A 144,179-nucleotide genomic window follows, 5' to 3' on the forward strand; every position below is an offset into this window, starting at 1 on the left:
ATTGCATAACTGGTGTTGTGACGTTATTCTGTTAGGGACGAATTGACATGATGGAGTCTATTGTTGAGAGAATGCACCAAGAGAAAATCCAGCCTGACCCATCAACTTGCCATTATGTTTTCTCTGCATATGTGGACCGTGGTTTTCATAGCACAGCAATGGAAGCATTACAAGTTCTTAGCATGCGAATGATTTCTGAAGAAAGCACTCTTATAGAGAAGAGAGCTGAATTTGAGGATGATTTTGTTTACAATGAAGACTTGGAAACTGAGTCACGGATACTCAAGTTGTTCAAAGGATCAGAACAGAACCTTGCTGCTGCCTTGTTGAATCTTCGTTGGTGCGCAATTGTTGGATATTCTATTTCATGGCTACCCAATGAAAGTGCATGGGCTAAAAGACTTAACTCAAGCTATGGTCCAAGAAAAGCTAGCTGAAAAAATCTAGTTGGCATTTTATGCATCCCCCACCTCCTCCCCCTCCCATTACCACCACTACCAAAGGGTTCCCCAAAATTTTGACTAAAGGGGAGAACAGCATCAGCTATTGGGCTTAAGTTTACCTCAAAGTCGAGTAAGCCTGTAACCAAGAGGGGTGGAGAGAGAGAGAGAGAGAGAGAGAGAGAGAGAGAGAGAGAGAGAGAGAGAGTTCGTATTACTTATTTTTCAGGACCTGCTGACCTAGTGTGCCTTAAGCTTATTTATTTATTTGGCTCATTGGCCTACAAAAAGAGGGGGTAGCCCATCATCCATACCCAACCCCTGTCAGCTATCCCAAGTATTTTAGTTTTAGCCACCAATATCTGATGTCATATAACTGTTTTATATCAATTAGAAATTTTGATTTTTTTTAATCATAAGATGGTAAATTATTGAGGGTAACCACTGGTACGTCATCGGCATTGTGGACCGTTATCTTCATCCTTTTAGACTTGGTGGCTGCCCTTGGTGTGGGGATTGGATTGTCCAGTGTCCACCCACCTAGAGACTGGTGAATATGTGATAATAGCAACTTGAAGCTGTGACGTGTTTTGCATGGAATTGGAATTGAGCCAAGGCTGAAGGTGGATGCCTTTTGAGCATGGTGGAAGTGTAAAATCCAACAGTGAAGAGGTATAGCGTGATGGGCGAAGAGGAAGAGCCAATTTTCTGATCTGCACAATCTGGAGATTGGAGCCCCGGTAATTGCACATTCTTTGGGAAATTATTAGAATGCATTTTTTACCCTCTTTAGTTAATCTAGGTTTTCAGTACTGCACCATAAATCCCCTATGGATACCCCCACTATTTCCAGTTTTCTAACAATAACCAAGATAAAGAAGATGAAAAAATTCTCTAACCTTCAGCACTATAAATGTAATCGTATATAAAGGTCATTTTCCAGTTCCAATTCTACTTGTCATATACAAGCATATACAGCTTGGAACAGAAAGGAAAAGAAATTGTGTATGGCTACAAATTTATAAGGTAGTTAGAGCTAAATTTGTAAATCGAAGTGTTTTGAGGTTCTAAGCAGACACCTTAAGCAAGATTTTCCAGGCCCCATTCAATATAAAAACTACAGGGTCCCATGGTGATATACGGAATCTCGGTTTGGCATCCTAAATCAAATTACTGGACACCATCCATGCTGTTGATCACCAGTCTTTCAGGTTAAACCTTCCAAAACCTATATGTAGCTGTAGGATATGAAGTGGATCGGCTTCCATGACCAAGATTGCCTGTTAGTAATTTGAGATCGGATTTTTCCTTGGTACTAACACTTGCAGCAGTGCATTGAAAAGTGAAAACATATCCATACTTGTACGTAGATGTTTCCAATTCACAGCTTAAAAGGTAGCGAGAATGAAATCTTAACTCTAATAATTTAGCACAAGCGCAGGGGAGGTAGAAATAATTCATCTTCCCTTTCATTTTACTTATTTATTTATTTTTTGGCAGGGTGAGAATTGGGACTCTGGATCTCCTACCCACAAAACACTACAACTGTGCATTAGGAACATAACACAGTATGTGTGGTTGCAATTTCATATGGATGGGTAGGGTTCTTGTGGGTGGGAAATCCGAACCGGAGAGTTAGCGTACTAGATCGTGAGACACCGAATACAAATGGAAATTTGTAATCACAGCTCACAAAGCTCTCTGTTCGCAAAGGTTATCATCATGTAAAAAATCTTCTGCTCCGCGGGAAGTGTCTTTTAAAAAGTAAGATAAAAACCGTCACTTCTGAGTTGACTTGCTGAGCGATTGTTCTAAAGGTTGGACCGTTGGATAGATTGACGTATAATCCTCGACTCGGATTTGACCAATTCTCTCCATACATCAAAATTCTGCATGGTAACTTGTAGCACCACTCATTAGTTATTAGTAAAGTGAATCACTTGTTCACTGGTGTTGGTAGATGTAGATGGTCCGAGCCAGCAAACGGAAAACAAATAGAGCTTCTTGTTAGGCACATGATCAATAAAAAATTCAGAACTTAACTTGTTCATCTAGAATGGCTAATTCACAAGTTATTGATGACAAATTAACTGGGCTGTGCATTTTCTTCGCCCATCTAACCCATATCATCCTGTGTCATTTTGTTACATTGCTACAAGTCAGACCTGTATTAAAAACTCAAGAAGCAGTCTCCATCCATTAAAAAAAAAAAAACAGATTTTGTAAGCAGTGAAGGAACAAAGTGATGTAAAAAATTCATCTCCTGTTATTCCTTAGTGATGAAGCATTGCGTTATTTCAAATTGGATAAATAAAAATACCAATGTATCTCAAATATTACTACCTTTGACATTTATGTTAATTTGTTTCTGCACCGGCCAGAATAAAATTTCCTCCCAACTCGTGTTTTAGATGTTTTCTCCTGGTGGTAATTCAGCAAGCTTCGGCGGAGTACCAAGTACTCTCTCCATGTCAAACCGCACCTCAATATTACGTACGCTATAGCCAACCACCATCAGCCAATAAAGCAGCTTTGCAAGTTCAGGTGCACTAGTCTCTGTTGCTGTTGTCTGCAAACAGGCACCGGAGTCAACTGTGTCAAATCTAGTTACACGATAACTTCAATAATGCATAAATCAAAGTCTCAACTCTCAAATCTAGTTACACCTCATAAAACACTCTAAATATGATAATGAATTATTGTAGAGTAAAAACCAAAACCAGAAAGAATGGCCATTACGACAATCATGAAACAATTATAAATTAATGAGTTCCACTACGGTGTGTTAACTAATATTGGCTGCATGTTAAATCCAGATCTCAACCAATCACATTAAAATCTGCTACCTTTTCATTGGTTCACATTTTACAAAATATACTTGCCATCACATTCAACCAATCATGTATTTTCCATAGGTTTTGCCTAAATTAATATGCATAAAAGAAATTTTAATAAATTATCATGTGCAAGTGCAACTAATAAATTTTAATTACGAAAATTGTTTTGAATTTTATTTCTATAAACTAAAAAAATTAAGAGATACATCTTTTTATTATAAATTGTTAATGGATCCATGGGTTTGATATTATCAAAATCATGCAAAAAAAAAAGAAATAAATGATCATCTAAGACTTGTTCCAACAATATGGGTTGGCTACATGAGTCCTGTTCCACCATTCTGCCCTGTTCAAAACAGGGCACTTTGACACTTCACCTCTCTTAAAAAAAGTACCATATCCATAAAATCATGCAAAAAAAAAACAATGAAAATAAATTATTGTTAGCAATATTCAATTTCCCCTAATTTTTAGGAAAACATATAGATCTACTTACACAATCAATAACATCATAGTTTCAACAATAAATCAACAAATCCATGCATTTACAAGCATCCAAATTTATATACTTAAACTCGAAGGATTAAATGAAAAGATTTGAGAAAACATTTTCCTTGTTTGGTGGAATTTAGTACCCAAACCCACTTTGATTTGAAAAGAAAAATCAATTGCATGGTCTTTTTTCCTCAAAAAAAACAAGAAGTTTAGATCCTAGGTTGTTTTGCTTTTAGGAACTTCTTCACCAAGTTTCAACCGAAACAAATGAGGTTTGGTAGGTTTATGTTGCTTTTTTTTGTTTGGGTCAAATATTGATGCATATCAATGAGTATTTTAATCAAATCACATTGACGAGTATCAGTTAATAACCTACTAATAAAAAAGTTTCAGCCCATATCAGATTATAAGCATACACTTGGTTGGCATAGAAAATCATCTCACCTATGTTAGTATAAAGTGAGTAAACTTTTGATATAACCAAGTCATAACCTAGGCTACAACTACCCAATGAAAGTTGGCAATCCAACTATGCTTAGGACAATCTTAAACTTCACATTACAAGAGCATGGAAACATAGGTAAAATTGGAGGCAGACCCAGAAAATTTAAACAAAGGGGGCATCAGAGAGAAACTTTTAAACCTTTGGTCAAGCCAACCATATATTTCATAATCCCTATGTAGAGATTTTTCATAAATAATTTGCCCTGGGTGGCATGGCCAAATCAAATGGATAGAGATAGGCACAGCTGCCTAGGCTACAACTTGACTTGGTCGGTTGTAGCAAAAGTGATCTTATATAGAGAGTCTGATAGATCTGATTATAATTGGATCAGGACTGTTTTGTGCAGTTCCAGACCAATTATGACCCGAACTGATTATGTATTTAATAACAATAATAAATTAATAATATAAAGGGTAAATTTCATGGTTGGGATAAGGCTTAGATAACGATGATGATAAAGGCCTTATGGTTTTTCTTGTAATTTATGTTATATTTTATGCCTAAAAGGGTAAATTTCGTACATAAGAAGATATTAGATAAAAGAACATTTGTTTTATTAACATATAAACAGGTTTACTATTTACTTTCTTCTTATAGAGGTTATATTATCAAAAAATGGAGGTAACTATAGATGTCAAATACAACCGAGTCTAATCAGGCCAGTCTCAAACGCTTGCTTTCTTAACATATAAACAGGTTTACCATTTAATTTCTTCTTTTACAGTATATATTATAAAAAACGAAGTATCATTTTGTCATATTACAGGTAATTATAGATGTCAAATATAATTAATCTAATCAGGCCAGACCCAATTAGCCCAATTAATAATCAGGTTTTGTACTTTGGTTCTGGGTCTGCCTTTATAGAACCAATAGTGTCTGTCTGGTTTGGAACTGGGTCTGCATAATTGTCTCATCTGTTTGGGAATGGGTCCACCCTATCCCGTACCAGACCCGACCCATTGACAGCTTTTCTCATATAAGGTAACCAACAAGTATCATGGAAATATTTCTTTTCAAAAACAAAAGTACTATAGAAATTAAAAAGAATCAATTGTCCAGCTCATTTTGATTAGAATTACCACTTAGTCAGCCAGAAACTGCAAACTGGTAATAGAAATTATTTTTTGACTTCATTGCAAGGTCCATTTTCCCGGTTTCTATCTTTTTTTTTTTTTTATATATTTGACCTCTATCAAACTCTATTTGGGTAGAATGAACTGAAAGGAGCATGAAATAGAGAATGGTGTGAACTTGAAAAGGAAAGAAAGAGTATTTCATAACAGAAAACCTTCATTTGGGCAGGATCAGAAACTGCCAAAAGACGCTTTATAAAAGTGTTCATGGCCAGCACCACATCCTCACCAGCACTACTTGTCAGCTCCTACATAAATTTAGCAAGCACCAGGAAGTCAATAACAGGCAAAAAAATGCAATAGCAAGGGAAAAACATCTCTAAATATTAAAGAATCTAACAAAGTAGTCGTGATTTTTGGAATGTAGTGGTAATTCAGATGGTTCTGATTCAATGTTGTTTAGCATAAGAAAAGGCATTTACCCTGAGAAAGGTGGTCTGAGTAAAAGAATGATGATATTTGTGAGTGGGATTCATTGAACAATGTGTTCTATTGCCAGCATGTGCAGAAAAGTCCACTAACCCCCTAAAAGCATCCTTCAATATTTTTGTTTTTTATAACTTATGATTTTTTTTTCATAACTTTACTTCTTAATACTAATCCATAAAAGCTTGCATTGTGCTATCAAGGCACATTGACTTCTGAAATAAGATGCCATGCTTCCCTCATTTGATCTTTGTGATTTGGCATATGCAACAGCCACAATTTGGTGCCTTGTGGGTTGCAAGTTGAAGGGGCTAGAAGGGCTGGGGGTACCCCAGGATGGAGTTCGAAGGACAAGAAGGGTTCACCTACCAGTAAGTGGAGAGAAGCTCTGAGAATAGAAAATAAAGAAATTTTGCTGGAGGAGATATTCTACCAAAAGGACTTTACGATTAAGATTAAAGAAGGAAAGAGAGGAACGGTTTTGTTGATGGGAGATGCTGTTCCTTGGTTTCTAGGTTTTTTAGATGGAGCTGCCCAAGTGAACTGGTGTGAAGTGTGGAAAGGTACGCTAAGGCAGGTCAGGAGAGAATACATAGCTAAGAGAAGAAAGAACAACAAAGGATGGTTTGTTACTCTGGAAGAAAAGTTCGACAAAAGGAAAAGGCAAACAATAATTATCCCTGAAGGTGCTCGGCAGCAGGGATGTTAGCGGTGGCTAATGCTATACACAGGAGATTAGTCAGCAAGGAATCAGGAACCATGACGGTACAAGCAGAGAAAGTAGTTGGTGGACAAAGTAAGAAAGAAGAGATGACAGAAAGAAGAAAGAGACTGGAGAGGCTGGGCTTAGAAGACACAGTGGAAACCAAGGGAAGCGAACAGTGGCATTTACAATACCAGAACCAAAAATCACTTTGGCTGGGGAGAAGGGAGCCTGGGAGAAGAAATTCATTTTATCTGTGAGGAAGGAGGTGATGGAAGGGGCTGTTAGAGGAGGTTACGATGAAGCTTGGGTTAAACCAGACGGTCACTCTTATTCCATTCAACGATAGAAAAGCAGTCCTTGATGTGGGGGAGGTGTCAATGGACTTCACCATGATGGATACGAGTGAAGGACCTGTTAGAATTGAAAATTGGTGCCCCCTTTCGATTTAGGTTGCTGCTGTAGAAGGCAGTTTCAAGCTGAAGCTGCCAGGGCTACCTTTTCATCTCTGGCAAAAATTCACCCTGGAGAGACTGGTGCGAGCGATGGGTGGTGTTCTCCTGTCGTACAAGACTACAGATCTGAGAGCAGTTCTTTTGAGAGTTGCTGGAATGAAGCCTGAGGAAGTTCCAAGGGTACTACAACTATGCACAGATGGATACTGGTATAAAGTCTGGGTGAGTTTGGAAGTTGAAACGCTGCAGTGGATGGGGAGGTCGAAGCTTGAAGGAGATGATGATGTGGCAAGATGGGTTACAGTTGGCGGGACTGAGCAAAGGAAGTTTGGACATGTGGCAACTGCTGGAGTGAAGCCTTCATCAAATGTGGAAGCTGAAAAGTCAAATGCTGAAAGTAAAGAGGCATTTTTGGAAAAGCTTTCAAATTTTTTTGAAAACAAAAACTTTACAGCTGGATTGTCCTATGCGGAGTTGGTCAAAGGAGTAACCCAGTCAGACCAAGGGGCGGTTCGAGTTTCTCACTACACATTCTGACCCGACCGGCTCAGTTCCGGGTCGGTTGGTTCATAATGAGATAAGGGCCCACAACACTTCTTCGGATTCATGTGACCACTTACTTAAGTGGTCACGTGAGTCGTTTTTATAAGCAGCCGTTGATAGACAATTCCAATTGCCTATCTTCTTCCTCACGAGATTCGATTGCTGGGAACCGAAAATCACTTTCAGCCGGCTAGAGTCCTTCGAAGAAGACTCGGAGCTGGATTCCGGTGACAAAACATAGAGTAGACGACCGGGATGGGACAGAGGGAGATAGGCCAAATCCAAGATATTCCAGGGGGTGTAGGGAAGACTGTGAAGATGAGGACCACGGTCGGGTCAGTTGTGGCAACTTAGAGGAGATGTCAGACACAAACGATGAAGCGGAATTTCAGTGTGACAAACGTCAAGGAGAGTTGGAAGACACCTTAAATACTGATATACTATTCTTAGAGCATGCAGCAGAGGATCCCTTATTGCATAAAACCTCCACTGGGTGCAGAGAGCTGAATGTTGCCGAGTGTGCTTTGAAAGACAAGGAGGAAAATCGAATACTAAGTAAGGAAGAATCAATCCAGGAAAGTAACTTAAGACAAGGGACCTGCAAGAGAAATTTGGTTGCTCACCAAAATTCGAGTAGAGATGGCACATGCGGGGATAAACGAAAGAGCCTCGGAAGTACGAACAAGGGTGAAGTCAGCCTATGTGGCGATCAGCTAAGCCCTATTCAGAGAGTGGGAGGACTAACCCTTTCATTGGTCTTTTCTCCTATTCCTTCAGACCCAGGTATGGTTGTGGTTTCGGTTTTAGATGCTAATGTCTGCTCTGCCTGTGATGTCAGTCTTTCAGATTTCAGTTGTGCCCCTGTGCTGAATACCCAAGGATTAGAGGCTGACAATGAGAAGGGTGGGGAGTTGGGGTAAGAAGGTGGTGAGGGTAGGGAAAGCAGATTCAATTGAGATAGCTAGGGGGGAATCTAAAGAGGGCAGTGGTAAGTTGGAGAAGGAGGGGAATATGAGGAGTGAGGGGGGGGGGAAGAAAGATAAGGGAGAGGAAGAAGAGGAGTCATTAGCTAAATTTGTAGAAAAGTTAGGTTGCAAGGTGAAAGATTTGAATGAACTGAAAGGGTATTTACGGGCTGAAAAAGATGGAGGGAATAGGGGAAGAGAAGGTTAGGTGAAGCTGAGAAACTGAAGTTGGAAGTGGATGAGGGCAAAGAGGCTAGAGTAAGGAAAGGGAGGGGAAGAAAAGGAGGCTATTAGAAGGAAAGGGAGTGGGGTTAAGCAGAGGTGTTGAAGAAATGAAGATTGTAAGCTGGAATGTGAGAGGGTTAGGGGGTGCAAGGAAAAGAGCTTTAATAAAGGAGGTCTTAAAGAAAGAAAACCCAGACATTGTTCTAACTCAGGAATCTAAACTCATGTCATTTGATAAGAGATGGGCTAGGAGTGTGTGGAGAGTGAACAAACTAAGCTGGGTTATGAGCCCTTCTTGGGGCTCATCTGGAGGGTTAATTACTTTGTGGAAGGATGAAGTAGTGGAGGGAGTGGAAGAGTTAATGGAAAGGTTCTCAATTTCTATCAAATTTAAGCAGGTGTCAGATGGGTTTGAATGGGTCCTCACCAATGTTTATGGCCCCAGTGGTTACAAACAAAGGAAGGAGTTGTGGGAGGAATTGGAAGATATTACAGGTCTGTGGGAGGGGCCATGGTGTGTAGGAGGGGATTTCAATATGACTAGGTTCACTGAAGAAAGTAACAAGGTGAGACAAAGGAGCATTACTAGCATGAGGAAGTTCAATAATTTCATTAATGCTTTTGAGCTAAAGGAATTGAACCTTCTTCATAATAGCTTTACTTGGTCCAATCTCCAAGCTGAACCTATCTGCTCCAAATTAAATAGATTCTTGTTCACCACAAACTAGGAGGAGCATTGGGGAGATTTGGTGTCAAGGGCCTTACCTAGAGTTACTTCTGATCATTGGCCTATAATGATATTAAGTCTGATCTTGGTGGCAGTGGGCCTTCTCCCTTCAAGTTTGACAATATGTGGTTACTTCACCTGGACTTCAAAGACAAAGTGAAAATTAGATGGAATGAAAGTAACTCGAAAGTCAATTGGGCTGGGATGAAATTCCATTGGAAGCTAAAAGAGCTGAAAGTCAAAATTAAGGAATGGAATACTCTGCATTTTGGGGGGATAGAAGAGAGGAAGCAGCAGTTGATAAGCTAGATAGAAGAGTTAGATGCGAAGAAAGAAAATGGATGTTTTGGGGATCGGGATAAAGAATTGAGGTGGGAGTTAAGGAAGAGCATGGAGGACACAATTTTCAAAGAAGAAGTAAGTTGGAGGTAGAAATCTAGACACAAATGGGTGAAGAAGGATATAGGAATACAAAATTTTTCCATGCAATAGCCAATGGTAGAAGAAAGAAAAACACCATATCTAAGTTGGAAGTTGATGGGACAGTCTTAACTCAACAGCAAGAGATTGTCGGGGCTTTTGCGGAACACTTTAAATCCATTTTCGGAAAGCCTTTGCAGGAGAGATTAAGGATCAAAGGGTTAAATTGGCCCAAGCTCCCTGATGAGTTGAGGTTGTGGCTGGAAAGAGAGTTTGACTTAGAAGAAATCAGGGATGCCATTTTCTCCACGGATAGATCTAAAGCCCCGGGCCCTAATGATTTCACGATGGCCTTCTATCAAGATTGTTGGGAGATAATTAAGGTTGATATTCAAGCAGTGTTCTCGGAATACTTTGGAAGAGGTGTGATAAGCCCATGTCTGAATTCTACTTTTATTGCTTTAATTCTGAAGAAGGTTGGGGCTTTTCACCCTAAAGAGTTCGGACCCATCAGTTTGGTTAACAACCTCTACAAGATCATTGCTAAGGTGTTATCCAGAAGAATTAGAGTGGCTCTCCCCTCAATTATCTTCCATAATCAAGGTGCCTTTGTGATGAGTAGGCAAATTGTGGACCAAATCTTAAGTGCAAATGAGAGTGTGGAGGATTACAAAAGTAGAGGTGAGAAAAGGTTGGTGTGTAAGCTGGATTTGGAAAGGCATATGATCTGGTTGATTGGTCTGTGTTGATGGAAGTTTAGTCTTTTGGGTTTGGGCAAAGGTGGTGCAAGTGGATAAAAGGGTGCACTAGAACTTGCCATTATTCTGTGTTAGTAAACGGCAAAGTGGTGGATCACTTTCCAGCAGTCCGGGGTATTAGGCAAGGGGACCCTCTCCCCTTTCCTTTTTACCCCAATTGCTGAAGTGTTAGGGAGGCTTATTGAGAGGGCAGACTCCAGAAATCTGATTGGTGGTTGGAGAGTGGGGAGGGATAGGGTTCCATTTACTCACCTACAATTTGTAGATGACACAATTTTGTTTTGTGATGGAAAGGAGATTAGTTGGGTGAGCAATCTAAAGATGGTGATAAGTGTTTGAACAAATGGCCAACCTCAAAGTAAACCTTGGTAAGAGTTATGTGATTGATATTAATATGAGTGAAGGAGAGGTGGAGGAAAGGGCCCGAGCGATAGGTTGTGAGATAGCTCATTGGCCACTGAAGTATTTAGGGCTTCCTTTAGGGGATAATCCTAGAAAAAGGAGTTTTTGGAATCCGATGATTGACAAGTTCACTAAAAGGCTAGCTTCTTGGAAGAAGAACTACTTGTCTTTGGGGGGCAGGATAACCATGATTAAGTCAACATTGGCAAACCTTCTAGTCTATTACTTGTCGGTGTTCAGAATCCCTGAAGGAGTTTGTAAGGAGTTGGAAAAACTAATGAGGGACTTTTTATGGGAACCCGGGGAGGAAAAAAGGGACCATAGAGTTAGGTGGGAGCTAGTTACAAGAGCTAAAAGTGAAAGGGGACTAGGGCTGGGGAAATTGAAGAAGAATGAAGCTCTGTTAAGGAAATGGTTATGGAGATGGTCCAAAGAAAAGGAGAATTTGTGGGCTAAAATAATCCTAAGCATTCATGGGCAAGAGGTAGCTAGTTGGGATCCGGGACTATCAACTAGGGCTTCAAGAGCCTCTCCTTGGAAATCCATTCATGCCACCCTTTAGTCTTTTCTTCCCTTCATCAAGTATGATCTTGGTTCTGGTTTGTCTGTAAATTTTTGGGAACACACTTGGGTGGGGGATTTTCCTTTGAAAGAGCAGTTCCCCTCTTTGTATGCTCTGTCTAGGTTTAAAAATAAACCAGTAGCAACCTTTGCTACCCTGTCTAATTCTGCTATTGGTTGGAACTTGGGTCTTAGAAGGGCTCTCAGAGATTCTGAGTTGGAACCCATTTCAAATTTGCTTAAAATCTTGGATGAGGTAGCTCTTGAACCTTCCAGTGTGGACTCTAGGGTTTGGTCTCTTGTCCCTTCGGGTATCTTCTCCTGCTCCTCTTTTTTCAAAGCATTGACACAGCCTAGTCCGGTACCTAGGTCTTCTTTTCCAGTCTGGGAAGTTTGGGGTAGTCCTATCCCTCCTAGGGTAGGTGCTTTTTGCTGGGAAGCAATCCTAGAAAACTGTAAACTTGTGACATACTTCAAAGGAAAAGGCCTAATTGGTGTTCATCTCCGCATTGGTGCATCTTATGTAAGAAGAATGGTGAAAGTTGTTATCACTTGCTTGTTTCTTGCCCTTTTGTTTCAGAGATTTGGTGTTGGTTCTTTTCTTTATTTGATTGCAGGTGGCCCTCCCCTTCAAGTGTGCAAAGCTTGTTCAGTTCCACTTTAGTGAGGGGTTTAAAGAAGAGAGGTAAAATTTTGTGGAGATGTGCTAAAGCTGTTGTTTGTTGGATGGCCTGGGAAGAAAGAAATCAAAGATTATTTCATGACAAAGAAAAAAGCAAGGAAGCCCTCATAGAAATTGTTTATGTTAGGGTGGCACACCGGGTCAAGTCTTTGAAGCTTTTTGAAGCCTATTCGGTAGGAGACATCATTAGAAACTGGGAAGAAGTGGCTCGGTCAGCTCCTATGTCTAGCGCTATTAGACCTGTTTGGACTCCACCAGATTTGGGTTTCATCAAATTGAACTTTGATGGTAGCAGTGAAGGTAATCCAGGCCCTTCAGGCATAGGTGGTACTTTCAGGGATGAAGAAGGTTGAATTATTGCTATGTTCTCAGGATCTATAGGCTGGGGGGATTCTCTGAGAGCTAAAATCCTGGTAGTTCTAGAAGGAGGAAAAAGAGCTAAGCAGATGAATATTAGTAAGCTGCTGGTGGAAGGAGACTCTCAACTGACTGTTAGTTGGTTGCAGAAGGAAGAGTCTAGCTTGTGGAAGTTCTCAAGTGAAAGAAAGAAAATCAAGCAGCTAAATCAGAATATGATTTTAAGGGTTCAATGGGCCAAGAGTACTAATTCCATGGCTGATTCCATGGCTGACACCTTGGCTAAACAGGGGGTGGGAAGAACTAATTTCCTTTGGGCTATATTGTAATAGGTGTTTTCAGTTTTGTAAGAGAGGGTTAAGATATCTTACCCCTCCAATCTGGTTGTAATTTCCATATATTTTTTAATAAAATTACTGTTATTGATAAAAAAAAAAAGTAAAAAATCAGGAATATCATGTGCATGTTCTATATATGCAAAGTGGAACTAAGCAATATTTTAAACTGCTCAGAATGTTCTTTAAACTACCTAACAAACTTTAAACAAAGAATAAGAACACTCAAGAGTCCAATGGATAGGTTAGGTAGTGCAAAGTAGCCTATATTTTAAGCACTTCCATTTGAGATATACCCACAAAGAACTGTTTGAGACACCCATTAAGAAAGTAATATTAGTTTTACATCTGTCTGCCCCCAGGGCAGATCCCAAATACAGTTCTTCCCTATTTACTCCTTCCCTTGCCAAAGAGCCCACTGTAGATTTAGGTGATACTGGAGCCTGTTGTTAGAATTGCTAGTGCTGTTAGGTTATTTTCTGCTGTTATTCTAGGGCGCTTTCAGCTTTTATTTATTGTTTTTTACTAGTGTGCTGCCAGAGGTATAGATGTATTTTTCCTTATTTTTTAATCTCTTTAATATAAATAGAACAGTGGGTGCCACCAGCCCAGATTTTTGGCTCCCAACTTCCCTCTCTTCTTCTTTCTTCCCTAGAAGAAAAAAGAGCCCATCTAACAAGGCATTCATGCTGGCTGCCAAGGATCTAGTCTCTCTTGTAGTATGGATAATAGTTTGCATGTATTGAGTTTCTCCTTCCATTTGGAAGTTGGAATTGAGCATATCACCAAGATACATCCATATTAATTTCCAGAATTTTCCAGCTTGCAACCATCAAAGTTTAGCTTGGCAGACGCTCTAATACTTTATTTGAAGCAAGTTTTCCAATGGATACCTAGATCTGCCAACAGCTTGCCAGATACTCTAGCCAAGCAAGGAGTGAATAGGAGTCAATTATTTTGAGCAAAACACAACTGTAATATAATCAGCATTTGGGGTAGTAGGCTAGGCCTACAATCTCCTTGGGATGCATGGTTGTACTGTATGTATATCATTCTTTGATTTGTTTTGGTATTAATTAGTTTGATAAATTATAACAAAGTATTGCTCCTACCAATCAAAAACAGTTTAGCTTTATATAGACTTGTCGAGGAAGCATCTAATCTATTTCAGATCAGTCTTTCTCTTCCTGTAGATAATGAAGTCATGTGCTGCCATCCTCAAAGGATCATCAAAGGTGAACAGATTAATTTCCACTTTGGATTGAACCAAATGAATCGCTCTTACTGTGATCCAATCAAAACTTGTTTCATTTGTGACTTTTCTGCAAAACTTGTTGCATTTCTTTCTTCCCATGTAGCACAAAGCACAGCAGCTCTTGCACATCTCCACAAATCGACCAGAGGAGTCAAAATAGACTATCAATTTCAGCAGAGGGAGTCCATCTGTCACCAAATAGAGAGAAGAAAAGGCCATTACCCAATAATGTGGCCCCTGGATCTGTCATGTGTCTAAGTCTCTAGCCTACATCAACCCTATATCCCACCTTGTATAGGTAGTTTCTTGATTAATAATAACTGTTCAAACTTTTAAATTGTTAATAGCAAACTTGCCTATAAAAAGAAGGTTTTTGGATATGTGACTGAGGTATTTTGGTCCAAAATGTATTCAATGAACATAGGGTGGAGAAAGGAACATAGCTAGTACTTTTGAGTTCCAAAGAAATCTGCCACAAAAAAAGACTCCTAGGTCAGCAGACTTTCACTAACCAACACAACTAGCACACATGTTGCTTTTTGAGGAGACATTAAGAGAGAAGTAGCATAGCTCAGCAAGAAGATAAGCCAATGCAGAGCACCATTTGCATCTCAAAATTGCAGCAGGTAAAGTGAACTAGCTCAAAGTCCTTGGACCAGGATAGTTGGATCTAGCTACATGCAGGTTGGTTTTATGCCATCCATACAACAAACTAGATAAGCTTATCAATTTTTCCAGCAATAATATAGACAAGTCAACAAGGACAATGTAAGGAACAAATTGAAGAATAAGTTATGGAGGTATATGGATGAAATTTTCCACCAGTGTTATATAATGTCAAGAAAATGACAACTAACCAATTTCCTTACCTTTAGATTTTGTGGTTCCAGGGATTTAAGATATTCCAATAGTTCATTTTGTCCAGTAGTAGATCTTCTTCCAAGTTGTGAATTAAGTTCCTCTATTTCTGCTTCAAGTAATTCAATGTATTTCACCGCATCTATTTTCTCAGGGCCAGAAACATTGTTCCACCTGATAACTTCACCTATGACCTTTTTCTGTGTACCTGGTGCATAATCTGGTAAATCCTGTGAGAGTGACAAGAACATACAGTGTAACATATGAAATAATACCAACGTAAATATATTATTGCATCAAACTTTTCAAACAGTGGAGACTAGTAGAGTATGCTATAAAACAGAACGAACAAAATTTAGGAAGTCATAAGAACATATAGTGCAACACAAAAAATAATATAAGAGTAACAATATAATTCCATTTAACAAAAACTAGAAACATGACAAGAAATCTTTTTGCTGAATATGTTTCTAGGCCAAAGGATTAGGCTTCAACATATTCGCAAGAGAAGATAGCAAAATGGACCAAGCTGTCAATAAGATCATATTTTTTGATAAATCTGTCAATACAATCTTATTCCATATTTCCATAGCAAAATGATGAAATAATTAAGTAGAGCATTGCTTGTTAGACGGTAAATTTATAGTTTCTGGTGTACAAGCAAGATTGCTTGCTACAAGAATAATGTTCAGCCTCCCAGAGCTCCATCACCAACCACACTACAGGGGTTGATTCTTGAGGATTGAAAATGGATGTGATACCTGTTTCCATTGCCATCACCGCCCCAAGCACCATAGTGTCATTACTGAAACTGAGCAACACAAAATTGCTCATAGTGCTATTCCTTTGGTCAGAAAGGAAGAGGTATTCAACTTTGGGGGAGAATACACTATAGGGTTGCAGTGAACAGAAATTTTACAGATATACCTTACAGCCCTTTTCTGAATTCTACTTTGTTATTTTTTTAGTGTTTGAGCAATATATTTGTACAGGTAGAGGCAGTGTATTTACATGTAATATTTTTCTACATGTAATGTTTATTCAGCTGTTGGAGGAAGGTCTGAGAAAGAGAAAGAAAGGTCTATGCGGGGATTGAGAGAGAGGAGTATTTGGTCCATCTCTTTTTTTCATTTATGGTGGGGTGACTGGGTGAGTGGTTGCCTTAGTTCATGGTCTCAGGGTTATCACTTGCTTTCTTAGTTTGGGCTGGTGTCTTAAAGGGTGGGGGTGGATTCCTTTTGATGTTCTGGGTTTTCTTTAGGGGGAGGAGTTCAGGAGTTTTTTATATTATTCTCAACTTTTCCTGTTTTTAGGATAATCCCTTTCAGTTTTAATTATATACAATACAGTTAAATACCTATCAAAGAGAAAATGAGCAAAACAGATTGATGTCCATGTCCATCTCCATCCTTGCTTTCTGGGTTGCTTAGGGTGTGGGAAAGGAAAAGAGGGGATGATTTAATTTGCTCAGAAATCTTTCAAGATCCTTTTGGCCTAGCCCACTATTAGCAACAGTAAAGTGAAAGGAGATTGAAAAGTCACTGCATCATGTGAACCTTTCTCTTGATGTGGTAAACAGTAAACCAATGCATCCAAGATGTCATTCTTGTGCTGAATATGAGGTAAGCTAGAGACACAAGAGTGACCAAGTTGGAAAAAAAAAAAAAAAACATGATCTAATCTGGAGTTCTCCTGAACAAAGAAAGATGACTCGGAGTTTGGGCACTGAAACAGAACCAAATTGCCATATGTATGATGATAAATTGATAACCAAAGTTGTAACAATAGGTGATACTTGCACCTTGTCTTCCATCATATAGGTAGAACACTTATAATACACTAATGATTTTTGGTCTTTTTGATAGATAACAAAATTGTGTTCGTTAGTATATATACAGATACATCCCAAGCAGCTCCTGTTAAAAAAAAAAGTGCCTGTTCTGTTGGTGTTTAAAATGAAAAGAGAAATAACCTGAGCACACAACATCAATGATGCAAAAGGCAGTGTTTTGATTTACCAAACTAGAACTATTGGCATAATTAAATACCCCCCTTAACGATAAGGAAGGAAGACAAAAATAAAAGTATTAACTAGAAAATGCTGATACATGAAGACAGAATATATATAAAAAGAAAACCTGATTTTCTGGAATTTGGGAGTGGATTTTTCCTTTTTTGGGTGTGTTTGGATACCCCCTGGGCGTTTCCAAAGCTTGTTCTCTCCTTTTTTCAGATGGCCGAAGAAGAGAAGGAAGATTATGTGGAGAAGCGTTAGTGCTGCAGTGTGTTGGTCTCTATGGGAAGAAAGAAACTCACGGATATTTTCAGATAAGGAAAGAACCATTGAAAACTTATTAGATCTAATTCTGTTAAAGGTGGCACATTGGTTGAAAACTATGGAACTGTTCTCAGATTATTCTGTGGCTGATTTCATAAGAAATTGGAAAGAGATAGCTTCCTCTGCCCTCTGTAAGAGGACCTGTAGTCCTTCATGGTCCCCTCCTCCCTCTGGGTTCATATAACTGAATTTTGATGGTAGCTGTTTAAGGAACCCAGGGCCTTCTGGGATTGGGGGAGTGTTCAGGAATGAGGATGTGGCTATCATTGCTATGTTCTCAGGCCCAACTGGGGAAGGAGACTCTCTTAGGGCTGAGATTCTTGCAGCCCTGGAAGGCATCCAAAGAGCAAGGGAGTTGAACATCAAATGTTTGGTCCTTGAAGGTGACTCGAAGGTGGTGATTAGGTGGCTAAAGGAAGGAGACAGCTGTTTGTGGAGTTATAACAATGAGAAGAATAAATTCAAATGGCTGAGTAGGGATATTGTGGTTCATTACAACTTGGTGAAGAGGACTGCTAATTCTTTTGCTGATGGGTTAGCAAAGCAAGGGGTGAATAGGGATTCGATTTTTTGGGCTAACTTTTGACTTTTTTCCATTGTATTCTATTGGTGGGGAGTTAAGACTTTTTACCTCCCCCTTTGTACCTTAAGCTTCACAAAGTTTCATATCATTAATAAAGTTTCTTGTTATTGATTAAAAAAAAAAAGTTCACGGCCTGCTTAACCCCAAGTTCAGCAAATCCCCTCTATAAAGCAAACACGCAAGGATGAGAGAGAAACAGGAGATATAATGTACCTCTGGTTGCATTTCAGAGCACAGAGAGAGAGTTCATGAATTATGGAATCCTGCCATAACTTTTTTTATTGATGACAACAAAACTCATTAAAAAAGAAGATAATAAAGACATACATACACCATAAAGAGAGCCAGACACCAAAGGTAGAGAAGAAAAGCCCCCAACCTCCAAACCAAATGGCAAGCCCCAAGATACAGACAAGGTTATTCTATTAATCCTGGTATTTAAGTGACAAACAAGTTCAGCACTCCAGGTATTATTATCAAACAGATAGAAACTACCATTGAGAAACAAGCACAACACTTTTTGATGCGCAATGCGGAAAGCAAAACTAGACCCCAATGGCAGTGTCATAGCATTTACTCTCTGAAGCCTGATGAATGATACTGATCATGACATTGAAACACTTGCATTACAAATTGCCAAGCAATAACCACAATAAATATAGCAACTAATCCATAGGTCCTCTGCACCACAGGTAACTTAAGACGATGGACATTATCATTAAAAAACAGCATATTTTGTCACAATCTGCTAAATTTTCATGAACAAATCAACATTTATCAAATGATTGGATGAAAGAACCAAGGAATACATTCAGGTCTACACTGACTAGCAGAGGTCAAACTTATTACTTCTAGACAACTCTAGGAGACAGCTATTAAGCAAAAGGTCAATACATAAAGAAAGAACATCCAATTTTCCTTGATGCCAGGAAGCTCAACTATTGATATTTCATTTTTAGGCAGTTGTCGGAAAAGTTCACAGGGAAAAGGAAACGCCCTAACGCAGTCCAGTCTTTGTTGACTCTGGGAAAAAAAAGTATATGATGAAATTCTAAAGATAATTTTTCAAAGGCAAAGTTCTAAGTTTTGATTTCAAGGGTAAAAGGGCCTTCAACTGAACAGGTTGACAATTTGACATAGATTAAGGATATCATGAATGAACAGTCAGCACCACAAGAAGAACATGGAGAAATAAGTGACTTCCTGACAACTGTCTAATATCAAGGATTGGAATTGGGTATATACATTAATAAGAAGTATGATAAAAAAAAATAAGTATGCAGAAGGACCCATTGTGTATGTTCCTTTTCTAATTGGTAACCAATCAGGTTTTATTAATCATACAAAAAGGATAGAGGATTACAGGGAACATGGAAAAAAATAAAAAGAACACAAAAATCAGCATAGACCAAAAAGGCAACATATGACAAGAGCCAGCCTCACCCTGTTGCTCATCCTAACAAAAAAGACCCCTAGAACTCAGAGTAAATTGGATTTTGCACATAACATGGTTCTAATTGATGAGCAGTGTTATGAAAGTGTCAACTAGTCTTTGACTAGTCAGCAGCTGAGGGTCATACTGACTACATCACTAACTAGTCGATCAATACTCATCATACAGTCACCTAGGACAACTAAGCAACAACTAGGTCAATTAGATGGTTAACACCCATCATCCTAGTAAACCACGTCATTTATTTGTTTGTACCTCTAATTATTTGAAATAATATAAAATATGTCAATATTTTGTTATATATGTACTGTTGCTTTAAATATTTGTGATGGAACATGATCCATTGATGGTATATAAAATAGGAAAAAAAAAAGAATAAAATAAAATAAGGCAGTGGTTTTTGCATTGCCACAAACAAAGGGAACACCAAATAGTCAATGTTGCACTCTTTCTTTAAAGAACAAAGGCTGCAATTCCCTATCCTAGGATATCCTAATTATTTATGTTTGCAAAACAAAGACTATAAACAATGTTAGTGTCAAGTATATAGGGGTGTTTCTGTCTTTATACTTATGTTGAGGTTGCTGATCTGTAATATTATATTAGAACTAGTGTCCCTCACTTAAGTAAGGGCACATGTGTCTTTTCCATTATGTTGGTAATATAAAACATATCTGGCCGAATGGGAGAGGTAATTTTTCTCTCATTCGAACCAGACTTTTCTTCTCTCCGTTTCTCCTCCTTTCTCTCTCTTTCTTTCTTCTTTCTTCTTCTCTCTTCTTGGCTGTTATCAGACTAACAGAACTCAAGGGCAGGCCAAATCATAATATGGTATCAGAGCACAACTAAGCAACTCGGATCTGCCCAGATTTCTGTTTTCTGCGCATCCAATCTAGGGTGTTCTCTTGATTTCTCTGCCATTGATTGGACATAAGGGAAAGGGCTGAAAAGGAGTGGCCGCCCCCTTCCCTTGGAGGCCTCTGTGCCTCCAGTTATGCTGTTCATGGTCAGTTGCTGTGGTTTCTAAGAAGCCCTCCCCTAATCGATGAAGAGAAGAGGGCTGATTCGTGTGGTGCAGTGGGTGTCTTTTGTGGTCTGATTTTTTTGTGTGGTTTGATTTTCAGGTGATGAGGTAAGAGATTTCTATGCATATTTTTGTTATGAATCAAATAAGAAGTATGTTTCAGATCGTATGGTGGGATTTCAGACTGTAGTGTGCTAGGGATTATGCTGTTTTTAGTGTGATTCGAAGGGAGAGTGGTCCTCATATAGTGTGGTGAGATTTCAGGTAGTCGTAGGGTAGAGTTTGTGGTGTAAAGAGTGCAATCTTCAGTAATGATAAGTGCTGAAACCAGTGTGATCAGTGTGTGGTGTGGTCTAGTGTGCAATGTGTCGAATTCAGTAATAACAGAATTCAGCAATGGGAGATAGTAGTGATAGCAAATCTAATGTGATGATACCTACTGACTACCTAAATGTTCAAATGACCTCCATTAAACTGAATGGAGAGAATTATGTACCTTGGGCTAAATCTGTAGAAGTTTTTCTAAAGGCAAAGAAGAAGGTGAACCACACAAGGGAGGAAAAACCCTCCACTGATTCTCATGAGTATGATGACTAGGAACAAGAGGATGCATAGATTATTATGTGGTTATGGAACAGTATGGAACCCAAGACTAGTGTAAATTTCATGTTTCTTGACACTACCAAAGATGTGTGGGACCATGCTAAGAAGTTGTATTCTGGTCAAGACAATACAACCAGAGTATATCAGCTGTATCAAGAATACTTTAATCTGCAACAGGGCAATCAAAGCCATGAGGAGTACTATGCTAGTATGAGAAACATTCGTATTGAGTTGAATGTTTATCACCCCCTCACTTCTGATGTCAAAATTCAGCAATAGCAGAGAGAACAGCTTGATGTGACTCGATTTTTGGTGGGGCTGAAATCTGAGTATGAACCAGTGCGGGCTCAAATACTAGGAGGGTCAGCTCTCCCTTCCTTAGAAGAGGTGTTTGCTCGACTTCGGAGGATTTCCATTAGATCTACTGAGAACTCTAATGTTGTTGATAGATCAGCCTTTGCAGTATCGAGGGGTCGTGGTGTTAGAAGTGGAGCTCGGGGAGCTCAGTCTGGCCGTAGTGGTAGGAGTAGTCTGGTATATGGCCGGAGTGGTGGTGGTGGACCTACATATAACAGTGGTGGTGGTCGTACTGGAGGTAGAGATTCAGGGGGAGCCCGTGGCAGGGGACGTGGTTCGGGTCCGAGGAGGTGTACTCATTGTGGTATGGATGGATATACCATTAATTATTGCTATGACTTGCATGGTACACCCTCAACTTGGGCCAATCATGCCATGACTAGTGACACCAGTTTCCGACAGGAGTCGTTTAGCTGATCAGATGCCTCCTACATCCACAGATGTTCCCGGGAAGGAGATGGTGAGTGTTCCCCGTGATGAGTATGAGAGGTTTGTCCAATCCACATCTCAGCAAAACACGGATACTCTCGCACACTCAGGTATGACTTGTTTGGCATCCACACCCAATCCATGGATTATTGACTCTGGAGCCTCCGATCACATGACTAGAACTTTAGGTGTGTTTTCTTCCCTCTCTCATTACTCAACATCACAATTTGTTACCCTTGTTAATGGTTCCACCTCCTCCATTTGTGGTGTTGGCAATGTTAACATGACCCCCTTATCTTTATCCTCAGTTTTGTATGTCCCTAAATCTCCATTTAACCTTGTGTCTATTAGTAAGTTGACCAAATCATCAATTGCTCTATTACTTTTTACCCTTCTTCGTGTGTTTTTTAGGATCTCAAGACAGGGATGAAGATTGGTGGAGGGCATGAAACTAGTGGATTGTATCATCTTGATAGTGGTGGAAGAACATCAACAGCTCTCCAGTCATCTCTCTCTCCTCCAGTGGCACTATCGATTTGGTCATCCTTCGCTGAAAGTTTTGAAGTCTTTGGTTCCTTCGTTGAGTCAACTTTCTGTTTTAGATTGTGAGACGTGTCAGTTGGGGAAACATCATCTTGTTCCCTTTAGTCCTAGGGTTGATAACCGTGTGTCGAGTCCTTTTTCTTTGGTTCATTCAGATGTTTGGGGTCCTTATAAAGTGATGTCATACAATGGATATAGATATTTTGTCATTTTTGTTGATGATTATTCAAGGATAGCGTGGCTTTATTTAATGAAAGAAATGAGTGAATTGTTTATCATCTTCCAAAGATTTTATGCTGAGATTTGCAACCAATTTGGTGTTCACATTAAAATTTTTCGTTCCGATAATGGCCGTGAATATTTCTCTTCATCATTTCAAGAATACTTGGACCAACATGGCATCATACATCAAACCTCATGTACCTACACCCCACAACAAAATGGGGTGGCTAAGAGAGAATCGTCATCTTTTGGAAACAGCTCGATCCCTCATGCATCACATGAATGTTCCCAAACCCTTTTGGAGTGGTGCGGTGCTTACTTCTTGCTTCTTGATTAATCGGATGCCACATCTATCCTTGATGGTCATTCCCCATTCACTACCTTGTTTCCCACCTTGTCTCTGTTTCCTCTTTCTCCTCGGGTTTTTAGGTGTGTTTGCTTCGTCCATAATCTAGGCCCTGGAAAGGACAAGCTAGATGCACGTTCCATTAAGTGCATCTTCCTTGACTATTCCCGGACCCAGAAAGGGTATGTGTTATCATCCTAATTCTCGACGTTCCTTTTGTGTGTGTTGATGTTACCTTCTTTGAGTCTACTCTATTTTTCTTGGGGTCCGATGATGTTTCTTCCTCCTCATCACCTCCTCCTCTTCCACTTCTAGTTGTGGATTCTATTCCTCTTGTTCCAGCTGTGACCAAGTCCTTGTCTCCAATGCCACCACCTGTTGAATGGCCACCAATCTGTCAAGTGTATACACATCGCCCACATGAACCGGTTGTTCCTCCTCCAGTTCAATCAACGTCGACAGATCCGACAATTGTCTCCACACCAACCCCAAACCCAGTATCTGATCTTGATCTTCCCATTGCCTTGCGGAAAGGTAAACGCACTTGTACCCTTCATCCTATTTCTAATTATGTTTCACTCACTCACCTTTCCGCTTCTCATCGTCAGTTTATCTCTTTGTTATCCTCAATTGTTGTCCCTAAGGATGTCTAGGAAGCCCTTGCCTCTCCAGGATGGTGTCGTGCAATGGAAGAAGAACTCTCAGTTCTAACTCATAATCATACTTGGGACCTCACCACTCTTCCTCTTGGGAAGAAGGTTGTCGGTTGTAAGTGGGTATATACTATTAAGTATTTACCTGATGGTAGTGTAGAGCAACTGAAAGTTAGATTGGTTGCAAACGAGTACTCCCAAACCTATGGTATTGACTACACAAAGACATTCTCCCCAATTGCTAAAAAAGGTTCGGTTCATGTTGTGATCTCTCTTGTTGCTATGTATGATTGGCCCCTCTATCAGCTTGATATCAAGAATGCTTTCTTGCATGGTGATTTGCTCGAGGAGGTCTATATGGAGCAACCACTTGGGTTTGTTGCTCAAGGGGAGGATGGTAAGGTATGCAGACTAAAAAAGGCTATTTATGGGCTTAAATAGTCTCCTCAAGCATGGTTTGGTAGGTTCAGTGAGGTGGTAAAGAAGTTTGGTATAAAACAATGCCAAGTTGATCATTCAGTCTTCAGTCACGACTCTCAAGCAGGAAAAATCCTATTGGTGGTGTATGTAGATGATATTGTCATTACCGGGAATGATAAAATGGGCATTGACAGACTGAAGACTTTTCTATAGGAACACTTTCAAACAAATGACCTTGGTAAATTGAAATATTTCTTGGGATAGAAGTAGCAAGGTCTAAGCATGGTATTAATTTGTGTCAGAGAAAATATGTGTTTGATTTGTTAGAGGAAACAGGTTTGTTAAGTTCTAAACCAGTTGAAACACCTATGGAAACAAATACTAAGCTGAGCAGTGATATGGGTGAAGTGTTTGAAGACCCAGGCAGATACCGGCGACTTGTAGGTAAACTGAACTACATAACCATTACTCGGCCAGATATTTCACTTGTGGTTAGTGTGATAAGTCGGTTCATGTAGAAACCTCTGGTTCCTCCTTGGGATACGGTTCTAAGAATTGTAAGGTATTTAAAAGGGGCTCCTAGTCGTGGTTTGATATACACAAGTGGTGGAAAACTTGAAATAAAAGGATAAACTGACGTTGACTGGGCCGGTTCTATGTCTGATAGGAGATCTACCACAGGCTATTGCACTTTTCTTGGGGGTAATCTGGTGACATGGAAAAGTAAGAAGTAAACAGTCATGGCGAGAAGCAATGCAGAGGCAGAATATAGAGCTATGGCGCATACTACTTGTGAATTAGTGTGGCTAAGGAACCTTCCACAGGAGATAGGATACAATGCTAACACTCCAATGAAGCTCTACTGTGACAATCAGATTGCAATTCATATTTCTTCTAATCCAGTGTTTCATGAAAGAACCAAGCACACAGAGGTTGACTGTCACTTTGTAAGAGATAGACATTGCATATGTCAACACAGGGAACCAGTGGGCAGACTTATTTACTAAAGGGTTGAGTCGGGGAAGAGTGGACTACATATGTAACAAGCTGGAATTATATGATATATACTCACCAGCTTGAGGGGGAGTGTTAGTGTCGAGTATGTAGGAGTATTTCTATATTTATACTTATGTTGAAGTTGCTAATCTGTAATATTATATTAGAACTAGTGTCCCTCACTTAAGTAAGGGCACATGTGTCTTTTCCATTATGTTAGTAATATAAAACATATCTGGCCGAATGGGAGAGGTAATTTTTCTCTCATTCAAACCAGACTTTTCTTCTCCTTTCTCTCTCTCTCTTTCTTTCTTCTTTCTTCTTCTCTCTTCTTGGTTGTTATCAAACTAACAGAACTCAAGGGCAGGCTGAATCATAATAAACAAAATATTCAATATCATTGTTTTCTTAACCATAAATTTAGAATATAACTTTTCTTCATCAACTAATGCCTAGGCACCAACCAATCATCATATTGACTAGAAAAGCCAAAACAACTAGTCGTTGCCTCACTGCACTGATAACACTAATGATGAGATTAGAGGGGACATTCTTTGATAAGTAAACAAATCCTTTTATTAAATTAGAAATATTAGCACATACATGCAGCCCTTGGAGAGGCACAAGCTGTGATCCCTCCACTAAAGAAGAAAATAAAAACAAGAAGTTACAACTGTGCCCAATACAAAAGTTCCCTAGCTGCCCCTTGCTTGGTTAGACAATACGCCATAGTATTTGCTGATCTCCCCACCCATTGTATTCTTAGACACATGTTTCTTGTCAGCATCCTAAACTTCTTAATTTCATTCCGGAAACACCAAATTACTGACTCTGAGTTTTGCAACCAGCTTATTACTACCTTGGAGTCAGCTTCAACTATTAGTTGTTCCACCCCTAATTGAGTTGCAAACTGTACACCTTGCAGGACAGAAAGTAATTCTGCTCTAGTAGAGTCTCCCACTCCTAATAGGACCTGACAAGAAAAGTATTGCACTTCTAACTTCATTCCTTGATACACCACCCAACCCAAAGGGGCCTGGGTTTCCTTGACTGCTTCCATCAAAATTCAGCTTTAACAAACCTGCAGGAGGTGATGACCAGCTTGTTCTTACTCTAATCTTGGAAGAGGCACAACTTGCCACTGCTGCCCAATTCCTCCAAATATCATTAAAGGAGAATTGGTGGAACAAGTCCAAAGATTTCAGCCAATGGATAACCCTATACAAAACATAGTCCTTAATATGGTTCCTTTCCTTCTCTTGGAAAATTCTAGCATTCCTTTCTTTTCAAATTGTCCAAATCAATGCAGATCTTACACCTTAACATAATTTTACCTCTTTTCTACTGCCAAACAAAGGTAAAAGGATCAAAAAGCAATCTTAATTTTGTTGGCAAAGTCCACCTGCTCCCAAACAAATATAGGAGCCAATCCCATAACTCTACAGTAAAAGAACAAGAAATTAGCAAATGATAACAGTACACTTCCCAACAAAAAGCCATAATCTTAGGCAGAATAGGCCTGCACCAAACTTCCTTAAAAGGGAAGGCCAGTTAAGGGTTAGAACAGCAAAGGGATTTGAAGAAAGAAGCACAAGAGAACCCTTTCAACCAAGGTATCCAAATTCTTTTGTTGGGTTCAAAGAGGTTTAGACAAACTTTCTCAAGAAGACTCAATAAACTAGCTAAACACCTGATTTCCTCATCCCTTAAACCTCTACGGAACCCAAAATCCCACGTTGGAGCCCAAGGAGTTTCCAACATGGAGAAAAATTTGGAAACAACTTTTTTGTACCGAGAAACCAAGAACAAGGAGGGGAAAAGGACCTTCAGGGGGACATCTCCAACCCACATATCCTCCCAAAAAAGGGCAGAATTGCCTTGCCATCAGACACATCATACCAGATATAACTAAGGAACTGAGGAAGAATACGATGCACTGCCTTTCAAGGGATTGCCATTATTGCCCACCTTGATAAACCAGCACCCCATCCAATCTCTGAGCATTGATAAATGCTTCCGATCACCTCATGCCACAATCTCTATCACTCTAAAGGCCACCTCAACAGCCACTTCCCTAGTAGGGCTGTGTTTTTCAAATTAACTTCCCTAAACCCAAGCCCCCTTCCTCTTTATTCCTACGCACCACCTCCCACTTAATTAAATGATCTTTCCTACTTTCCCCTGGTTCCCAAAGAAAGTCTCTCATTAATGCAAAGTTAGAAATTTGGATCAATGCTTTAAAATCAAAAGCTCCCAAAATGAACTAAACTGTGGTAAGCCATGATTTTAGTATGGTAGGAGAAGAAAAAGGGAAATAATTAAGATTGAAAAGAAGGAATTTCATAGAGTAACCAAATTCATGCTTCAAGAGTAATGAAGCATGTTGATGCCATTAAAGTTAAAATCTTACAGGATGCTTATAAGACCAGAAACACTGGGGAATAAACTGCTAAGCAATCAAGAAATAAGAAATCCATAAAGTGTGTGTAGTCGAAGTAACATTGTGAAAATGAAACAAAGCAAATGAAATTTACTTGAAGTAGTTTAGAAAAATGAAACAAATAAAAATGAGCGTACAATTGGGATGGAGAGATTTAGTGCAATTTTGAGGTTCTGGAAGCATAAAGGGAAGGCCAAAACGACTTGGGTATGGATATTCAGAGTATATTTGATAGGGCATTAAAGAAAAAACACTCAGAGGAATGGAGGAATATTGTTTCTACAACCAAACCAACTTTGTTGAGATAAGGGCAATGATGGTGAGCAAATTCTTTACATGCCATAGTATGTTAATCATAAAATTAGTACCATCATTGATTTGGCTTTATATGAATGAGCTCCATTGAAGATGTTAAAGGTCAAAAATCATTCTTCAATCATATTGTTTATGGCCATATAAAAAATGAGAAACATTAACAAAATGAGTTGTTGATTTGGGTGGCAAAGATTATCCCATTCTACTGATTTTCCTGCTAGGAAGTCTCCCATACGGTCACATCCCATACTCATCTTCCCTCAAATTCATCCAGTAGTTTTCCAAGAGTATAGTGCCGTATCATATACATCCTACTATGGACAAAACACATAACTGCCTACAAGTCAGAGAAAATAAATATTACCTTTTTGTCTTGTGCATCTGGAAGAGCAACTTGCTCCAAACTTTGTTGCAGTTCCAGACGATACTGCGCATTCCTAAACATGTACCCAGTCATCATAACACTGTACATGAGCTGTGCTAGATTTTCTGCAACCTGAATCAACCACCAAGTGCCCTATTATTAAATGAATATGAAAGATACAAGATGCATTGATACTAAAAAGTTGATATTAGAATGGTAGTGTGGTAATAGGTAAATAGTACATTCTCTTTTTTATTATATTAAGTAGGGATATATTTTGCCTTTTCACTGGGGACATATAATTAGTTATTAACTCCACAGATAGGAAAAGCATCATTTAGCCTGAAACATGGTAGTGAACTTACAGTGGTAACTGTTACCGCAAAAAATTGTGGGGGAAGAGTACCAATCATATTTGTTACTGTTTGACGCATTGCATCAACTACCTACATAGGCAACCATGAAGGGAAAGAAATCAAGCAAAGCAGCATGAACTTTTATAACCTGAGACCATTATTATCATAATATTCATAGCTAATTAAGAATAAATAAAGGCATATCAAAAAAAGATGCCAGACCTGCTGAGGTGCTCTTTTGACAAACAACTCCATAAATTCTGGCTGCACATTTTTGACATACTCCAACAGAATTTCCCTCCGGCTTTTGGGCTGGTGACAGCCAAAGGAAAAGTCAAGGATTGTAATGCAAGTACCCACTTCCATTTAAACAAACCATGATTAGTTGCCTGTCTAGGTGTTGAACCAAGCAGGATAATCTGAGAAATGTCTGAAACAATGAACCGAGATGCTTAAAATGGAAAAAAAAATATGGATATCTATCTTCTGTGAGGAAAAATATTGCACTTATGAAGACTTAGTTTTCAAAGTCATATGACCACTGCTCGAGTCAGGTTATTGGGGCTGCGAGGCTTTAAGACAGCTCCATTTCTTTAGCCGCACCTAAAAATAACTCCAAGGATTTTAGAGTGGAAGAACCAAATTTCCAAAACAACTTACATAATTATTCCATTAATAAAAGGGATTGTCTCCCTGGTTATCAGTGTAGTGAAGATCCTCTCCAGTTACTCCTTTCTCAGCAAGACCCAAATCCTCTACAGTTTAATTGCTACGGTAACCTACATTTCTAGGCAAATTAATTCTCAAGGAGGGTGCTTTCCACCTAATTTTCTGCGAGACTATGGAGCATTATTTGGGGACTCTATTTCATCTAGAATTCTGTAAAACTAGTCTGAGCTTATCTAAAAATTTCAAGTTCAGGTTGATTGAAGTAAAGTGCGTTGCTCCCATTTGGTTCTCTATTTTGATTCTACTTAGACCACCATCATACACATTTCCATCCATCAATGGCTGCAACCGGAAAGGAAAATTAAAATAAAATAAATCAAACAACAATCAATATTATATGCAAACACATAGATGGACAGATGGGTGGACAGATGGAGGCAGGAAGTACCAGAGTGCCGTTTGGGAGTTTTGTATCGCCGGTATCGGAAGTTTTGTCGTCGGAAGAATTGTAAGCGCAAGCTTTCAAAACGCATCTTCCGTTGGTCTTCCTTGGGAAGCTGAATGAAGATGAGAAACGAGAACGAGATGAGAAGACGTGTGGCGACGGTGATGGATATATGGTGGAGGCCTTCACTGTCAACGAAGACATCTTCTTTCGTCTTTCAAAAACCCTATTCTTGTTAATCTTCTTCGGTAGTCTCCATTAACATGTGAACATTGCTCAACTTGTCCAACTGAAGAAGGGCTCGGTAGACTGTTCCCCACTCCTCGTTGATGAGAATTTACGCCGGGTTGAAAACCAGTTCAGTGACCACTCCCGAGAGCTCGGAAATGAACCAATGGTCCCTCCTTTTATCGACAAAATCAGATTTTCGTAAACGGGAGTAGTGGTCTATAAGGATTATTTTGGAAGACAATATATAGTCATCCTCTCAGGGGGCGTTTTTTTCTTGTTGCCGGTTCCGAAAACAAATTCAAACGATTTTGTTTGATAACAGATTGTTTCTTAAAACAAAAACACAGCTAAGCTGTGTACATGTTTTTTGTTTTTAATATTGAAGTCAAAAATATATTCTTGAATCTGATTTCAAAAACATGTGTTTTATCTCATTATTCAACATCATATTCTATAAATCATATATAACTTCTATACTAAAAATTTTGTTTTCATTTTAAAACTAATAATTTCTTGATTTTAAAATCATGTTTTGTTTTTCAAAACAAAATCAACTTGTTTTTCACTTTAAAAACAAAAAACAGGATTCAATAACACATATTTATTTATTTTTTCGGAAAATTCCCTTTTAGTACCCTGAACTTTTGGGGTAGTGTCAAGTTAGTACCCAAACTTTTAAAAGTGTCACTAAAGTACCTAAACTTTCAAAAAGTGTCAAGTTAGTCCTTGATGTTAACCAACCATCAATTATATGTTGAAAATGTCAAAACTACCCTTCAAAAGAAGACATCGTTCATTGTCTTCTACCTTTAGACTGAACCGGTTATTTTCAAAGAAAAATAGAGAGAAAATAATTTGAAATATGGAGGAAAACAATAATTGAAAGCAAAGAAATAACTAGACATTAATGTGTTAGATCTAAAGGTAGAAGACAAATATTTCATTAGTTTATTATCTCAAACACCTCAACCCGTTCAGTCTCAAGGTATAATACAATGAACAGTGTCTTCTTTTGAAGGGTATTTTTGACATTTTTAATAGATAATTAATTGTTGATTAATAGTATGGACAAATTTGACACTCCTTGAAAGTTTAGGAACTATAGTGACACATTTGAAAATTTGGGTACTTACTTGACGGTTGTCACTACCCCCAAAGTTCAAAGTACTAAAGTAGAATTTTCCCTTTTTTTATGATATGGCAATTCCCAAAACAAATAAAAAACAAAAACATTAATGTTGTAGAACGCCCCCTAATCCATTATTCCATTGATTGTTGTATTGGGGTCCATGACTCCGCTAGTTTGCGGTAAATGTTTGTAAAAGCTTGATTTATTTATGAAAGTATGTTGATACTTGACCTATTGGCTTTGAGAGAAGACACTAGACACAGGCAGGGCTACCCCTTTCCTAGAGGTGTAAAGTGGGTCGTGTTGGGTTGACACAATACGGCCCATAGGCAGGCCATGTCATCCTCCTTAGTGGAAATTTTAGGGGTTGGCCTGGTATGACCCATGGCCCAGGCCCAAGTGGGCTCGTGCCATGTCATGATGGCACGCGGGCCTAGGCCAAGCCAGGCTGCAAGCCCTGTCGTGGGCTTGAACCGTGTCGGGCTAGGCCACAGGGTGGACCTTGGGCCTAGGCTGAATCGGGCTGCACTATTTTTTTTTTTAATTTTGATTTCTTTCTAAATAAAAATGTAAAACTAAAATATTTAACTTTCCTATGAACTTTGGGAATTATGAACTATTTAAAAAATTAAGAAATGAGAAATCTAAGTTATTTAATATATAAATGAAAAAAAAAACGTAACCAAATTGAAATAAGAATGATGGAATAACAAATTGGAAGAAAAATATGAATTTTATTTCATTTAAATTTGAACTTTACAAATACAATGATTGGATCATTTGCATACTTGGATGAATGAATTATAAAAATGGAATAAATTAATAAAATATATAAAATACAATATGGTTATAAATTGAAAATACAAAATTACATTGTTAAAAATTTTAAAAATATATAAAATAAAAAAATGAAAAATTCTACAAGTACCAGGGTGAAATGTCTAGTATTGTATCATGCCCTCCTTTGTCTTGTAATTTATATTATGCATCTAGCCAATCCTTGAAGCAGATGCACATCTCTATGCTCTTATTGTTCATGCAGCTTCTTTTGTCATCCAGCACCCTAGTATCTGCATTAAAACAAGACTCCGATGGAACTGTTGACACCAAAGGGGTTAATACATCACATGCCATGGCGGCGAGGACCGGATAATTTTTTGAGTGTTCATTCCACCAGGCTAAAATACCAAAATTATTTGATATATCACATAAATTAGAAAAATTTGCTTGCAAATAAAAAATAAGTTCATTAAATGAACTTATTGTAGAACTAGTAGATTTATGCCTTCTACTTATTAAATTAAAAAGCTTTTCTCTTCTACTACTAGTTGAATAATAAATTCCAGATAACTCATTTGTTAAATCATAAAAATGTTTTAAAAATCTCTTATATAGATTGATCGTATCACTAGACATTTTTAAATTATACAAACTAGAAAGAATTTGTTTATGAGATATATAACTTTATAACATAGCATAAGTAGAATTCCACCTATGCTTTACATCTAATATAAAATGTTTTTATTTTAAACCATAATTTTGGCATAAATATTTAAATTATTGTTTTCTTGTCATGAACTTTTTATATATATAATACAATTTCTAATTTTTGAAATATGATTTAAAATAATATTAAATGCATATTGAATACATTAATTTAAGATGTGACATTCACATCTAGCATGAAATAATTTACTAGTTAAGCATGGTTTTAATTGAGATTTTAAAATATTTCTTGCAGAACCATTATTGCTAGCATTATCAAAACTAATAGAAAAGTATTTAAAATACTTGTAGCAATAGCAGGGCCACTATGTGGCCATTCAAGCCTAATAAAACTTATAATTATTTTATTCAAAAGCTAATTTCCATCAATGAAATGGCCGATAACACAAATATAACTAATATTAAATTTGGATGTCCAAACATTCAAAGTAGTTACAACTTTAGAATTAAGATTTGCTTACAAATAAATTAAATTTTGTTTATATGAATAAAATTTTTTTAAAGCATCAGTTCTTATAGTATTCCTATCAAATTTTTTATATTGTGGGTTTATAGAACTACGCAACCATTTTTCTAGCTTTGGATCTTCTGCATGTACAATATACTTAGCAAGTTATTGTCTAATTTTTTCTTGAAAATATCTAAAAGTACTAAAACTAGTCCCCCTCCCATTCTGTGTTTTGGTTGTTTCTCTCCTTTCATCTTCCTCTCGCTCATGTGTGAGTAGATAGATGTCTGTTCAAATGATCCATACCACCATTGTTATAATAACTAAAGTATTTCTTACATTTTTGGCAAACAACCATTTTCCCCTTCCCCTCAATATCATTTACTTTGAAAACTTTTCAAACCGGACTACTCAGCTTAGAAGCCCTCCTTTTTTCCCTAGTATCACTACTACCGGGGGTAAAAGTTCCACTTCCATCAACATCAAACGCATCGGCATCAGTGTTAACACTAATACTATCATGATGCAATTGAATGTCATCCATGGAGAACATGTTGGGGAATCGGTTTTGAGAAGGGCCGGCCATTTTTTTAATTCTAAAAAGATAAAAATTAATATAATTCGACATATTAGGATTGTTGGTTCAAAATTCCAACTTGATTTCAACGGTCGAAGCCTTTCAACGTCCAAGCCTCCCGAATTGAGATACTTGAGTTGGTTAAACAAACCTTCTTCTTGTTGAAAGTCGAAACTTCAATAAAGTTGAAACTTGAGAATTGAAGAATGCAAAATCAGACAATTAGCTAATCAGAATTTCTTATATTGTAGATAATTGAGAATGTATGAGTATGAATATGAGAGAGAGAGAGAGAGAGAGAGAGAGAAAGAGAATTAAGAGAATTGTTGAATTGGTGTGATGAGAATGGTGGAGGATATGATTATTTATAGGAATTGAACATAATTCAATTGCCCAAAATACCCAAAAAACTATATATTATTTAGTTGTTGGGAGGGGTATTTTGGTCATTATAAAGTTACTTATAACTTTACCCAAAATGCCTCATAAACTAGTTGTTATATAGCTATTGGGGGACATTTATGCCATTTTTTAAATCCCCATAAGCAAAATATAGAAATACCCCCTAATATGACTGTTTATAGCTATTGGGTCCCTTTAGGAGGAGGGCCAACACTATATTTTCGGGCAGGCCGAGCATGGCCCATTATGGGCATGGCGGGCCGTGCTTCATGTCATCTGGCCCATGGACCTCGCGAATTCACTTTTAATATAGCAAAGGGCTAAAAGAACGAGGCCTTTGATTTATTGTTGTGGTCTCACCAAAATATCAGTTCATTTAATTAAAAGCGGGGTTACATCTATAAATCAAAGTTTTTTATTCTATTGTTTCAACACAGCGTCATAGCAAATGTGGTTTGATTTATTGATGTTTGTTGCTACCTACCTATTAGGCAGTTGAAGCAGTCAACAGCAGGGTCTGATTTGGGATAGGATGGTCCACTTCCGACCGATTATTTCTTTATTAGTTTATTTTATGGATTTATCTCTTTCTTTATAATTAAAAATTCAATATTTATAGAGACATTTTAAGGAAATTAATCCTTAAAATAAAGAATGACAGACGCATCATTAATTGTCATGGGTCTGATCAAATTATGACAATTTAGAACTTTGATTTGATATAATATAAGTATATAATTATGCATGTTAGGAGTTAGAAGTTCAATTGTTTGTAATATAAACTTAATTAAAATGATAGCAAGTAAAAATGTAAAATAGTAAGAATCGGTCTCGACCCTGTTATTTATTGGAACACAAATCACATAATCAGAGTGGATATATTTGGTTCGGTTGATTCAGTTCTGCCAAATATAAATATACTTGATCCATTGACAGCTGTATTAGTATAAGAAAAAAGTTAAATGAATAAACTCCCCCCCTCCCACCCAAAGTATGTAGATGTATCAGCAGTCCTCTCTTTATAGGAAAGTGGAAATCCCTCATTCTAATTTTCTGTTTTTTTTTTTTTTTTTTTGTTTTGTGCTTTCTTTTATTCCACATAATTCGTATGAACACCAATCAAAAGCAAGAAAACGTTTGGGCTTCTAAAACATTTCCCACCCTCCATTTTTCTTTCATTTACCAACAAGTCTCGAGGGAGGAAAAGAACACAAAACGATAGAGTTCTCTCTTCCCTACATATTTCTCTCACACTGGCATTCTCTTTCCTACCTCTTCCACAATCTCTCTATCTTCTCAATAACGCTATCCTCCTTATCTTCCTTCAACACTTCTCTTCTTACTTCTCATGTCTCAGGATAAATAGAGCGATAGGATCTAGAAGTTTCATTTCGGTTGTTTTGCATAGACATAGTGGAAATTGTGGAATATTATTTGTTAATCGAAAAAGGTTAAAGAAGGTTAGTGTGGGAATGAGAGATAGCAAGTAGATAGGAGGATAAGAGGAATAAGTGATTGTTTCAACTTAGCATCTTTGTACGTTTTAAGGATAGTTGGCCAATCGATTGAAGCTGATCAACCAAGAGAAGTTCTTTCAATTATATTCTAAATGGAAGCTAATGAGGGGTGATTTTGCCTGACCTAGTAAGCAGCAGAAACGTAGATTCAATAAGGTGACTGGACACGTGACTCAGCATCCTCAGTTATCTGGCAGACTAACTTCGCATACCTAATCACCTCGATAGGTTGGGTCACACCCCAACCACCTCGGCAGGTCACTTCACCTCGAGCACTTTGGCTACCTCAATTAGTACCTAAGCCCATGTTTCTCAGAAGATCGAGCTTATCAGGGTGACACGTGGCGAATATCTATAAGGCTAACGACTGTCTTCGAGCCTCTTGGGGAAACATCGTGTAACCGTAGACATTAATTCTATCCCATCCGAATCAGAAGGAAGTGTTGGAAAAATGGGGTCACTGTAACTTTGGAGGATAAGCTTTGAGGCGCGTCTGAAGACACTATCTTTAGAACGTTATTTGCCCTCACTCAGTTTCATTAAGTTTGCTGTTGGGTTACAGACAAATCCGTTCCCAGGATACAACAGAGCCTTGGGCGAGAATCTGCAACCAGCAAAGTTGAAGAATCTTCAGAGAAACCTTATGTGAAACTGTAGCGGACCGGACAGAGAGAGAGAGAGAAAGTGGATTTCGAAAAAATGTGTGTTTTTGAAGTCTGATTCATGCTCCTTAAATAGTTTATGAAGATGTATAAAGAAAAGGTAGGTGCTGGTTCAGAGAAGGCACCTTGAACAATCACAATTTCAAACATTGTGTCTGTTTAAAAAGTAGTTAATAGTTAATGACTATTAACTTTGAATTGTGCCTCTTGATCACACCTGACCGAATCATGATTGTTGATCTCATCAACGTGATCAACGATCAGCATCGCACCAAAATCAAAGCCGCCCTTCACGAGCCACGTGGGTGCGCGCGAAGAGCGAGCAAAATGCGCATCTAAAGTGCCTCATTGCGCTACGCACAAGCGTTGCGCAATATCAAACCCCCATACTCTCTTCTACTATTTTTAAGGAGTGTAAATCAGCTCCTATTAAAATACAGAAAAAAAAATCTTATAATTTTTCAATATGGGACAAGTTCAAAACTAGGTTTTGTAAGAGAAAAGCTAAATTTTCAATCAAGTGTGCGGTGCAATTTCTCATGTAATTGACCAATCAAACCCATTGGATTTAATCTCTTATGAGATTAAAATCCAACAATTTTCTCTCAACAGGAAGTAGTAAATCTCGTTAGTTAGTGGAATCCTTGCCTTCCGGAAATGGATCCCAACATCTTAGAGCGAAGATCTCGGGAGCGTTTCGCAGGACCTACAGTCACCTACCTATATATGGGCCTCAACCACCCGAAAATTGAGGTACGTGCATGCCTATCTGCTCTCTAGCTCTCTAGCATTCAACCTCTAGCTCGTACATCCGAATACTGACTTAAGCATCGGAGCGATCTTGCTGGGTTAGCTACCCCGGGTTCTCTTATCTGTTTGTCTTACAGATTGATCGTCCTACCAAGTAAGTGCCATCGACAGTAGTCTCCAGCTAGGAGCATCGAGGTCATGCACCATCATAAGCTATACTAAAAAACGGTAAATTCTAATCGAGGCCTTTCAACTTTTGAAGCCTTTGTGAGGAAAAAGTAACATTCTTAAGTTCGGTGCATAATCCAATGATCACGACCATTCCGACAAGAAATTATTTGTCCCATGCCAATACATGCCTGAAACAGTAATCTCTCATTAACGTCATTTATTTAAGTCTATTTCTCTTTCATTAATTAGTCAATTACTCCTAGACAATTTAAATTTTAGTGTCTAATTCAAATTCTCTCATTAATTCCTTTAATTAATGATCCCCTCTCATTAACTTCGTTTTGTTAATGTAAAAACTTCAAAATTTAGCTATTACAACATTTGAACCTTGGTCACTTGAATTTAACAACCACAAGTTTGCCAACGAGCCACACATATTTGTTTGCTATGATTATATGTATTTTTAATTGTAAGTAAAATATAAAATTTCTTAATGAGTGACAAGTGTTTATTAATAAATGCTATAATTAATTATTAAAATTTATATACTAATAAATATAAAGATTAGTTATATTGGTTTTTGAAAATTGACATTCATATTTTAGTTTTTTTTTTGTTTTTTACATTTTAGTTATTCCATCATTTTTAAACGGTTACTAATTGTGTCCCGATATGTCACACTTTATATAAAACATTAAATTATGATTTTTTTACATTTAAGTGACTTATTTACAATCATATAGAAATTATAAATATAGTTAGTAATATATTTTTTAAGATTTATTTGAAATTTCTACCATATTTTATGTGTATCTTGATTTTTCGTCCGTATCCATACGTATCCAAAGCGTATCCCGATATATCTCTTAAAATTATATTTCCGATACACCTTGCATTTCCAATACTTTGAACCTTGGTATGTCTTAATCTTCTCTAACATTATTTGTAACATATGGGCACATAAGAAACTTGCTCAGTTCTTCACCCTTTCTATTCTATTCCCAGGACAGATTGACTATATATGCTAATCAAGAATGTGATGGTTAGTGGGTCCCATGAAGGTAGTGATTTTCCTTTTTTTCTCTTATGGAAATTTAAATATTTTTTTCTATTGAATTTTAGTTTATCTTACCAATTTTTTGGATTGATCAAAATTTATTGACCATGGGGACCATGCATGCAAATTTCTCTCTTTTTCTTTTTTTTAATCCTTTCTTTTAGACTTGGGTTAGTGGCACCACCATAAGTTGATTTTATATTTGAGAAAATTCATAACCACCATGGTTTTGTAGAGCAAACTGTAGACTTGAAGCCTTTTGTAGTGCAAACAGTCGGTATATAAGGTTATAAATAGGCATTATAACATGGCTATTGGAGGATGTATAAACATGTTTCATAGTTAATTATATGAATAAAAAACAATTTTATCAATTTTTTTAAATAGGTAATCTCACATATTTTATGGCATGGTTTGGTGCTGGTTTTTTGATTGCCATATAAACACATGTTTACCTTATAATTCTAGAGATTTTTTCTAGACTTCTATTAATAAGTGGATTATCAAGTTTTATCCCACCCATGTTACAGCCTTAAATAAGGGAAAAAAAAATAGTTCTGACAAATCAATCTCCTTCCCCTTTTAGATCTAGATCACATAATATTGTAGGTTTGTTGCTGATTGGCATATTGGAGAAAGCGATCAATGTAGCATGTTTCATATGTTAGTGGTTTCATTATAACAACGAATTCAGCAATGTCACCACTTTCAAGATACAAACTACTTGGATTCTTTTTTAATTGTCACTTTTTCCCCTTTTTGTTACCTTTATTCTCATTTATTGTATTTTATATGATAACTTTGTGGGCTTCCCATGGTGAATTCCTGTATGGAATCATACATGCAACTTACTAATAAGCAGAGGAAAAGACAATCGATGAGAACGGTATGGTTGGATTGATGCAATTTCAAGTGGTTTTTGTACTTACAAAGAAGGCTGCTAAGGTGAATTAGAATGAAAGTTACAATATTTCACTTTAATTTAAACTTTTATTATTTATTATGGTTTTTATGCTTTTAGTTTCACGGTTTTGGTTTTGCAGTTAGAACAGTAATGTTGGATTTAAGAGTAGTTAAGAGTCCAACTTATAACAAGTGTATGGATTTTGTTCTCAACCTGAAGGTGAGGTCCAAGTTATGTATTTTCTACTTCTAGTTGGCATTTAGATGGTTGGTCAATTGGCATCTTTTCCATTGAGAAGGCACTAGCTAGATAAAAGCTGTAAAAAAATAACAGGTCTTAGATTTCAGTTATTGTATTTGGAATTCAATAATTAGAATTTGATATATTAATGATACTTATTTCCTTTTCAGTTGCCAAACTTCCCTTGGTTATTTTAGAGTTGCTTAAACCTCCCCGATGGGATGGCATATACTTTCAGTAGCTCTAATGCTAATGCATAAAATGCTGTTAATAAAATGGGAAGAGACTTTAGTAAATACCAAAATTAATAAACACTAATAAAAATATTAATTGTTAGTTTTAATAATATTATTAGATAACTTATGAGTTGAGACCTTTATTGTGCATAATAAACTCATTAAAAATGATAAAAAATTAGTGAAAATTTAAAATGCATAACCCATTTTATTAATAGTATTTTATTGCAAAAATTATTGAGTAATAATGAAAAAATATCAATAATTAATTCAACATAAGAAATTTAAATATAAAAAATATTAGTTGATAGTTTAACAATATTATTAGATAACTTTGTATTAATGAATTTTAATTAATTAATAATTTTTATGAGTTGAGACCTTTATTATGCATAATGAACTCATTAAAAATGATAAAAATTAATGAAAATTTAAAATGAAGAACTTGTTTTATTAGTAGTATTTTATTGCAAAAATACTCATATCCAAAAATTACTGAATAATAATGAAAAAATTGATGAACCTTGAACATGCAGAAATGAATGGTTGATGCTTGGGCAATCCAAACCTGCATATAAAGAGAAAATAACAGATGCCACACAATATGGGATCCGAGACACCTATCTCTCAAACAAAGTGCAAGAGATAACTGCTTAATTTGATTAGAGCTGGAGCAACAAAGAGGATATTTTCCTTTCTCAATAAATGAGCTTATCTCATGTGTAGGAAACAATTGGGAGTGACCCCTTATATAGCCAATTGAGATAAGTGCTCTTGGTAAAATCCATGCTCCATCAGATTTGAGACAAGTGTCTCATGTTGATAAAGGATCTAACCACTTGGTCGTCAAGTCTACATTGGGTCAAATGGATATCAATTGACTCAATAAGAGCTGGCACTAGGATATATAATAATCCAATATATCTCTATGCATAAAACTTTTTATAGAAAACAATCAAATAATTTTTTTTTGATAAAAAATAAATAAATAGATAATAATTTAAAGAATAAATGAATGATTGTGTGTGAAGTTATTGCGTAGAAATAACCATAAAATAATTATCTCCTGTCAAATGATGTGGCTTGTCATATGGACATTGGATATTCCAATATATTGAGAATTAAAAGAGGGCCTATGGCCACTCTACCATAAAAAATACCAACAATTAATTAACAGTATTCTATGATGAGATTCGCAAAACCAATTTCTCCAGCAATATTCACAGCATTCCTTGATTGCAACCCCATTTACCCAACAAAAAGGATCCGCAATCATTTCTAAAAAAAAATAATAATAATAATAGCTGAATTTGCTATTTACGAAGCTTCTGTCTGTGTTTGCTTTAATTATACCGGCTGTAGAAAGAAGAACCTTGATCAACTTTTCTTCTAGCGGAACAGACGGTTGATTATTAAAGAAAAGCTATCATCACTTCATCCATCAAGACTTGATATTTGCAACTAATTTATGTCTACAAACCTCGCAAATGTGATCTGATCCGTGTAATAATGTTGATTTTTATCCTAATCAATTGATTATCCGCAATTAATTAAAAGTTAAAAACCTATGCATCGATATTGTATGATTGGCTACTGTTGATGGGTAATGAATGACATAACCAATCTCAGACGAGAGAGGTGATTTACAATAAGCATATTTTGAAAATAAAATGCTGATGGTGTTCTGATGTTATATATATGGTAGGCTTTCTTGGGAGATTGGCATTTATTATTATTATTATTATTTCATTTGATCTTTTATCTAACATTGGAATGGAGGGGAGGCTTTGTCGTGAGGATATGGACGAGGGTGGAGGGCCTTCAACCTGGCTTTGGAGAAGAAGCTTTTTTGCCTTTCGCTATTCTTTGAAGACGAAAAGACCTTAAAATCTCATGTGGAGGGGAGATATATGATCATTGAAGTGTGGGTGATTGATGATTGGTGGAGTAGACGAGCACGTGCGGTACACGTGAATAGAGTGGGGCTCGAATCGAAACTCGAAAGAAAAGGAACAAATATTTTTTTTTCCGAGGGCGCTTATTGTGAGCTTTCCTGCGCGCAGCCGATATGCGATATCGAATCGTTGTTGTCGTCGCAGAAATATCGAGGTACATGTCAGAGCGGTGGACGGTGGGCTCTCTCCTCGTCTCTCTCTAGTATTTTGTGCTCAGAGAGAGAGAGACTGAGAGAGGGACGGAGGGAAATCGTGGTGGCGTTCAGCTTGCCACAGCATGGCTTCCCAACGGCGTCGCCAGACCCAGCACCAGCAGCCCCGCTTTCTGATTCCGGTTGTGTCCGTCATTTTCGCCGCTCTTCTTTTTCTCCTCGCTCTTCTGTCGTTTCTCGCCCCTCCGCCTATGAGCGACAACCGCCTCCGCCGCCCCGCTTGGGTACTCCACCAATTTCGTCTTCCTCATTTTTAGCTTGTTTTTTCCGTCTCTTACATCATTTTTTTAATTTTTAATTTCCCCTCTTTTTTTTTTTTTTTCTTTTCAGTTGAACGACGACATCGAGGTTAAAAGGAATGTGATCACTGACGAAGTTTTCCGTGTTCCAGTTAGGGTCTTGTTTTCCGACATTGTCTTCGCTGCGCCTCTCTTGAACTATTTTTGCGTTCGCTTGAGCTTTTCCTTTTAATATCATTTTAGTTTTGCTTAAATTGTTTTTCTCTCTCTCTTTTAATCGTAGATCGTTGGAAGGAGTACAGGCCATGATCTTTGGGGTTCGAAGCTGTCAAAGTTCTTCTATGGATGCAGCAATGCGAGCAATAAGTTTGCGCGTGCGTATTTATTTTTCTTTATTTTTTTTTATATAAGTTTTTCCTTCAGTTTCTGCGGTTATGCCGAGTCTGTATGCTTATACTTTGATTTTTTTTTTATTCCCGAAGCCTCTTAACAGCATTTAGGAACTATGTGGATTATAATTTCTGCTTGATCGTGAATAGGACATTGATTAATGATTGTTCACTTGGAGAATTCGATTGAAGTTTACTCGAAGCTTGAATTGGCTACATTATGGTTCTATATAGGGAATTGAATTTGTTTTGTTTACTTCATTTGGCAAGGATGACAGATGGCTTGTTGTTAGAGTGTACAAGCTTCATTTATTTCTTCCTTGTAGATTTTCTACTTTGTGAATGCTCAATTATTTTAGTTGATTTATTTGATGCTATTCGTGTTACAGAAGCCGAAGTTATCACACAACCAAATCGATATTTGATGATTGCGACCAGTGGGGGCTTAAATCAACAAAGAACAGGGGTAGGCTCCCTTCTACTTAATCAATATGATACAGTTTTTTCTTTTTCATCTTTTAGATTTTTTTTTTGTCGCTTGACATGTCTACCATGCTCGGTAATATAAAGTCCCAATATTATAAGCCTCTTCTTGTTGTGGAGTTTTATGCCTTTGAATTATTATTTCCTAAAACCTTAATGAGAAAAAAAGCCTAATGTGTAATTTTCATTTTATAGATCTAAATCACCTTAGGTTATATAACTATAGCATTTTCATTTGAAAATCTTGCTATAACATCTGGGAATGCCATCCTAGAGAAATTAATGAGAAATTTTCTTTGGGAGCTAGGGGAGGAAAAAAAGGATCACTTAATAAATTGGGGATTAATGTGTAAGAGGAAAGAGGAAGGTGGATTGGGACTGGGGAATTTAGCTTTGAAGAATAAAGCACTCCTAGGAAAGTGGTTGTGGAGAATGGCCCCTAGAACAGGAGAGACTTTGGCATGAGGTGATAGCTAGCATACATGGCAGTTTGGGCAATGGATGGGATGTTGGTGTATCGCGTCGAGCCCACTCTGGCAACTCCTTGGAAAGCAATTCAGAATATTCTTCCTCTTTTCCTCAACTGTATCATGTATGATGTTAATTCTGGTACTTCTGTTTTGTTCTAGGAAGACATATGGGTGGGCAATTCTGCCCTTAATGACAGTTTCCCTTCTCTCTATTCCATTTCTTGCTACAAGGGTAAAACGATTTCTCATTTTCTTCCAACATCTACTTCTCCATCTTCCTTGAGTTGGGACTTTGGATTTCGTAGGGGTTTGAGGGATCATGAACTCTCTCATGTTTCAGACCTGTTGTCACTGCTTCATAGTGTTTTTCTGGACCTTTCCAGTTCTGATGTGAGACTTTGGTCTCCAAACCCAAAAGGTTACATCACATGTGCTTCATTTTTTAAGTCCCTTTGCTCTCCCTCGGGACAAGTGGGCTTCCCAGCTAAGGAGATTTGGTCTAAACTTGTACTTCCTAAAATTATTATGTTCTGCTGGGAGGTTTTCTATAGGAAAATCAACACCTCAGACTTACTGCAGAAAAGAAGGCCTTCTATGTGTTTGTCTCCTAATTGGTTGTATTTTGCAGGGCTAATGGTGAGGATTGCTCTCACTTACTTTTAACCTGTCCTTTTTCTGCTGCTATTTGGGGTTGGATCTTTGCTTTGTTCGGTTGCAGATGGAATATGACCACAGCCATAGATCAGATCTTTGATTCTTACTTCTTTGTGTGGCCCACAAAAATTGGTAAAACAATGTGGAGGAGGATTAGAGCTGCTGCTCTGTGGACAATTTGGGAAGAAAGAAATGCGAGGATATTCCAAGAAAAGGAGAGAAATGTACAGAATGTGAAGGATTGTATTTTGACCAGGGCAATCCACTGGCTGAGACCATCAGATTCCTTTAAATTATATTCTTTTGATGACATGTGGAGGGCTGTGGCTAGTAGCAGTAACAGAAAGAACAGGGTACCAACTGTATGGGTATCCCCTTCAGAAGACTGGACAAAGCTGAATTTTGATGGTAGCAGTCAAGGAAACCCGGGGCCTTCGGGTAACATATTAGCTTTGTTCTCAGGCTCTGTGGGTATAGGAGACTTTTATCAAAGCTGAGCTCCTAGCGGCAGTACAAGGCATTCAGGTTGCGGATCAATTAGGAGTTCAAAATTTGATTATTGAAGGAGACTCCAAAGTTGTTGTGGGTTGGCTAAAAATTCCAGATTCGGTGATCTGGTGCTACAGGGGTATTATGAGGAAAGCTAAATGGTTCTCAAGGAACATGAATGTTATTTTTCAGTGGGTGGGTAGTACAGCTAACACCATAGCGGATGGGTTAGCTAAACAAGGGGTATCAAGGGAACAGTTTTTCTGGGCAGCTTTGTAAACTTTTTGTTACTAGTCTGAGGTAGTACATTGTTGCTATTGTGGAGAGGTACCAGCTCGTGTCCCTCCTTTGGGAAGGCTGTATTGTAATGTCTTATTGATTTTATTGAATAACATTCAATCATTTATCAAAAAAAAAAAAGTCCGGGAATGCCATCTATAATACTAACCACTGTATTGCCATTCCTACCTGGTGATTGCTTGAACCCTATAACTATATTGATTATTTATAATTTTATATGATAATGTAGTTTTGAATTGATTCTTTGATCAGATTGTTATGACTAGGTACATGAACTTCTCTTCTATTGTCATATTGCTGAGGAACTTGTTACACCTGTTATATTTGCAGATAACAGATGCTGTTGTTGCAGCCCGAATTTTGAATGCTACTCTTATTGTTCCAAAGCTGGATTCAAATTCCTTCTGGAAGGATGCTAGGTTTGTTTTGGTAAATTGGACCTTGCCACATTTTGTAGTTATCTGATCATTTTGGTGCAAATACTGAATTATATGATGCTGTCTGCAGCAATTTCACTGAGATTTTTGACGTTGATTGGTTTATATCCTTTCTTTCAAAAGATATTAAAATCATTAAACAACTCCCAATAAAGAGAGGGAAAATTGTTGCGCCCTACACTATGCGTGTTCCAAGGAAGTGCACAGAAAGATGCTATCAAACCCGTGTACTACCTGTTCTTTTGAAAAAGCATGTAAGTGTTCTGTTCCCTAAGAAGTAGGAATCCATTTTTGTGGGAATTTAAGTTGGTTATTCGCCTTGTGCATATTTGATCATAAATTTTCCTTAGGGTGGCGATGATGGTGTATTGGTAAATTCTCAGGTTGACAGAGGTGAGAATGTGGGTTCAAGTCTGAGAGTGTCCACATTTGGAAATTGTTTTTTTTTTGTGCCCAAGAAAAAATTCATATAACGTTAGGTTGACATAAGAGATATTAGATACGCAGAACAATCTACCTGATCTCACTGATGTGATGTACTAACTACTAACTTCAATTTACTTGTCTTTGCCACAAAAATGTATTCTGGCAAATGAACTGTTTATGTTTGTTGCACATGAAAAATCAATCTTTATAATGCAATACTTAACTAAGTAATAATCAATAAGTTAATTAACAAATCCATCAATCATCAGCACTGTTATAATCATCATCTTATGTTTTCTCCCTGTATAACTCTTTGAGTTAGTAGTGTCTGTGCTCATCTTCTCATGTACCCCCTTTCCTTTGAATAAAGTTACTTTCTTTTCAAAAGAAAAAGCGGTGGTATTTATGTTTCTTCTTTGGAGTCTGAATCTGAGGAATGGTTGAGCATTAATGGCTGTGGAAACACCACGAGTTTGGTATATGCCTAGTTTTATACAATGAAGTTGTGGTCACATCAATCAGAGGTTGATACATGTATGTTGAGGTCATGGCCTAATCAAAGTCTTAAAGGGGTGTAAAATATGTGCATGACAGAAAAAGATTGCATAGCCACTCACTGTTGCTCATGTGCTGCAAAATTGGTGGCAATGCTATATTGCATGGACAATTTAAAATGGATTTTGTGCCCATGCAACACACGCCAATTTATTGGTGAAGGCTTCATATCTGACATCTTGTCTTTTTAAGAGTGTCAATGGCTGTAATTGGGGTTCAAGTGTCAGCCAGGTAGTGTTTGTACCAATCTTTCTTGACATAATGAAGAGAGTTGTTTCAAGGATTGCTGAAGCTCAGGTCTGGTTTGGACTTTACTGATTTTAGCCAAGTCTGACAAATTTATGTCATATTCCTTCTTCACCGAAAGAAAGAAAGAAAAGGAAAAATGAAGTATAAACATTTTTTTAATCTTTAAGTTGGTAAATGTTTCAGTTTTCTGGGCTGGATATTGGGGCCTATGTAGTGTTGGTTAAATCTGTGCTGTCTGTTGTTGACGTGAAACAGATGACATGTTGAGCTTGTGTTGGCACAGCACTGGGGCTGTGGCCAATCATTATGGTTGGCCGGCCATACAAGGACCTGGCTTCAAAAGGATAGGGTCAGAAATGAAGTCATTTGAAGGAACCTTGGAGTAGCTCCAATAGGTGGCAGAGAAAAAGCAAAATAAGATGGTTTGGTCACATGCACAGAAGCCAATCTACAGCATCTGTAGGAAGAGGTGATTTGTTGTAAGTTGAAGGGGCTAGAAGGGCTGGGGGTAGACCTAAAAGGACATGTGGTGAAGTAGTACGAAATAGTTTAAATTCTAATAATTTAACAATGTATATGGCCCTAAACAAGAGAATGGGAAACAGGATTCATGTAGCTGACCAAAATATATTTGGGATAAGGCTAAGATGATGATGATGAGGACCTGGTTCTTATGATTAGTTTGCAAAAGAAACATTAATTAATGGTCCTTGCTTGGGTATGTTCCTCCTTTTCAAGTTTTATATACATTTTTTATAAAAGGTAACATGGTTTTGTATTAAATGTCAAACATGGGATAAACCCCAAGATGTAACAGTGTCTTTACATGGTTCTTAAGGAGAATAAACCATGAACATTATATACATGTATACACTCTTATACTTCAAAAAAAAAAAAGGAATTAAAGCATATGCCATCCAAAAACCAATCCTTCAGAATCATAACCCACCTGAAGGCTTGATTAAATGACATCATCTATTTAGCTGATAAAAAAAAATGACATCATCGATTTCAGAATCATAACCCACCAGAAAGCCTTCGAGTATTTCCAGTCCAACTATATGGGTTATGATAAAATGGCATCATCATTCCATGGAACTGGAAATACTCAAGGCTTGGTTTTAGCTATTGTTGTTTTCATTCTTATATTTTGGATTTAAATAAATTTAGACATTTGTCTTCAAAAGTTGGTCCTGTTTTGTTGGGAATTGGATATCTTGGTTGAAATTACCTGATACTCATAGTACTTCTTGCAATACAGGCTGTTCAGCTCACCAAGTTTGATTATAGGTTGGCAAATAAGTTGCGGACAGATTTACAAAAACTTCGATGCAGAGTCAATTACCATGCTCTGAAGTTTACTGATCCTATTCTTGAAATGGGCAAGAAGTTGGTCCAAAGGATGAGGATGAAAAATAGGCATTTCATTGCTTTGCACCTGAGGTAGAGTGTATATAATTTATCCTCTCCTTTGAACCATTTTTTAATATTTATGCAGTGCTCCTGAAGTTAAGAATACTGGTTCTGCCCTCTTTCTCATAGTTATATTATATTGCATCAAGGGAAACGATTTGAAAATTAGTCACAGTTACTTGGTTACTGACTTGGTTAGGACATTTCAATTTTGATCAATAACTGTTAGATGAATCATGAATTTTCCCATCAATTATAAAGGTCAGGCCAAATAGCTTATTATGTATCCTCTGAATGGAAGAACTTAAGGTTATTAAATTGTAATACCTTGGTGATAGATTAAAATAGTTTCTTTATATTATATTGTATAGAGATACATGAAAGGGAAGTTTGTTATGTAAATTTGTTCGACAGGTTTGAACCTGATATGCTAGCATTCTCTGGGTGTTATTATGGTGGGGGAGAAAAGGAAAACAAAGAACTGGGTGCAATCCGTAAGAGGTGGAAAACTTTACATGTAGGGCTCCAGGCCTGTGAATTTTTATTTAACCTCTGCCAATGTGTGCCCATGGCTGAGATGTTTTTTGAATGAATGTGCAGACAAATAATCCAGACAAGGAAAGGAGGCATGGAAAATGCCCACTCACTCCAGAGGAAGTTGGTCTTATGCTGAGAGCACTTGGATTTGGCAGTGATGTTCACCTCTACGTGGCATCTGGTGAAGTGTATGGAGGTGAAGAAACATTGGCCCCCCTTAAAGCACTCTTCCCAAATTTCCATTCAAAGGAGACTATAGCCAGCAAGGAAGAATTGACACCATTCTCTGCATTTTCTTCTCGTATGGCTGCACTTGATTTCATTGTCTGTGATGAGAGTGATGTATTTGTAACCAATAACAATGGTAACATGGCTAGAATGTTAGCTGGTCGAAGGTACACTGTAATTTGCATTCTTGTCATTTATAGATAAATCTGTTCTTTCAAAACTTTTTACTAACCATACTCTTTGGTTTCTTCATTGCAGGAGATACTTCGGTCATAAACGTACCATTCGTCCAAATGCTAAGAAACTGTACTCTCTATTTATGAACCGAACTGACATGACATGGGAAGCATTTGCATCTAAGGTTCATACTTTCCAGCGAGGCTTTATGGGAGAGCCGAAGGAGATGAGGCCAGGCAGAGGTGAATTTCATGAGAACCCATCAACCTGCATATGTGAATATCCAGAAGCTAAGGTCAAGTTAGATTCAGGATCCCAAGGAGTAGTTTTCCTCAAGGGGAAGAGGAATGACACAGGGGAAGAAATCGGTGAATCAACTGATCATTTTCTTGATGAGGAACCGGACTTGCCTGATTTAGATTACGTGGAAAATCACAATGGACTTGGTGAAAAAGGAATGACCTACAAAAATGATACGGATTATGATATGTTCCTCAAATTTGAAGAACCTGAGCTGGAGGAGATGCTTTCAGATTAAACTAAGCTGCCTGCCCCTCAACATTTGCTTTTTGTTTTTCGATTGTAGATAACCCATTCTTTCATCAAATTCTTTTGGCCCTTGCCCGCCTCTCATTGGCGATTTTTGCTTCTTTAGAGCACCTCTTGACTTACGGCACGAGTATATGGATGAATAGAGATGTACAGTACTCCATAGATGAGGACAATAGTTGAAAGTTGATTTTTTTTTTTTTTTTTTTTGGGGGGGGGGGGGGAGGGGGTTGGAATGCATTTTTCAGTTGAGAAATGAGAGTTTCTATTTCAGGGAATGAATTTATTTCCATCCATCTTATATGCATTTACTCCGTTTCATTGGATTGTATGGCCCTTTCATCCCATATACTGAATGCCGAGGTTCAAGTCAACCAATCTTGTCATTTCAATACTTTCTCTCTATCGATCATAAGTAGATAACTTGTTCTCTCTCTCTCTCTCTCTCTCTCTCTCTCTCTCTCTCTCTCTCTCTCTCTCTCTCTCCTTAAAAATTGAGTTCTCGGAACGTTGGATGGGCTCAAGGTTTTAAAAGGCTAATCAGGGATCGAGGTTTAAAAGACAATGTATCTGCTTACTTTATATCTTTAAATATTATGCATTTGAGGGAAATTTTGGCTTAAAAGTATTCATCCATCCATCAGGAATCAACTACAAGATCCATAAATGTTACTTCGTATCGTGAACAAGCTTAAATACGTAACATTGTAAGGAAATTCCGTTGTCACGTGATTTAAGGGCCAGTCTAATTTGTGAGGGGTAGGGGTGTTAATTATAATACGGTCTAGGCTGTCAAACCACACCGAAATTTGGAAGTTTGGTCTAGTCAGACCTTAAAATAGTTAAGAATTCCTTATACCATAATTTATTGATTTGGTTTGAGTTTTAAAGTTTATAAATCAAATCAAACCATAAATCGTATTAAATCGAATTATTAATAATATATTTATTAATATATATAATTTATATAATAACATATGTATATATTCATATATTTATTTAATATTTCATATATTATTTTTGTTTTTTTCAATTATTAACTTGTAATTTGATGCACGGTGAGTTATTTATGTTTGAGAAAGTGTAAATGATACTCGTTAACATTTCAATTTGATATTTGATTCATAATTGTTATTTAAGTACTATGTATGTATATTATTTAAGCTTTCTAATTGGGTTAAGCCAATAGAATAGCTCAAACCATATTAGAAATCGGACCAGATTGTATTACCTCAGTTTGTCTGATTTGGGTTTTATACTAAAACAATTTGGTTCGATTTGAGAATTTTTCAAACCATAATTTATGGGCTTGATCTGTAATATTCTCCAAACTGAATCAAACTGGACCGTAAACACCCATAATGAGGAGTTGAGGGGGTACATTATTGCGTTGCGTTAGAAAGTGTGGAATACGGACGAGATCCAGACCAACCCAATCGGATCCAAACAGGATTAACCCAGCTGTTTCAGGTTGAGGCCACATGTTAGGAGATCCAAGTTGTCCTCAGTTAAAATTGACTGGTAACCAAATCACTCTCCCTTGTCATTTCATCATTCATGGTCATTCATGGAGAAATGCTCCCAATACACGGCCATAGTGTTCTGTGGGTGGGTATGGATGTGGGAATAGTTTGTGGATAACATATACAGAGTGCGTGCTGCACCCTACTTTATCCCCAACCTTTATTCTACATACGAAAAAAATAATTTGTCGGGTTGGATGCAGTAACCAATAGAGTTCACTGCAGACCAGTGCTTGATGAAAGCACCATAAGAGTACTCAAGCGGTGATGCGGCTAAATCTGTGCTAGAAAAATTAGATTTGGCATTCGGTTTGGGGGCGGTGGTTGACTGGTTTTCAATTTCAAATGAAGTCAATGTTCTGGTAAACAAAGTTTTGAATAAAGAGATGGTGATTCTTATTAACCCAAGTTGGTCACGAGTTATTTAAATTCGGCTTGGCTCAGTTTCAATCGAGTTTGAGCCTAATTTGCAGGGTCGTTTATTAATCGAATTGAATTCGAGCCTAATAAAATCCAACCCACTAGCTGAGTTCAAATAGCTACATCATCATCATCATTATAATGATAACAATAATAATAATACTAATAATAAAACATTTTTTTCAAATCAAATTTGAACAGAGTCAAATTCGAATTTATGAGCTTTTGACTTGAAACCAACTCGAACTTAAGGTTCTAGCTCGAACCGAAACCGAGCTCGAGCCTGCATTGCCTTGACAAGCTGAGCTCAAATATCGAATCCACCCCTACACCCAACCCAGCAACTCCATTATACCTACTGCGACCTAAAACATCCAACTCGTGGAATTGCTACCCCTACGGATCTCTGATAGACTTGATATCTTCATCCACTTCGACCACTCTTCATACGCAAATTTCCAAAACAAGATTTTTCCACCATCTTGAAATTCTGACAATTAAAATAGCATGGAGGTTGGCCTCCTTTTATCTTTTTTTCTGTTGAAATTAGACTAGTGGTCAAAAATATTTAATTTAATTAGAAAATAAATGCTACATAGCGATATATGACCGGAAAATTCTTCCAGTCCGCACCAATTAGAATGACCGGAAGTTTTTTTCCTAAACAAATAAACAAATTACATATGGTTCTAGCAACCGAGCATGGATCTGTTTTTTTTTTTTTTTTGATATTCAAAAAGAATAAATAAATGAAATTCAATGGTTCCACTATGTTACAATGAAGTTGTTTACCAAATGGTGTTCAATAAATATGTGATTGCTCAGAAGAAAATACAGAACATGTAAAGTGGCTCGTCATTGCGAAGGGGAAGATGAGTCGGAATCTGTCAAGTCATCTCCTTGAGGTGGTGGTGGTGGTCCAAAGTCGAGATTCGGGTATACACCAGGTGGCCTCTCCCGAGGCTGAATTGATAACAACTGGCTTGAATTGCCCACAACATCCGCCCATCCGTAATGAGGTTCAGCCCTTCAATCAAGCCACATCATGTTAACTTGAATTCCAATAAGCTTCGAAAACTATGCATCCTGAATTGATATTAGTTACCATAAATATGAACTTGCTTAACTCAGTATGAAACATGGCTTGCAATTTCACTAGTAGTTTGGTGAGATTCCCTTAATCCATGATTTGGTGGGAGAAAGGTACATAAAATCTTAATATTTTATCAATATCATAAAGAAGCTTGATTTCTTTATTTGATAAAAAGAACAGTAGTTTCTTGAAATTCCTCGTGTATATCATGTGGAAGTTGTACTGAATTTGTTGATTGTGGACCTTGTTCCATTTGAGAAATATTATTATCAAATAATTAATCTACAAATGGTGAAAATTGATTAAGAACCGTTTATGGGGCATATGATTTCACTCCGTTATCTAGAAAGCGCCTTTATGGCATCAATCTGGTTGAAAAAAAAATTGTATTCAATTCAGTTCAGAATAGTTCATTATTTAGTGATTAAAAGCAACAAATAAAGTATAAAAGGATACAATTATACAAAAATGCAAAGAATTGTTTATAAGTTCCTTAACATTACCACCTTAAATTTCAACTGTTACTTTTTTTTTTGGGGGGGGGGAGGTGCTATTATAGAGTTATACCTACCTTATAATATTCGTGTATTGTATGAGATTTAAATGCCTACAAGAACCTTAGCTTTAGTGAAGCAGATGCTTTCATGATCTTCTACAATTATTTATTATGGTCTTTTTAATCTTCAATATCATATTATACCCAAAGTTTTATTCACAAATTCCATCACCACCCCAAAGTTCCTTGACATCTTCGGGGGGGGGGGGGGGAATTTGTGAAAATTTGTAAAAAAATTCACATTACTACTTGGACAAATTTTCAATGACATTGAAATTTCAAATCTTAAATGGAGCACCATTGAATATATGAGAAAAACCTTACTCGTAATGGGTTTCTTCATCTACAACAATGTCCCAGCTTTCGCCTGTAGTGCTGTTACCATACTTGTGTACTTTGCTGGAACACAAAAAACAGGAACCTTGATCTTTGTTATGGTATGTGATAAACATATAGTACATAAGGTGCCTTGACAATATGAAATGGAGCCATGTTCATAATAATTTAGAAAGCATAACTGGTCTTAATGTAGTTTTATTTAAAATTTGAACCATAAAAGACAGAAAAGCTAGTATCAAAAAACACACATTTGTAGTTTTGAGTTGCATACCCATTTCCAAAGTATTCTTCCCCCCATGTCCTTGACCAACCTGGAAATGGCAGGAAATAATTTCTTTATTTAGATTATGTATGGCAAAACATTTCACAGTAAAATCATGACTTACTAATATGGTAAACTAGAGCAATAGCATTTTGACTTGAAAAAAGGCATGCAAAAAGGCTAATCAACTTATTTTTAAGAAGGTGAAGTAAACTATTTCATTAAATCAAGAAGATAACCCTTGTACAACAAATTTTGAAAAATAACTTATGGTGGCGCAAGGATAAGCTTGATAAAATGATACTGTAAGGAACCAACTGTTCATTTAATTTACTATTTACACAATTATAATGTTACAAGTTAATATTTTGGTTGCCTTGGCTGCTCCACATTCCATGGTCCCACAATGGGGTTTGCTCCTTGTTACCGGTCACTCAAATCTTGAAGATTCTTGCCATGAACAAAATTTATTGACAAACATAAATCTAAACCTCAAATAGTTATATAGAGTTCCTAGTTACATTTCTTTTAGATGCACAAAAAAAAAAAAAAATCATAACCAGTTAACCATTTTATTTGTGACAATTCTCTAACAAAGTTTGTAGTAATCAAATTATTTTATTGGTATAGAAATGTAAGAATCATGCTTTGCTGTCAACAACAGAAAAGACAAATCAAGATCTTTGATATATGGACTAAGCAATGATATAAGCAGAAAAGTTAATAATAAAAAAATGATAATGGGCCATGTAATTTGAGAGATGTAAATGGCACGGACTGTCATGCTTCATCAAAAACCAGGCTAAACTGAAATAAATCCAACGAAGCCTTATCCCAACTATACAGTGTGAGCTAAACAAACTGTTGTCAAGGGCCATATCCATAAAAGCATTCCAGGTTAAACAGTATTGTGCAAAATGAGTGTTCATATGCATGATGAGAAAACAATGAAAATGGAGATTGCAAGTTTGAACAATGTCAAATCATCTTGTACAATCTGATAGTAATGTATTCTAGTGAAGAAAAAAGGATAACTAGCATCCGTTCATTGGCTTGGCAAGTTAAACAACGAAAAAGACATGGAATATGACCCACTTTGGTTGTTAAGTGAAAGCAGAGTATCATATGAAGAAAGGAAATAGATAGACCTTATTCTAAAATTTTCATCTCCTTTAGTGACATATGAAAATAAATAAGTATTGTAAGCATTTCAAGACTTCTATTATATATATATATATATATATAGTCTAGAACAGAAAAACATCAAAATTTGAACACAAAAGGAATATACGTACGATGACCAGTTGGTGACACATGCCAAGTTTCTCCTTGACGCGAACCTATGCCTGCAAAGAATTTATCTTCCCACTTGTCTCCCCATTTTGTTCCTAGTTCAGTCTCTGCCCATTTATCTGTCCTGAGAGTTTTAATGTGAATCAAATTGCAACATCAGCATAACTTGGCATCTCATTGGCTAAATACATTCTACTTTAACCCAATACACTACCCATTTTGTGAAATCTCAATCTACAATAACCTTATTAATCCAATGCCAAGATCAATGAAACACATTTGACAGTATTAGGTTATCAACAACAACAGATGGGCTTTTGTTCTTACAGCTAATAATTTAGTTTTGTAAGACAAATACAATTTGGTGTGAGTCCTACATGGACAACTTCTGCAATTGATGTTTGTTGCATCAAATCATGTCAAAGTATTGTCACATTAGTGGACCATTGATGCCTCTTGTCTAATTCTGGAATAACTAAAAAGAGTAAAATAAATCAAAATAAAGAAGCAATTTTGAATTAACCACCACAATTTTTATAATTTATTAAAAACTTAAAATACATTGCTCACCAATATTATGCTTATTCATTGTAATAAATCTCTAATTGCTTAAATAGTTGTAAACATCCTTATGTTCAAGCCTGTTAGCTTTTAACTAGATTATCTAATCTACATATATGAATATTGAAAGCTTTTAGAGGATAATGCTATGAAAATGGGAAAGATTTACAAAAATCATAATTAAGTTAGAAATGAATCAATGGCAATACTATAACTTGGATTGAGATCCCCTAGGACATTAGCTACCATTGTTCCCTACTATATGTGTCATCATATCATTATTGGGATTGCACATGTATATACCCTTATAAATAGCTTGTACCCTATTAGATCAGTAGATAAAACACATACAGCTATTAAGTTCATTAGTAAGAAACAAGTTTGTAAAAAAACCATTTCATGACAGATCCTCTTCCATCATAGTGCTCCCCCCACTTCTCCCACCATGATTGCTCATTGAGCCTACCATATTTGTATGCTCCTTTCTCTGTCCACCCTTTTGCATCATACTTCTCCCACCTAGAAGATTATGTATGTTGAAAAACTTGATAGTTTAGAAATTAAGCAAAATTTGTAGCTACAAATGAGAACAAAATATGATTAGAATACATAGAAATATTTTCTCACCATTTCTCATACCATCCAGCATTTTCAGTGCCTGATTTTGCTTGTTTTTGTGCACTTCTCTCTATCCTTGCCAGGTTACTGCAAATTGGGAGTAAGGATTTTGCTTCAGAAATATGAAAAAATAAAACAACCACAACAAAATCAAAACCATACTATGTAATAAGATCAAATGAGCCCAATTAAGCATCAAGTTTATTTTTTATTGCTATCAGGTTTTCCAAACGACATAACAAGGTTCCATTCCATTGAATATATATATATATATATATATATATATATATATATATATACATATTTCAATGATCATTTACACAAACCACAATACAATAGCAACATATTAGGATATATTTTCATAAGAGTTTGGCACAAACCTCCTCGTTTATCCAGACTTGGAACAAGGCTTAAATGAAGATGAATTTTAGGCTGCATTTGGATGTGATGTAAATCAAGAGCCAATGTAAATTTTACATCGATTTGGTTTTGTATGCGTTTGGAAGGAGGGTGTAATTATTATCGACGTAAAACTACACTCCGGTTCAGTTTTGCATGTGTTTGGATGGAGTGTAGTTTTATGTTGATAATCGATGTAAAACCTCATCAACTCTAAAGTTTTACATTGATAATCGATGTAAAAACTACATCAATTTTATTGATGTAAAACTTTCACTCTTCCACCCATCACTATTTTCAAAAAAGCAACGGTCATTTTCTGGTTCAGTGTAAAATGTCATTATTTTTACACTGATGACGTTTTACACTGATTCCAAACGCAGCCTTAAGAAATCATAATATTGACAAAAGTAAACACAAAGGTGCAATAATACTAGTTCTTCATGAACATAATGATGAAGTAAGCAAGTGCTCAAAATACCTCCATTCATCTTGATAAAGAACTTCTTTCCATGTCTCCCGCCATGAATCCCCTTCAGCATTTTTTCCAGATTTTTCCACCCCTATATCAAAAAATAAGATTGACAAGTTGAGCAACCAAAATAATAAAAGAAATGGGAAAGGTTCCTGATGTACCATGTAGTTAAGGATGTCCCATGGATCAATAATCTTAGACATAAACACTTAAAGTGGTGTTCTATAAGACCCTCACATGTTTGCTGCAACACTTTCAAAAATACCACAAGTTTCAGTCTAACAGCTTCTGCCATTGTCTCAGTCTTTCTTTTATTTGAACAAAACATCAAGATTTTAACTGTTATTATTCACCAGGAAATGGAAAGAAAGAATAGGGTACATGTTTATTGTAATGCCATAATGATAGGGCAATCTAGAAAGCTCCCTCTACTACAATTAGGACTGGTCATATCATCTTCAACATGACCAGAAATGAACTAGAGAGAAGAGAGAGCATCCAATCCTTTGCAGAAGATAGTTTTCCAAAAGAGACTACTGTTTTATTTTTTGGCTCCACTCACTAAATAACCCATAATTTGGATTTAAAGCCAATGATTCGGCAGATATTTCAGTTAAGCATGCAATTGGTTGTCCTATATATCGGGTGGCTTTGTTAAAAGCCTAAAACAACCACATAAAAAGTCTTTTAGAGGATCTAGCTGTGTAAATAGTTCCTCCCAAGATGCCAGATTGCTGGAACCATCATTACATAAAGACCTTTTTTTTATAGGTTTACATTTTCAAGATATGTTGACATGAATCAGGTTTGCATGATGGTAAATTTGTTCAAGTATTTGTTACATGAAAGATCCACAACTAATGCCTTCACATGAAAAATAAATTCTAGAACAGAAATAAATTTTCCTTAGGTATTCATGGAAGAAAAAAGAAAGAACAAGAAGGAATTTCTTATGCAATACAAGAAGAGACTATGGAGTATAGATAAATGACTATAAAGAAAATAGACATTTCAAGAGGAGTTGCAAGACATAGATAACCATAAAATAGATTTTATAGTACTGCAAATAGATTTGAGGAAAGCCAATAAATGTACCTAGCTCTTTGTATCCGGTCCAGTCACTCTTCTCCCACCACTGTCAAGGAGATCAAGAAATCCAATTAAATGCATCCACCTGGGATTTGTACTTATTGAGCTTATGCAAAACATGAAGAAGATATTTTATCTCAGAGAACAAGAACATGTCATATCATAGATTGAAATAATGGCTATGCTGCAAAGAAAGATATGATTTGCCAATGTTGGCACATAATGGACACTGCACATAGACGAATCTTCTGGATCAATTAAAGATGTCAAGAAAGCCAATAGTATTTATTTAATTTGCTTCTACCAGCACTTGAATGATTAAACTCTGCACCAAAACTTCTCTCACATTTCGTGCCTTTGCTGATATTGAATTTGCTTTGGTCATTTTTGCATGTTTGAATTTGTGGAAAGAGGTTAAAAAACAATGTGTTAGCTTATAAAAATGAAGTAGTATATTAGCAAAAGACGTTATTTTATCCTTAAAATTTGTTTGGCAATGTCAAACAAATTACAAAGAATGAAGATGCAAAGAATTAGGTTATTCTGAAAGCATTCATGTTAAGTTTCAATAGCTGACCCAGTATAGTTAGTATAACTGTATAAGGCTTGGATGATGATGATGATTCATGCTAGGTTTCAAATATTAACAATTTCATCTTACATAATCTTTTGCTTTTTTCTCTAAAACATAAAAGAAAAAACAAAACAATAATATTATTAATTAGCTAATTTTGAGAAAAACAAAAGGAGTGAGATAAAATAGCTGTTGCACAACTTAAAAAAAAAAAAAACATCAGTTTAATAATTACAAATTTCCCACTCTTAATTTTAAAAGGTATCTTTCTCAGTTTTTCTTAACCTCTATTTTTTCACGATGTTCAATAATTACCAAGCATGGTGTCTACTTTAAAAGGTTTTCTTCCCCATAGTATATTTATGTTTCATGACAGGATTTAATGTCGTTTGACAATGGTTGGCTACACCCATGGATAAACCCCCTACAAAAATTCATCATTCTCTCAACTTGAATTACAACTCTAGCTTCTCCTACTATTTCCAAAGAATAATTCTCTCATGAACCCCAAGTCGATCCCCAATGAGAATACATAGGCAGCACAAGTAACACTAAAAGTACCCCTATGAGAATGTTGTATTGAAAATTTCACTTCCCGGTGATTTTTCTGGCCCCTAAAATACAAGGCACCTACTTAAACCTAGAATATATATAGGCTGGTGATTTTTTATCTGAACTCTTGGTGCTTTTCTGTCTAGAAATTTATACACAAAGACATACAATCACTGAATTCCAAAATTAAATATACTTAACCTGGAGATAATTAATCACATGATTAGGCGGAACTGGAAAAATCAAATTATAGTACATAGATTCCCTAATTGTAAGTACCAAGTAGTCCTTCACCAATAAAGAAGATAAATATGTGGAGCAGAATTTCATAAGAAAGCAAGAGCATACCGTCTCTATCCATTGTGAGGAACCATCATAGCTTTGACCACACATTTTAGTCCAACGACATCTGTATCCATTTTCCCCCAATTCCTCTATGCTTTCCCGATGCCAAGTACTTCCATCTTCATTGGTGCCCGATTCATTGATGTTTTCATTCAGCAAATCAATTCCCCAATCCTTCTCGTTAGCGATGCCAGTGTCTATGGCAAAGAAACATAGCATATGCACATGTTCCACTAAGATTCTGCTTGTTGGAACATTTCAGAGTAAAGATGTTTTAGCCTTGTAGCTTACCTCTTTTAGGTGGAGTATCACGAGATTGTGGACCAGAGTTTCTTGGGCAACACCGGGGATAGAATTCTTCTAGTTTGGAAACACCATGTCTTCTGCAGTAATGAAAACTTGTGAGAATGTGGCATGGGATATAGCTTGACTACTTGGCAACAAGGGTTAGTGCCTTGGATAATCCAAGTATTAACTATTAAGAATGACAAATGGAAGAGGTAAAGATGTAATGGTATGCACATTTCTATTTATCAATGCTTTCCAGTTTTATGAGTGTGGCAGAAATGTGAATGCTAAGGTGGATGAGTGGAAAAGCTAGAAAGGATAGGATCAGGAATGAAGCCATCCATAGAAACCTAGGAGTATCTCCAATAAGTGATAAAATGAGAAAGGGTAGACTATGGTGGTATGGTCATGTGCATAGAAGACCACCAAAAGCTCCAGTTAGAATAAGTGATTCGTTCCAAGTGGAAGGGGCTAGAAGAGCTAGGGGTAGACCAAAAAGGACATGGGTAGACGTAGCAAGAAACGATTTAAGTACTAATTATTTAACAATGGATAGGGCTTTAAATAGAACGGATTGGCAAAACAGGACTCATGTAACCGACCCCATATAGTTGGGATAAGACATGGATGATGATGATGAATGCTTTCCAGTTTTGTGCTTGATTTATTTATTTATTTCTTCTAATTTGAGGTATATATTCCTAAGATCAGGAGTGATAATACAATGTGCATGCTCACATGAGGTAAACCATGAGGGTCCTACCGTATTTATCACCCATTGGCTCAAAAAAATTCAAGCAATTAATATGTTATGGAGTCTTTCATTTTTTAAGGCGATGAGTGATAAACAAGGCAGGGTGCTCCAGAGTTGCTCAATTCAATGAGAGTGAAACTCATTACACAAGGGACAGAATGACAGACAGAACATGGCAAGTGAAACCACTGAGACTGGAAGAGTTGCTAAATATGAATTGACAATTTTAATATAAAAAACCAATGATGACCAGTATCATTGATACTTAGGCAGTTGAACTGAGCTACTGAAAATCAGAAATCTTCTTGTTGTGCTCAGGGTCCAAGAATGTGAAACTTTGTAGTTCCGCAAACAAATTTGTGAACCCAAATTTCCAATGTGGTAAATATCTTATCTAGAAAATCTGCATCTTCCATTTTATTCGGTTCTGTCATTTAAACATTCGATGGGTTTGGAGAGATAAGTTGACGATACTCACAAAAGAAATAGAATTTCTACTCACATTGATGAGGCTAACATTTATAAACCAAGAAACTTCAAGAATAGAAAATTGATTTAAAATATCACTCTGGATTTCTTTATTCAATTAAGTTCTTCTCATCTTCTGTGTTTGTATGAATCACTACCTAGTCGACTAGAGTAGCCTACATGAATTCAGTGTAAGAACATCTAAATCCGCTGTCAACACCTAGTAAATTGCAATGGCCTTCGTGAATTCAATGTAGGGATAGTGAGAAACCTAAACCACTGATACTATCTGGTTGCTAGAAGATTGGAGCAGAAAAAAAGGAATGTGTGTGTATGAGAGAGAGAGAAAGAGAGCCCAATAAGGATAAGGGAGTTACCGAGGCGAGGCGAAGGGCAGTTCAGGCATTGCTTGGACACGGACTCTATGAAGAGAGCGCTTGAACCGCCATTCATCAGCATTGGAGTCTGAAGTACAATAACCGATTTGAGTCAATCGATGTACATCAGCACTGCCTCTGCACCTTCCTCTCTTTTTCCGTAAATCCAACGTGCGGTGAAGTAGAGGAGCAGAAGCGTCAAATCTTCTGAACTTGAGATTAACTGGAGCAGCAAAGCCTCTTGAACTTGCTGCCATTATTTACAAAAGTGACATTGAGCGGATAAAGAAAAAAGAATGACGAAACCCTAGTAATTATGTCCTCTGGGATTGAGAGTTTCCCTGCAATTCTGGCGAAATGGGAAGCTCAAACAACCAGTTCTTCAATCTTCTCTTTCTTCATCTTATGCATACCGGGCATTATTATTTATTAATGACTTAATGTTTTAGAAGAGAAAGAAAGAATGATAAAGAAAACTTCAAACGTGTTAGTGAGGAGGAGCAGCGAGTGAAACCGTTGGGATGGATGGTAGTGGAGGTCCGGTTAAACGCTTAAAATTCGGTCACTTCGATCCAAACTGACGGCGAAGGATCCATTAATCTTTTGGGATGTACTCGGAGATTAGCGAAAAGAGACCACAGTCAATCAATTAAGAATCCTCCAATCAATGCCATGAAGATCAGCCATACACGTGAGCACGGCAGTGGACAGGGTGGTTTAGGCTGGACGTGGTAGGGCAACGTGGCAAAAATTGAACCGTCAGTTGAGTGGTATGTGTTTGAGCGAACTGGTACTCTCTGAAGTCCTGAACCTTGTTTTGCCACAAACCCCGCCTTGCTATTTGTCCCTGCCATCAGTTAACTTCGTAAGATTTCCAAAAACGATATAACTTTGTTTTGTGTTTTTCTTTTTTTATCTCTTCGGGGCTTTGAAAGCAAATTAATAATCTAAAGAGATATTGTGCTTTAGCAAGCCTATTTTTTAGTTTGAATTAGCTAGGGACTTATTCCTTTTTTTTATAAAGTTTTTTATTTAGGTAAATGTATTTAGTGAGACAAATATTTCATGAGAAACTCTTATTTGGGTAAATGTATTTAATTATTTGTTGGTATTTTTTTTGTTTTTCATGTAAAGTTAAATAATAACCGTTTTATTTACAAAATGCCATTATAAAAAATTTAAACAAATTTTTTATAATACTCTTATGCTTTAGCTAGTTAGATGAATTATATCCTAACTATATTCTAACTGTTTATATATTATTTTAAAGTATTCCTAAGTTTTCTGGTAATTGACTAACTCTACCCTATGGTTAACATCCTTTAATGTTCTATCAAAATCTATACGCATTTGACACCATATGATGTATGAAATTTTTTTAAAAGCCAATATTACCCTCCGTCCCTCTTCTATAAATCAGATAAAAATCACTACCGGTGAATAGGAGAGACGATTTGGTTGATATTTGTAAGAAAAAAAAAATGAACAGGAATGGATGCTTCAATATGCGTTGAATGAAATTGAGAGATTTTGGGGAACCCAAGTGGTTGGACAATAGATACCCTCCAATCGAGGTCCAGGACATACGCTACTACTTGAATCCAAAAACGTCAAGATTTACACTCAAATCATGTTGCACTGCCATGATTTTGCATCAATACAAATTTATTTGCATTACAACCAAACACAACTATAGGATTTTTTATGACCAGATTAGATACAAGTGTCTAGAAATCCAATCCTTTACAGCCTACATGACCTTACAATAAAAGGAAATCTATACTACTTTAAAAAGTACGAATGGCCCCAAGAATATTTCTGGAATTTTCTAAGGACAATATTTACCCCTTTATATTTAAATTTAATGATAAAAAATGAGGGCAAATAGGGCAATTGGTTCTTGATATTAAATGAGTTGAAAAGAGGTAATTTAAAGATATTCAATGCATTCAATCCTCTCTCATTAAATCCAACATTTAAGTTATTAACTTGCATTCATGTTCATTAAATCATATATTTAAGTCATTTTTATTTATTCTCATCATTAAGTTCTATTAATTAAATTCATACTAAATAAATTAATAATTCCAATAACATAAAAGCTTATACCTTTAAAATCTACCTAGCAAAAATAGTGTTTTCATCTAAGTGGTGGTAAGAAATGAAATCATTTTTGGTCAAATGGGTTAATCCATGCTACAATGATTAAATAAAAAAATATATAAATTAAAAAAACTGAGAACATTTTTAACATACATATTAAACAATAATAAGTATGTTAAATAAGAAATGTTCTTATTAACGATGAAAATGGAATGTAAATTTAAAACTAATTGAAAATAAAAATATTTTTCTATTCTCTCTCTCATTAAATCCTATATTTAAAATATATTTTTTCTCATCATTAAATTATTGTAATTAAATCCATAATATTAATTTTAATAGTATATAAATAAATATTTCAAAAAGTAATTTGAAAACAAAACCATTTTCTTCCCTCCCGGTGGCGGGCAAGAAATTTGACCATTTTGGGTCAAATGTATTAATAAATAGTGTCATAATTAAATAATAAAAAGTAAAATAAATAACTATAAAATATAAGAAGTATTTTTATTAATGATGAAAATGGAAAGCCAAATAATAAATTTTTTAATAATAGAAAATACAAAGAATCACAAAAAAAGATAAAATAAAATTTTGGGTACATATCTAATGTTATATATTTATAAAAAATAAAATATTGGGTACATTTTAATATTGTACAATCATTATATTGAACAAAAATAAGTTTTATACATAAGAAATAATTTTATCAATGATGGAAATGTAATACAAAATTTAAGGTCGACCTAGAAATCAAACAATTTTTATTTTTAGATGGTGGGTTAGTGGTTTGAGTAATATGATACTATAGACAAACAAAATTTTAAGTGATAAATAAGAAAATATTTTATATAATGTAAATGAAATATGTAATTTAAAGGAAAAATTATAGTCAAAGCCGGTTGTACATTTAAAATTATGTTGTAGGTTGGTCCAGAAACTAACCAAACTTTGAAAACCGACTCTAAATTTCAAATTATAAAAATCCTCACCATGTCATTAGAGGCTTATGTGGTTGTTGCCAACATGGGACTCTTATTCCATGTTGGACACAACAGAAAACCTATATTGAAAATAGGTTTTCAGTTTCTCTCCCACTCTCTCTATCTCCCTCCCTTCTCTCTTGCTCTCACAGTTTTCTCTTGACCTCCCGCTCTCTCTGCTTCGGTCTGTAGCCAATCTTAGACACTTATATGCATTCAAACCTCTCTCTCTCTCTCTCTCTCTATTATTCTCCCTCAATTTTTTTTCATTCTTCTCCTTCACTCTTCCTCCCGGTCAAAATCTCCTTCTCCCTCAATCTTTATCGTTCTCCAATTGGTGTAACTTTCACAACTAAGAGTTTCTTGTGAATTGTATCAAATTGGTGTAATAATTTTTTTAACCACACCAAGTTGGTCTCATGATTTTTTATACGATCTGATTAATACCATATAAGTGTTTAAGAAAATAAAAAAAAAACGAGAGTGAGAAACTGAGGGAAAATAATAGAAATTAAGGGAGAAGGAGAGATCAATCGAGAAAGAGAATGAGAGAGATTGAGGGAGAACAATATGTAGAGAGAGAGAGTGAGAGTGAGAGAAATTAATATGTAGAAATTCACATAGGGGATGTTTGGAACCATGGCCGTTTTTCAAAAAAACGGTGCCACGTCAGATCCACATGGGTGTAAATTGATATAGAGAACGTAAATATAGAAACCAAATCCATTTTTATTTATTTCCAAATCACATAAGGGATGCTTGGAACCATGGTCGTTTTTAAAAAAAAGCGGTGCCACGTCAGATCCACATAGGCGTTTCAACAAATGCCCATGTATCTCATTGTTTGGTTCAATTCAACTGATTATTAAAAAATCGGGCATGCCTCGAAAATCAAGACCCCACCAATGCATGAAACGCCAAATTTGGTGTTTCGTGCATCAGTGGACCGTTTCCCCCTACGGTTGACTGATGTGTATCCTATGTGGTGCTTACCTATCGACACATACATGAAAAACGGTGATGAAAATCACCTTACCAAACAACATAGTGTTGCTCACTACCTACGTGGCAGAAGTGTTTTTATGTGAAAAATGGATCTTAGAAGCATGGGCACTTTTTCTTGAAAATCGGTCACAAAAAGTGCCTACGCTTCCAGAGATTGAGAGAGAGAGAGAGAGACTAAAACCCCCTTTTTTTTTTTTTTTTTCCAATCACCCAACATTAAAGGGCAATTCCAGTATAAGATTTTTTATTATATCCAATATGGATTAATAGTCCTATGTTGGCAATAGCCACATAACTCTCCGATGACATGGCAAAGGCTTTTATAACTTGAAATGTAGAGCTGTTTGTTAGAGCTTTGTTGGTTTATGGACCAACTTGTAATCGAATTTTAAATGTATAGTTGGCTTCGACTATAACTTCACCTAATTTTAAACTAATCCAAAAGCAATGCTATTTTTATAATTCTTATCTAGATGGTGGATCAATGGTCCACCTTTTCAAAAAAAAAAATGCATGATGTCATAATTGAATAATAAATATTTAAGTTTATTTTTAATCATATTGTTACTTTTTTTTTTAATTTTTAAATTTTATTTTAACTATGATATATCTAAAATTGAAGTAATTAATATGAAGAAAAATTTCTCACATGCAACGCATATGCTTAATTACTAGTAGATAAAAGTTCATATTCCAAAGAATCACACGTAGAGATGTTGATAACACACATAAAGTTAATGGTATTTCATAACTAATTGATTGAGCAGCAGCTTATAGACCACCTGAAAAGGAATATTTATTATTCGATCCATATCTTGACATAAGAAATCCAATAGGAGCAATACTTGAAATGGCGATCCATAAAAGAACACCTATACTAAGATCGGCTATAACAAGACGATAACCAAAAGGAATTTCTGAATAACTAAGTAGAATTGATATGACCGCTATAGATGGTACAATAATGAATAAACGAGTATCTTCTTCTAGATGGGAGAAGACACTCTTTGAATTGGGTGGGAAAGTCACACTCGTTGGGGAGTTGTAGGGATGCACATGGAATGGATTCAAATTGGGTATATATTCGAGTCTGATCTATACCACAAAGAGTAGGTCCTATTGCATTTTACAAACATCAATTAGTAGAATCCATTAAAGATGTTGGGTATCTGAAAAATCAGAAATTATACATGCTTTTTTATAGAAAATAAATAACGAAAAAGTAACATAGTGTTCCGAATTCAATCATAAATTCATAATATCCAATCCGATCGAAAAAAAGCCGACAAGGATATCCGAATCCGTTAATACAGGATCGGGGTTCGGACCAGAACGGATCATGATCTGGTTCGATTACACCCTACTCGGTGCAAGGTCGATATGGTATGAGTTGGACAAAAGGCTGATCCATACAGTGGTAGGACGTGGCAGTTTTGAGATCGACTGCTCCTCACCCTCCTTCCCTGGATGATGGATAGATAGAAATTAGAAAGTAGAACAGAACTATATTTTTTAACAGAAAACGAAACATAGAAAGAGAGAGAGATGATGGCGTCAAGATACAGCGGTTTTTCCACCCAGGTGGCGATCCCTCACCATCTCAGTTCTCACAGCAAATATTCTACCCGCAGTGTGTCACTGTCGTGGAGGCACCATTTAGCACAAGAAGATATCGCCTGTGTAGTCTCGTCCGCGCCGGTGCCGTTCACCTGTTCGCCTTTCCAAGGCAAGTTATTCTCCTTCGAGTTTCGATTATCATTCTATAATTGTGTTGGTCCTGGCTATCCGGTGGTCTGGATATGGTCTTAACCTTATTGAACGGAGTGGCAGCCTTCACACTTGAACCCGTATTACGCTTGTCATACCGAGATTCAATTACGCAATTGCACCAAACGAAGGAGAGGACAATAACAACCACAAAAGAAGGGGGACCAATTGGTTATCCAGGGAATCAACAAAATAGCAAAACAAACCACAAAGTCAAACTATTATGGTTTCGCACTGGAGGGTTTATAGAAAAATCGAACATTATGCAAGACTTTTCCCTATTCTATGCCAAAATTCAGGGCAATAATGAACCTGAACGCTACTAGGGCTGCGTTTAGATGCACGTAAAAAGAAGGAAACTAAATGATTTCCTGGGAAAATGATATTCAATAGTAAAACAAATCCTATTACTAATTTACCTGGTGCCTTGTAAGTTGGGAAGCAAATCTGAGTAGTTGAAAATCAGAAATATGAGTGCTGCAAGATATGGATCAAGCAAACCACCATTTTACGGAGAATGACCTACGAAAATTAGGTCATTTTCCTATAACTACTATTCACGTATCTTTGTGCTATAATTGAACATATATTACACAAAATGTGGATATGATTAATGGATTTCATTTTTTTTTTAAATTCCAATGGTACTTGAGGTTTATAAGAGAAATGAGAAGAAGAAATCTCTCTTGAATACAAAAGTATGATAAAAAAGAACAAAGAATTAACATGATACCAAAAAAGGAAAAATAATTGAGATTTGGAGATTTAAACTTTAAAGTATTAGATGATACAACATTTTCCCTTTCAAGAGCCAATGCTACATAAGCCAATATACGCACACATTTTTTTTTTGTTTTATTGTATTTCCTTGGGGTGAGGATTTATTACTTTATGATCATGGTGTTGCATCAAACTATTTATGTATAACTTGGATATCTAGAGTGTCAAACATGTGTGACAATTTGTCTCATTTGTTATAGATTATGTGATCTCCTACTCTAAAATCTAAATGATTATTTTACAATAAAAAGGTTGTTTTAGTCATGCTACCCAGAGAAAAGAAGAAAATGGTACCTCTCAAAAAATTGCAACTGATCTATTTCTTTATCAATAAAAGAATGCTATTAGTATGGGGGTCTGAAAAGAAAAACCAACTTTGCATTTAACTATAGACAAACTTTTTTTTTGTTTTTTTGATAGGAAATGATAACTTTCATTAGATAATTGAAAAGATTACAGGCTTAACACCCACAAAATGGATGGAAAAAGAAAATCAAAAACTTACAAACAGGCCCAAAACAAAGCCTTCCTAGTAACTCCTTGCTTAGCTAAAGTGCCAGCCATTCCATTTGCTGACCTTCTTACCCAATTAAACTGCACCCCAATCTCCCTTGCTAAGCTAATAATCTCTTTTAGAGGCTGTCTAAGAGATCACACTCCCAGGTGTCCAGTTTGCATCCACCCTATTACCAGCTTGGAGTCTCTTTCCACTTCTAATTGCTGCATGCCCCATTGTTTCGCCAGTTTCAAACCTCAAAGTAAGGCCATTACTTCTGCCCTTAATGAATCTCCCACCCCAGTTGGGCCTGAGTGACAATCGAGTTAAACTTCCCTTGCCCTCCTTATTCTTCCCAACATATTTAATCATAGAAAATTCAATAGTTACTCTTTTAATCCTAATGTACTGTCCTACTGATGCAAACTTCACACTCTTGGAAGCTCTCATCTCTATGGGTTGGACATCAAGACTCTATGGGGAACATGCCCCTAGGTAACATTGGGTCCAAATCACAATTATTGGTGATACATTTGCAAATAATATTGTGAACAAAGTAAAATGCTAAAACTAAAAGATCATTACCTAATGTCGGTCTCAGCTATCTAGGGTCTTGGGAGGGGTGGACTGGATATGACCTAACCTTTGGCATTTATTCAAGGTGGATCCTCTCAGATTGAAGCTGCATTCTCATGCTTGTCAGCCCAAGGTTTTACCATTGCATAAAGCAATCATCCATTGAACAAAGTAAATTGCTGAAAAAGTTAAAATGTTACTGAAATTTGTTGACAACCAAATTCTACTTTGCTTTCCCATCCTTATCCTTCCCAAAACATTCTATCATTGACAACCCAATATTAATATCAGATGCCCTTTCATCATAAGCATTGAACTATCAATACAAACTTTATATTCCTAGAAGCTCAAGGTACATAATATGACTAGATATTGGTGCTTTGTGGGGAATATGCCTCTAGGTCAGGGCCAAAACCACAGTACTTGATGATATCTTGCAAATCTTCGAATCTTAAAAGCTTAAGGTGAAAATTAAATATATTTGCAATTCTTCTCTATTTGTTTGTGATGATTGGGTGCATACAATTCTTCTCTATTTGTTTGTTTTCCAACCTTTTTGGGTATTGCTTTCTAACTATTATGCATATGTAACAGACACTTAAACATTTCATGTTTTACTTCATTGAACATATAAAAAATGCTGCTTTAACATGTTTTGCTTTGACTTGCTATCATTTTTTGCTAAACTCTCCATATTATAGTAAGACCGAGATGGTTAAAAAGTCCTAGTTTTCATTTATTATTTTCTTAAGTATTGTTTAAAATGCTTACCTTCTTCATTTGGAACCTCCAGCTTGGTGGTTCACTGGCATTTGATTCATCACCTGATATTTTTTTACCATATAAGAAGGTTTTCACACATCCTTATTTCTCAGGCAGATCTTACTTACCATTAACAATAACATGTACTACTCCCACAGCAACGGCAGCCAATCTGGCTCCAGGTACCCCTGTTAGGCCGACAAGTATATTAGTTGTTGGGGCCACTGGAACTCTTGGGAGACAAGTGGTGAGGAGGGCTCTGGATGAAGGCTATGATGTAAGATGCCTTGTAAGGCCTCGGCCAGCACCTGCTGACTTTCTTCGTGATTGGGGTGCAACGGTTGTCAATGTAAGTTTTAAACCCAGATGCTACTATTTTATTCAAAAGGAACATTATGATCATTTGTATTTATGACTTTATAGTTATCTGTAACATAACTTTTGTAAATAAGTTATTATCATCTCCTATTTCTTATCCCACCTTAACTGTGTTCTTATTAGGGTGGATCTTAGGAATGTTTACTGGCTTTATATGTTTCCCTTTTATTGAATTGAATTAGCCTTTGTAAGCCAATGACTATCTAGGTTACACTTGTGTCAAGTTAAAACCTGCCAGACCTTATACTTCTGGACCTGGCTGACAATCATGCCAGGTTGGAATTGGATATCCTCAATTTTTTTTTTGTTCATTTTCCTGGACCCAATGCATATAGGGTTGATAATGATCCATTTGTTAGGATAATCATTTAAACTATATAAGACTGGATAAGGTAATACCTTCTCATTCATGCATCTGATTTCACAGAACCTTATTTCTTTGGTAGGTAACTGATAGACTTTTATTAATATTTAAAATTTAAGAGTACAGGATCAGACCAAACACCCTATGGAAGGTTAGCCTTAGATAATCCCACCAACAGGAAAAGAACAGAGAAAGAAACTTTGATCATAACAATTATATCACTTGACCCCAATACATGCTTTCCCTTGTGACCCCTTATTTGCCATCTCATTTTCAAATCTTGGTATCCATGTTACATTTGCTCCCGACTACAATTACATTGCAGAACCTTATCTATCACAACTACAAAACCAGAGTGGGTGGGTGATCCAAATTGTATTGGATGGAATGAGCTACGCGATGGGGATAGTCCTGCTCCAAACCCTCCAACCCCGATGAAATCTGGATTTGATCCCAGGTCTTTGCTACTCTCAGCAGGAGACTTTACCAGAAAGCTATCTGGAACCTTCATTAGAGCTATATTTCTCTCAGTGGACTGAGAACGACAACTGCCAACTCAGTGTCCAACTCAACAAGACATTCTCCTAACTATATGAGATCAGCTACACATATCTTCTTGTCATTCCATTTTATCAAGCGCTGCATTCTCTGTCAAATTGTGATCCACCCTTAGACCGTTTCTCAATGTTTCAACCTATGTTCTTTTTTTGCCTTTCCCCAGCTCTTTAAAATTCCTGAAGTCAGACTAGATTGTTTCTTTTTACTGGTGTAGTAGGGTGGTCTTCTATGCACATGCTAAAACAACATTAGGCTACTTTCTATACTTAATTACCTGCTATGCAGTTGATGCTTTTTCATGATAACATGTAGTGTGATTCCAGAAATTCTTGAATTTGTATAGCAATTTGATCTGTATTATTTGTTTATTATCAATAAAATATCACCGGTTAATGATTAAAAGAATTGGGTAGCAATTGGAATGTCTTTATGATACCTATTTTTTTCTACTTTAGAGGTTTGTTTCGTGCTCATAGTGTAATAAGGTTAGGCAATTATTCTGTAAAAGTTTTTGGTCACTTGTAGATGGTGAGCATTGTCATCCCAGGTTGCTTTAAGAATGTCATCATATAAACCATTCTCTTCATTCTCTCTCTCTCTCTCTCTCTCTCTTCCCTTAATTTGGCCCAAAATTTGCAATTTCTTACTTCATTTGAGCAGACAGACTTGAGCAAACCAGAGACTATACCTGCAACACTGGTTGGTGTTTATACAGTAATTGATTGTGCTACAGGACGCCCAGAAGAGCCTATAAAAATGGTAAATACTATCTAGATTTTTTTTAGAGTTCCTTTTCCCACACAAGTATCCAAGTATGGAGAAGTACAACTGTGGGCCTTTCAACAACTAGTTTAAGAATAGTCATTTGATTGGGTCAACGTGTCTTTGCCGTCTCTTATTACTTTTATTAGTTTATAGTGATACTTAATACAATATTTTACATTACCTTTAAAAAACTCTATAAATATTTAATTTTTTATGGTAAATAAATGTGAATTTTGTTGTTATGGAACCACTAACCAGTACTTCATCTTCAAACTGTCCAATGAGAATTTGTAAAGTTGGTTATCATGCTAATCTCACAGAATGAAGGTCCTGGTCATAAATGCTTAAATGGAAGACATGGTGCACCTCCATTATAGTGCCGCAACTCCTCTTACGGTTGATCATATTTTTCCCTACCAAATGAAGGAAAGAATATTATCAATTCAGAATTCTCATTTTCAGTTCATAGAAGTGCTATTGCATATTATCTCTTTTCAACTTAAATAGTTTCAAATTAGGGTTTGACATTCCAAATCATCTGCTTCAATTGTTCACTATTGGTATTTTTATGATGCCACTATTTTGTAAGCACATCTTGCCAGATCTCTTTCTATAGCACCATTATCCCAGCTCACCAGTTGAATGCTTTGATAGTTCAATCAGCCCAGGTTTAACCAGCCCACTCATCAAAGTCAGTAATAGTCTCTTCCAAAAATGGTCTAATGAAATCCTACAAACCAGCATTACACTCTACATTCTGAACTAATCTTTCCTAGTTCAGCCCTACCTTAACACCATAAACCGTATTGGCATCCAATCACTAGTACATTTTCTGTAGGATTTTTAAGGACCAAACTTAATGTTCTGAATGAGCAAAATTCTGTTTTGCTTTCTCCTTGCCTACTTACATCATACCAGTTGTGCTACTAATTTATCATATATTTTAGTTAATTGTTTTTTAACCAAATTAGTAAATTTAATCTGCTAGAGTTCTAACATTTTATCCCTGAAATTTTAGCTTCTTTGATTGACGTATGGCATTGCAACCATGAGGTCCTATGTTTAAATTTCAACCTACTGACCAAAAGTCACAACACAAGCACATGCACACACCCATGCATGTATATATGTAACAAGCATCATAGTTTTTTGCAGTTTGGTTTAGTACCATAATATTGTAGGTTTTATATGAAATGTGCGGCTTGTGCTTTGGATTGTGTAGAGGCATGTCTAAGGCTTAGTTAACATTTTTCTCTTTAGTTATTATGACTTATAGAGTTTTGGCCTGTTCTAATCATCTTGTTCTATTTAGGTAGATTGGGAAGGTGAAGTTGCTTTAATACAATGTGCAAAAGCAATGGGAATTCAGAGGTATGTATTCTTTTCTATTCACAACTGTGACAAGCATCCCGAAGTTCCTCTAATGGAGATCAAATATTGCACTGAGAAATTCCTTCAGGACTCAGGTTTAACCTACATTATCATTCGGTTATGTGGTTTCATGCAGGTAATTTATGAGCACATACTAAGATTATGGATTTTTCTTCCATGATACCAAAAAGTTGCTAACCATTGTACAATTTTAATTTAAAAAAATAAAAATTAGGAAAAGCAAAAGAAAATTGTCAACTCAAAATTTCAGCTTTTAATTAGTTTTCTTCCTGTTTATGCTTTTATGCATAAAAAAGCTTATGAAGTTGCTTTCATTTATACTGGGATGGTTCTAGGATCCTTGTAGTTAAGTCTTGTCGATTGGTATGATTTACACACTGGGAAGGCCAAGAGATTATTCATTGGAATGTAGCACACCAAAGGGGCTAATGCTTGGTATGATGGTAAATTCTTGAGTTGACAAGCGCAAGTAATGCAGATTTTGAGTCTGAGAATGGCCACTTTGTGCAAAAAATGCTGGAGAATTGGAGATTGGTCCTGTATCCAGTTTACCCTTCCCAAGACCCTGGACAGCCAGGACCATCATTTGGTGATGACCTTTTTAACATAACATTAACCAAGGAGAGAAGCTATTTTTCAGTCTGTTTGTGTGTGGATTTAAAAGAAGATAAGAATAATGTAATTACCTATTGAGGATGCCCTACATTTGTGCGCCCTAAATTTCTAATGTTAAGAATTTTAGATTTTAAGGCAACAGATCCAGGGTTGAGTACAGAGAGACGAGTTCAAGGAAAAAGCTGTAGGAGAGCTTTTTCCCTATGGATGTTCTTTCAGTAGTACCTTTGTTTGGGATTGGCCAAGGAGAGAATAATGTAATAGACTGGTCTCCAAGATTTATTTATTTATTATCTTTCTTTGCGTGAGGTAAAGTAAGATTTCATTGATCTCAAAAGATCCCTGTATTGTGATTCATTCCTTTAAAAGACATGAATAGCCAACCATGAGTGAAGCCTTCCCAAAATTATCTGAAAAACTTTTAATGCTGAAGATGCCTTTTCCTTGAAAATCCTAGAATTCCTTTCCTGCCACAAACCCCCAAAAAACTGCTGGAATCATATGCTAAATAATTCTGCCCCTCTTGCTTAGACCATCCAGCCTCCATCCCTTTAAAAACACTGCCACTGAGTGTGGATGACATCCCTTAACAGTAAATATACTCAAAACCTTTACCTGAATAAGCTGAGTGAAAGCTGCAATGCAACAGTAAGCGGTACATGATTCAGCTGCCTCCCCAGACATCATACAATCAAATGATGACACTGTCATGTCCTTTCTTGCTAATTTATCTTTAGTGAGAATTCTATTCAGTTATGCTGTCCACACAAAGAAAACCACCTTTGTCCACATGGAGAATTCTTACCAAGTTATCTTTGGTGAGAATTCTATTCAGGTATGCTGTATTCGTAGGGACCTCCTCATGTTCTATTGATGCCAAATGCTCAGAAAACGACTTAACTGATTACTTGCCTGATTTCTCCCACATCCACACCCTGCTGTCTGATGAATGAAGATAGATTCACCTGACTGCTATATAGCCTCTGTAACATCTCCACCATTGAACCCACTTCCCAATCATTTAAGTTGGTCCGAAACTGGGGCACCCACACCATATTTTCATTCTGAAGCTGTAGGCAAGCTGCCAAACTTACCTGGTTACCTCCTTGTTCATAGCCAACTCAAACAACAGGTTTGGGAAATCTTCCATTAAAGATCTTTCCTCACACCAGACTATGGTCTGCAAGATTCTTTTAGAAAACTAGAGAACAAGTGGGTGAATTAGATTGGGAAAAATGGGGTTACTTTTGCTAGGTGCTTGCCATACTTGGACCTCAAAACAAGAGAACATAGATGCCGATCCAAAAGGTAAGAAATTGATGAAACCGGTAAGCATAGATGAGTGAGGAGTCAAATGGTGAGACATTAGTGAAACTGGTCCTTGTTTAGAAGGATCAAGGCACAACCATGGGTGTGAAACTGGTCCTTATTTAGAAGGATCAAGGCACAATCGTAGGTGTAGGCTGCTCCAGTGGTTTTCTTTTATAGATTATTTGTTTCTTCTCCTGCAAGAAAAAGGTTCTTATCTGAATTTCACTACCAAGCAAATTTGACGCTTCACAAGGTTACCTGTATGGTTAAGAACATAGAAGATTTCAAATGACTGATTCAAATAACCAATATACAACTACTAAGAAAATCCTTATGAAAAGGAAAAAGTACTAATCCTACTTTCCTAAACTAATATTTGCATGGAAGATCTTCTGTAGGATATGTGTGGGGCTAATAGTAGTTCTATGGACAAATAATAATAGAATATATGACCGTTGTGTGGTGGGCCTAGAAAAGCCCATGTAGCCAAAACCCATGACCCTTTAGAGTCTCACCTGGCTAAATAAGGGCTGTTTGCAGTCTTTTTACAAGCTGACTTTTTTTTTTGTTCCTGGTCCTGCATTATTACCTCTAGAGTGATGTATCAGAGCACCTAAATGAACTAGGAGCAAAGAAAAATGTGCTTTTCTAAAATTAAATAATCCAGTGGCATCAATACACACACATGTCTCTCCTGGCTTTTTGTTCTAGTCATACATTTTGTCTGGTGATTTTTGATGCATCATTGCCTGTGCAGGGTCTGATTGGGCAGTATGCAGTGCCTATACTAGAAGAGAAGTCTGTCTGGGGAACTGATGCCCCAACAAGAATTGCTTACATGGACACACAGGTTAAGATTTAATTGCAGTTAGGTTCCACTTTAGTTTCTTGATGGAAAATATGCTCAATTATAAATTACATGGTGCCTATCCCTTCGCTGTATAAATGAGTTTCCTTTTTTTTGGGATTTGCTCTAAATGAATTCCTTTCTTTTCTAGGATATAGCTTGATTAACATTCATAGCTTTACGAAATGAGAAAATCAACAAGAAGCTTCTCACGTTTGCTGGGCCTTGTGCATGGACAACCCAAGAGGTAATAAAGGATTTCTATCTTGTCAGGGCTCATTTTCATTATTTGCTTGAGCTTGAGAGCTTTTTTTTTTGTTGCCCAAAAAAGAAAAAAAGAAAAAAAAAGGCAGAGGTTAAGGTCTGTATCCAGTCTATCCCAAGATCCTGGACATCTGGGATCATCATTAGGTAATGGCCCTTTTAATTGCAGCTTGTCAGCAAATGGTCATTGCCTAGGTGAAAAAGAAGTGAAAATGTAAGCTTTATCCTTCAGTATTGTGGTTGATCTTTACTTTGGCAGGTGATAACATTGTGTGAGAGACTTGCAGGACAAGATGTGTAGAGAGACTGGGCCGAATGGGTCATAGTATCTTCTCTTGTAATATCTTTTATTTTATTGTTGGCTAATGGGCCTGTTATTTCTTTTTGTTTAATCTCTTTATGTTACTGCCTAGCTGGCCGCCCACTTAAGGGCATACTTGTCATTACTCTAACTTTAATTCTTAATGAAAAAGGATTAGAGGAGAAAGGGAAGATAATTCAATTCTTCTTCTTCTTCCTTCTCTTTTCGCCATCTTCTTCTCTTGTGTTGCTGCTCTTACTTCTCTTCTTCCTTTTTTCTTCTAGTCTTCAAATTTACACCTAATATTTGAGGACTGATTTACATCTTGGGAGAGAAGATACTAGGACCCATTCAGCCCAGTCTCTTTACAAGATGCAAATGTAACCACTGTCCCTGTCTCAATCTTGAAGTTCACTCGCCAACTGACTCGGTTCTTTCAGTGGACAAATGATGTTGCTGATAGATTGGCATTCTCAGAGGTGATAAGTGGTACTTTAACCCATCCATTTTATTTTTGGACTTCCTCCCCTGTTTACTAGAACTATCAATTCACCAGTCATCCATCTCAACATCCTCATCTTCGCTACAATTATTTCATTGGATTAATCATCATCCAAACCTCATCCCGACTATATGGGGTTGGCTACATGAATCCTGCTCAACAATTCCATTCTGTTCAGCACAACATCCATTGTTAAATTATGGGGCCCTTAAATCATTTCCCACTACAATCGTTTTGTTGAAGTATTGTTTCTAAATTGCCTCTTTAAAACATCCCTTTCAATCTGATTTTGGAGCAGTTCCTTGGTTGTGTAGGAGAAAAGGGGACTCATACTGTAAAACCCCAATCTCCGTGCATTAATAACGGGAGCTAAGGAAGTCTTGACCGGTGCCTGTCTAGATCTCTAGGACCAAATATTATACATTATTGAAGTAGTTGTCTACACTCTTCCAATTTAACAGAAATGTGTCCTTGATAGTCTAGAATAGTAAAACAGGATTCTTGTAGCCGACCTCAAATGGCCTGATAAGTTGAATGAGTTGTATTAAGATGTGTCTCCATACATGAATATTATGAAAATGTGCAAATTGAGGATAACAAAAGTGGTACATGAAGCAGGCAGGGAGTCTAGACTTGTAAACCACTGTCTGTTGCATCATGTATAGGATATTTGTCTTCTGTTGAAGTTAATATGTTTTTTTTTTTTTTTTTTTTTTGAGAAAAGATAACTGATTGTATTAAATAAAAAAAAGGAAGTACATGAGAGGATGTACAGACTACAGGAAAGGATCAACATCAGAAATTACATAGGCAGAAATCTTTCACTATATGGATTTTCCCTAAAGATGTCTGATTTTGCCAAACCATCAGCTGTTGAATTTAACTCTCTGGGAAACCAGGTTAGATTTACAACCAAGGTGTCCAAAATATCTCTGGCCTCAATCAGGTAGTGTGCTAGCCTCCAGGGACCTCCCTCCTTCTCCCTTAACCATTTTATAGTATTTGCAGAATCACCTTCAATGGTTAGAGCAGACCAGCCCTTATCTTTAGTTATTTGAAGACCTGTGAGTACAGCCAAGATTTCTGATTTTGTAGAATCAGCAACCCCAATTGGGCCAAAGTTTAGTCTAAGTTCTGACTCCACTTTTGCATAGAGAACATTAGATCTGTTTAAAGATCCAGATGAAGAAAAGAGGATTTCCCCCAAGTTTCTTTGCAAATCATTCAAAGAAAATCTTTTGAACTCCACAGAAACAGATGCCCACAGGTTGCCCAAGAATGAGATATGAAGAAAATCTTCAAAACATCTGGATCTGTTTTCAAACATATGATTGTTTCTTTCTTCTCAAACACATCACATTGGTAATCATGCGCCAGTAAATTTTCCCCCTACTACCAAGGCCAATACCACACTGCCATTGCCAAATGAAATCAATAATGTGTTCAGGAACAACCCAGCTGTACCCATCAAGATTGAGGAAATAGGGCCAAATCTTCCATTTTCCTGAAGAGGTGATCGGCAGATTCACCATCCCTCAAACAAAATGGGCAAGCATGGGGAGAGATAAACAGTCTCAGTCTGCCTTTGTTCTTCTTCTGAACCAAGTCACAAGTTTTGATTTTTTTTAGGCAAGCCTCCCACAAAGAAGGAGACTCGGGGGGGGGGGGGGAGGGGGGGATATGAGAACACCAGATCCTCTTGTATGGAAAGCTTGCATTAGAGATTCCCAGTACCAGGGTTCCGAAGGACTTAGTTGAGAACTCACCATTAGGTTGAAGCTTCCAAATATGTTGGTCTGGGGTTGCTAAGGAAATGTAGGCCTCACTTAGAGAAACTAAAAGATTTGTAGTCTCATCTATCTCTACATTTCTTAAAGGTCTTCTAAAATTTATTGAAGTTAATATTTGTTGAAACATTCTGAGGCAGATGATGTAGTGCTTTGACAATGTTTTTTGCTCACCTAAAATAAAGTTAAATGGACTGATGATTATGGTAACCTCATTTCTTTAGTTTGGTAATCATAATCCAATTTCCTCCATATAGTTTTCTCAAGTTGTACAAGTGATTAAAAACCAAGAAAGCAATGAAAATACAAAATAAGCAGCAAACCATCAATATTATTTGATAAGAGACAAATGTAATATAATTGAGATTAAAAAAGAGATGCTAAGTTAACACATTACTGAACCTTTCTAGTCTTTCTATTTGGTCATTGTCTTAGAAGGTGTTATATGTCATTATTTTTGTTCGGTTGTTATATATCCTTATTTTTTCCTTACCTATTCATCTATTTTGTTTTTCCAATTACTTGTCTTTTCCTTTTATAATTGTTTGTCATCATCTTTGAATCCAAGCAGCATTTTGTTTATGGAAAATAACATTCTATTTGTCTGGTGATATTTTCTTAGGTTCTCACAAGCGATACAGTTTTCTCAGTTCCCATGACAGAGACATCTAATCTTCTTGGGGTGGACCCAAAGGACATTGTGACTTTAGAGAAGTATTTGCAGGATTACTTCACAAACATATTGAAGAAATTGAAAAACCTCAAAGCCCAGTCAAAGCAGGCTGATTTCTACATCTGACAGAACCAACTTCTGTTTTTGTCTGTACATTGTGTAAGGACACGCTGGAAGTATGTAAGAGTTTAACCAAAAGGGGCCAAGAAAGTATTATATTTATCTAATTCTTCTTCCTTTTTCATTGTTCTTGTCATACGAAAAAAATGGGTAAAACGGATGAATTGACACCATCTTATGCCTTGTTATCCAAAGAGTATGAGAGAAAACACTACTTAAGCGTTTAAGCACACACCCAAGACGTGAAGGCAAGCACAGAGTAGGGTTATATATGGGCGGGGCTTGGTTTTGGCCCAGGTTTTTCAACATTTTGCGTGGGTCTGAATATCTGAACCTGAGGCAGATCTTCTCTTGGTCTGGCCTATCTCTGTCCCCACGTAGGGTGACAACTGGCCATTTCTGTTAATTTCCCCAATAAGGTGAGTCATTTATCTAGTTCTCTTGTTGTGATTGTTATTGTTGGTGATTTCTTTTTCTATTTTTATTTTTTTCTGCTTTCTTTCTGTCATTTTCTTTTTCTTTGCTTTATTTTTTTTAATATTTTTCTGGTAATGGGCTACACAATAAGGGTAGCCCTCCCCCAAACCCCTATACCTCCCAACCCGGGTTAAGGCGGGATTCGGTCCCAGGTCTCTGCTATAACCAGTTAGAGACTTTACTAGCAGGCTAGCTTGTCACGGGGATAATCGTTGGGGCCCCGTGCGACACTTGAAAGGGGCGAATAAGCCTATGCAACAAAGCAAACACACACAAAAAGGCAACAAGATGGAATACGAATTAGCAAAAGGCTATTTGTATTGCAATAATCAGTGGCAAGCACAAGCACATAGTACAATGTCGAGGGGATCTCGTGCTTAAACTTTACATGCTTGTGAGCTCACTCGACTACCTACCTCACCTCGAAGATTACGTTAAGCTTTTGGGGGAGTGACAATAAGAAACATAAAAAAAGTGGGAAATCATACTACAATATTACAATAATGCCATTGGCAATCCCCCCATACAAAAGTACATGCATAGCCCACCCATGACACACTTGGACATTGGAGTGGCGGCTGTAGGCACGTTGGTTGGCACTTGATGACGCAGCGAAGAGAACACTTGTTACAGTCTCCACCACTCAATTCGGTCTTCGTCCTCGAAGACTAGCTTTTGCTTGAGGCTTGAACTTGTTGGTGAAGGAAGGTTCTTTGACTGTTGCACGAACAGGGTTTCTTCCAAGGCCCAGAAAGGAGGTTGGGTAGATGGCTAGTGGATGCTTCGGATGGTGGGAAAACCTATGGCTAATCCCTAAGTTAAGGTCCTGCCTGGCTGTTTCGAGGAGGGATTTTCGATGGTTCCCGATGGTGGTAGGAAAATTGGTGGCCAAGGCTGGGTCAAAATGGTATTTTGGATTATTAGGGTGTTGGTTCCCATAAATTTGTCCCCAAGGGTGACTCACAGGGCTACTACGAGATTTAGTTTGAGGGATGATGTGAATGTGGTCCCTAAATGGTTTGGGTGGCACTCGCTCTCCCTGCTGGTTGTGGTAGTAGATGTGGGCAAAGTTTGACACGGCCTTGGGTCTTCTATTGGGCCCACCAATTGTGGGTGTATGCAGCTTCTTCTGCAAAGGTGGCTTCCGTTGCTGTTGTTGTGGCGGCATTGGTGCTGGCGCTGACTTCTTCCTGGAGTTGCTATGATCACTTCTGGTTGCACTAGTGGTGGTTGTAGATCTCTCTGCCATCAATGGTTGAGGGTGGTGTTGGAGTTGCAAGGCTGAGACTTGCTTCTTCTTGGTGCTGGCGATGGCGATCATGTTGACTATGCAAGGTGACTGCTCGTCTAAGATCATCAGGGTGTTGAGGTGAGGTGCCGGTGCCGCTTTTGCCTGTATCATGAAGTCCATTCCAAGGACAATATCAAAATCATCTATGTGGACGACGGAAAGGTCAATCTCTCCATCCCAGGTGCCGAGTTGTAGTCTTACTTGGCGGGCCATGCCTTCAGTAGGTTTGGCACCTGTGTTAACTACTTTGAGCCAGCCAGGATCTTTGGAAATGACCAAGTTAAGTCTCTTGGCCTCTGCAATGGATATGAAGTTGTGAGTGGCCCCTATGTCAACTAGGGCCCTGGTTGGCCTCCCTAATCTTGATGTGGGAGGGAGTATGTGTAAAGGAAGTGCTGGCTAGATTAGCAACGTCCCTCTTCAGGATTGCACATTCTGCTTTGAGCTCCTCTAATTGAGCTTGGGTGTCGGAGGAGGTACATGCGACGGACTTCATTGAGGCCCACTCCGCTCTCATTTCATCTAGTTGGGCTTGAACGATCATTGATGTGGAGGTGTTTCTTCTCCACGTTGCCCACTCGTTCTTCATCTCATCGAGCTGGGCTTGAAAACTATCAAGCCTGTCTTGGACCTGCAAGTTGGAGGAGCTTGCTTCTTGTTGGCGTGTAGTGCTGCAAATTTGCTTGAGCGTGCCATTGATTATGTCTCGGACCTCGTCCATGACTCCACTCAAGCGACCTTCAATCTCGACTAGTGTGTTGTCCATGGCTTCCATGTTTTGATGCAGCTCATCTATCGAGTCTCGCATCTCACCTACGGTGGCTTCGCAATGTAGCATGCGCAACTCAACGACTGCATGCTTGTTGGAAGATTTCTCACGTTTGATGGGCTTCGATTCCTTGTCCTTTCCGATGTCATCGGCGGGCGCATCATCGGCCTCATGGGCTGTGTGGAGTCCATGCTCGATCTCCTCCACGATGTCCCTGTTGTACTTCATGCTGTCACTCACGTCGCGGGTCAAATGGCTTAAAAGGAGCTCCTGCTCTGATACCAACTATCGCGGGGATAATCGTTGGGGCTTCGTGCGGCACTCGAAAGGGGCGAGTAAGCCTACGCAACAAAGCAAACACATACAAAAAGACAACAAGATGGAACACGAATTAGCAAAAGGCTATTTGTATTGCAATAATCAGTGGCAAGCACAAGCACACAGTACAGTGTCGAGGGGATCTCGTGCTTAACCTTTACATGCTTATGAGTTCACTCGACTATCTACCTCCCCTCGAAGAGTACGTTAAGCTTTTGGGGGAGTGACAATAAGAAACATAAAAAAGGTAGAAAATCATACTACAGTATTACAATAATGCCATTGACAATCACACGTTAGTTGACACTTGATGGCGCGGCGAAGAGAACACTTGTTACAAGCTAGCACCTTCGTTCTTTTTCTTTGCCTTGTGTATGTGTAGTTGCTTGATCAATTCCGGTCAGAATGACCTTCATATGATTCAATTGAATTTAAATAAACAGTTTCACTACATTAAACACAATAGCATTAAAAATAGTTTGCCAAGTAAATACGGTGCAGGCTGTAGCTAACCAAAGGAGCAGAAGAATAAAACAGTAATTAGGAGTGACCTTTCTTTTCTTTGGTTTATTTCAAGTTTCAACAGTAGCATTTCTCGTTCTATGTTGTCAAGCTGTAACAGTAGTTCAAGCTCAAACCTGTGTTTTGTTGTTTACTTTTAATCCTAGAGAAGTGAATTAAGTGGCAAATTTGGTGCCTAACTGCCTATATGCACTATTTTCAAGCGGCACAAAAGTTTTCAGTTGTAAGACTAAGAGAGCACCAAACCACAGTCTGTTGTTATTGAGTACCTGACTTAATAATTAATGTCTCCAAACTTCATATTCTGTACTCTATATGGTTGAGGAATTTATTATAAATATTATTAACTGGCTGGTTTTATCAATAGGACCAAAGCATTCTAATGTGAGTGGTAAAAAGTTATCGCGAGCTGTGTGTATATTTGCTTGGTAGTCAGCGAATGTTCCATTTTGCAACGAACTCATTGATGTTGGGGCCACTTAGACTTGGTGGCATTTTATTTCAGTCAAGGTTAAAGTAAGGTTTAAACTGTTTACACATATCGGTTCGTATTTGTCCGATACCTATCAGTTTTTAACCCACAAAGTTGCTAAATACTGGGAATGAGGACATGTGGCCACTTTTGAAAGGCGATGCTCTTCCTAGATATGTCCTGGCTCAATTCTTAGAGACTTGAAAAAGAAATTTAATGCAAGTGTGTCACCCCTTTGAAATGCATTGCGTGTTGAACGCATTGATACTTCAAACCTCGGTTTAAATTTTGATACATGTGGGTCGATGCACTAGCAGTGACATTGGTAGGATGGATTAAGAAGAAAAAAAAACCCCTCTTTCATTCCCACATATATCCACCATATTGGCTGGTTATAGGCCCAGTCATTGCCTATATCACTCCTATTTTCTTAGGACTTTTTAAATTCATATTTTTGTATCTAATTGACTCATTCTCTCTCATTTAATCATGCATTAATTTGATAATTTCTATTTTCTCTTATTAGCTCTTAAATTAACTCTTAAATCAATTCTTGTTCTCTTTCATTAACTTTTATATTTAAGTATTTGATACAAGTTCAAATTTGTTTCATTAATTAATTCCTCTCTCTCTCTCTCTCTCTCTTCTTCTTCTTCTTCTTAAAGACTCGCACCATTAGTCCTTTCTCCTCTCAATTAGGGGTGTACCTGAGTTGAGTCGAGTCAATACACCACTACTTGGGTTCAATTCGGCTCTAAATTCATTACTCGAAACTTGATTCAAACACGATTGGTTTTTGTTTATCCTACTCGAATTGACTTGATGAGATACTCAAGTACTGACTTGATTGCCATTAAGCCAAAATCAGCTCGAATACTTGTATAATATAGTTTTGGTTAACAATAAAAGATACTATCTCTTGTTAATTATCATTTGTCACCATTGCAAAATTATATAATCTTAATAAAACATATATAAAAAATTAACATTTTGTTAAATACTTGATTAGGATCAGTACTTGCTCGATCCAAGTAGCAAGTATTATAAAACTCTACTTAAGTTACTTGAACTTGGGCTTGAGCTAAATTATCTAGGAGTTGAATTCAAGCATTTAGTGAGTCAAGCTTGAATAGTTCACAAGTAGTTTGACTCATTCACACCCCTACTTAGGTATTAAAGTTGAGAAACAATAAATCTATCATATGCCATGCTTCAGTTGTTTATTATAATTATACCAGTTTTAAATTCTAATTTATACTTTATCAAAGTCTTAAGAAAAATTTGATTTAAAATTTATATATTTATAAATATTAGCAATAATTATCTTGGTTTTCTAAGAATTAAGACATACTTACATATCTTTGTTATTGTATAATTTTTTTAGCATTTTCCAATCGTTTTCTTGGTAGTCCATACTTAACGTAAACTATTATAAACTATTAAGTACGTGTTTCTCACTGATGTGTTTCACGATCAATTTGTTTCATCAACTTCGCACATTATAAAAAAATGAAAATGCCATTTAATTATATTTGATAAACCATTTTTAAGAAAAAATGTTGATGCAATGATTATGCAATGGATTTTGTATGTGTTTGGTATAACTTCTGTTTATTCACTAAATGCTTGTCTTTAATTTATTTGCAAAATTGAGAAAAATAATAATAAAATCATTTATTGATAATTAGGCACCACATCAGCAAAATAGTAAATAAATACCTACCCATTGGGGGAAGCGTTAAAAGAAACTTCCCTCAACAATAGACGCACACATTGAGACCTGCTTTTGCAAGTCTCTATGTGTACGGATCATTATGATGGACTAAATGCTGAAATAACGCCTATATAAAAGCATTTATTGAATAAACACCCACGTTCCAAACACCACTTTACACCACTTTTGTGAGGGGGTTTTTGAATTGTTAATGTCAAAATGACATTTATTAAATCACCAATGTAATGTGGCACATTGAAATCATGGTTCAAGGTATTGATGCATATTATTCCATATTGCACAATATCTATTGAATGAAGTGTTGTGAATTGTCAAATTGAAAAAAAAAAAGAGTATCGATTGTTGAAAACTCTGGAAACGCCATTTCTGCATATACAGAGTCTCAATAAGACAATACTCTGAACCATGGTTTTTTTGGTAGAAAAGCGAAATTCTATTAATAATCATTTTTGAGATACATTATGGGAATTAATAGTGGCGGTCAACCAATCAGGGGCTGATCCCAACCAACAACTTTTTTCACACAAGGAACAGGCAAGATAGTGGGCCACCATGTTTGAGTTACGAGAAACATGCAAAAAAATAACCGACTCCAGGCTACGTATCTGTGCCAAGATGTTCATAAAGACGAGACGGGACTTCTCCTCACAAATGGGCGCCTAAGATGCACATCCACGGGAAACATCTTCGATGAACGGGAGATGTTACTAATGCATGACAGATGTGCCTGTGAGGCGCTAATGAAGCAGATCCAGTCTCCATAAAGACAGGCCAAAACTCGGCTGGTGGTTGAATACAGGCCAAGTTTAAACATTTAACAAATAACTCACAGTCAGCGTAATCACCACTGAGGTTTGTCCCAACAAAATAGCTCCTCAAGCCTGAAAGAATCGCCTAAGCTTCAGCAAAACAAAGAGTCCGTGGTACCTCCGAAGACGAGGACGCAGACAAAAAGTTGTCTTCAAGATCGAAGGCAACAACACCCACTCTTGCATAACTGTTGGCAGAGTAGGCACCATCCACCCAAATAGAAGCAAAACGTGCGTGGGAAGCGCTGGGATGATGATCATTCTCTCTACTTCTTGCCAAGGTCAAGGGGCTGAACTGGTCCGTCTCTGGAATACTTAGAGTCTGCGCCACCAACCTGTTCACCCTATTAATGGATGAGAAAGAGTTAGAGTTTTTGCCTGTGGGAACAAATGTGTTTCTATCATTCCATAAACTGCCAAGCTGTAACAGATAAAAAAAAAAAAAAACAGAAGCAGTTATTTTTTATCCTCTTTGGAAATAGTACTATCATTCACCCAAAGCATAAGCAAATCTCGAATTGAAACATTACTGTTCTCATGGAACTTCAAACCCAGTTGAGAACCTAGCCAGACAGGAGCTACAGATTCACAGTGAAGGGTCGCATGGTCCACCATTTCAGGGTGTAGAGAGTAGACAGGGCATAATGGGTCTGGAATCACTTTCTTCTTCTGGAGGGTTGACAGGAAGGCTGTTAACTAAGACTCTCCACATAAACAATTTGACTATGGGGATTGCATCACTGTTCCAGACTAGGTTCCAGATTTTAGAATCCTCTGTATGAGCTTGACCTCTTCGACTTGAAGAACTTACAATTGCAGATTCGATGTCCAAAGCCTAAGCCACATAAGCCGCTGATTTCACCGCGAAAGAACCTTTCCTCTCAAACACCCAAATGGCCCTGTCACTCACATTCTCTTTCGGCACATAATTTTTTTTTTTTTTTTTTTTATCTCCACTAGATTAGAAGGGAAAATATCTACTAACTTTCGCAAATCCCAATCTTTAGTTGTTGGGTTCAACAAGTCACTTACCTAATAAAAGAGGCAGCCTTGAGTCCGCACCAGAAAGAATCCATGGATCACTCCAAATATTGATCGAGCGTCCATCGCCAACTTGCCAAATCAGCCCTCTCTCCAAGACTTTCTTTCCCATCATTATACTTCTCCAAGCCCACGAAGAGGATTGGGAGCATCTTGCATCGAGGAAGGACGAGTTAGGGTAATATTTTGACTTAAGCAACCTGCTCAACAGTGAGTTCGGTCTTTGAACTATTCTCATACACTGTTTAGCCAGGAGGGCCAAATTAAAATGTCTTAGGTTTCTAAATCCCAACCCCCTTCTTTTTTGGGTTTACAAAGCCTAGCCCAGTTGACCCAATTTATGTTTGGACCCTATCTGACTATCCCAACCAAAAGTTCCTTTGGATACGGCTAACTTCTTCACTAATTTGTTTGGGGAGAAGAAACACTGACATAGTATAAACCGGTATGGAGTTCAGGATGGATTTAATCAGAACTCCCTTGCTCGCCATGGACAGATACTTTTCTTTCCAACCACTTGCCCTTCTAGACACCCTATCCACTATAAATCCAAAAGTTATTTTCTTTGATTTATCAATTTCCGTTGGCAACCCTAGTTTTTTGGTAAATACGCGCAAGATGAATTCATTAAACTTAAAACAGTCACGAAATACAAAATCTGTCTTGGTTGGCCAGATCTTGAATCTATTCAGGAGGATATTGAATAAACAACCTAGACTCTTTTAGACCTTTCTTGGCAAGCATGTGCACAGCAGCATTAGAAGATCTATTTACATAACCAAAAGAAATTGTTAGATCATCAGTCAGTAACTTAATGTCTATACATAGAAAGTTTGCATCTGAAACCAATTCCAAATTTCCTGCTTTTAGCGCTTGCACCAAAAGTTGACAGTCTGATTCCACTTCAATATCTTCTTCTTTGTATATACTCAAAACCTCAAGATTGTTGGCAATCCTAGTTAGATACCCATTATTTCCACTCTTTTAATTTTCAGAAATTTTGTCAACAGCCTTTGCAAGTTTGGGTGAGTATTGTTACTAAAAAATACCTTTGATTTAGAAAGATTAACTTTTTGACCCGAGGCCATTTCAATTTTTTTTTAGAATAGAAGGAATCTCCTCCCCTTCTGCAGTATTTGCTTTATCAAAGATGTAGCTATCATCTGCGAAAAACAAATGAGAGATGGTTGGGCTATCCCTTTTTAACTTAAATCCAGAGATTCTTCCTCCTCTCTTTGCTTGTTGGAGAGTTTTAAAGAGCACTTCTGAAATGATCAAAAAAAAGGTATGGAGAGAGTGGATCACCTTGCCGGAGACCTCTAAACAGCTTAATAACTCTACCTGGAGATCCATTGATCAACACTCTGTAAGACACCGAGGTGACACATTCCATGATTCATCTTCTACTTCTCTCCCCAAATCCCATCTTGTTCAATACTTTTCCAAGGAAATTTTATTCCACTCTGTCATAAGCTTTCATCATATCTAGCTTAACAGTCATGTATCTTGTCCTTCCTTTACCTCTACCTATTGAGTGAATCAACTCATGTACCATCAAATATTGTCAAGATTTGTCTTCCAGGTAAAACATCACTTTTTTGTGGGCTGATTAGATCATCCATTACTAACTTGTGCCGGTTAGCAATTATTTTTGCAATAATTTTATAAGGGGTGTTGCATAGGCTGATTGGCCTAAATTGAGTGGTGTGCTCCGGATTCTTGACTTTTGGGATTAACGAGATTAGTGTATTGTTTGATTCCCTAAGCATGCACAGGAATTAAAAAAAAAAAAATCTTTGGACTACTCTAATCACATCAGGGCCTACTACGTCTCAATATTTTTGGAAAAATAAATAAATTTGGATCTGGAGCTTTGGAGGGAGCCATTTGATTTAAGGCTGTGGAAATTTCTTCAGTAGTTACTTCTTTCTCCATTACTTCCTTTTGCGCATCCGATAGCTGTGTGGATATATTTCTGATGATCTTTTCACAATTTCTAGATTCCTTATTGGAATAGAGCTTCTAGGAGAAGGTATTTATGTGGTTACTAATAATTTCTTCATCCTCAACCCAAGCACCCCTTTCATTTTTCAGCTTAATAATCCGATTTGTGACTCGTAGAGGCATGAATTTTTTTTGTAATTTTGTCGTCCCACTTGAGCCAAATAATTCTTGATTTTTTGTGCCATAACATCTCCTCTCCTATTAGCTCTAATTCTAGCTTTTTTTTTTTTTTTTTTTTTTCAATTTTAGATGTTTTGCCTCCTTCTGTGGACTGGCCGGCAATGGATGCCTCATGTCGATTTCATTTTTGATAATCTCAATTAGTGTGTTTGGTTCCGTTTATGTTTATTCAGTAAACATTTTGTAGTTGTGTAACTTCAAAATCGAGAAACGCATTTAATGAGGGCGTTTATGACACATAGGTGCAATACCACATCAACAAAATGCCAATAAACGTCTAGGAAAGCTTCTTGAAATGGGAGAGGTGCACAGAAACCGAAGTTTACTTTTGCAAACTTCAATATACACAAATGCAATTAATGAAGCATTTGCTGACGGGGCACCTTTGTGGCACCATCTATAAACATAAAGGAAACCAAACATATATAATATTATCCTTAATCACACCAAAAGATTCTTTGTTCCATTTTTTTAGATTAGGCCTAATTTTTAACACCTTTTTTTGCTAAATTGAACATATTGGATCCCTTAATAGGATCCTTCCAAGTATCCTCCATCACCTTTCTACAGCCTTCATGCCTAGTCCAAGCTTCCAAAAATCTAAAGCTTCTAGGAGAAGCTATTTATGTGGTTACTAATAATTTCTTCATCCTCAACCCAAGCACCCCTTTCATTTTTCAGCTTAATAATCCGATTTGTGACTCGTAAAGGCATGAATTTTTTTTGTAATTTTGTCGTCCCACTTGAGCCAAATAATTCTTGATTTTTTGTGCCATAACATCTCCTCTCCTATTAGCTCTAATTCTAGCTTTTTTTTTTTTTTTTTTCAATTTTAGATGTTTTGCCTCCTTCTGTGGACTGGCCGGCAATGGATGCCTCATGTCGATTTCATTTTTGATAATCTCAATTAGTGTGTTTGGTTCCGTTTATGTTTATTCAGTAAACATTTTGTAGTTGTGTAACTTCAAAATCGAGAAACGCATTTAATGAGGGCGTTTATGACACATAGGTGCAATACCACATCAACAAAATGCCAATAAACGTCTAGGAAAGCTTCTTGAAATGGGAGAGGTGCACAGAAACCGAAGTTTACTTTTGCAAACTTCAATATACACAAATGCAATTAATGAAGCATTTGCTGACGGGGCACCTTTGTGGCACCATCTATAAACATAAAGGAAACCAAACATATATAATATTATCCTTAATCACACCAAAAGATTCTTTGTTCCATTTTTTTAGATTAGGCCTAATTTTTAACACCTTTTTTTGCTAAATTGAACATATTGGATCCCTTAATAGGATCCTTCCAAGTATCCTCCATCACCTTTCTACAGCCTTCATGCCTAGTCCAAGCTTCCAAAAATCTAAAGCTTCTAGGAGAAGCTATTTATGTGGTTACTAATAATTTCTTCATCCTCAACCCAAGCACCCCTTTCATTTTTCAGCTTAATAATCCGATTTGTGACTCGTAAAGGCATGATTTTTTTTTGTAATTTTGTCGTCCCACTTGAGCCAAATAATTCTTGATTTTTTGTGCCATAACATCTCCTCTCCTATTAGCTCTAATTCTAGCTTTTTTTTTTTTTTTTTCAATTTTAGATGTTTTGCCTCCTTCTGTGGACTGGCCGGCAATGGATGCCTCATGTCGATTTCATTTTTGATAATCTCAATTAGTGTGTTTGGTTCCGTTTATGTTTATTCAGTAAACATTTTGTAGTTGTGTAACTTCAAAATCGAGAAACGCATTTAATGAGGGCGTTTATGACACATAGGTGCAATACCACATCAACAAAATGCCAATAAACGTCTAGGAAAGCTTCTTGAAATGGGAGAGGTGCACAGAAACCGAAGTTTACTTTTGCAAACTTCAATATACACAAATGCAATTAATGAAGCATTTGCTGACGGGGCACCTTTGTGGCACCATCTATAAACATAAAGGAAACCAAACATATATAATATTATCCTTAATCACACCAAAAGATTCTTTGTTCCATTTTTTTAGATTAGGCCTAATTTTTAACACCTTTTTTTTGCTAAATTGAACATATTGGATCCCTTAATAGGATCCTTCCAAGTATCCTCCATCACCTTTCTACAGCCTTCATGCCTAGTCCAAGCTTCCAAAAATCTAAAGCTTCTAGGAGAAGCTATTTATGTGGTTACTAATAATTTCTTCATCCTCAACCCAAGCACCCCTTTCATTTTTCAGCTTAATAATCCGATTTGTGACTCGTAGAGGCATGATTTTTTTTTGTAATTTTGTCGTCCCACTTGAGCCAAATAATTCTTGATTTTTTGTGCCATAACATCTCCTCTCCTATTAGCTCTAATTCTAGCTTTTTTTTTTTTTTCAATTTTAGATGTTTTGCCTCCTTCTGTGGACTGGCCGGCAATGGATGCCTCATGTCGATTTCATTTTTGATAATCTCAATTAGTGTGTTTGGTTCCGTTTATGTTTATTCAGTAAACATTTTGTAGTTGTGTAACTTCAAAATCGAGAAACGCATTTAATGAGGGCGTTTATGACACATAGGTGCAATACCACATCAACAAAATGCCAATAAACGTCTAGGAAAGCTTCTTGAAATGGGAGAGGTGCACAGAAACCGAAGTTTACTTTTGCAAACTTCAATATACACAAATGCAATTAATGAAGCATTTGCTGACGGGGCACCTTTGTGGCACCATCTATAAACATAAAGGAAACCAAACATATATAATATTATCCTTAATCACACCAAAAGATTCTTTGTTCCATTTTTTTAGATTAGGCCTAATTTTTAACACCTTTTTTTTGCTAAATTGAACATATTGGATCCCTTAATAGGATCCTTCCAAGTATCCTCCATCACCTTTCTACAGCCTTCATGCCTAGTCCAAGCTTCCAAAAATCTAAAGGGTCTACGCTTCCACTTCGCCTTTGGGGAAAGGTTAAGAGTAGTGGACAGTGATCCGAGAAAAAGCCCTAGCTAAATGATTCACACAAGCTTGCGGGAAAAGCTGTAGCCAATCCGCATTTGCATAGGCTTTGTTAAGTCGTTCCTCCACTAGCCCTTTTCCTCTATTGTTAGCCCAAGTGGCCCAGATCAACAAGACTTGGCCTGTACGTGGGTCGGATCGATTCAGTTTTGCCTATTTTTATCAACTGAGCTGATCACATTGGATTGATTTAAAAATCAATCAAAACTGTCCAAAGTTAATTTATAACCGAATTGAAATTGGTTATTATTGGGATCAGTTTTAGTCGGTTTGAATTCAACTGATCCAATGCTTTCCTTTGTGGGTCTAAGTATAATACTTTGATAACTTTCGTTTGGGTGGATGAATTTAATGACATGGTTTGTTGTAAAAGTGAGACGAATTTTATGATAACTTGACAAATAAAATGACTAATAAGGGGCCCACGTCCATAGGTGGTACTATACTTTTATATTTTTTTCATTCTATCCAAACACGTCCATCAATAAAGCATCAGAGACCAATAGATTCTTGGATGGCCAGTGATGGAGTGCGATCCGGCTGGTCTTAGCTGTTCGTTGCCTTGTTTCTAAACGGGGTAGCAGGGAACCTGAAACGGAAGAGATGGGAAAGCTCCGGGGGGAACCCGGTGTAAAGGCTCCGAAGCTCAAGTTAGAATCCTTCAAAAGCAAGGTAATACCAGATAGCGCAAAGTTTGCATACCTCCGTTGTCGGGGGGCAGGGAGCTCTTATAGTCACTTCGTGTACTCGTCCCGAGGCCCTTGTCAGGTCGGGTATGATTACCCTTGTGCTTGTCAACTCGGCCGTCGTTCTTTCTGCTAGGACAGAACCGTCACTGCCTAACCGTCTAACTGGAGATGGCGGCGTCAGTGGCGGTGGCAGGTGGCCGTTTAGAGTGCTGCTGCCAAACGTCAGATCCCAAGTCAGTCAGGCGTGGCGCCCTCGGGCACGGGCTTCCCTAGTGTCAGGCATGGTATGACTTGTTTGGCTTTGGTGCCCAGAAGATGATGTGAAGTGCTGAGCGAGGCGGTCTTGAGCTCGGAGGTATCCCGAATTGTTACAAGGTGGGTCAGTTCGGCGAAGTGTATCCCGAGCTGTTACAAGGTGGCAATTTGGCGAAGTCCATCCCGAGCTGTTACAAGGGTCAGTTCAGCGAAGTGTATCCCGAGCTGTTACAGAGTGGCAGTTCGGCGAAGTCCATCCCGAGCTGTTACAAGGTGGCAGTTCGGCGAAGTCCATCCCGAGCTGTTACAAGGTGGGTCAGTTCAGCGAAGAGTGTGCCCTTGTTCCCGCCTAGGCTTGGCCCCTTTTGCCGAGCTGTCGTTTCTGCCACGTGTCACATAATAAAGAGGTCGGACCAAATCTTCCTTCATCAGCCAGAATTTTAGATTGTAGTGTAGCCGTGTATATATCAGGTCAGGTCAGTTTTAAGTTGGATCATAAAAATGTAAGCCATGACTGAACCTAATTGTCAGTTTCTACGGTTATCAAAACTGAAACCGACTGAGTTTTTATAAAACAGATCATCTCGGATTGGATCAGTCCAATTTAGTCGATTTGATAGGTTTATGATATTTTGTGAACAACCCTAAACAAGACCACAATTATTGATCGTTTGAATTGGTTTGTTTATCTTTCTTCAGTTAGCCGCTTGCCTCCTTTCTTTTCATTTGCTCACATCAAACAGTTACAATCTCCAATGCAACACCAGGCCCCGTTTACCCAGAAACCAATTCAAGTAAATAGTGGAAACAGAATCTTCCTTAAAAGAAGACTCAGGTTCACCATAGATGCACGTTAGGAACCAGATATTATCATTCATATCAGAAATATTTGCATGAAAACCATATTTGCAAGATAACCGGATGTCTAGGTGGATTGGATTTTTCCATCCTAGAACAAGGCCACCAGAGAGCCCCACTGGCCCCACTGCAACCCACTTCCAATCCTGTCCCAGATGTAGATTTATGATAACTCTGTATGAGTCAATTTTCGTTTACATGGGTGGTGGGTACGGATAAGGTTCCGCAAATAGTACTCAAACCCGTTTATTCTTTTCCCAACATGCGCAACTTAAAACTCTTCTTCCAACTAAGAGCTTCTACCAACTCCCCATCGAATTAACCCTTTACACCAGTCCTTCTGTAAACAAGAAAAATCATTCTGTGGCATTACGCTGCACCGTCTTTTTCTTTGAATATCGAGAAGAGCCATTCAAAGTACAAATATAAAATAAGGATTGCAGAAAAAAAAACCTCCCCAATTTTACTTATTCCTTCTAAAACAAGTGCCTAGCTCATTAAAATTTGAAAATAAATTTGACAGTTTTTAAGACCTAGACCTTGTGTCATTTGCATAACTTTTGAGACTTATATTTAGGTTTCTCCAATGTATTAATGTGTGTATTAACTTTTCAAGTGAATTCATGAATATGCTAATACATATGTTAAAATTTTCTTTCCGACTCTGTATCTTTGATAACTGGAACCTTATTGTGGTTGAATAGAAGGTAGGGGTCTCAATGGACCGGTTTTGGATTGGAGCCCGTTCAAATGGACTAATAAAACATATTGAATTGGATAAATCCAGATAGTCCAAAGTATTTATTGGATTAGTTCAAAGTATTTAATGGGTTTATATTGAACAGATTGGACAGTCTATTGATACCCAATCCATTGATAGAAGATAAAAATACAGGTTTGAACGGATTGGACAATCTAGAGATTGGCGGGAAAGTAGAAGAAGAAGAAGAAAGAAGCTGGCTGGATAGCGAGTATGTGTGCCGTGTCCATGAGCACAGGTACCGGTTCAGTTTTTATTGAGCATAAAAAATTAAAAAGTAAAAACTTAACCAACGCAAACGGAAGGATATCATAAGAGATCATTCCCCATTTCCCCTCCTCTACTCCGGGCCCACGGTGCGGGCGCCACCGCCATGGCGCCATCTAATCTCTTAAAGTCTCCACCGGTGCGTTTGACTTTGAATCAGGTGTTACGTAGACGGGTTTGATTCCTGAAAGGCTTGTTTCTCACCAGTCACCAACTAACGCATCTTCTAATAGGGGGTCCAACTCCAATCCGATCCAATAACGGATCAGGTCCAAACCAATCTGATGGACCATTTTAGATCAGCCTAGCCGTTGGATTGAAATCTTAAACAAAGGTTCGTACACGTGGCATCAACCTTTGCGGTTCAGTAAAGTTCCAACGATTTTCGTCTCAGTTGGGGAGATAAAACGCTTCAACCAGAATCCATCTATCGAACTCTAACTCACGCAAATCTCAGAACAAAAAAAGGGCACCAAAATTTCAAAACCTTTCTACTTTCATACCAGTCACGCAAGGATTGTGTTCTGTGCTCTCTGCAATCTGCATTGCATTGTTCCCCCCATCACTCCCTCTTCCTCTTTTGAAAAATAAAAGCGGAAAAAGAAAAAAAAAGTAATATAGAGGGAGGGACCGAGGGAGGAAAACAAGAACCCAGATCTCTCTCTCTCTCTCTCTCTCTCTCTCTCTTGCGGTCTCTTGAGTCTCGGTTACTGCTATAATTTTATTTGCAAACCAAGATCCGAGACTTGTTATCGTCAAAGAAGAGCAACAAAACAAGTGTAAGTGCTGCAGGAGGGGGGATGCTAAGCAATCCCCAACGACAACTTCAATAAAAAAAAAAAAGGAAAAATCATGATGTTCCTTACCAGATGGGCTTCCGATCTCGACTGGCGTCTTCTCCTCTTAACCCTGCCTCCTCTCTCTCTCCTTGCTTTCCTCTGTCTATCCGCCGTTACTACCACCACCACCCCCAACTCCTTTTACTCTTTCGCCCCTCTCAAATCCTTCTTTTCACACCGTATCCCTTCCGGCTCCGACAACTCCACCTCTCCATCCATTCCACCTCTCCCTGCTCGCAACAATGAACCGATGGCGGAGGATCTTCTGAAGAAAGAGGAAGAATTGAAACGCTCTAGAATTGCGATCTGTCTGGTGGGTGGGGCCAGGAGGTTCGAGCTCACGGGACCCTCTATCGTCAATAACCTCCTCAAGGTTTACCCCAATTCCGATCTTTTCCTGCACAGTCCCTTAAACCGCGATTCCTTCAAGTTCTCCCTCCTCAAGGTCGCGCCCAGGCTCGCTTCGGTTCGAATCTTCGAACCCAAGCCCCTCCAAGAGACCGACTCACAAGTTCGCGTACTCACTGCTCACAACTCTCCCAGTGGGATCCAGGTTTGTTCCACTCTCTCAAGATCGAGGCTGCCGTTTTGTTTCGTTTTCGATTTTTTCGATTTTCCTTCTCATCATGTTTTCCGGTGGGCAATGGCTGGGTGTCCTGGTATCCAATTATATATATATATATATATATATATAATTGACTCACGAGAATTCCGAGGAGACATTCTCGTCTGTATTTCTAATTCTCGCCGGTGTCCGATGCCCTCCTTCCCTCCCTCCATAAACTCTGAAGTCTGAATTCCATATATGAGTGTGTCAGAGTATCGTTACTATACTGGGTTTGGGTAGCCCGTTTCAGTCTGTAGTCTTATTAATTAAAAATGTTGTAGCTAGGGTTTGTATTCCTGCAAAGTTAAATCTGAATTTCTATAACAAGATTGATTTCGGTCCATAAATAAAACGAAGGGCTTGTAACTTGGGAATTGATAATGAAAAGTTACACAGAGGAGAGGATTCATCATTCATAGCGTTGTCTCCCTCGCCGAACACCGGTTCGGTTGGTCAGTTACCCACAACCCAAACCAAATAACTTGGTCAAATGATTTGATGGTCCCTCAATTCCCAGGGAGGCAGGGAGGGAAGGGATAGGTTTGAGGTTTTAAGTTTTAACGCATGCCTGACCTGACCTGATCGGCTGATCCTATCCCATCTCATCTGATCAAGGTCGATTGCTACTGCTACTCTCATCAGTGTGACGCGGATTCAGGGAGGAGCAGGATCACATGTTTATCACTTTATCAGTCAAGTCTTGTTTTTTTTTTTTTAAATGTGGATTTTAGAGAAATTTTCTTGAGATGGTTCAGCACTCACTGGTTAGTGGTTAGGACTTAGGTGGGAGAAAGAAAACGAGTAGTCGTCCAATTAGGCTGCCGCCCAACATTCGGGGTTTAGTGAGTCAACTGTATTTGGTTTTGTCTGCAGTGGTCCCCATCAATGACAGGGTCTGAATAAATAGTGGGTCCATAATTATCTCACGGTCACGGTCTGAATTCAATAAAATAGAGGGAAGGGAGGGTTATCTCCGTTTTACTTCAAATCTGGAATTTGGTTAAAAATTGTTAAAAAACTTAACAAACTGTTGATCCGGGTGATCTATTCGTCAATCTATTTTTTAATAGTTTTTAACCATTTTTTATTTTTTAATTATTTTTTGATTTTACCATCAGAACAAACCATCCATTTAAATCAAACGATCAGATCATTGACCCAAAAACCGACGATCAGAACGGTTCTGTTTCCTGTTCGTTTTTTAAAACGTTGGGTGGCATTGCATTTAATGGATTATCGTTGGCTATTGACCTAATTGTGTTGTTTTAAAATGTTGTGCAGGGTCTGCTACAGTACTTCAACCTTGTAGAGGGATGCCTAACGATGATCAAAGCTTATCAAACGCAAAACAACTTCACATATGACTGGATCGTCCGTACCCGGGTTGATGGCTACTGGTCCGCTCCGCTCCACCCTGATAACTTTATACCCCGTCGATACCTGGTCCCTTCTGGCTCTGGCTACGGTGGTCTCAACGACCGTCTCGGCATTGGAGACCTCAACACCTCCGCAATTGCTCTCTCCCGTCTCTCCCTCATCCCCCACCTCGATTCCGCCGGCTTCCGCCAACTCAACTCCGAGGCCGCCTTTAAGGCCCAACTCACTACCCAACGCGTCCCCTACTTAACCAATCGCTTACCCTTTTGCATTGTCAGCGACCGCAAATACGCCTTCCCGCCCATGCGCTACGGCGTTCCTGTTGCCTCTCTCTCCAGTCCGGGCCCGCTCAGTGGGACCAAATGCAGGCCATGCACGCCGGTCTGTGCTGGCCCTTGCGTTGCCGACGTTGTGGCCACCCTCTATAAGGGCTGGAGCTGGACCGATTGGTCTAATGGGAGTCTTCAGCTATGTGACGCGCACGCCGAGTGGGAGCCCGGGTGGGAGAAGATCTTCGACCGAGTGGCTGGTAAGAAACTCGCCGCAGTTAGAAGGAGAGTTGGATCGTTAAACTTGGCGGACTGCGTCAATGATTTTGAAGAGATGAAGAGACGGACCGTAAATTGGGAAGCTCCACTAGCGACGGAAATTTGTAGAGCCGGAGTAGCAAATAAGCAAAAGCGGCTCAAGATTTAGTGCGTAGGTATAATACACAGAGAGAGACCGGGACAAAGAGGAGCAAGGCATTTTTAGGGTATGTAGAAAAAGTTCTGCTTTGAATTCTCCGAAAAAGAAAAATTTACACTTGTATTAAAAGAAGAAAATTTTACACTTGGATCTTTCAGTGGTAGAAGTAGAATATATTGAAATTTACACCAGTAGTAGTCTGGTAGCAAATAGGAAACCAATGGTGCAAAATCATGTATGTAAACAATGTATGCCATGCAAAGATTATATTTTTTTTCTTTAATCAATATAAAGCTTCTGAAACATGCGTTAGGACTCAGGACTCATGATATAGCTGTTACTGGTCTATTCATCAAAATGATCAATCCGATTCGAGGTGCTCAGTTTTTTAATTATTTTAATCCGATTTGGTTTAATTTTTATGCTAATGGGAGAGGTTGGGTCGGTTTCAGTTTAATCATTTGTAAATTGTTGAATGTAATCGTAGATATATATTAATATCATATTATTATTATAATTTTTTAAATTAAAAATTTTTAAACGGATTGATCAAATTAAAAAACAATTCAAACTGATATAATTTGAGTTAACAGGTTTTCATCATTGGTCAGTCAGATTGGGTTTGGATGACTAACACCCCAATCCGAATCTGACCAAAATTAAAAAATAACTCAAACTGATATAATTTGAGTTAACAGGTTTTCATCATTGGTCAGTCAGATTGGGATTGGGATGACTAACACCCCAATCCGACTAGACCAATTCGATTGGTCAAATAGCATGGAACTGAAACAATCCGACCCTTGAACACCCTAGCTTACTGATGATATTTGAAACTTTGAATAGTTTAGACGCCAAGGACCGATCAAAAAGCATTTTATTGCTTTTACTTGCAATAGGGGTTATCCAAATTTGATTTGGTAAGAAAATCTTACATGATATCTAAATTTGAATCGAATCTGATCAATATTCAACTTTCCTTATTCCATCGATTTGACTAGATAAGTGAATATTTTATTTGAATTCGATTCAATTTGACTGAGCATTGTATATTTCATATGAATAATGAATAGGGGTATAGAATGGGAGTTGAAATGGATAATTTGATTCTAACTGTTTGATTAAGGGGCTTGGTGGAAAGACGTTTCTCCATTTGAGAATGGTTATTTATATCCCTTATTGGGGTTGGAATTTCAATTCTCATATGAATCAAACAAGTGAAAAAATAAACCATTTTGATTCCGATTCCAACTGTTAATCAAATGGGCCACAAGTCTTCTTGATTCGTATTCAGGTAATTGAATCCTTTGTCTCATCTATTACTTCCCTAATAAACCCTTGTCTTTTCAAAAAAAAAAAAAGAACCCTTGTCATTGTAGGAAGGATCCTTTGAGTCATTGTATTCCCTGAACATAGGATTCTATTCCCTGAATAGGAATCAAGAATGAGAGAATTAGATTTGTGATTCTTACCTTAAGTTCAAGTGAGCAATGACCAACTTGTTTGAAAGTCAACAATGGTCTTAGAATTAAGATTTGTGGCATCACAAAGATCTCAGATAAGAAACTAAGCCAAGGAACCAAATATTTTATTGTTAATGACAAGCGAGGTTCAAAATTTTCATATGATACCTCAAATATGAGGCTTTTGGGGTTTTGACCAACCAATTTTAGGTGGTAGGCAGGCCTAAGACCAACCCCTGACTAATTTTTGTAAAAGCACTAAAAGAAAGGAATGTGTGTGATTGAAACACATTCAATCACGTATTCGGTAACTATACACTATACACTACTTTGAAGTGTTTTAGAAGGTTTAAACCTTGACGCAATGAGGGGTAATGGCCCAAAAATGGTATACTCAACAGGCAGTTAGCAACGGCATTCGCTTCAAACCTAGAACCTAGTTTCATAGGATATGGGCAAATCGACTCAAACGTAAGACTTGAGAGAAGGGATTTAGGTCTGTTGAATGTTTTACTTGTTTTTTTTTTTTCCTTTTTTTAGTATCAATATACATTTTGTTCAATGAATTTTTTTATATTTTAATAAATAAAATAATTAAATAATAAAATATTCAAAGGATTTATAAGGAAAAGAACCGAAACTGATGGCGGGGACTACTTGGACCTTGGTTTCTATTTGTTGTTTATTATTTCCAAATTCTGGGAAGAAAGTAGCAAAAATGCCAATAACTTTGTTGTTTACTTGCGAATTTGGATGGTGTTCACTTAGGTAGGAGCTGAAATGGAGTAATGTGTGGATGGGAGAGGTGAGAGTTCTAAATTAACCCATACTTTGCTTTTCTTCCTATTCAATGAGAACAGGGAAATTCACTTAAACGGTCTTTCAGGAAACATCTGTTTGTTTGGAATCGTCTTTCAATAAAAAATGGTGCTCTAAGTTATGCATTGGAAATCGAGAATGCGTAATTTGGAGCAATGCCGAATTTGACATTTCCTGAAGCTGCAGCTCGTTGCTGCCAATAGGAACATGAGGTGGCAGTGATAGGGACAGACGTGGCACTAGATAATAGGTACCGGAGCTGAAAACGTTTCTTGGAGCATTCGTACCAAACAGAAAATGTTGTTGTTGCTCCAAGAAACATCCTAGCTGGAAGCAACGTTTCCTAGAAAAAAAAATCACTATTTTCTTTTAAAATAGTGCTTCCAACCCACATATCAGCAGCACAATTTTCTCAGGAAAACAGTATTGTATCTGCAGCATTAATGCCAAATATATATTAAGCGTATCTTTGGCATCGATGTTGTTGCTCTAAAAAACGGTGACACATTAGCACAATGTAGGAAAGAAACGGTGCTCTGGGAATCTTCTATTTGTTTGGAACCATGATGCTCCAAGCTATGCCTTGGAAATCAAGAAGGCATGGTTTGGAGCAATGCCAAATTTGGCATTTTCTTAGATTGCAGCTCGTTGTTGCCAACGAGGACATGGTGTGGCAATGATGTGGACTTCCTGTAATGAGACCAATGCTGAAAACAGACATGGAGCACTAGTACCAAATAGAAAGTATTGCTGTTGCTCCAAGAAACGTCCTACCTAGCAACAACGTTTCCAAGTAGAAAAAAAAAGACATTGTTTTATCAGAAAATGGTGCTTGCAACCCACACATCCGAAAACGGTGTTGTATCTACAACATCAATGCCATACATATACTAACCCGTTAATATTTTCTATCAAGAATTTAAGGGGAGGGCCAGAGGGGTGTGTTAGCACTTTGCACATTTATTTGATATTTGAAGGGAGACGTTTGTTACTTGTTTGGGTAAAAACACATAAGAGATTTAAGTAATTATCAAATGACTCGGGGTATTTACATTTCTTATCCAATGACATTCAAGAATAACCATTTACTAGCAAGTAAATGTCGATACATTTACTGGGTAGAACTGTCTCTTCAACTCTCGTTTGAAATCGGCCCAAGTGTTGATGGTGCACGTACCCCGTTCAATATCGATACATATTCAGCACCACCACAACATGGCAACATCAGTCAAATACATTGTAGTTGTGTGTATCTAGGTATATTGGTCCATCTGCCATAGGAAATTATCAATGTCACATGCATCATGTGTTCTAGGATAGGGAGTTGGCTCCCTAATCCTGATGTGGGAAGGAGTGTGCATAGTGAAGGTGTTGGTTGGCCTAGCAATGATTCTCTTTAGGACTGTACACTTTACCTTGAATTTATCTAGTTGAGCTTGGACGTTGGTGGAGGTACACAAGGCTGACTTCATGGCAACCCACTCTTCTTTAATTTCATTTAATTGGGCCTAAATGACCATTGGGGAAGACACGACCCTCCTCCATGTTGCTTACTCGCTTCTCATCTCATCGACTTGAGCCTAGAAGTTATCGGGCTTGTTTTGAATATGGGAGTGGGATGAGCTTCCTTCTTGTTGGCGTGAGGTGCTAAAGACTTCCTTAAGGGTCTAGTTGAGCACGTCACGGACCTCATTGACAAGACCGCTTGTGTGGTCTTCCACTTGTACCACCGCACTCTCGATGGGTTCAATATTTTGGTGTAGCTCATCCACTCAATCACGCATCTCGCCCACGGTGGCTTCACGATGTAGCACATGTAGGTTGATGGCTGCATGCTTGTTCGTGTATCTCTCGTGCTTGCTCGCTTTTGATGTTTGGGTCTTTGGTGCTTCGTATTTGACAATGTCATTGGTGGGTGCGTCATTGGTCTCGTGGGATGGGGAGAGTCCATGCTTGATCTCCTCTGTAATGTCCCTGTTCTGTTTCATGATGCCGCTCATGTTGCGGGTTGATTTGCTAGTAATAAGCTTTTGCTTTAATACCAACCGTCATGAGGCTAATCGGAGAGGCCCCGTGTGGCACTCGATTGGGTCGAATAAGTCTATGAAACCAAGCAATAGCACATAAAAAGCAACAAGAATGTGCACGAATTAATAAAAAGGCTATTTGTATTGCATAAAATGATGATAAGTACAAATACACAAATTTGTGTTGAGGGGATCTTGTGCTTAACCTTTATATGGTATTAACATATTTGACTACCTATCTCCCCTCAAAGAGTAAATTAAGCTTTTAAGAGAGTGATAAAAGAAAATATCAAAATGATAAAAAATCATACTATATAATTACAATATTACCGGTGACATTACTCCCTTACAAAATAAATAGATAGCCCCTCACAAAACACACATGATACATTGAATGCGTGCTGCAGGCATGATACATGGTACTCGTGAGCGAGGTGAATAATAGGGCTGCTGTCTCGTATGAGTAGCAGAGCTTATGAAGTAACCGACTCTGAATTATATCTAAAGAACCTCTGCTCATTTCTTATCTGGAAATGGACATTTAGAAATTAAGGAGAATCTGAATATAAATATAATAACTTCACAATTAATATATAATTTGAAAAGACGGAAAAAAAAAGGAAAACAGTGAAACGAAGATTGAAGAGGAAGTTAGTCAAACAAAAAAAAAAAAAGAAGAGTGAAGAGGAAGGTAACCTTACCTCTCTTGTTCATATCAAAGGATTGAAGAAGGAAGACTACATATATACAACATACCATAATTTAATTTTCTTATACCAACAACAACCGTATCAATTAGAAATAATAAATCCAATGGAACATTCATTACACACCCTGTAGGCTGTAGCTGTAGCCGGGGATGAAGTAATAACTAATAAGGTGCTGGCCCCACTTTCCTTGCATTACCCGTATGTCGTAGTAGTATCGAATACTGATAGATTTTGGTGGAGGTTTTGCATTCCACAGCAATTTGGACTTGGAAACATTTTTATTTTTTCTAAAACAAGCCCAGCTTCCTCAGAAAGTAGCCGAAGAGGGGCCCTAATGGGCTTAAACATTTGTAGGAAAAATAATACTGATTATTAGTCTGTCCATGAAGCCCATGATCAATAAATAAATACATTAATTAAATTAAATTGTGGGAGTTATAGGCAGACATGTTCGAAACAGACGATATCGGCCCATTAGATGCTACCCGTTGGGAGACCAACGCAAATAGAAAGCAATTGATGGTGTTTCTTTCTCCACTAATTTACCAGTTACTCACCTTACGATGTCAAGCCCGCCGGGATGATGTCAAATTATAAGTGTTCCTGCTCCTGCGTAAGGGTCATGTGGGCGTTTGGTTTATATAGTTTTTGGCTCATTAATTACTCCTTATTTTTTTTCAGAATACAAAAATGTGATCATTCAATCGTGACAAATTTGAGGAATTAGGCCTAGAGAGTTGATCAGAGTGGTTTGGAATATATTTAATGTTACATACATATGACACTGCTACCTCATTGAGTGGCAGTATCGGTGGATCTCAGCTTTTATGAGCAGCACCAATTTTTCCAAAATTGTATACTTTGAGTACTAAATAAAATGGAAGATTGTTACTTTTTAAGTGTTGATTATGACTTTGTTAAGCAAGATTATAAAAAAAAGGTAGACTTTTGGCGATTTGAGGGGCCAAAATCAGTATTATGTTGGGATCGACCATCACGCATTTAGGTTTTATTTGCTCTGTGTGTAGCGGGATAAAACACACCATTGTTTGTTCCAATACACACGGGCCTACATGTCAGTGATGGAATACTACACTAGTGTTTCACTTATAATTGGTTCAGTAGCTAGTCCGAGAATTAGATCCGGGCTCGATTAAGTTTCATTTTCAAGTTTCTATAATAATAATAAAAAAAAAAGATTAATTAAGTGTAGGCTATCCGACAAGTGATTAAAACTTGATACTTAGGCTTGGCCTAATGGCCTCACGAGTCACGCCCAGGTCCAGACAAGTAATAAACCATCGGAAATAATTAATTAATTAGTTTGCACTCCCTTAGTCACTACTCAACTAATGTATAAGAAGTAAGAAGGGAGTGGAGGAGGGAAACCATGTAGTGTTTGGTATGTTGGGACTTGGGAGGTATTTCCCAAGAGAAGGGAAACCATAAACCATATATAATGACTACTTACTCTCTTGAATCTTGATGAGATTGCAGGTGCATGCATAGGCGCCAGGGCTGATGCTGAGGACATGGGCAAGGGCAAGGGCAACAACCGGAGTTTAGATTACGATGGCATCGGCATGGATGTGGTCGATCTGGGACTGGTCCTCTGGCCGGGGTGCATGCCAACCTTAATCTTAACTTCTTAACCCAAAACCCCCACGTGTGCAGTCAATAATAATAATCAGAAGACTAGCATTCATACCACCTCCATCTCTATTCTCTATTCAATTTACTTTTTCTGGGACGTTAAAACGTAAAACTTCAAATAATACAGCTGGAGCCTGGAGGGAGAAGGAGACAAGTTGAGATTATGTTATCTGGCATGTCCATCCTCCGTCCCCCAAAACATCCATCTTATTCCTTTTCACCATCATCAACTCCGCGCTTTCTCTATGTCAACCTGCTGATTCCCTTTTTTTTTTTTTTTAAGTTTTCAGGTGATTTTATTTTATTTTTACAACAAATGTTTGTTTATCTATTTGTTCTTCTCACCGTGCCACACATTATTTTATAAATAATAATAATAATAATAATAATAATAATAATAATAATAATACACCATTTTATCCTTTTTCCACCTTCTCATTTTAGTTTTTATTTTATTTTTTCTCTTTTTCATCTACGTAATTATGTGGTAGTGATTTTGTATATAGGTCGTAAATTTAATATTGCTATGTGTATAGAACTAATTTTCCTTTAATCAGAGGTGACTTCCATTAATAAGGCAAAAGAAAAAGAAAAGCATTTGATTCTCTTGTAAATCGGAGAGTCATTGTTTCTCCCTCTCTCTTTTGTTGCATTTTTCTCAACCCCTCAACATATGATCGTATCTCTTCGGATCTTCCACATGTATTTGTTTATCATTTCTCTAAACAAATTTTTATTAAAGCATTTATGTTCATAATAAATAAATGTACTAATACACAAATAAACTCTGGAATCTGGTATGGATGTCTTCACAAATCGTGTGAGGTTGTAGAGGGTCAACCCGCGTGAACAACAGAGACAGATCACAGATGTGTTGGATCGGGGTTGCGTTTCTGTTTCTGAAACACGCTCCATCCAAATCCGACGAGACGACCACACCAAAACCGCTAAGCTGTGGCAGCGGTATAGCCTATGGTTAGCGGTTTTCCCAACCATATATTCATTACGCCATGATCCTAGATTCCTAGGCAAAACTGCCCTGACAGACATACGCGGTTCCATTGCAATCCAACTCAACTCTATGTAATGTAATGTACCTACTTCCTTATCACTCATCTTTCTCTCCAGCAAATTCTCACCGCGTGGTGAATGTGGGCACTACTGACGTCTTTTACTCCGTTTCACAATGCCCCATAGACCGAATCAGCCCCCCCACAATGTCCCGTCATTCATGTTAGCATGTGAGTTCCTTTGATAATTTATCTTAACAAAGGCAACGTGGCCTTATCGTCTACCGTTTAATTAGGTAACGTGTCATATGCACGTGGTATCTGTCTCCTCTCCTCCAAGAAGGAAAACCACAATCCGCAAGCGCCTCGGAAAACCACCCCCGCCCACATGATCGCTGTCGTGCATATGATAATGATTCGGTACAGCTGGATTTATTCGCGGATCCAGTTATGTTGGTTGAATGTTGAGTTCCTTCAAATCACTTCACCCATTTCTCCCCTCCCCACCCACCCCCTCGTGCGCAAACTTTTTTTTTTTTTTTTTTAGTTCCCCTTCATTATTCATATTCCATTATTATGAAATCATATATATTTAGTATTATTAAAATCTCCCAACTTCCTCTGCCTTATAAATTTAATCCCTCCGTGGGGCAGAAAGGCTTCGTCTCCGCCAAAGTCCCCAAAACCTTTTTGTCTTTTATCTTTACGGGTTTTCATTATCAACAGAGTCGTTGCAGAACAAAACGCAGAAGAAGAAGAAGAGGAAGAAGAAACGAAATATGGTTCCCGGATTCCGTCGCACCCTTTCTTTCCCAAACCAGCATCCCAGCCGTCCATCCCGACCGCAGAAATCCTACCACATCAGATCCACTAGTCTCCCATGCAGAGCACACCCCCAGATCTCCCAGCTCAAGGATGAGATCAATGAGCTCAAGACCTGGGAATCTAAAGTCCTTTCCCGGAATTCCGCCTGGCTTTGCGACGGTTTGAGCCGTCTCAGGTGCATTCACGACTCTCTTGACGACCTCCTCCAGCTTCCCCAGACTCAGGACTCACTCCGCCGTCAATCCCACTGGGTCGAGAAGCTCCTCGAAGATTTCCTCCGCTTTGTCGACGTCTACGGCATCTTCCGAGCTGCACTCTTGGCTCTTAAGGAGGAACACCTGGCCGCCCAGGTGGCCATAAGGAGGAGAGATGAGTCCAAGATCGCCTCTTACGTCAAGGCTCGTAAGAAAATGGAGAAGGAGATGTCCAAGCTCGTCTCTGTCGTCCGATGTATCGGGAAGAGTTTGGTTCCGGGAGCTGTGTCGGTATCAGATGGCGATGCAGAGTTAGCTGCAGTCCTTAAGGACGTCAACGACGTCACCGTATCAGTGTCCATCTTACTCTTCAACGGAATCCTATCCTCTTCGTCGCCGTCGTCGTCGTCATTGTCATCCAAGTCCTGGATGCTATGGAGACCCTCGAAGAAGACGAAGAAAATCGAGGCAGAGGAGGGAATTCGAGAGCTGGAAGAAGTAAGAGTAGAGAGCCTGTGCCGTTTGAAGAAACAAGGAGAAGAGGAGGTGCGCATGACATTGCGACGAATGCAGGCTTTGGAAGACTGCATTGGAGGGATTGAGAGTGAAAGCGAGAGAGTGTTTAGGAGTTTCATCAACACCAGAGTTTCTCTGCTCAACATTCTCACACAATAGAGAATAAGAGTGATGGATTGGAGAGTTTAATTATTGAAGGTTCAAAATTTTGTTATTTGAGTTAAAAAGAAGCGGGAAATAAGAAGAAGAGCCAGGAGCGTGAAGAGAGGTTGTAGTGGTGTGTACAGTAACGATCATATACATGTATTCTGTTAAATTAAATGAAGGCCCTTCCCAAAAGTTCTAAATTTCTGGGTCGACGTCGAGCCGAAACTCGCTGACATTTATCATTCTCGCTTGACTCTTGTTTAATTTTTCCATAGTTGAGGCTTGAGATGTATCATGCATGTGGTGGTAGTAAGTGCAGAGGGAAAAAAAATTCATTAATTTGTACCAACAATTGCATTTTGCACCATTTTAACAGCATTAATTGATTGATATATTTTGATGAGAATATGAATGGAAATTGAATCTCATTCTCACATTCACATAAATGATAAACCCTGAACGCGTTTGTAGGTTTGTTTAATTAACTTTAAACCTTAAGGCTGTGTTTGGTTTGAAGGAAAAAGTAGGGAAATTCATACAAGGTTTGTAAAGGTTTTTCTACCTTTTCCTTCCTTTTTCTACTTTTTCCTTTAAACCAAACATAACCAGCCGGATGGTGTATGATAAGGAAGGACACATCACACATCAAACTCTAGAAGAGTTATTTAGTGGCAACTTGAAACCATGCATTAACCCCACCCCTTCCTGTCTCAATTGAGGATATTGTGTATTCATATTTGAGAGCCAACCCAAGTTTCAGTATGGCATCCAACCACGATCCCTATTATGTATAGTACAATATCTCTCTATCTAGCGCAGCTAGCCAGCTTATAGTCTCAATGAATTTGGGTTGTTTTCAAATTTCAATATTCCTCCTACGGTCTCGGATCTAATTTATATCGAGGGCCAATCTTAATTTAACTCATCCATGGCCAAACATGTCGTTGATACACAAATAACTCAAGGTCTAGAAATTGAAATTCGGGATCAGCCTTTAATTATCCATTTTAATTTCTTGGCTGTTGGTCGCAAGTTGGCCACCACCAGAAACTGTTAACTGTAACAGCGCATGATTTGGGTTGCATAACTGCATTATTGATAACTTAAAATAGGGGTTATTTTGCTGGGCCCATACACTTAAATATGTATATATACACCAATGAAGCCACGAGAACAAGCTTAATAATGTAGAGTTGTTATCATTTAGGTGTTGCTTAATTAATTTGTCACTTGATTCTCCACCCCAATAATACACAGCTTCATTTCTTTTATGTTTATATTAAGCAAGTCAAGCTTAAATATACATCTGATGCATGCATGCTTTAAAAACATGTGTTTCAGAAATATAGATTTTCATATTTGACGGTTTCAAAAACTTGAAAGAGGAGGACTTTCCAGTTCATCACTACATTTATTTTCTTCTTCAGTTTAAATATTATTCTGCCTGCCCAGTGCCCACACAACGACCACCATTTTGCGGTTTGCGGTAATAGCTGTTCTTTTCCCCCATCTGATGGAACCTTTTCGTTCCGCTTCCGCCTTGGACAGGACAGTAGGTGAGTTGTGAGTAGGGTGGTATCTGGCAGCAGTACGTAGGGCCAAGTTCCATGTGAGTCGAGCTGGAATTACCCTGTCTCGGCTTCACGGTATATATTTTGGCCAGACCATGTATGGAGGCACGATTGGACGCATCCCATTTCATTTGGAGATGTCAACTTGTCAACCAACAGTAACACATTATCCTTTAATTAATTGACAACTTAAGAAGCCAGGATTAGCCGACCCAAACATGTCCAACAAATCATCAACTACATAATCAGACTTGGACATGAATAAACCCGCTCCCGGCGGTCTTCACTCTTCTTTCTTGATTTAACTTGAGTTTACATTCTTCTTGTTAATTCTAAATTGAAATATTTCTACTACTTTTTTTTTTTTTTTTTCCACCCCTTCCACAGAAGGACAGGGATGGGTTTTGGCCTTTTGGGGACAGTGGTCCGTTGCTTAGGGGTAGGGTCATTGTAAATTACCAGGTGGCAGATATTCAGAAAATCACGACCCACCTCACATGACATTCCGTATAAGAGACGATCTGTTGTGGATTAAAAGTGATACTACAAAATGAAATAAAATGAAAAATGAAGATAGTGACTGCTTGAGCTCGAGTGTTGCTCCACGATGAGTTTTCTATGAATAGTCACTATGCCCAGGCCCATCGATAACTTAATTAGGTTAAACGAGATCCATGGGTTAATAAGATTAACCAACATATGGGCCTTTAGATGGTAGGCCCAAAGCTCAATTCCTACCAATATTAAATGGTCAGATTGACGTTAAAATGATAAGAACAGCCACACAAAGGGTCCAGTTCAATGTATGCCTAAATCCTCTGTGTCAGCAGCACACCATATTCTTACTTTCTAGCCTAACTATTTTTGGCTCAGAGTGCCAAATATAAATATATTTGGTGCAAAACTTTGTATATGGTATTTCTAAACTCTGCATTTGCATTTATACGAATTGGACAAAATCCAAATTCACACTGTCCTCACGGCACTTGCAACTATGCATTGGGAATATCTCCCTATGAATAAAATCATACTAGTACAGACGGCTGTAAGGATGGTGTGTAGACGGATTTTGTGAGGATGAAGTCTGTGCTCCATTTATACAACTCTTGCAAGTTGCAACAACAAATGAACCCATGTATTGGGTATAGCAAATGAATTTGCTTCTAAGCGTTTATGGTTTAACAGTGATGGCCAAAGGCTTTCCTTTTCTTTTTTTTTTTATTTCTAGGGAATGTGTCTAGCATCCAAAATTAGTTATTCACAGAAGTACCATTTTATATAATAAATAAAGAAGGCTCTCTGGAAAGTGGAAACGATATAAATATAATCTCTCTTTGTAGTCGTCAAAAAATGGTGCAAGCCTTTGATTCCAATTTCCAACGTATGATTATTGCTGGTTTTGTGCGTACGTCCTTCCTTTTTTAACCAGCCAGCTTTTGATGACCCACTTACTATGTATATATATCTAATGATATGGAGGTAGACGGATTGCCTTAGCTAAAGAAAAGTAACCCGACTTGGTGGTGCAGTGGTGCTTGGAAGAATATACATCTCACCTCTGGCCTCTGGGTGAGAAGGGAGTTCATTTATCATTACTACTCTATCGTCTATATCCACCGTTGGCCCATGTCCTGGTGGTGATGAACTGATGATGATGTCTTACGTTTTTTAATTAGGTACATGCCGTTAGGGCCATTAAATGGCATTGATTATTATTGAGGTGGAATACATACAAATAAAGGGACCAGTGACAAATTGAGGATGGTATCGCAGAACCACAAAAATGATTACAAGAATACAAGATAGAGTGAGTGTGATTGATATAATGATATACATATTTGTCCGTTGTCCCTCGATCGCCTCATTGAGCAATGGCACCAGTGACAAGAACCAAGTGGGGAATTGGCCACAGTACCCACTCCCACTTGGTGGTGACTGGTGAGAGACAATTGGATTCAACGACGACCAATTCAATTGGAATCGGGTCAGGCTCATTTGCAAAGCGATAAGTAGGAACGAGGAAATGGGATCAAGATGGCCTTCTGGACTGTGAGAGTGATATAAGCCCATGATCCACTACTAGTATTGCCACCGCTCCACTCGCAAGCCAGCATAGTCATGGCTCATGGGCTCAAGTCTCAGGGTTCACATTCAAGAGGTTCTTCATTAAGGGATGCATGGATTCCATTTATCAAAAATAAAAAATAAAAAAAAGAAACAAAAGGTTTAGGAATGGATGATAAGACCCATCCAAGAGCAACCAAACAAGAAATGTAGACACAAACAGAGAAGGGAGCGAAGATGGTAGTGGTACGGTGTAGGGAGGTTCATTTGTCATCTACTCGGATATTGATTATTGAAGGCTTGAAGCAGTAGTGACTCGTGAGGCAGAAGCTAGTGGACAAAAACGACATGAAAAAGAGTCAGAGCGGGTCAATGTGGGTTGTTACACTTACTCTCCAAATGCTTCAGACTTCAAATACGAAACTGAAACCAAAATTATGTACTACCATCTCTCTCTAACTTTTGAGTTTGAGATCAGATGCTGCCTGCACCCTGCCATTAGGCCTTTGGCATCCATCATTTAATTTGCTTGTTCCATGACTCAATTTCAAACTTATTAAGGCCATGTTCGTTTTTCGTGAAGTGAAGGGGTTGGTCAATGGGATTGTGAATCCCATTCACCAATTTACCTGTGTTTCAATTCTAAAATTGTGTAGGACCCACGGTAAGTTTAATTTTCCCGGTGTAAATTGGTTTCCTGAGTGGAGGGTAAGTAGATAAAAAAGGAAAATCTCAAAATTGCCCCCCCGCCCCCAAAAAAAAAAAACGTATAAGGTTGAGAGCGTCTCTTCGACTTTTTTTTCCCAGAAATCACCTCTCGGCCTCTGCGTTTCTCCTCTCACCTCTTGGCTCTGCATTTCTCCTCTTCCACTCCATCATCTTGCTGCCATTGCCATTGGTTCTCTAAGTTGCTGCTGCTTGATCTAGTCATCGGCTCCATCATTGATTCTCCTCCATTGTTGCTGCTTCATCCTCCTCCACTCTGTTGTCGACACCATTGAGCTGCTGTTGCTTCGCTTGTCGTCTCTACTCACTGTTTTTTTTCTCCATTGAAATGGTAGGAATCACTATTCCTCTTCCTGTTGATCCGCCGTTCCAATTTCATCTGACCAGATGTTTTTTTCTACATTAATTTTACGGTTTACAATTTAAAATTTCCGACCAGATGTTGTGCAGGTAGAGACTCTGAGAATGAGAATCAATATACGAGAGAAATTCCTAATGTGCCATTCGATGCTATATAAATCGAGTTTTTACCTCGAGATAACTTGGATGCTTTCTCCAACCATAATCGATCAGGAACCAAGTAAAGTTCACAAAATACGGACATGACCATTCGCTTTGAAAAATTTTGGCCTCTTCATCAAACGATTTAGGATCTACTGACCACAAAATATTGATATTCAGATTTATCTAACCGCACATCGCGAATATCGGTAACCCTTGTCATTACTAAAATGTCTAATGTGTAGTTGTGTGAACATAACCAGCAATGTGTTGTAGTCAGTAGCTCCGACTTCAAACTACATAATACATATTACCGAGCCTTGCAAATTCTTGTTTAACCTGATTACGTAACCATTCTCAAATGGTGCAATACCTGTTTTTTAAATAAATTTAAGACATTACATCAACTAATTTTGATTTAAACAATGATGTATTCTTATTTCACTGGGGTTGCATGCAACCAATGCTACAGTAGAGTGTTCACTAGTTTTAAATTCTAAACACTAGAGAATCTGATTTTTTTTTTTGTTTGATCATCGGAGTATCCATATTTTATAAGGTTCCTGGATCCATCAACTACAAAAAAAGTTGTGTGAATATATTCCTTTTTTTTTTAAGATTTTGAAAGAAGGGAAAGTTGGTCAATAAGATTTTAGTTTCCATTGAATTTCTGTTTTTTTTTTTAATGCAATATTTTTATTTTTAATAAATTTCTCTGTTTTTTTCCAATGTTCTAGTTTTTGTCTGAAACATATTTTGTGATTTTTTATCAATTCCTGTATTTTCTGCAATTTTTGCTTTTTTTTTTGTCTGAAATATATTTTTTGGCTCAAACATACATTCTTTTTATTTCTATCAATTTATGTACTCTGTGCAATTTCTGCTATTTTACGTTGAAATATACATGTATTATTTTTTATTAATTTCTGTATCTTTCTGTAATTGTATACCAGGCTATAATCTTGGAATGAATGTCTTGTTGTTCCACTCCTTTTCACATAAACTTTTATTAATGAAAATGCTGCTACTTATAAGGAAAATGTAAAAATATCATAAATCTCATCCTAGAAATTCAAAAAGAAAATCAATGTGTTGATTTTGTTACTGTTAAAAGTTCGAAGATATTTCTATAGATGAAAAGTGGGTGAATTAGAGTATTTTAGTTAGAAATTGTGTATTTTCTCTTGCCTCGAAAGCATCGAGGGATAGGCTTCTTATTTGGAAGAGAAAACAGTAAAAGCTCTAAACGAACCATGATTTATGTTCAGAGAGAATTGAGGGGGAAGCAGAGTTCTATACCACCTACTGTGTAAAGAACATGTTAGTTATTAAGTTTGAGACGGTTCTATTTAGGCAGGAACCTCAAATTTTTAAATGAGTTGAAGACAATTTTGGAGTTTGGCTTTTGAGATCTATTATGGGAGATAGGGAGGGATCCAATGGCTTCTTACCAGTTATCCTTTATTTTCCTGGTTGTCTGAATTACTTACAAGTTACGACTTATAATAGTGAGGTCACATTAATAACCCCATTACCCCACACACTACTATCTTATATGATTTATGGTTCCAACACCAAACAACAGTATTGCTTATATGGGTGTTGGAGGGTAAAAAGTATTTCTTTATTTACTTTCTTTGTTTCAAGACTTTTGTTTGAAGGAGTTTGAAAATGTTCTTGACTGTCAAGTCAACAGCCTTGGTCTTACTTCTGAACAAGAAGTAGGGGAAGTAGTCTTTGAAGCTAGGGAGGCAATTGAGGATAACACCGGTCAGGTTCTTGGGGTAAAGGACACTTCAAAACCTTTTGAAGGCGTTAAAGAAAGGGATGATTTGGGTTCAGATTGTTTGCTTCTAGAGAGGGAGGTAAAAATTGACAAAACTTACATTGTTCAGAGAAGGGAAGACTTGGGATAGGTGGTGAATAAGGAGGTGGACCTAATTAAAATCTTGGGGTTATAAACATAACATGCATATTTATGAGGTTCTAGTACCTAGGGAGCCTTTTGAAATGGAATTTGTATGGCCCTGTAGGTACTGTTCTCTTCAATTTTGTTGCTAATCAAATTCCTTTTTCTTCTTATGGTATGATCCTTATCAAAGTAGCAGAATTGATCATCAAACTTCTGTCTCCATTTTCAAGTCTTAATTTGTTATTTAGAGGGTGTTTGCCAATATAGGTGATTTTGTTTTTCAAAAAAAAAAAAAGAATTGTTTGTATTGATGTGATAGTTTTTTTTTTTTTTTTTTGAAAATAGAATCATACATATTGGAAAACACGCCCTTAGACAATCAAAAGCTTTGCTGTGTCACCAAAACTCTAGATTCTACTCACACTTTTAGCAGAAGTTAGTGTAATCATAGCTTTCATGTACAGAACTTGAAAATGCCTGTTGTTTCAACTGGATTCTCTTGTGTCACCAGAACTCTAATGGTCTGTTGCACAATCCATTTTTTCAGTTCTGCTCAATTTTTTGCTACTTGCACTAGAAGAAGAGACTGGAAGGCCATTCTCAAAGGGAAGGGGTTGTTACTCATTATATGAATCCCCTTGGTTTTCGGATTGATCTTTAGGGTTCTCACCTTATTTTTATTGTTGAAAATATTGCAAGTCAAGCAGAATCATAGCCATTCTTTTAATTATATATGATGACTCATCTGCTCTTTTGTATATATGTTGAAACAAAAATGACCTTTGGGCACTTGGATGCAGGTGCTTTCGGGAATTTCTCCCTTCAAATATGCAAGTGAATGGCTCATTTTTTCAAAGAATCATAGCCAGAGATATCAGATTTCCAAACTACTTTGCTGAAGCTAAAGACCTTATTCAAAAGTTATTAGTAAGTTAAAAGCACTTGCAGGTTAGATTTAGTTTAGTTTGAGTTGTTAAGACACACTTTTATGTTTGTCCTAAATACTACTTATCTTCTTTATCTTTTGTTCTTTTTGGATCTTAACAATGTCATTCATATTGAGCTTTGCTTTGCCCGCCCACTCTCTCTCTCTCTCTCTCACAAACACACACGCACACACACATAGCTCTAGATGCCATATTTGTTCAATCTATTATTTGCAATTTAGACTTAAAGAGTAGTGGCAGAAGTTCCTTTCCATCTTTAGTTTTATCGCAATTCAGACTTGAAGGATGAGCAACATTGCTTGGAATTTGTTGTTTTCTTATTTATCAATTAGTGGTGGGCTCATATCCCTTGAGCCTCAATTTAAACCCATCCTTAATTTTTGTCAGACCCAAGTTTTTACACTAGAGACTCAAAATCTAAGCGCATCTCATGCAAAACTTCTGGTAAGTTGGGGTTGGGCTCAAGGGGCTGTAAATGTGTTATGTTCAGATTAGATCTTTGGGACAAAAAACTTTAAATTAATTTCTTTGGGACAAAAGAAAAACTTTAATTTACTTCTACCTATATAGAAATTTGTACAATTCAAGAGACATAGGAGTTTTTGTTTTCTTGAAGATGCATTTCCATTTTCCTTTTCAATGAAGAGATGCATTTCTGCATTAGATTTGTAGATTATCTCCATAATAGATAGATATGCACTGATTCATGTCCTGAATTGTGGGTTATATATCTGCCATTATTTGCAATAATGTCTCTGAGCTTTGAATCGCAAAGAGCTGGACAGACCATGTTCCAAATGCACGCTCACTTGATGTGAGCAATGGACCTACAGTCCCATCAACTGCTTCTAACTTTGTTGGAGCTGCATCCCAAGGATCAAACATGTCGAGCAGCATGCTTGCTGCTGCTACCCCCAGCGCCAGAAACATATACTTGGTGAGTGCCTTTATACCCTTGTCAAGAAACACAAGGTAAGATTAGGTGTATGAACATATTCTTGTTTATCATAAAATATATTGTATAGATTCAATAAAATCTATATATCTTCTATTTGTAGCCTGATCTTGCTGCAAAAATAACTGGAATGCTTTTGGAGATGGATAACTCAGAACTGCTTCTTTTGTTGGAGTCACCTGAGTCATTGGCTGACAAGGTAGAAGAAGCAATGCAAGTGCTAAAACTCTCCAAGACCAGAGTTTCTAGACAGGATTCTATTCATCCAAATTATTTATCGGCTGAGATTGCAGTCAACTAAATATACCTTATCTGAGGTTGTGCTCCAAGAAGCAGTGCTAGGATCCACCCAACTGTTTTTGATCTGGAACATCAATTAATGTCTTGTTTTGTGAAGTGGTTGTTAACTTGTTATTAGTGGTATGATGTTTAACTTGCTATATCAGATGTCTTACTGATGTTTTTGAGTGATTCAAAGCGCCTTGTAGTGAGATCTGAACAAGTTATTCTATGTTCTTGTTGATCTTTCCTCCACAGGTTATTGAATGAGTTATTGTTTGGATAGGTTATTTTGAACTTGTTACTTGGACAGGTTATAGTTGAACAGGTTATTCAACTTATTATTTGGACAGGTTATGTGTTAATGAGACAAAATGTCCAAAAAAACATGAATTTGGGCCAAAGGGTAAAATTGGAAAGATATGAAAAAAAAAACAATTTACCCAGGAAAGTGGGTGTTGCAAAAGAACATGGGAAAATAAGAACTTCATTTACCCACTAACCCACTAACCCACCAATGACCTTGATCACTCGACCCCACCCAAAAAGGTGGAATAACAATTCTCCATTCAAATAAGTTTAAATTTGAAGCTCAACGATGTTCTTTAGGGGGTATAATATTGAATGGTGATATGCATAGACAGAAATTCCAAAGCCCTTTCAACACAAAGATCTTCCTTTGTTTTTGGTCCAAGTAGAAAGCTCCCCCTGGTCCCACTTTAATGGTGGGTCTCATTTTCATGGTGAAATGTGCTGTGTAGAGAGGTCGGAATGTGTTTTGTTACAATATCGTCTGTATTTATCATGTACTTTGTACTCGATTTTTTTTTATTTATTTATTTTTGGGTACTCAGTCTGTACTCTGTAGCAGGTGTTCCATTACACCTGTGAGACCATACATGTACATGAGAGATGAGAGAGACACCTGTCGCTGACTGAATGGAGTCTTTTCGTTCATGGGACAACACAACGGCCCGGTGGCCCCTTGTGTCGGACCCACTTACATTATGAAATATGAATCGTCTTCATCCTCCCGCACCTTTCTTTCACATACACACAGTTCAGTTCCATGATTGAACACATGTGAGTGAGGGCAAAAGAAGATTCACATGAAAAAGGAAGATCCGCATCATGTGGGAGATGTACCATATCGATCGTTTGGTTTCCTATTCTTTCCTCTCTAATACCCAACCGTAACCTGCTTTACATGGATATTGTCTCCATTGCCCGTTTTCAGGCATTTAGTTGTGTTCTTTGTTTTTTAATGAAATTGTCTCAAATTATATACATAAGCTCAACTGAGAACTAAGTTTCACTTGCTATTTTCTCCGCCACATCACCTACATTTTTGTCTCTCTTCTCCTATTAATTTCTGACAAGATTCCTTTTGTTATTCTCTCATCAATTGAAGAAAAGTATGTAGTGTTTTCAAGGAATTCTCTGGTATTTTTTATTGAAATACATTAAAAAAAAAAAGCCATTAGCCCTATTACCGAATGACCAATACTGGTCTTGGCTACCCAGGACTATTGGGGTGGGGTGGATATTGAATATATAGCAAAAGTACCTAACCTTTGTCACTTTTTGGGTGATGCATTTTCTAAGGGATATAAATAAGAATATGCATGGGCGCCCACAGGCCACAGTCCATCCCAGCCCGTGTATTGGGAATATCTGAGATGTGCATGTACGGCTCCAATCTGAACTCCATAAATAATCCCAACCATATTTAATTTGCATTTATAAATGCTGCCTATAAAGATATACTTAAGTTTTCGGAGGTGTGAATTATTTTTCCTGTCCGTTTTAAAAACAAAACGAAATCAACTAGTCATTATACAAATTAAAAGCTCTGCAATTACTAATGGATCATAAGACGTTACCTTTAGAACTACAGGTGTATGTATGGTGAAAGCCTAATTATGGAAGGGGAAGTGATGGCCCCAGATATCATCATATCCTAGTTGGTTGGTCCCTTTTCCCTCAAATACAATAATTGCTTGGGTTGTTAGGGATTATTATGACACAACTCTGAAGCTTTCTTTCAAATCAATAGGAAAAGAAAAAAAAAAAACGAACTCCATCAATACTGCATAGACATGGGTGGCGAGGGAAGCAATTCGTGGTACGATGAGTCTGCAGTGCGAGAAGGTGATTCTGTAATCACTATTCGATGTATACTATTCCACCTTGGTCTTGTCGATATCAGAGGAGGTGAGGCGACCCGATCCGAGCAGCTTCAAGCGCACCTTCTTAGAAGCTGGCATGCTGATAGACGCTCTTGCAAAGCTTGGGTGTGAGGATCAACCTGATTGGGCTCTAGAACGATCCAGACCGATGATTGAGAAAATTTGGATGGAGGATCTACTGGATCGAAGATCTGTTAGGTCTTGTTGATGTCTTCCAATGTGTATCAGAAATAAAAAAATAAATAAATAAGGTTTTTAAGTGATGAGGGCGGATTTGGCCCTCTGGTGACATTGTGACATGTGGCATCTCGGAACAATTGGGTGACACCCGTAACCATTTATACAACAACTTACCTTTAGCCAAGATGATGGCGGCCTGGCACAAGCATCGAAATGGTGACCTGGCATATTTGACATTGCATATCCCAACACTACCACGATCCTTGGAAGTTGGCCCACATATTGAACATTCCGGAGGATGGTCAACGTGCATGGCGGTTGCCTCCGGGAATCTCGGACTACTTAGACGACCTCTCGGAAATCTCGGATGCGGTGCGTGAAGCCCATGCTAAACAATGCCTATATAAAGGCACCAACCCCAGTGACATAGGGGGGGGGGGGCAAGTAAGTATATTCTAGCTCTCATACTTTATGATTTTTAGCTCGCAGTCTGCTATGAGAGTACTGACTTAAGCATCGGAGCGACCTCGCTGGGTTAGCCACCCGGGTCCTCTGGCATTGATTCCTTGCACGTCTCTAAAGAACCACGAAGCTCAACAATCAATCCAGCTCGCCACCAGTCAGCTCGACACCTAACCTGCCCCCAGCTTGGCACCTAGTCCACTCCCAGCTCGACATCCAGGTCCTCATCTAGCAAAATTTTCCACTTCGGCCTCTGAGTCATCGGCCACTTGGAAGCAAACTGAATGACGAGGTACTTAGCCAAAAAATTGATTCATCAATTGGCGCCGTTTGTGGGAAACACTACAAAAAGCTAAGTTCTCATCTTCTGAAAGGCTAAGTCCTCTTATTCCAGAAAACTAAATTCTGACATTTTAGAAACTAAAGCTCTCACATTCTAATTTCCATTTTTTATGAACTCAAAGACTAAGTAGGAAGTTGATGGCCAATAGACTAAGCAGCTTTGCCGACTTTATATCAACTCGGATAAATCCTCATCAATCATCTTCACGAGGTACCCTCTACAAGATGAGCTCTTCGTGGCTTCAGCGGGAGTTGGCGGCCAACGGACTGCACGGATGCCCCTGCTGGTCGAGCTTTCCAAGGCTCTCGTGCGAGTTGGTGACCTAAGGTCGGTAGTGCTGCCCCCATAGGTCGAGCTCCTAGTAGCTTCTTGTAGGAGTGAGAGACTGACGTCACGAGGCTGATACAACGCAGTCGCAGCTCTAAAGTGCCAAACTAATAAAAGACCTCGGCACTACATAAGACCAATTTGCCTCTTCGGCATGGGCAAAATCAAGGGTAAGGAGAGTGGACTACGAGTCGCTCCCAGAGCCTAAGGTCAAAAGTGTCGAGCTGGTAAAAGACCTCGGCACCACATTAGATCCAGTCGCCTCTTCAGCATGGGCAAAATCAAGAGTAAGGAGAGTGGATTGCGAGTCACTCCCTGAGCCTAAGAGCTAAGGTGTCGAGTTGATAAAAGACCTCGAAACCACGTGAGACCTAGTCTCTTCTTTTGCATGGATGAAATATAAAGCAGCTCATATTCAGCATGAGAAAACAACGGAAAGACTAGTTCGCTCTCAGCACCATGCAAACTTGATTTCTTCACAGCCGACCTCCACCTCGATTGCAGGCTCTGCATCAAACTTACTAGCTAGGGCCAGTTCGAAGGATGCTGTGTCGAAATCTACCTAGGTGGAGCAACCTGATAAAGCAGTCACATAGAACCCCCTCTTAAGGACGGCTTGATGAGATTCACTCTTGAGGTACTTAGTCGGATCGTAGAACCTCTTGATGGTCACATCCCTAATAAGTTAGATGTCCTCAGAGTACCTGCTCCACCCCTCCTCAAGTAGATGAATTCGCTCTCAGGCTCTGAAAATAAAGATGGAGAGGTCCTGCACAAGGCTGCAAACACTTGGACTCTTCCGACCTAAGAAGCAAATTGGATCGACGTGTACGAGCTCATCGAATTAGTCATTCCAGGCCAAAAGGAGCAATCTACTCCCTTCGCTAAGTTACTTTCAGCTCGGGAGTGGGGGACAATTGATGAGAGCGAATTTGGCCCTCCAGTGACATTGTGACACGTGGCATCTCGGAACAACTGGGTGACACCCGAAACCACTTACACAACAACTTACCTTAGCCAAGTTGATGGCGGCCTGGCCCAGGCGCCGAATAAGCGACCTGGCACAGGCGCTGACCTGGCAACCTTGCATAGGCTCCAACCTGGCGACTTCGACCAGAATTCAAGTAGACTAGAAGCACCTCGTCTAGGGCCAACCTACAACACCTTGTCACTGGCCGAAGTGACATCAACGCAAGGAGCGATCTCCCTCGAGTGCGTGCTAGCTTGACTGAGGTCCAGGTGGCGACATGCAAAATGTGCTCGCCAACAAACTTGGCATGCATATCCCAACACTCCCACGATCCTTGGAAGTAGGCCCATGTATTGAACGTTCCGGAGGATGGTCAACGTGCATGGCGGTTGCCTCTGGGAATCTTGGACCACTTAGACGACCTCTCAGAAATCTCGGATGCAGTGCGTGAAGCTCACGCTAAACAATGCCTATATAAAGGCACCAACCCCAGTGACATAGGGCGGCAAGTAAGCATATTCTAGCTTTCATACTTTATGATTTTTAGCTCGTAGTCTATTATGAGAGTACTGACTTAAGCATCGGAGCGACATTGCTGGGTTAGCCACCTTGGGTCTTCTGACATTGATTCCTTGCATGTCTCTAAAGAACCATGAAGCTCAACAAACAATCCAGCTTGCCACCAGTCAGCTCGGCCCTCTGGTCAACTCATCACCTAATAGGCAGCTCGACCCTCTGGTCAGTTCGGCACCTAATAGGCAGCTCAGCCCTCTGGTCATCTTGGCACCTAATCTGTAGCTTGACACCTAACCTGCCCCCATCTCGGCCTTGTCAGCTCGGCATCCAGGTCCTCACCCAGCAAAATTCTCCACTTCGGCCTCTGAGTCATCGGCCACTTGGAAGCAGACCGAATGACGAGATACTTAGCCAAAAATTGATTCATCATGTAGAAATTGTAAGGGTGCAAATTGAGCCCAGTTCAGATTCAAAATATTCATCAACCCCCTATTGAGACTTTTTATCATCATCAATATTCATCAACATTTTCTTCAACGATTCAAAATATTCATATATCTGAACTAACTGTTGTCACAATTTTATAGCTTTTCAAAGATCAAGTTCAGATTTACTAGAATCTAGATGCAACCTAATGTAGGCACATATGGAAGCACGCGTTTGGCAGTGGCGTTTAGAGTGGGCCCCATCAAGATGCGCATGGAATCAGGATTAATGACGCGTGGAGTCACCCGGTGATATCGGATGATCATGCCCCTCGTGTACGGACCGCATCTGGACCGTCTGAGCTCATCTAGCTCCAGGCAGCCTCAAGTATAAATAGGAGGCAATCCTTTCAAGGTAAAGGATTGGATGTTAGACTCAAGACCAAGTACTTGAGAATTCTTAGTCTCTTTCGTGGTCTCGTATGAGTATTCACACCTCAGGCCTTGTCCACCTTGCACCGCATTTTTACTAACTTAAGCATCGGAGTTTCTACCTCAGGTACCAACCTGGTGCCTCTAACATTCTCCTTTCTTCACTCCTTGGAGGGCGGCCCTACCAGCCCTCGGCCACTTCGGATCTCGGATTACTCGACCACACCTCGGCTAACAACACAACCTACTTATATTATCAACTAAATTTGATCAAATGGACTTTGCAATTATAGATATAACGATGAAGGGGATATTCATAGGAAAAAGGAAAAAAAATAGAATAAGCTCTCTTTTCTTGTAAAAAAATAAAATGAATAAAAACATTGTTTTTTGGTATTTTGGTGATATGTTCAGACTTCGAATCCCCGACCACTGAATAACCGGTGGTTGTGAGCAATATTTACAACCCATTGTTGACTTGGTCAGTTGAACTATTTGAATTGTCTGGTCAGGATTTTGGGTCCGTTTAATTAAGACTCATCAAACGATAAAAATCATTGACTTGGTCAAGAACTGTTCGACTCGGCCAGTTTGACCTAGTGAACGAGTCTCGGGTTACACACTAAATACATGCGAACTTTTGGAGGCCATAATTTTGCACTCTGATGTTCAATTGCGGTGTTTTTTTTTTATTATTATTTTGGGTAACTTTTCAAAATCTATGCATCCCAAGGGCTGTAGACGTCTTGCTCTGCTATTTTTGTGAAAAAACCCCCTTTTAAACCTCAAATTGCAATTTTTTATAAAAACATATATTAAATATACAATAACACATATATCTAAAACATATTTATTCATTATTTATTGATAAAATATATATTTATATACATATATACACTGATGTGGCATGACCTGATCAAACCGGTAACCTACTAGTAAGAAGCAAAATCTCTGGGTTGGTTTTTAAGACATTGGTTGTGAGAATTGAATCATGTCTGTTACAAAAAATAAAAAAAATAAAAAGCATTGTCTTAGGGTTATAAACAAGGCATAAAGATTCTGCGTCTATTGTGTGAAGAAAAAATAAATGCAGTGTAAAGGTGGGTAAGTTGAGGAGGCCAATCTGGATATAAGGTGCGCCTGTTTCCACTTCCCCAATCAGCCCAGCTGTGAGAGAGAGCGAGGCGGGCCCAGTTATTAGTTGGACCAGCGAGGGCAGGCAGATCCTGGTTTTATAGGATGCAATAGTTGGCAAGTTGGAACTTGGTAGTAGGAGCCCGAAGGAGGTAGCGTGGGAACGCGTGCATTCCTCAGATTGAGTGAGGGACTGACACAAGCACATGCACAGGCACAAATGCACTACAACCAACAGGAGCGGGTCACCGTTGGCTAACTCTACCCTTTCTCCAACTGAGATCGAGCAGCATTCGAGTTTGTATTTTGTTTTCATCGGGAAAAAGAAAAAAGATGGAAAGAGCATGAGATTGAATTCAATGTATGGATAGGTGTAGGTCCCACCATTAATTCTGTCCCAATCCGTCGGTGTTCAGCTCAGACTTGAGAAGGAGCCTCATGGATTTCACGAGGACTCAAAATCATTGTTATTTGACGTTAGCGCTGTTCCACATCGGATTTGGATTTGGATTGGGATTGGCACCCACCTAGAAGTTGATGAATTGTGTCAGATACAGACAGAATTCTAGAAAGAGAGAGAGAGAGAGGAAGATGGGAAGCGTTCATGAATCATGAACATGAGAAAGTGATGGGTGTTACTGTCGATTATACTTTTATAGTGCGATGATGATGTTGGCCTCGATTTCGTTGTCCTCGACCATGAATAGTAGCCTCTGTGAAATTCCTTTTAAGACTTGGCCTGATGAACACGACCCTACTAGTCCCAATTTCCAAAGGGCAAAGGCTAAAAAATAAAAAAGTTACAGACCGCGAGCGACGCATATAATGAATAATGAATGGAAAGATGAAAGGTAAAAGTAACAGTGCATGGCCATTGGCCAGTGGGTGGGTGTGGGTGTCCTTCTCTTCGTCCCTATATATATATATATATATATTTGAGACAAAATTAAAGGTGCTGCTCTGCTAATGAAATGAAAAACAAAAAAGGAATAGCTAGCGGCGGGCGGCGTTGCCGATCACAGAGAGACGACAATTGTTCAGTTCCCACAGAAGGAGGTTGAATCGGTAGTGTCGGCCGGTGACATGCATGTTTATGTTTATCAACAACGAGAACGAGGAAACCTTGTTCGGCACTCGGATGGGCCCACGTCAACGTGAGTCGCTGCTTCATCAACAATGCGATTTCTATCATGTATGCAGTATGCGTGCATTATTGTTAAGGGATAATGTTACAATGGAGACTAGCTTGTTAACATCTCCATGTGAATTCAGAATTGTTGTACGTACTTGAGGGTTGAGGGTCGGCTCGGCTCGGTTCACTCACACGCCACTTGTACTAATATTATTGTAGCAAACACTTCTTCACACGGACACCTATATATTGATAACTTTAATTTCCTAATTTCCCTTATTCAATAATCAATGACAGGCTTTATTCAATTCGTCGTAATTATAATTATTATATATAATTTGGTGACCTTTGGAGTTTCGACTTTCGGTGGTGATGATGATTAGTGATTAGAGTTACTACGTACTATATACTTTTGGTTTTAGGCTAGCTTTTAGCAATCAACAAGACAACAACACCAACACTCTGCTCATCCATGCAACCGTACGTTGAAAATTCATGGTGATGGTGGCAATAAACTGCTACTTGAAAAAAAAAAAAAAAAGAGTGGAGAACTAATGAACTAATAATAATAATAATGGACATGTGCAGTGCATAACACCTTTTTAGATTTTATTAAGTTTGGGATGGCAAGTGTTAGTGGGACACCACAAATGGAAATGGGGTGGGGAGTGGGGGACCCTTTAGGAAATTAGGCATTACATTACGTGCTGCTGCCTGCTGCTGCTGCTATATATATGCCAATGCCAGTATGGATGCCAAAAACCCAAAGCCTGCTGCTACTTACCATCTTATATATTAATTACCTGGCCTGCCTACGTCCAAACAAGATAAACTTGTTTTTTTTTTTGTATCACGACAAAACGTCCATTGATGTGTGCCACGTGGAGATATGCTCAATCTGTCTCATGACATGTGGAGTCACATGTGTCCATGCGCATTATATATGTTATCCTCAAACTGGAGATACCAAAACCCCGTATTTCCATCTTTTCCTTTTTTTATTATTAATTTTCTTTTTTTTTTTTGGTTGGGGGGGGGGGGGTACCTGCAAATTTCCAACATTATTTTATTACATAAAGGCTTTATAGGGGCAGAGCTTTGCAAAATTTGGTTCTAATTAACTCAGAACTATATTTCTTTGGCTTCAAACTTGTTTCTTGGTTTTATTTCTTAAAACAAATAAAACCTATGCTATTTGTGAAGAAATTTCTGGTTCGAGTGGAGCGTGAAGAAATTTCTGGTTTTAGTGCCGTATCTGTAAAACTTACGTGTGACTGTGTGTATGACTGTATGAGGCATGATACTCCGGCCACAAAGTGCGATGACGTGTAACACTTGAAGTTCTGCTTGCCCACACCCACACATGGAGTCATGGACTAATTGTCTAGTTGAACCTCTCCTCCTTCTTATTGATGCATGAGATGACACCACACCTCCCGCTTTTTTAATATACAAGATGACAACAAAAGGGGCCTAATTACTTTGACTTTGACCTAAAAACAACAGCAGATGCCATCAAATTCTCTTGCCCAAGACTATAAGACAAATCAAAGCAATTAATATTTAATAGCACTTTTTTTTTAAGATTTTGCTTTTAAAATTATGCATCTTAATTATTAGCAATTTGGTTTTAACACTTCACACGCTTCCTCCAATTCCAAATTGCAATTCAAATCAAACCTAACAAGAGAATCGAATCAGTTTCATGTGAAAATGAAGCACCTCACGTCACTCGTCTACCGTTAATTATTCATTAATATGGTTTTGCCCAATAACCAAGCCCCTGTCTTTTCCCTTTTCTTTTTCTTTTTATTTTTTATTTTTAATTTACGGTGAAGCAGAGAGGCACTGCATACCACCATCCTAGATTTTTTCATCAAATATCCACGCTTTTTGTTTTATTTTATTTTTAGTATCACGATGAGAATTGAAAATGATCTCACGCATTTCGTATTGCACGTGTGGAAATGTCTAAGCCACGTTTGCTGTGGATGGCATCTCGTGGAATTTCAGTTTTCATAAGCTGACGCCCGGGACTGGCGGTGGAATGATTGACGTCGAGAGAGAGAGAGGATTGAAGAAGCGGTTAAATAGAAGGGACAAGTAAGGATTAGCAGATGGGGCCACCGCCACAGTGCCACTCCACTCTATGATCTGATGCCATTCAAGTTCAACTCTTCTTTGACCAATGGTCAAACTACTCCTGATCTTATTTATCATTAATTAATATTAATAAAAAAGTCTTTTTAAATTTTTTATTATCTTTTCATGAAAACAAATTATGGCCATGTTCGTTTCGCAGATTTTATTGGAGGAAAGTGGGGACTCTCCTACATTCTTTTTCATGGTTTAGATGGGATCCATGGTGAATATGTTTTCTTCAGATATCACTTACCCAGAGAACTGTTACTCTTCTCCCATTTGGGTTTTGGGAAAGTTAATTTTCCTAAGGCTATGTTTGGTTTAAAGGAAAAGGTAGGGAAAAATAAGAAAACTTATATAAAGTTTGTAAAGGTTTTTTTTACCCTTCCCTACCTTTTCCTTCAAATCAAATATAGCCTAAATAGAGAGTAAATGTTCAAAATGTAATATGTCAAAAATACTCATTAAAACAATATAATATAAAAAAGTATGGATTTGGACCCAAGGATAAAAATAATAAATATAAAAAAATTAACAACTTAATTGAGAAAGTGGGTGAGGTAAAAGAATATGGGAAAGTTGAGAGGCCTCATTTACTTGGATAAATTTAACAAAAAAAATATAGATAAGTTACTTAGCTGGATAAGTTTTTCCTTTGGTAAATGGCCTCTCCCTAAATGAACAACGCCTATGAGAGGTAAACTAACGGTATAGAAGTTAAAAGGCAAAAGTTATACTTTATATCATACTCCCTTAACGTTTTTTAGTTTTTTCCCCCAATGCTATAAAGATTGACCTGGAGGTCGAACCGTTTTTGCCTCCAGGTCACCTGTTTGATTGACTAGGTCAAACAGTTCAGACCATTCCACACCATCATATGTCTACATACATACATACATACATATATATATATAGATAGATAGATAGATAGATAGATAGATAGATAGATATATGTATATATATATACATATATATATATATATATATATGTATAAATATATATATTTTATCAATAAATAATGTATAAATATGTTTTAGATATGTCATATGTATTTTTATATTTAACTTATATTTTTAACTCAGTTTTTAATTTTTTTATTTATAAAAAATATTAAAAATTACAATTTGATGCTAAGTAAGGAGTTTTTTGGCGAAAATAGGCACCTTAGGACACAAATTTCAAAAAGTTATCCAATCAAACATTGGAATGCAAAAGTATGGCCTCCAAAAGTTTGCATACATTGAGTGTGCAACGCATGACCCAAGGACCCGGACCCGGTCGAATGGGTCAACATTTGAACTGGCTAGGTCGAACGGTTCTTGACCAAGTCAACGGTTTTTTACCATATGATGGGTCTTGATTGAACTAGACCCAAAATCTTGATCGAGTAAGAATTCAAACAGCTCGACCGGCCGGGTCAACGATGAATTGAAAACACTGTTTTCCCCCACTTGTTGCTTTTCTTCACCAAAACATTCACTATGGTAAAATGGTATCACAAATTTCCTGAATTGGTTAACAAACCAAACAAGGCCTAATTGCGAAATCTTTTCGATTGTATTTGTAATAAAAAAGAATAGAAAAAGGGAAATCATCAAAAGACAGAAAATAGTCTGCAAAAGACGAATAAGATCACCATAGTAGGTTGTTTTGCAAAGTTTAAGCAATAAGGACCATGTGGCGGGTTCCCATACAAAACAAGGCATTTCCTATCACCATGAAACAACCATTGGTTCAATTATATAATCGATATAGTAGAAAAAACCAATCAAACTTTCAATTCAAAAAAGCTAACTAAAACACAAAACCAATCTGTTCAAAGAAACAACATTACGTAGCAAATAAGGAGGCATCAACTTTTTCAAATTGATGGATTGGTAACTCTATATTTTGGATAGATTTGTTATTTTCCTCTGATGGAGGTCCATCACAAGGCCCATCTCACCCCTAGGGGCGGCAGCTCCTAGGATAAGATCAATTCAAGATAAGGTTAAGCCCAAGAATTCAAAATAAGCAAGAACTAATACAAGATTAGCAAGACAAAGCAAGACTCTTCCAAAGATTAGCAAGCTAAAACAAGACTCTTCCAAGATTATCAAGAAAGACTCCAAGAAGCATCAAGATTAGTAAGATAATCCAAGATTTATGCATCTAGGGAGATCAGACAGTGGAGATCAAACCAAGGAGAGTTCGATCCTGTTAGATTAGATATTTGGATCTATCCTAGTTGTTGTTTCCTAGTTCTTTTACAATTTCCAAATGTATTATAAATGCTGCTATTTTCCCAAAATTAATAATCAATTCATACTTCATATTTTCAAAATTTTTTCGAGTTCTCTTCCTCCTATTTTCGCCACATTTTCTCTCTCCTAGAGAATTCGGTGTTCTTCGCTAGAAGCTAGCAATCGCCCAGTGCTTGCATAGCTAGCTCCGGTTCTCATTGCTTCCACGCTGCGTCATCCTCAATACTAAATTATCTAAAGCCCTGTTTGGATAGATTTTTACTTGTACTTTTGGAAGTATAAAAGTATAAAAGCTTTATGCATTGTTTGAATTGCATATTTTGTACTTTAGCTTTCATAGTTTTTAAAAGCACAAAAACCCCTTTATGGTGAAATTGTGCTTACATTTTCGTGGAAAAGGTGGTCATGTGTGACCACCCTTCAATAAAACCCCTCAAACAAAGACTTCTCCTTTGACCGTTGTTTTCAAGCCTTAGACCTACCTACCGTTGTTCAACTTGCTCCATTGTCGCCTATCTTCGACCACCAACCCACAGAAAATCGTCGCTCGAGCACGGTCGGTTGCTGCCGCTACTACTTCTTTGTTAGAATTGTTGGATTTTAATCTCATAAGAGATTAAATCCAATGGGTTTGATTGGTCAATTACATTAGAAATTGCACCTGCAAACTTGGTTGAAAAATCAGTTTTTCTCTTACAAAAAACCCAGTTTTGAACTTATCCCACCTACAAACCCAGTTTTGAACCTGTTCACCTATGCGAACATAGAAGTGGTGCCGCTTCTCACGAGGGTTCGGGTCTGCTCTCGGAATTGTTCATGAAACTAGGAAAGAAGCACATGGCCATAATAGTGCTAAGCAAAAGTTGAAACTCTTGTAGAGTCTGGACATTTTTGTGTGTATAGGTGTCTCCAGTCTGTCTTGAGAATAATTGGTTTAAGGTCTTACCACCAATAACTTTGACAAGGCTTTGAGATAACTATACTAACAAGAGGTTTAAGTTGATAAACACCTTTTGTATGCATAACTGTGTCATAATAGTTTGGATTGAGAGAGAACTATGTAATTGATCAATCAATGTGAGGGATTGTTGGATTTTAATCTCATAAGAGATTAAATCCAATGGGTTTGATTGGTCAATCACATGAGAAGTTGCACCTGCACACTTGGTTGAAAAATCAAAATTTCTCTTACAAAAAACCCAGTTTTGAACTTGTCCCACATTGGAAAATTATAAGTTTTGTTTTCAGTTTTTTAATAGGAGTTGATTTACACTCCTTAGAATTAGTAGAGGAGAGTATGGGGATTCGATACAACACAACATGCGCGCGCGTGTGTGCGGCGCAATGAGGCGCTTTAAAGGCGCACTTTGCTCGCACCCGCGTGGCTCGCGATAGACGGCTCTGGTTTTTGTGTGTTGATGACCGTTGATCAACGGTCACGATTCGATTGGGTGTGATCAAGAGGCACAGTTCAAAGTTAACAGTCACCAACTGTTAACTACTTTTTGAACAATCACAATGTTTGAAATTGTGACTGTTCAAGGTGCCTTCTCTAAACAAGCACCTACTTTTTCTTCATACCTCTTCACAAATTATTTAAGGAGCATGAATCAGACTCCAAAACGCAGAATTTCAAAATTCACTCTCTCTCTCTCTCTCTTAGTTCGGTCTGCTACAGTCTCATAGAAGGTTTCTCTGGAGACTCTTCAACTTTGCTGGTTGCAGATTCTCGCCCAAGGCTTTGTTGTATCCTAGGAATGAATTTGCTTGTAACCCAACAGCAAACTCAGTAAAACTGAGTGGGGGCAAATAACGTTTTAAAGACAGTGTCTTCAGACGCGCCTCAGAGATTCTCCTTCAAAGTTACATTGACCCTGTTTTCCCCAACAAGAATCACCATTAACAACGAAAAACTTGAAGAAATGGGTTCTCGGTTTCATCTTCTCTCCTATTTAAATGTTTTTTCTCCATTTGCTCCACTATTCAATGGTCTATTTCCACTGGAATCACCATTGTTGGTTGTTGCTCAAAACTAAGGCATGAAGCTTGTTTATTGCTTATTGAATGGACTGTTATAGCTATGTAGTCTACCTATTCGATCTCTGATCTGAAAGGAACCCGCTTAATGTGTTTAATGGATTCTTTGATTCCCATTACTGACTTAATAAATGAGTCACATGGCTGCTAATGTGCTTTTATCAAACAGGAAATGGTTCTAGAAATCATACTTTATAATTTTTTTTTTTATCTAAATGGTTTTCAAAGCAAAAATACTAAAGTAATAACATTTTATTTACTTTGTACTTATTTACTTTTGAAAGTATAAAAGTAGAAACCTATCCAAATATAACTTAATTTAGCCTGCGTTTTGCTTTATGGCATTAGGGTTTTAAAAGTCCGTGTGCACATCTAATGAAATTCAGAAAATTCCCATAATACCTTTTCTAGATAAAGCCTTCCCTTTTTTCTTTTCTCTAGATTATTAGTCCCTTATCATGAATTGGTTTATAATGTATGGACTATCTTTATACAATTTTTCTTTTCGAAAGCCAATTTTCATTCACCTCAAGATGAGCAGTTACCAATCACTGAAGTCCACACTTCAATTCCTAAAGGTTATATTTGGTTTGAAGGAAAAAGTAGGGACACCTGTACAAACCTTGTATGGTTTCCCTACCTTTTTCCTTCAAGCCAAACACAGCCAAAAATCCCGCCTTCTCTTTTCCATTGTAACTTATTTTTCCTTGTTGATAATTTTCTGCTCTCTCTCCTATTTTTCTCCCACTTTTTTTTTTGGTATTCAGTGTTATGCAACATTAATAAATTCACCCTTACCCCTTTTTCCCTAAAGTGTTGATTGCGGGGTTTGAAAGTATTTTTGTAAAAACACTTTTATAAAAGTATTTCTTTTAAATCACTTTTATAAAAGTATTTCTTTTAAATCACTTTTATAAAATTTCTTTTATGAAAGTCCTTTTATAAAAGTATTTTTACAAAAGCATTTTATGAAAACACTTTTACAAAATTAGTTTTATAAAAGTACTTTTATAAAAAACAGTTTTATGGAAACATTGTAAAAGTACTTTTGCGAAAGTAATTTTATCGAAGTACTTCTACAAAAACAGTTTTATAAAAATATTTTTATGAAACTACTTTTATCAAAGTACTTTTATTAAAGCACTTCTATCAAAGTACTTTTATTCATTCACTTTGGATTGGATGTTTTGAAAATTTGAAAGAAAATAAAAGACAAAAGAGTCACAATTACTTATTTAAGTGTTTATTGGAGAAAAAGACCATCAAACGCTCAAGATGAAATAAGTGACTATTTAAAAAAAATAAATAAATAAGCAGTTGAAAATGCTGAGTGCCAACAAATGCAAATTAATTCGAATAAATGCAAACTGACTAAATGCAAGAGAGCTGTTTCGGAGTCTATTAAAAAACTAAAAATTATTTTAACCATTGGTATCGAATTAGAAAACCATATTGGCAACGCATTTAACTCTGCTAATTAATTAAGTTGTATTGCACACATTTCACTACCATATTTTCTTTCCAAGCCAAATACGCGCATATTGCCGATATCACTACCGGCCACGGCCAGTACCCACACTAGCTCTATTGGGGTCCTTATTTTCTGGCTGGCGTTGGTGATGGTTGGCCTTGGCCCTTGGGGCACACATGCCCCCCCCCCCTGGATTAGAGGGATTCATGCATGCGTTACTCCAATTTGACATGACATCAATTGGACTGGAGTTTCCCGTATAATTGGGTTGAGTTGATAGCTTCATCCCTTGTGGGGATTGTATGTATATTCAGCATTCAGGTGATGACTTCTCTACTCATATACCATTATTTTGGAATGAATGGGATAGTTAAAGATTTAAAAGTTGAGACAATATAATAGTTTTCATCCTGCTGTTTGTACCTTGTGGTTGTAGGGAGTGTCACTTTTGGGATCTAACAAACAAAACAAACCGGATGCATGATGGTGGGTGTTGTGCTGATAGTTATTAGTTTAATTAATGGCAAGTAGCCAGCCAGCCAGTACAATATATATTTTTGTAATTGTAATTAATGAAGTCCCTCCCCATTCCCCATTCCCCATGCATTGGTTTGTGTTGATTACTTTCACTCAGGATTCAGGAGGACTCAGGACTCCTCGTTTTCCATTTTTTGTTTGTTTTGCATGAATGTGTTCCAAGATATATATATACATCATGATGAACTGTGTAGAATCTGTAAAAAGCTTGTAGAGTTCACTTTGTCGTCTCTTATTTTATTACCCACTTCATTGTTCTAGATTGTTTCTTTTTCTTTCGTTTTTTTTTTTCCCTAAAACTGCTGATACAGCAGAGGTGGACCCTCCGATATGTATATAATTAGATGAACCACCTACTCATATTTTGTTTCAAACGCATTGGCACCAAGCACCTATTATATATTGTTTATTGTGGGGATGGAATTGAAAATGCGTGGTGATTTCTTAAAACTTTAAATAGGGCTAAGGCAGGCGAGGCCGGTGCCTGAGATTTGTATATATGCATGAATCAATGAAAACTCAAAAGTGTGGCTGGCTAATGTCCTCAGAGTAGATTAACCACCAAGTTATTCAAGTGGTTTTCTTCTTCTTTATAACTACCAAATAGTAGTGTAGGTAATTTCCATTAATGATTCCGACTAGGGAGTAAACCCTATTTGGATATTTTTAGCAAATCTTGTGTAATAATAGATGGCCGGCTAATGTCCCGCGTTCTTTAATTCCTTTTCTTTTTCTTCTTATACATGCATCTCGCATTATTCCTCGAATTGTTAACAAATGGTTATCTTCTTTCTTTGCTCACTTATTCACTTTGTCTTAATTATATTCAACAACTCCATTATTTTAATTAAAATAATAAAATATAGGTTATGCAAACCGTCGGATCAAGTAAACGGATTGGAGAATATTTTTTTCTAAAAGAACCAAAAGACATATTTTTATTCAACTCGATCAACTGCGTCTCGGAATACAATAAGCAACAAATTAAGTAGGGCAAATAGAACAAGAGAAGATATATAAAAGGCATAAGAAAACCAAAGTAGCCATCCGATGCGCTATTCCCTTTTATTTATCAAAACTCAAAAGCAAATGAAATGCCTAATATGGGGCGGGAGGGTTGAATGCGATGACACCAAATTCTCACATATGTCGTGTAAAATTACACCACATTGCCACATTGGACCCCACGGCGTCGAATATGGGAAAAGAGTGTGGTTGTACTATCAATTTATCAATTTTATCATACGTAAAAGGTTGCCAACTTAAGTTTGACATGGACATAAGGTGGGACTAATCCACCATCCTATTCACAAGCTTATTGACCATTGCCAATACAATGATGTCCAGATTTACTATTTCTATTATAATCGAATCCTAATTCCTACTACGCTGATGATCGTTGATATGAACGATTACTGCTTGTTAATGAAGATACTTCTGATTCAACCAGTGTGGCCCGCCCCTCAGTCCTCACGAGAGAATATGGATGGGGGGGGGCCACAATATGAAACATCAAATTTGATATGAACGATGCTTTTGTCATCATAGAAGGAGATTCGTCTCTTGTCATCTCTTGCCTAAAAGGAAAGGGAAATGTTTCTTGGAATTTGAAAGATACTATCTCAAGCTGCTTATGGAAGAGAGATCTATTCGGAGGAGATCTTCAATATCAACATGTCTACAGAGAAGCAAATCAGACGGCTGATTGATATTGGCTTGCTTAGGAAGCTCTTTCTTCTTCTTCTTCTTCTGTAGATTTTAGCATCTTATCTCTTCCCCCTTCCCTTCTTCTTATTTGTTATGCTGACTCTTGGGGACGTATTACCCCTCGTTGTGTGTAATACATTTTAATTTATTTAAAAAAAAAGAAATCACCCTTCACTCATGGAACTATCAAACGCTTCATGCAATTGCAATTGCAATTTGTAAAGCAACCAAGCACCCTTCCATTTTTAATTTCTTTTTCTTTTTCTTGAGTAAATCACATAAGCTTTATTGGCCTTAACCTCCCCTCTTCTTTTGAACTCCTCCTTAAACCTTCCATGACACTTTCTTTATAGACCCCTTTCATTAATATGGGCATAACAGATATTTTATGTCTAACGGAAGAAGGGATACACGAGTCCATTTGTCCTCAATAGTGTGAGAGGAGGTTCAAGGACAGGTCAAAGTTCAGAAAAAAGGTTTATTTGGGAGGGACATGGACTACTCAGTACTCACTGTAGGTAGAACTTCCCTAAACCACTCGTGGGGTTTGAATTTGAAAGTTCTAAATCAAAGGTCGGTGTTGAAGTTGAACAAAAAAGGACAACAGTATTGTTCACAGCACAACTTCTATTCTATTTTTTATTTTTTGCCATTTCTGTTTCTTTAAACATGCTGCGTCCAACGTAGCCATTAAAAACGACTCAGGGAGTCAGAGCTAATCAATATTGGCGCTTCTCATTCCTCAAATAAATGTAATGTATGAAAGCCACCCGTTTTACGCAACGGGTGGCTTTGATCTGGTGGTTAGTTGTTACTTTATTGTCTTGGGATTGGACGCATAACGAAGAGACAGTCAAATGGAAGATGGTGACATCTAAATATTCCATTGCTTTAAAGGAACGGAGCCCCATGTTTTTATTTTCCTTTATTTTAGGCTCCGTTTGGAATTTGGAAAGACGAAGAAGCAGAGCAACTACTATCACACCAGACCACAGGTCTTAATTTCATTAAACTGTCCATGATCTAACTTGACCAAGATGCCCTTTGCGTTTACCACTTTACCTCCCTCCCCCTTTGTCGAGTAGAGATAAATCACATCTCTGCCTCATAAATTGCACCCGATAGCACATCCAAACCGTGTAGTAGAAACATTTTCCAATGAAATTTGCATCAGCGTCCCACAGCCTGAGTTAGGCACCCAACAGAATCAAACGCCAACTAATGTCCTCCCGCAAGCGACTCCATGCGTGCGGCTCCAAAATTCACTCAAATCCCCCCATTCTTGCTTTCGACTCGTGCCCCTGTTCACTCTCCTTCATTGAGCTCGGAACCTAGGATTTCTCCGACAACGGTGATCCTTCCGACAGTCACACCGTCCGAAGGTAATGCCCCCGTCTCTCTCAATTGCAATGCTTGAGTAAAATATAGATAGGTATCTTGTACTTTGGAGGTAGTGACAAATAGCTACTTGAATTTTCAATTGCAATACTTGAGTATTCTTAACTTTCAAAAATAGATACTTGGGTCCATCCATTAGTATTCTTAACTTTCAAAAACACCCTTCTTGTGTATTTCTAAGATCATTTTTAGGTAATTAGATGTCTCCCCACGATGACATTCTCATATGGATAGCAAATAAAAGATTCAAAATTTCCAATGACGACCTTCACTAATGTTAGTTTTACTCTATAGAATGATCTAAAAAATACATGAAAATAGGTATTTTTTGACATTATATAGCATTTAACTGATGGAATACTAGCAGATGGACCCAAGTGTCTATTTTTAAGAATTCAGGGTATTCAAGTGTTGCAACTGAGGCCCCGGTCACTTTTTGGGAAATACTTACTTGGGTAAATGCATTTACCGATGTTCTTTTGTTTCCTATGTAAATAAGGCAATGATCATTTTAGCCATAAAAATTCATTATTAAAATTGAAATTTTTGTCCCATTCAAGTGTTGGCAAATTTCCCCGCAAGTGGGAAAGTTATTCACCTACTTAAGAGATGGGTAAGTGATACCTAGGAAAATAAACTTTCCTTGGTCCCCACATAAATTTGAAAAAAGAACATGAGTTTCTTGATCAACCAACTTCTCTCCTCTCAAAATCGAAAAAAAAGAGCACCCCTTGAAAGTTTAGGATTCCTATCTGTCACTACCCCCAATGTATAGGGTACCTATATGTAATTTGCACTATATTTTATTGGGTAAATTTCTTAAACTAACCAAATTATTTAGCTAATTGACAAATTATACCCTTATTGTTTAACTATTGTCCTGCACCACCCCCTACTGTTTCAAACAATTGACATCGTTGTTAAGTGCTAATGGAAAAATAAAATGTCAAATTCACCCTCCATTATTCTTTAAATTTTTAAAATAAAACACAAATTTAAGGAAGATATGAAGTGTTTCGTCTCCATCTCCACCTCCACCTCTGTCTCTGTCTCCATTTTTTTGTCTCTTGCATCTATCTTTGTTATCCGTCTCAGGATCTCTTCTTGTTGATTTATTGTCGCTACAATTTCAAATCTAAATCGATTTATCATTGCTGCAATGATTTGTGTTCGTTTCAGCAGTAGAGCCCAAATTTGTATGAACCCATTTGCATACATTATGGTTCTTATGACAGATATTGTCCCTCGTTGGTCTTCAAAAGAGAGTTGGGAGCAGAAGAGGCTAAGATAGACATAGACTTTTTGAGGAATAGTAGTGTTTGGAGTAGAAAATGGAATTTTTGGAAGAAAGAAAGAATGAGAAGAGAAAAGAAGGGGACAAATAGGTGAAGCTAAAGAGGATTGAAGCAAAAACATGGATGAGGATTGATGTGAAAGTAAAACCTACTAAATACTCCCAATTTAAGCGAGACTTTTTGTCATCAAAGACCGCCTTTCTCATCTCTCCTTTTTCTATCAATTAGTTGTTGCAATGCTTTTGAACTACTGTTGGCCCGGACGGTCGAACCATTCGGCCCGAAAACCATTCAAGCAACTAGTTCCGTTTCACTCCTGACCAGCTCTTAGATCAAAAACCGTTGACTTGGTCAGAAAACCACTAACCCAGACGATCAAATCGTCGATTTGTTTGACCCGGACAACGGTTCGCAGTTTGAGAAATTACAGATCTGAGACACAAATTCAGATCTGATATCTAGGAAGAAGAAGAAGAAGAAATTGTAGATCTCAAATCTAGACCTCAGAAGAAGATCTCATATCTAGATCTGAGAAAAAAATGAAAAATCAATCTCAGATTTGAGATCCGAGAACTCGTATGAGATCTGTCATCTGCGTTGTGTTACTGTCATCGTTGCCATCATCGCCGGTGAGCGTCAAATCATTCTCCTCCTCTTCCTTCTTCTTCTCTCCTTTCCTCTTTCTTTCCTTTCTTTTCTTTCTCTTCTTTTCCTTTTTTTTCCTTTCTCCTTTCTTTCTTTCCTTCTTCTCTTCTTTCTCAATTGATAAAATACTCTTCTTCACTCCTCCAGTCCTCCTTTCTTTGTTTCTCATGACTTAATACCATTTGGCCTTTCCTAATATGAACCATCTAAACCGTTTGACTCGAATGGTCGAACCGTTAACCCAGAAATCGGTAGCTAAAACGGTTCCATTTTTGGGTCAGCTTTTAAAACCTTGGGTTGTTGCAATAGAGGTGGCACTAGTAAGAGAGGTTAAGAAAGAAGACGATGACCCGCCTTTGTAGGAGTTAATATCAATGTTTCCAACCTCTTATCTCCAACAACCTTGGTTTCGTTCCTATAGTTATAGAAGATCACCCCCACATCCACCTCTATGATGCTAAAACTTACATTCTTTGAGCTCTCTCTCACACCAAGATCAAATCTACATACCTTGGTTGCATTCCTTCGTAGTGCTTTGGTCGTTTCAAATCTCCATACTTCGATCAAAATTTCCCAAAAACTTCAACTTTGTCAGCAACGATGCCATATGGATTAGTGCCTCCGTCATCATTGTCAACTATTCCCGATGAGGGCAGATTTGGCCCTCCAGTAAAATTGTAACACGTGGCACCTCGTGACAACTAGGCGACACCTAGGCAACAACTTACCAAGTTGGTGTCCCACCCGGGCAACGGCCTGCCGACCTAGCCGACTTGGATTAGCCCGGCACAAGGTCCGACCTGGCCGACCTAGCCGACCTGGATTAGCCTGGCATATGATCCGACCTGGCAGACCTAGCTGACATGGATTAGCCTGGCATATGATCCGACCTGGCCGACCTAGCCGACCTGGATTAGCTCGACACATGATCCGACCTAGCTGACCTGGATCAGCCTGGCACACGACCTGACCTGGCCAACCTAGCAACCCATAAGACATGCCCACCGATATCAAGGAGCTTGCCAAGGAGCTCGGTAGCTCACCAAAGAGCTCGCCACAAGCAGCTCGGCATAGCCCAAGGAGCTCGGCATAGCTCCCCCGGGCAGCTCGCCACTTGTAGGGTAGCTCAATACAGAAGAGCAGTTTGGCATATCGCAGGAAGATCTCTTGCCTGACAATCGTACCTGACAGATCTGGAGACCTGCACCCATGTCTCTCGTCAGGCGGCGCCTTGCTTGGCAGAGCCATACTCTGCAACAGTTGCTTGCACCCGCCGCCTCAGCTCTGACAGCGACGACTGCGGCAAAGAGACAGAGACGGTCACGCCTGATTTGACAGGACACCGCTATATAAGGACTCCAACCCCCAAAGGCAAGGGGAGAGAATGAAAGAATGGAGGTAATCCCTGCTCTCTAGCTCTCTCATTCCTCTAATATCATCTTCAAGCTCTCAACAATCAGAGCGCTAACTTTGGCATCGGAGAGTCCCCGTTGGGTAAATACCCCCGGGCCCCCTAGTTTAGTTCTCGCAGGTTCCTCAGCTCCCACCGCCTACAAAGAGGAGGAAAAGATGGAGTTCTCGCAGGTCCCTTAGCTCCTGCCACCTACAAAGGAGAGGAGATCACCTCATGCAGAGGGCAGTTGGGTTGCGCTACACCAGGGAGCTCCACCATCCTCTGAGTTACAGACCTCCTAAGAGCATGTCAAATGATGAATCCACCAAAGTAGCTCACCACCAAGGAGCTTAGCATAGCTCTCCCCTAGGCAATTCACTATAAAGGAGCTCGGCATAGCTCTCCCCCAAGCAGTTAGCCATTAGGGAGCTCATCACCACATAGCTCACCACTAGGGAGCTCGTCACCAGGTATCTCACCACCAGGGAGCTCGTCACCAAGTAGCTCATCACCAGGTAGTTCATCACCAGGTAGCTCACCACCAAGGAGTTCATCACCAAGTAGCTCGCCACCAAACAGTTCACCACCAGGGAGTTCTGTCATCCTCTCCTGGGAGCAGATCAAATGACGAGACACTTAACCAAAAAAAATTGATACATTACAAAAAATTAGTACGTGACTAGAAACGGTTACATTAATTCCCTTTCACTAGCTACGGGCTTTAGATATGGCAAATAATAAAAGGCATTGTCCACTATAAAAGAATAAATTAAGGATTTTTGAAAAATATAACAGTGGCGTAATATTACATGTAAACGGTGTATGATAGAATAATATTAATAATAAAGGAGGTTTTAGGCAATTATTAAAAATAATAAAGATGGACAAGATAATAATTAAAACACTAACGGTATAGTTAGTCAAGGTAATTTAAGGAATTTATTCTATTTTATTTAAATTTTGTTTGGTTGAGTATTTTACCGTTCAATCCACCTCTCAAATACTAACTCTATTGTACAGTTCAGGATAGGTGCATGGTGCCAAAAACCCCCTATTTATTTATTTATTTCTTCCGCGTGGTCCTATCTGCTGACTCATTTTCGTTTTCTTGATTGTCTATCAAACCGTCTTCCTCTGGGTAAAAAGGCGGCTCACATGCGTGAATTAATTAGAGGACTGCAGAGTCTTTGTATCCGTTTGCGCTTATTGTAGCTTTTGACTTAATTTGTACTACTCTACTCGTCTGATTGGTTGCATGGGCCAAATATATGATGAGAATGTATGGTGCTGATGATGATAATATTAACGTGTTATATCATATATATATATAAATATACTCATAACTTAATTCTCTCTCTCATCATTTTATATTTACAAGTATTATCATTTTATATTTACTAAAATATAAAAGGATAACCAAAATTTGTGCTGCCGCGACGACGACGATGATGAATGACGATGGCATTCAAGTATGCAAGTATGCAATTGCAAGCAACGCGATAGCGGATATAGGCGCTTCGTTTGGGTCATCGTCGTATTCATCCCGATTCCTGCATGAGCATCACCAATTCTTCATTGAGAACTTCCATTCCCAAGCAAACTCCATAAAGCGTCGTTGCAGCAACAGGCGTCAGTCTACAAGTTACCCTCTCCCCCTAATATAATACCATCTTGATGTTTGATTCTTCTTACAAAACCTCAATCTCTCTCTCTCTCTCTCGTTGAAATTTGAATATCCCCTTAATTCTTCTTACAAAAAAAGGTTACATATGATAAGGATAATAGTGTGTGTTATAAGAATAACTAATAAGTTAGTGTAGTGTTGCATCTCCTCCCTACAGGCTAGAGGCTACAGAGTACAGACAGACGGACTACACCAGTCAAGTATCTAATGGATGGATGGGAGTGGAGTGGAGGAATGAGGATCGCAACAAAACCGCAAAAAAGTGTTAAACTTAAAAAGCAGTCCTAAAAGCAAATAAAAATCTTAAAATCAACAACCATGTACAGTAAGTACTTCCTATATTTCTCTTTCTCTCTGCTGCAACCCGACGACAGACTCCGCGCTGGCAAGATTCCTCCCCCCTCCCCTCTCTCTCTCTCTCCTCTTTCTTTCCCACTTCCCACTCCTCCTTACTCTTTCCCTTATCTCTCCAAACCCTAAAATTTCTAGAGTTCACCCTCACCTATGACATCTCAATTCTCAAATGCTCGTCTTTCTAATTTTTTCAGGGGGATTGGAGAGGGACTGATACTTATGTAGAATCTCTCTCTGTCCTTCTCAGTCTTACCCAGAATTTTATTCCCTCCCTCTCTATCTCTTCTTTCTTCTTCTTCTTCTTCTTCTTCTTCTTTTAATTTTCCTTCTATTTGTTCTGTTCCAATCACACGGTCAGGATATGGGCTGCACCAGCTCGAAGCTCGACGACCTCCCGGCAGTCGCTCTCTGTCGCGAGCGCTGCCAGTTCCTCGACGAAGCAATCCGGCAACGTTACGCCCTCGCCGATGCCCACGTCGCCTACATCCACTCCCTCAGAGCAATTTCCCTCTCCTTAGACGGTCTCTTCCATCATGATCTCGACACATCTGCCGCGGCTCCCCCTTCCCCAGTGCTTCCTCTCCCCACCCAACGGAAGGGTGACCCCGTCGTCCCTGCCCCCGAGCCTTTTACTCCTCCCCCTCCCACTGCCGCTGCCGTAATTAATCATTCCCACTCCAATTCAGGATCCCATATTCATTTCCACTCGGATTCCGACGACGACGACACCGACTCCGGATCTCTTCATCACTCCGGCGGTTCTTCTCCTTTGCACGATTATAACAACCATCCACTTGATCATGAGATGCTCCCTCCTCTTTCTGGTGGCGGATATACCACCATGAATTTCATGAAGAATCGAGCCACACCCTCCATCTCTTACGAGCAACGGCCGATGAGCCCCGAGACCGTACATATGGGCGAATCCTCTTTTTACTACCCTTATCCTTACCCTAACACTACTCCTTATTCATACTATCCTTATCCCCTCAACAACTATGGCGCTGGGACCAACGGTTTGTTCGGTTCCTCCTCTCCGCCGCCACCGCCCGCTGCGGCTCCGTCCTCCCCCTCTTCTTCCCAAGCTCCTCCGCCTCCTCCCCCGCCACCGACGAACTCGACCTGGGATTTCTTGAATCCTTTCGAAACTATTGATTACTTCCATCCTTATACCCCTAGCCGTGACTCCAGAGAAGTGAGGGAGGAGGAAGGGATTCCTGATTTGGAAGACGAGGAGTACGAAATTATAAAAGAAGTTCATGCAGATCAGAAATTTGTGGATGTCAGTGACTCTGCGAATTATTCGAAGAAAGTCACTAATGATGATGATGATAAGGGTAAAGATAAGGAGGCATCTCTCTCCCAGACTAGGCCCAGTGCGTCGGAGGAGAAGGAGGGGGTGGAATATGAGGTTCGTATGGTGGACAAGAATGTAGTTGCTAACGAGGAACGTGTCGAGGATCGGATGAACAATGTGGCTGCATTTAAGGTCCGGCCTGGCTCGCAAGCTGCACCTGATGTTATGACATTAATTAAAGTTGAATTAGAGAGAGCTTCCGAGTCGGGCAATGACGTTTCCAAGATGCTCGAGGCTGGAAAGATTCCGTATCACAGGAAAAATGCTGTTTATCAAGGTATTTACGTCTCGCCAACTTCTCTTCTTTTTGTGTTGTGTTATCTTCTGATCATAACTTTCATATTTACCACTTAAGACTTGGGAGGATGACAATAGACCAGATATTGTTTAAGCCCGGTTTGATTTTGGATTCCCATTTCTTCTTTAACAATGCTTGAAAATCCGACCTTTTTTAAGACTCTCTTTGATCTACCACAGCTTTGGGACTAGTTCTTAACTTTTGGTGGATATGGACCATACACAGGCTCTTTGCTTGATGGACAATAATGATACAAGTAGATAATAATTGAATTATGTTGTTAAGGTTGTTTTAAATTTCGGACTTACAAGTTCCCCCGTGCAACAGTGTCCTCCAGAATGTTGCATGTTATAACTCCATCTTTGACAGTAGTATCCTCACAACCTTCTACTTCCAAAAGTGGTGAGTCCTCTTCCTCTAAGAAGGCTGGTCCTGTTCACTTGGAGTTCGAAGAAGATCTGGGAATGAGTTCGGGAAATCTTTCTTCTACCTTGAAGAAGCTATACATGTGGGAGAAGAAACTGTATGATGAAGTTAAGGTATGGTTAGTTATGTTTTGATAATTCTTCTTTTTTTTTTTTTCCTTTTTTCTTGGGTGGGGGGGAGGGTGGGTGGGGAAGGGGTTCACTAAGCAGTGAATGCCAATTGCTTTGCATTTACCTCTTTCTTCTGTCGTTG

The 144,179-nt window shown here is 38.0% G+C and overlaps 7 protein-coding genes, 2 long non-coding RNA genes and 1 pseudogene across 17 annotated transcripts in view; 7 read left to right on the top strand and 3 right to left on the bottom strand.

The window, feature by feature from the left end:
- The window catches only part of LOC148849804 (Tetratricopeptide repeat (TPR)-like superfamily protein), a 20,211-nt gene extending 19,362 nt beyond the window's left edge, over positions 1-849 (top strand). For all 3 annotated transcript variants that reach the window (XM_088947230.1, XM_088947231.1, XM_088947232.1), the window contains one exon: positions 36-849. In XM_088947230.1, the coding sequence (XP_088803356.1) occupies positions 36-437 (402 nt within the window). In that variant the 3' untranslated portion in view covers positions 438-849. The remainder of the gene's footprint in view (positions 1-35) is intronic.
- A 1,841-nt stretch (positions 850-2,690) lies between these two features.
- Positions 2,691-30,177, bottom strand: LOC148849805 (uncharacterized). Its single transcript, XM_088945466.1, has 7 exons — positions 29,645-30,177; positions 28,750-28,839; positions 28,537-28,617; positions 28,172-28,303; positions 15,097-15,315; positions 5,569-5,661; positions 2,691-3,009 (listed from the first exon to the last, which is right to left on the bottom strand). The coding sequence occupies exons 1-7, from the start codon at positions 29,843-29,845 to the stop codon at positions 2,848-2,850; spliced, it is 978 nt and encodes a 325-aa protein (XP_088801592.1). The 5' UTR covers positions 29,846-30,177; the 3' UTR covers positions 2,691-2,847.
- An 11,199-nt stretch (positions 30,178-41,376) lies between these two features.
- LOC148849806 (O-fucosyltransferase 6-like) lies at positions 41,377-49,543 on the top strand. The gene is made up of 10 exons (XM_088942866.1): positions 41,377-41,862; positions 41,969-42,028; positions 42,161-42,251; positions 42,656-42,732; positions 44,993-45,081; positions 45,170-45,353; positions 47,591-47,772; positions 48,157-48,259; positions 48,343-48,674; positions 48,766-49,543. The coding sequence occupies exons 1-10, from the start codon at positions 41,704-41,706 to the stop codon at positions 49,220-49,222; spliced, it is 1,734 nt and encodes a 577-aa protein (XP_088798992.1). The 5' UTR covers positions 41,377-41,703; the 3' UTR covers positions 49,223-49,543.
- A 2,378-nt stretch (positions 49,544-51,921) lies between these two features.
- Positions 51,922-61,742, bottom strand: LOC148849807 (protein EARLY STARVATION 1, chloroplastic-like). Of its 4 annotated transcripts, none has more exons than XM_088947691.1 (11): positions 61,220-61,742; positions 59,624-59,715; positions 59,336-59,529; positions 57,868-57,907; positions 56,779-56,860; positions 55,908-55,985; positions 55,674-55,799; positions 54,722-54,843; positions 53,436-53,475; positions 53,150-53,224; positions 51,922-52,203 (listed from the first exon to the last, which is right to left on the bottom strand). In XM_088947691.1, the coding sequence occupies exons 1-11, from the start codon at positions 61,474-61,476 to the stop codon at positions 52,032-52,034; spliced, it is 1,278 nt and encodes a 425-aa protein (XP_088803817.1). In that variant the 5' UTR covers positions 61,477-61,742; the 3' UTR covers positions 51,922-52,031. The 4 variants fall into 4 exon arrangements, with proteins under 4 accessions (XP_088803817.1, XP_088803818.1, XP_088803820.1 ...); XM_088947692.1 differs by having other exon boundaries at positions 59,336-59,451; positions 61,220-61,658; XM_088947694.1 differs by having other exon boundaries at positions 53,413-53,475; positions 61,220-61,658.
- Positions 61,743-66,434: 4,692 nt separating this feature from the next.
- LOC148849808 (uncharacterized) lies at positions 66,435-67,041 on the bottom strand. The gene is made up of 2 exons (XR_016099797.1): positions 66,907-67,041; positions 66,435-66,773 (listed from the first exon to the last, which is right to left on the bottom strand). It is a non-coding gene; the product is annotated as an uncharacterized LOC148849808 (long non-coding RNA).
- On the top strand, positions 66,754-79,675 carry LOC148849809 (protein HIGH CHLOROPHYLL FLUORESCENCE PHENOTYPE 244, chloroplastic-like; annotated as a pseudogene). The gene is made up of 8 exons (XR_016099796.1): positions 66,754-67,040; positions 69,809-70,040; positions 73,069-73,263; positions 75,832-75,924; positions 76,073-76,168; positions 76,445-76,482; positions 76,842-76,965; positions 79,398-79,675. The product of XR_016099796.1 is annotated as a protein HIGH CHLOROPHYLL FLUORESCENCE PHENOTYPE 244, chloroplastic-like (transcript).
- A 15,754-nt stretch (positions 79,676-95,429) lies between these two features.
- LOC148849810 (uncharacterized) lies at positions 95,430-98,829 on the top strand. The gene is made up of 2 exons (XM_088943226.1): positions 95,430-96,392; positions 97,728-98,829. The coding sequence occupies exons 1-2, from the start codon at positions 95,853-95,855 to the stop codon at positions 98,517-98,519; spliced, it is 1,332 nt and encodes a 443-aa protein (XP_088799352.1). The 5' UTR covers positions 95,430-95,852; the 3' UTR covers positions 98,520-98,829.
- An 8,142-nt stretch (positions 98,830-106,971) lies between these two features.
- Positions 106,972-107,886, top strand: LOC148849811 (DUF241 domain protein (DUF241)). The gene has a single exon (XM_088944037.1). It carries the CDS (start codon positions 106,972-106,974, stop codon positions 107,884-107,886), a length of 915 nt encoding a protein of 304 aa, XP_088800163.1.
- A 4,381-nt stretch (positions 107,887-112,267) lies between these two features.
- On the top strand, positions 112,268-117,119 carry LOC148849812 (uncharacterized). The gene is made up of 3 exons (XR_016099945.1): positions 112,268-112,566; positions 115,449-116,532; positions 116,654-117,119. It is a non-coding gene; the product is annotated as an uncharacterized LOC148849812 (long non-coding RNA).
- A 19,102-nt stretch (positions 117,120-136,221) lies between these two features.
- Positions 136,222-144,179, top strand: part of LOC148849813 (uncharacterized) — a 16,707-nt gene continuing 8,749 nt past the window's right edge. Inside the window, exons 1-3 of one of the 3 annotated variants that reach the window (XM_088946819.1) lie at positions 136,222-136,459; positions 141,650-143,480; positions 143,829-144,040. In XM_088946819.1, the coding sequence (XP_088802945.1) occupies positions 142,208-143,480; positions 143,829-144,040 (1,485 nt within the window). In that variant the 5' untranslated portion in view covers positions 136,222-136,459; positions 141,650-142,207. Of the gene's footprint in view, positions 136,460-141,082; positions 143,481-143,828; positions 144,041-144,179 lie in introns of those variants that run through there. The other 2 variants (XM_088946818.1, XM_088946817.1) reach the window with 2 other exon arrangements.

This window comes from Nelumbo lutea, chromosome 5, assembly GCF_056320005.1.
Source record: "Nelumbo lutea isolate HS-2025 chromosome 5, American lotus-T2T, whole genome shotgun sequence".
Taxonomy (NCBI): domain Eukaryota; kingdom Viridiplantae; phylum Streptophyta; class Magnoliopsida; order Proteales; family Nelumbonaceae; genus Nelumbo; species Nelumbo lutea.

Excerpts from the sequence above, each read along its gene's own strand:
- LOC148849805 (XM_088945466.1), bottom strand. The coding sequence starts at position 29,845 with ATGTCTTCGTTGACAGTGAAGGCCTCCACCATATATCCATCACCGTCG. Across the intron at positions 28,618-28,749 it reads TCAAAAGAGCACCTCAGCAG|GTAGTTGATGCAATGCGTCA; the intron begins GTCTGGCATCTT and ends TTGCCTATGTAG. Across the intron at positions 15,316-28,171 it reads CAGATGCACAAGACAAAAAG|GATTTACCAGATTATGCACC; the intron begins GTAATATTTATT and ends TCACTCTCACAG.
- LOC148849806 (XM_088942866.1), top strand. The coding sequence starts at position 41,704 with ATGGCTTCCCAACGGCGTCGCCAGACCCAGCACCAGCAGCCCCGCTTT. Across the intron at positions 47,773-48,156 it reads TTCATTGCTTTGCACCTGAG|GTTTGAACCTGATATGCTAG; the intron begins GTAGAGTGTATA and ends TTTGTTCGACAG. Across the intron at positions 48,260-48,342 it reads AGAGGTGGAAAACTTTACAT|ACAAATAATCCAGACAAGGA; the intron begins GTAGGGCTCCAG and ends ATGAATGTGCAG.
- LOC148849807 (XM_088947691.1), bottom strand. The coding sequence starts at position 61,476 with ATGGCAGCAAGTTCAAGAGGCTTTGCTGCTCCAGTTAATCTCAAGTTC. Across the intron at positions 55,986-56,778 it reads CTTTATCAAGATGAATGGAG|TAACCTGGCAAGGATAGAGA; the intron begins GTATTTTGAGCA and ends CCCAATTTGCAG. Across the intron at positions 55,800-55,907 it reads GCTGGATGGTATGAGAAATG|GTGGGAGAAGTATGATGCAA; the intron begins GTGAGAAAATAT and ends ATAATCTTCTAG.
- LOC148849810 (XM_088943226.1), top strand. The coding sequence starts at position 95,853 with ATGATGTTCCTTACCAGATGGGCTTCCGATCTCGACTGGCGTCTTCTC. Across the intron at positions 96,393-97,727 it reads ACTCTCCCAGTGGGATCCAG|GGTCTGCTACAGTACTTCAA; the intron begins GTTTGTTCCACT and ends AATGTTGTGCAG.
- LOC148849811 (XM_088944037.1), top strand. The coding sequence starts at position 106,972 with ATGGTTCCCGGATTCCGTCGCACCCTTTCTTTCCCAAACCAGCATCCC.